Raw genomic sequence first — 144179 nt, forward strand, 5'->3', positions numbered from 1 at the left:
AGTACCCTCAAAGTCCAAGGGGGACCGTCGGATCATCCCTGGAACAGTAGTGACAAGAGGTTGTGAGCCACCCAGCATGGCGCTAGGACCCAAACTCCAGCCCTCTGTAAGATCCACGAGGGCTCCTAACTGCTGAGCCATCTCTCAAACCCCACGTGAGTTTCTTTTAAAAGTAAAAGACATACCCAACCTATGAGCAAGGGATCTCACTCATGGGTAAACTGCCGATGGAAAGTGAAAACATTTGGCCACCAAAATCTTATTCAGGAATGTTTATATCAGCTTTATTCACAATAGTTTAATTCTGGCAAGAACTCAAGGGTCAATCAACACAAGAATGGATGCTTTGTGGACTTGTCACACAACCAAATAATGTTTTTAAACAAGACTATAGACTATTAACACACTCCACATCAATACAAATCTCAGGTAAAATAAGAAAAAAATAAAAGTATTTTAACCAAAAGTTGCCACATATAAAAGGATTCATAAAATAGAATTTCATTTATGAAAATTTCAAGAGCAAGTTCAACTGCTCTATAGAAATAAAATTAAAAATCATGGTTGCCTAAAGTAGATGGGGGGGACAGTAGTCTTCAGAGATCATTAAACATAGTACATCTTTGTTGTATGGATTAATTGGTACAATATATACAGCCAATGGCAACTTCTAATCTGCACAGCTTGCTATGTGCATTTTTTTTTAACTGGGGGAAAAATGTAGGGACAGAGAAGGAGAATATCAGATGGTAGGAAAGGGAAAATGTTTAAATTATTCTTTATTTGCAAGCACACACACACACAGGCAATAAAAACAGGTTTGTGCGTTCATTGTGAAATGGGCCAGTGTGGCAGAGACTCATCCTGTTCTTCAGTTCCATGTCAATAGAGAACTTCAACTCTCATTATGAAAAGGTCTTTTCTCCGTCATTTGGTTCCCTTTTGGCCTTTTATTATCAAAATATCCACACATTCTTGAAAAGAGAGGGAACAGAGACACTAAATTCTGAACTTCACACGTAAAGAGTCCAGGACAAATAGTGCATTGTTGGTATTTTCATACTTTACTTCCTGCCACAGAAAGGGATGAAGAGAAAGGGATGAAGAGAAAGGGATGCTCTCAACTCTTTAGCCTTCCAAATCTGGCCATTTAATTTGTACCTAGGGTTTGACAGTAGAAAAAAAAAAGAAACACATGTTTTTTTAAAGACTTTAAAAAAATAATTCCTATTTTTATCATAAGCTATCCTTGTAGCCGAATTGATGTCCTCTTCTCCCCAAGATGATCAAGTGATGTTTTCAACAGTAGCACCTCATTCGTTACTAAAGGTACCAGTCACATTACAATGTAACCACATGGAAATGAATTTCCCTCTTTTCACATCTCTGTCCTTGGTTTCCATGGAAGAGGGCTAATTACCTTTTTAATAGCCCTAATTGATGGGCTTACAGATCATATCTTTCAGTCTCCACTTGTGTCGGGGAGGTGGGGGAGGGACACCCTCCTTTTCTCTTGACCCCTGGGCTCCAGCTCTTCCTCACTGGGAGGAGGGTGGTGGCCTGGTGAGAGGCCCCTGCCCTGGGCTCCTCTGTTCAGAGAACTACCTGCCGCCCATTGTGGGCTGGCCAGGAAGCCTGGCTTTGTCTTGGCCGATTGACACAGCTGCACACTGGGTAAATAGACTCAGAAGTTGAGCCTTTGTTTGAAGAATCCTTTCAGATTAATGCTGAGAGAATTAGTTTTAAAACTTAAGCCGGAGCCAGGATGAGTAGAATGGAGCCCGGGAGCCATTGAATTCACATCCACCAAATGAGACCGACTGTCTTACAAGGGTGCTTATCCCCTGTTCACTTTGGAGGGGACATGGAGGAGCGGGACTCTTGTGTGGGCCTCGGGATCTTTACCCAGCCATTGTGAGCCGACCTGACCTGAAACCATGCTGGCTCCAGCTCTAGACCCCAAAAGGAGAGTCCACCCCTTGGAGCCAGAGATATGGCGGTGGCAAAACACAGATCTGCCGTTATGAGTTCTCTTAGCTCCCTGTCACAGAAGGAGACAGGAAAATGATAGATAAGAATGGAGGGTCATGGACAGGGAGCAGGTGATTTCTGTGCATTCTAGACCAGTGAGGAAGACACTCATAGCCAACCTCTAACCTTCCCATACACACACACACACACACACACACAGAGAGAGAGAGAGAGAGAGAGAGAGAGAGAGAAAGCTCTCGTCCTATGATATGCCTTTACCTTCACAGTAACTGTTTTTAAGTCTTAAATTAGAAAAATGGCTCTTTATTATTACTTGTCTTAGTTCGCTTTCTATTGTCGTGATGAAACGCCATGATGCGAAGCAACTTGGAAAGGGTTTGTTTTTCTTTTTTTTTTTTTTTCACCTTACAGCTTATAGTCCATCACTGAGGAAAGCCAGGGTGTGAGCTCAAGAGGCAGGCAGGATCTGACACAGGGTGAATGGAGGAGTGTCGCTTATTGGTTGCTCCTCACGGCTTGCACATCCTGCTTTCTTATGCAGCCCAGGACCACCTGGCCAGGGGTGCCCCCTGCCCCACAGTAAGCGGGACCCTCCAACATCAGTCATCAATCAAGAAAACACATCACGGGCTGAATTGTCGAAGGCATTTTTCTCAGTTGAGGTTCCTCTTCACAGAGGGCCCTAGCTTGTGGCAAGCTGACAAAAACTCAGCAGGACACCGGGCCGAGTACTTACAGAAGAAAAGAAGAATGAAGTGGTGGAATTAGATTTTGACTTAAACAGAGTTCGTGTTTACACCTCTGCTTCTAACTCTGACAAACCGAGTCCCCAACAGGTCACCACTCCGAGCAGAGATGTCTTCCCATTTCAGCTATGATGTGTTGACACAGGGATGGAGTCTGGCTGTTGTTAGAGTGCCTGCTGAGCAAACCTGAGATCCCGTGTTCCATCCCCAGGAACCCATCCATTGAAACGCAATGACTTGTCTCAAGAGCTTGCCAGAGGATGGAAGAGTTTGTTGGGTCTCTGGTTTTCTGATTTTGTTTGCACTTAAAAACAAAACGGTCCAAAAATACACCAAGTGGAAAATGAACATGGTGAACTTGTTTGTCTGAGACAGGGTTTCTCTAGGTAGTCCAGGCTGGCCTTGAATTCACAGAGATCCTCCCACCTCAACCTTCAGAGTACCGGGATTAAAGCCACCATGCCCTGCAGCACACGGTGAATGTAAAGTGTGCATGCATGAAGCGAATCTCTTTCATGAAACCAGGTGATCAAATACAAAGGAATGGGTGCTGATGCGGCTCTCAGGTCTAACCTGTTAACCCTTTCTTTCTCCTCTCCATCTCCTGTAGCATGAAATTAATAAAGCAACAATTTTCTTTAACCCAGCGACTTCCCAAATAATTGAGACAGAGAGACTATGATTTATTTGATTTAAATGCATAATAACTATTCGAATACTCTAAAATACTATAGCTCCTTCCCACCCAAAATCCCCATAATACTTGCATTTATGGCCTTCTATGCTCCAGCTGCCCTTTCAAGGTGACCTTTTCTCTCTCCTCCTCCTGGCTAAATCTCCTCTCCTCCCCTCGCTGGAATCAGAAACCCCACCCTATTTTCTCTATTGCCCAGTTACTTGCTGGCCAGCTTTATTGACAAGACAGAGAATAAATGGTGTGCCGCTGTGCACAAACTTGAGACAGGAGATATCTTAGAATAAGCATTACAGTGTCGTGTCTGGATTGAAACCAGAGAGTGGGATAGAGAAATGAGCGTGTGAATAATACAAGGATGAATTTTATACAGCATGCAATAACGTTATGCCAACAATCTCCAGTGTTTAAGTGACTGTGACCCCATCCATGGAAGGTGGGGGATATCCACACAAACAAACAAATGAATAAACAAACAAAATCTCTCTTTTTTTAAAATCTCATAAGATAAAAACGAATTGCTGATAAAGGAGAAGAGATGGACTCAAAGGGTATAGAGAGCAGAGGGGAGCACACACACCTATATTCCAAGAGGGTAGGCATGTCATATACTTCTGTAGTGACTTTTCTCGTTGCTACGACAAATGTCTAACAAAGGCATCATAAGGAAGGGGAGGTGTGTTTTGGCTCACAGTTCCAGGGCACAGTCCGTGGCTGGGATGTCACAGCAGCAGGAGCATGAGGTGGCATTTTCCGTTGCCTCTGTAGTCTGGAAGCAGAGAGACACGAATCATCATCCTAGGTTCTCTTTTTCTTTTCACCCAATCTGACCCCTCCCCACCCCAGGGCATGGGACAGTGTTACTCACATTAGGATGGTTCTTCCTATCCTCATCCACTATGGTGGTCAGTGTTGTCAGTTTTATCACCTGGGAGACTGGCTCAGGTCAGACTTGGAAGGGATGGTCTCGATTGTATTAACGGAAGTGCAGCAACACACCCGCTGTGGCTCTGACCGGTCCCTGGTTGGGATCCTGGGCTGTCTAAATGGAGAGAGGGAATTAAACGGCAGCATGCATCCATTGCTTTCTGCTTTTGAGTGTGCTCCTGCTGCCTGGACGTCTCTACGACAATTCCTGAACTATGTGCCAAAACAAACCCTCTGTCCCTTAGGTTGCTCTCCCGGGGTTATTTTAAAACAGCAATAGGAAAAGCAACAAAGACATTAATGCGATCTAGAAATCACACAGTCATGCCTCAAGACCTCGCTCCTGCATTACCCCAGATCCTCTCAACTGACAGTCCATACTAAACATTGCCTTCCTAAAGGAGAACAGTAGAGGTGGGGTTTCCTTCTGCAGGGTTCCAGCTAAGGGATTTGAAGAAAATGCTTGCGCCTCTATTTCTTAGCGGAGACTGGCTAATCCGGTGCTGTCCTCCACGCTCTCTCACCCAGCACTTCTTCCTGACACTGGGCCCCTGCCACAGGCACGCTGAGTGCTCATGGGCCCTGGTAGTAAACTGAGGACTGCACACTCTGTCCAAGTTGCTGCCTATTGCTGTAACAAAACACCATGATAAAAAAGCAACCTGTGGAGGAAAAGGTTTATTTCTTCTTACAGTTTACATCATAAAGGGAAGTCAGGACAGACACTCAAGGCAGGAACCTGGAGGCAGGAGCAAAGCATTAGCCTTGGGGAGGAATGCTGCTTAATGGTTTGCTCCTCTTGGCTTGCTCAGCCTGCTTTCTTATACAACCCAGAACTACCTACCCAGCGGTTGCACTGCCCACAGTTGGTGGGGCTCTTTCTTGTGGACCATTCATTAATCAGAAAATGTCCCACAGACTTGCTTCCAAGCAATCTAATACGGCATTTTCTCAACTTGAAGTCCCCTCTTCCCAGATAATTCTAGCTTGTGGCAAATGGGGAAAGAGAGAGTGAGAGAGAGAGAGAGAAAAAAAAGAAAGAAAAGCACAGACTTTATGAGTTATTAGCCAAACATCCAGAATTCTGATTCTCCCGAAGTTCCCAGAGAGGAAGTGATAAGGGCAAAAAGCATGAGTTTCGAACCCACTGCAACAGTTAGTATCATTGGCACCGGGCAACGGTGACACACGCCTCTAATCCCAGCACTCAGGGAGGCAGAGGCAGGTGGATCTCCATGAGTCCAAGGTCAGCCTGGTCTACAGAGTGAGTTCCAGGAGAGCCAGGGCTATACAGAGGAACCCTGTCTCAAAAAAACAGAAGAAAAAAAAAAAAAAGAAAAAGAAAAAGAATGTCATTGGCCGTAGGAGGAATATGGAATATGTTTTTGGACAGTGTGCCTGTGAACTCTGGGAAACTGACGCTAGAAAATAAGCCTGGAGCTTGACAGACAGGAAGAGAGGATGTCGTTAGTTAGACGAGGACAGCTTGCCCCTCTGATCGGCACACTGAAGAGCTAAGGGCTGGGGGTCAGAGAGGCTGCACTCGCTGTTTTTTGTAGAGACCTGTGTGAACCACCAAACTTCTGCAAGTGTCTGTTGCCTCCTATGTAAAATGGGATGAATCCTGTCGACGGTGTCAGTCTGGCGCAGCCTAGGGCTGCCTCACTTCCTGCAGTAAGGAGTCCCTCCTCTGTGCCTTGAAGTCAGGCTTTTCCCAGCAGCCCCTGCCTCCGAGTAGACACGAAAAAAAACAACCACCTGAGAAAAGCTGAACTGCCCAATATGCTCATCTCTGACCTCACAGAAATCGCCGGGGGCTGTACTTGAAATGTGCCTAGAGGAGACAGCAGCGCTGTATAGCGTCAGTTGTGAATACGGAGACGTCACGATGAAATGCGTCTTGATGAATTACAGAGGATGAAAAATGTTAAGCAGGTACCAAGAGTTGCAAAGGGACAGTTGATGGCAGCACACGGCATCTGCCTTATTTCTGTCATCAGCCTCGGAGCACCAGGCTCAAGCCAAGAGGCTTCAGGCTGATTCTGACATTTCCTGGCTCTGGGCCTCCATCTGTCCGTCCGCAAAATGAAGGGGCAAGTGGACTGCTAAAGACTCCTCTTTTCCCCGTAGGCTGAGGTGTCCCAGAAATCAGTTTAGTCTTCTTTTGTCTGTTCCCTCAGGACCCAGGAACCTGACTTCAGAAACGTTGGTTATGAATTGAGTGCCAGGGGAGTGCCTCGTCAGATGCTTCAATCTGCCTAGAGGCCGGCAAAGGTGGCATTGGTAGGATGCCAGGGTAATGACTGAATCAGGTCAGCTTTGCGCTTCTTCTGCCCACGGAAAGGCTTTGCAAAGGGCCTGACCATGTGGAAAAGGTCTCGGGGTGTGTGTGTGTGTGCGTGTGTGTGTGTGTGTGTGAGAGAGAGAGAGAGAGACTCTCAAGCAACACGACCATTCACAGGCACAACGCAGGGCACCGTTCGTGTCAGGATGTAGAGTACGTTCCCAACTGCCACAGATAGTTTCCAGAGCATGCACTGGCTTAAATTCCACAGACATTTCTTTCATGTGTATGCACAGGATGGGTGGGACAGCTGTCCCCCAACCCTTATGTGACAATTTTCAGCTCCCTGGGCCTCTGCCACTTTTAACATCTGTCTTCAAACTATCTGAGGGTGGCAGCATCTCCTTCTCACCCACTTCTCTTTCCCCCTAACCTCCATCTGTCCCACAGTGACATCTAACTTGAAGAGGGCCTAGACAGTCTAGTTGTGTGTCCAGAAAGCCAAGGCCGCAGTGTAAGTTCTGGGGAACTGTTGGCTACTCCCCCCCCCCTACAGTGTAAGTCAAACACTGTTTCTGGATATGCCAGAAAAAGAAGCCACCAGTGGCCTATGGCGTGGCACACAGGGGAGGAAGAAAGCTGAACCTGTCCCTCTGTGGTTTGTAGGAAGCAGATATGAAGGTTAGAACTGACTGACTGGCCACAGACAAGCCTCGGGCCTCCCAGGCTGAAGTGTGGAAAGCCCCCGGCTTTCCCCTGGCATTGCCCACAAGTCTAGGTGCCTTCTGCAGCCCCGTTTTCAGCCCTTCTCTCTTGGCAGTGTGTCAGGTCAGTGCCCAGCCTGTAGGCCACTTTAGGCTGGCGCTGCTGGTTGGGAGTTTGAGCCTGGCCCAGCCCAACGGCTTTGAAGGGATTTCATCACCCTGCCTGTGACTTGGCCAAGCGCCTGGGAGAGTGCAGAGCATCGTGTCCCCAGGCTATCTGCTTTCACCCACAGAGGCCCTCCTCTCTCAATAGGAAAAAAAAAAAATCTGGATGAGGAGCAAGCTTGGGTTCCTGGAACCCTGCACCTAAGTTCTACCCCTGGACCTTCACACTACTTTCCCAAGAGACAGAAACAAGATAAAGGGCCAGAAAATTAACACGGGGACAACTTGTTAATGATTTTATTGCAGGTTAAATAAAAATCTCGAAATTAAAACTACAGGAGACCTTTTTTAACCTCACCGGCTGTAAATACGCATTAACTCAATTACTATCAGCAATTAAGGCCAGTTTGGGAACAGTGGGCTGAGACAAAAAAACAAAACAAAACAAAAAAAAAGACATTATCATCCTGGGAAATGAATCCAGAATAAAGGGAATTTATTCCACCTTGCCTAACGAGCAGCTGTATAGGGATGGAAATGAAGGCCTTTGCCTCGGAATTGCTTTTGACCGTTGGGGGGTGGGGGGTGGAAAAAAGGTTCGGCTCCACGTAAAGCTCTCGGAAGGACATTAGGGACATTGTTACAATGCAAATGAGGAAGGTCGTTGTGTTTGGGTGGTTTATGGGTTTAGTAAAAGGAGTAACATTTCAATTAGTGGGGAAGGAATGAGAACCTGCCTCAAAGAGGCTTAATTGGCAACTTGGCATTCCCAGGGGACTTTGAAGTAGCATCAGAAAGGGGCAGTTTTCAGAAATGGGTGAAGAATAGAATAGAGCAACTTAGGTCCCAGGCTGGGGATGTTGGAGGCAGACGGGGATGCTGTGAAGGTACCGTGCGCAGCGCCAAGCAGACGCCGGCCACATGCAAGTGCCCACCCTAGCTCTCCAGGCTCCTGGATGGCGTTCCCCATGCCACCTCCACCCAGTTACCCTGACGTCTCCAGGAAACCATCTGGCCTCAAGAACTGCAACCCTAACCTCATCAGTATGGAATTCCTTTTTTTTTTTTCTTCTTCTTCTTCTTCTTCTTCTTCTCAAGAATCCCTGTGAATTCAACTTCTGACTGCACAGGCTTATGGGGGAGGTTGCACTACAGCAAACGAAGTAGAGTGTGTGCCTGCATTTGCTCCTGCGCACGGGGGACACAAGGATTCACAAGCAGGTTCAAGGTCTGCAGGATCTGGAGACTGAAAATTTAGTATGACTTCCGCTCAGGGCTGAGCTTTAAAATAGACGATATTAAGGTGGCTTTTCAACTTGAGATGTTTCAAAAGTACCTGACCCATAAGATTCCTTGGTGTTTCTCTCTCTTGCTGTGGCATCCACCCCCATGAGCTTGTCAAGCATTTGCCTGTAAGATACTCAAATAGTCACCTATCTTGACTGCGGCTCTCCTTCTCTCTCTCTCTCTCTCTCTCTCTCTCTCTCTCTCTCTGTTTTTGGCTCTGTGGTTGTTTGTTTGTTGCTGCTGTTTATTTTTCAAACAGTTCTGGCCATCCTGGAACTCACTCTGTAGATAAGGTTGTCCTCAAACTCAAAAGATCTACCTGCCTCTACCTTCTGAGTGCTGGGACTAAAGGTGTGTAGCACCACTGCCTGGCTCAGTGCTATAAATCAGAGAGATAGTCCATATTCCTCCTGTGGGTGGGATTAATGTTAGGATTTTGGAACACAACCTGCTCCTGGGTTACCCAGCAACTTATGATGTCATCATGTGTCCCTGGCCAGGTGGCCACACCTGAAAGGTGTGGTTACCTTGCCCCTTAAAGGGCCAACCCCGACACATGGTCTCTCTCTTACTCTCTTACTCCTCTCTTACACTCTCTCTGTCTCTGTCTCTCTCTCTCTCTCGGGGCACCCCATCCCCCTTTCCCTTTCTCTCTCCCCACCATTTCCTGTTTCCCACTCCCTCCATACCCTCCTAATAAACTTCCTGCATAGAATATCGGTTGACCAGCCTCATGCTTTTTTAATAACATCGGCGCGTTGGCTAGGATAGGGTTCTCCTAGCAAAGCTAGGACCCCTTTCAGACTCTGGACAGGATGGTTACAAACGATTTTCTCTGCTTTATCCCCAAAAACCAAGCCCCAGCGTAAAGCATCAGCTTGCTCCGGTGTGTGGACCCTCTGGGGCCAAGGTCACACAGCTGCACCGCTCGCTCCTCCCTGGTTTCCCGGGCTGCTTCCGCTCTCCCCAGGCTTGGGTCCCTGTCCTGCCGCTGGTGCCCGCACTCCAATCCAGCAGGCGCCCTACCCGGGTTCCCTGTGTGGAGGCGAGCCAAAAGGGACTGTGTGTGTTTGCTATTCCTGCGCAGAGCCTGGGAGATTCACACCACGCTAAAAATCAACCTTAAAGCCTTGGCGCACTGTTTTGAGTAGGACAGTAACCAGCAGAGTGGGGGGAAACTTTTAAATCTCCCGCGGGATTTTAAAATCTCACGAGATCTCTGGCGCCATGTTGGTCCTGGGAGGAAGTGGGCATAACTATAGCTTAACCATAGACTTAACATGGCACAGCGCCATCTTTGGTTCCGGCAAAGAGGCCCCGCTCCAGCACTCCATGCCTAGCCACTGAGGCAGCCTTGTGCTTTGCCCCCATCAAGCTGCTTTTCTTTTCTCTGTGTGCTTTCTTCTAAGAGGCTTTTCCCAAGCTTTAAAAAAAAAAAAAAAGCAATCTTTTCTCCCTGATTTCTGTACTCTTTACTCTTATATTTTAAATCTCTTATCTAATTCTTTATATAATCTTCTCATTGGGTTTACATTTATAAGTCTTAATCATAATTCACTGTTTATCTTCTTTTAGACCAGGCCACAACAACGAGCCTCATTTCAAGTTGGGATGGATTTTTATAAAAATTCAAAGTTACATTTTACTGTCTTATGATTCAAACCTGCTTCAAATAAATTTTATGTAATAATAAAATTTCAAAGTTATAAATATCTATTCAAATTAAGTTGGTTTAAAAAATATAAGACTGTTACTGTTGCTCAAATATAATTTTAGAATTGCCTTATAATGTTCTGCTCAGGGGTTCATTATTACATACAAATTGTTAACCAATTTTCTAAATTAGGATCTATTAATTTTAGAGGTATTTATTTATATTAAAACTGGGTCAATTTGCTGCATCTCTACTATGAAAAGGTTAAAATATGCTTGGTTAATTTTAAATTTGGTTTATACTGTTCTGCTAAATTGTTGGTTTTGAACTTATAGCTCAAGGGTTCGTTATTATGTACAAGTTGTTTACCGATATTCTAAATTAAGATCTATTAATTTTAAAAATTATATTTATATTAAAACTGGGTCAATTTATTGTATCTCTGCTATCAAAAGGTTAAAATAAGCTTGGTCTTGTTCTCTTAAAATGATGTTATTAATCTGTAGTATAGCCTTAGACTATTATAAGCTATAAACTTTTATATACTAAATCATACAAAAACTCTTGTGCTCTTACTTAAATAAATTATATTCATGACTTTTAAGATTCTAACTTAGCAAGGACAAAACCTAAAGTCCTAATATTTAATGGTTAACAAATGCAAGTTAATAGTCATCTCATAGATACATCTTTATAGTTCTACAGATGCAAACATGGTCTCACTGCAATTTTAATAAACAGCTGAGGATGGTCCTTGAGTCCATATAGGAGTATAGGAGTTGGTAAAAATAGTGAGCCATCCTGACGGGCTCTAGACCTTAGCTGTGTTCTGCTGGCATTCCCGCAAAAAGGCAAGAGGTTTGCATAGCCAAAAGTTCATTCTGCCAGGTGACGTTTTCAAATGCAGCCAAGTGGATGCTGGTCCCACTGCTGACATGCCAAAGCTGCCTGCTGGCAAACTGGCCTCTGGAAGTCAAAATGCTCCCAAGCAGGCTTGTCCTCTGTGCCCAGCCATGGAGGTTCAACCATCACAGAGCCACAGACACTTCCCAGCCTTCTAGCTCATTGGCCTGGGGGAGGACGAATGTCTTCTTTACTCAGTAACCTCCACAGCTCTTGCCCAGCATTGAGCAGAATGAGGTCCCATGGACATATTGCCTACTTCTGTGTGGGGAGACTTTAGGTGCCTTTCTAGTCCTCTTCATATGCAGGAGACCAGGCCGTAAGCCTAAGTCCTAGAGCTGCTATTTTCAGGCCTAGACATATTCCAGACTCAAGAAACAGACCTAAATTAAACCTTTTACCATCCTTTTAGCTAAAGGACAATAAATATTCATAGCAGTTTCAACTATGTCTCATGGTAAATAACTAAATACAAAGGTCCCTCTCAAAAAAAAATATTTGAGAGATGTTTTAAGGTTAATAAATACAAGTTATACATATTTGAGAGTCTTAAAAAGTGTCTTAAGGTTGGTAATACAAGTTACACATGTTTAAGAGTCTAAAACTGTGTCTTAAGGTTGGTAATTGCAACTTATAAATGTTTGAGGGTCTAAAAAATGTTTTAAGGTTGGTAAATGCAAATTATAAAGGTTACAAGGTCTAAGGTGATTTAAGATACCTTAAATAGGTAAAAAGGCTTAATACTTCCTCCTGTTGTTATGCTACTGTTGTATTGACTGTCCAGAGTAGGTAAAAAGGCTTAATATTTCCTCCTGTTGCTATGCTACTGTTGTATTGACTGTCCAGAGTTTTGACCTTTATCAATAGGGCTCTAATTTATTAATCTAACTCTGATACAAAAACATTCCACTATACCATGTACTATTATGGTTCTAAGCTCAAGATTGTAAGCCTCCATAATATGTATGCTTATACTAAAAGTTAAGATCAAGTGAGTTTCCCTTTTACTTCATAAATGGCTTTGGCCTTTTCAGAGTTCACATTAAAAAATACTTATGCTATTAACACAAATATATATGTCTACTGCCTTTTTCTACAATGCAGAGTACAATTGTAATACTAACATGTCTAAAGTTTTATCTCCTTCCTAAAACTTAAAAGTAATTCTTATAAGCTGCAGAAAGTCCACCTAAATCCACCTCTCAGGTCAACTGGACTCCAGATAAGTACTGCACTTATTGCCTATCTCAAAAGGTGGGACTCCTCCCCTTTCCCTGGTTTGGGGACTTCCTTTCCTGGTACCAGACTGCTATTTACTGCATACAACACTGGCTGGATTGGTGAGTTCTCCTTATTGACCAGCCACTAGATTGGTGAGTTCACTCCGTTTTTCCAGCATAAAATGCCTCTCTTGGTAGGGGGAGCTTGACGCAGAGCTCCGGCAACTTCATACTATCTTTTGAGATGGAGGGACTCCTCCCAGCTGTAGCCTTAACTGTCTAGGGTTGACCCTCTATGCTGACCTCCATTTTAGGGCCCCACTCTCCCTTGGGTGGTATGTCCCCCTCGCTCACTTGCTTGCTCGCTCGCTTGCTCATTGGAAGGTCCACACTTGCACACGGTTCCTTCTCCCCCTTACTAGCTCACTCATGGGAAGGCCTAGCATTAGGCAAACCATCGTGCTCTGGCTGTGCCCTACTGGGCACCTGTGCCCCAGTCCCTGGCCAAAAGCTGATGAGCTATTGGACCAGGTAGCACCCCTCTGCTCGGAGTCACACCTTGCCATTGGGACGCCTCTGGAAGGTTGCTGACTTCCCTGCCCCCAATGGGAGATGCCCAGATGCCTGTCCCTCCAGATAGGATGTCCTCTGCAGAACTTTAAGTTTCTACACCTAGTGCCAGCTGGCACCAGGGCCTCTAAGTTTACACACTTCTGTAACCAAACCTCACCTCAGTGACAGATCCAAAACAAAGCCTTCTTTAAATATTGCCAGTGATTGGGTAAATAAAGGTCCCCCCAGGTAGACAGAGGTTCCCATGTTCAAGTCTCATTGATCCAAACCTTCTACTTCTGTTTGCTCTCCCAAAAGTTTCAATGTACACCTAAAGGATTTTCTCCATAACCTACTCAACTTTATCTTTTGCCTACATATGTGTTTCAGTGTCCTGCCAGACACAGATGTTTCCCATAGCCACAAGAGCCCCAAAGCAACTACAGGTGTTCAACTCTGTCCTCACGGACTTCCAACAAGCTGGACTTGCACCTTCCTTCTCAGACCCTGGAAAGCATCAGAACAGCCTATTCTTCCTGGACTTGGCCAACATTTCAGCCTTTTGACCTCCCTACAGCTCCCCCAGTGTCAGCAGGAAGTAGCCAGAAGAGAATCTACACCTGTTATTCACTTGTTGTTAACAAAAGGCTGAAATGGTGTGCTTCAGGACCGGGACAGGTAGCTCCAGGTTCTCCCAGCATTCCCCAGTCTCTACCTGCTGCCTTGCATAGCTGGCAACTCTTTCGATTGACAACCCTCTACCCTAAATTTTCCAGGGCAGAGGCTTCCCTTACTCTTGACCTTGCAATCTGACCATTTTGTTGCTATAATTCTTCTCTCTCTCAACCCCTTGCATGACAATCAAGAGCTGCTTCCAACGAGCCTAAATTTATATACTTTAACTTACCTTATAAAAAGCAGCCCAAGCTTCCCATTTTTAATTATAAAAAAAAAAAGAGGAATGTTAGTATTTTGGAACACAACCTGCTCCTGGGTTACCCAGCAATGTATGATGTCATCATGTGTCACCGGCCAGGTGGCCACACCTTGCCCCTTAAAGGGCCAACCATGACACATGGTCTCTCTCTCTCTCTTACTCTTTCTCATGCTCTTACTTTCTCTCTCTCTCCCTCTCTCTCAGGGTATCCCATCCACCTTTCCTTTTCTCTCTCCCCACCATGTCCTATTCTCCCACTCCCTCCATACCCTCCTAATAAACTTCCTGCATAGAATATTGGTTGACCAGCCTCATGCTTTTTTAATAACAATTAAAGGTGTGCACCACCACATCAAGTGAGGCTTTATTTCTTGCTTGAGCCCTTTCATAGAGGATTTTTTTTTGTTGTTATTGTTGTTTTGTTTTTTTGAGAGAGGGTTTCTCTGTGTAGCCTTGGCTGTCCTAGACTCTATTTGTAGACCAAGCTGGCCTCAAACTCACAGAGATCCCCCTGTCTCTGCCTCCATGAGTGCTGGGATTACAGGCATGCACCCCTACACCCAACTGTAGAACTACTTTTTAAAGGTAACAGAATTATTCAAAATGAAGTTTGAAGAACATCTAAGTGGAATAAAAGCAACCTGACCAAGTCTTAGAGAACTTCCCAGTCCCAGGCCCCTCAGCAGGGTACTGTCTCCCAGAGCCTGGGACACAGAAAATGGACCCATGACTCTTGGATTTTAACTTTAAGAAGGACCAGCTAATCCCCTGCCCAGGCCAGTAGCTATGAACATGGAATGGATTTTGCTTGGGAATTTACCACAAAACTGTAAAAGTTATTGACTCCAAACATGGAGGACACTGGGCCATGCTTCCTCTCTCTGCCTCTCCCCTCCCATGGGTGGATGGCTTCTTCTGGAATGCTGGCTCATATCTCTGGAGCCTGTGGTTTAGGGATTGTTGTTAGCCAACTACAATGGGGCTTGAAGAATTTGCTTTGGGTCTAAAATGGGTAGGGAGTTGCCCTCTGAGTAATGCTAATCCAATGTACAGCTCAGCTGGTGGCTTGCTAGCTTCCAAATGGCCCCTCTTCCCACCTCCTTCACCCTGGTTATGAAGAGCAATCACACACCTACCAAACCTCTTCCCCATCCTTGGAGTTATGACTGATATAGATAAATACATAGATAAATAAATAAATTTGAAAATGACAGCTGAATACATCCTTAAAGCAAGGTCTCCCAGCTACCTCAATGGCACCCACAATCCATCATGTCACTATGAGGAGCACAAAGGTAGAGAACAGCAAGAAAGGAGATACCAGTAGCTGGCATATTAGCCACAGAGGGCCCTTCTGCCCCTGGAAGATATTATTACCATAGGCTTTTGGCAGGACACAGAATCCATTTTCAGTTTACAGAGAGCCTTAAAATTATTCCCACTGAAATGTGAACTGGAAACTGAGACCCAAGAAGGTAAAGAGCTCTGTCCAGGTACTCTCAGAAAGAGCAAAGGATTGACCTAAGACCTGAATCCAGAGGTGGCACTAAGGCCAATGCCTACTTCCAACAGAGTCAAGCCTTAGCTTCCACTTCCCTGTGGGTTTTCCCTGCTCTTAGCATAGGAATTGACTTATAAACCCTACAAAGAGAGATGGAAAGAGGTAATCTGAAAGCCCAGAGGAAGCCTACTTCCTACTTCCCCGGGATGGATTACCTCAGATTATCACATACTCTTACCTGTTATTTTATTCATTTTTTAAATTAATTTAATTTTTATCTCAGTCATAGCCCCTCCTTCCTCTTCTCTTAGACCCACCCTCCCTTCCACATCCTGCCTCCCCTATTCCTCAGAATAAGGGAGCCTCCCTACCCAGACACCCGAGCTCATCAATTCACATGAGGACTGAGTTCATCTTCCTCCTCTGTGGCCTAGTAAGGAAGTCCCATCAGAAGGAAGTGATCAAAAAGCAGGCAACAAAGTCCATGTCAGAGATATCCCCCACTCCCCTAATTAGTGGGCCCACATGAAGCCTACAATGTCCATTGGCTACTTGTAAATAGAAGGCATTGTCCATGGTTGGTGCTTCAGACTCCACAGGCCCCTCTAGGTCCTGGTTTATTGGATCTGCTGGTCTTCATGTGGAGCTTTGGTCACCTCTAGTCCATTTATCCTCCCCCTCCCCCTCTTTTCCAGTAAATTCCCTATGCTCACCCAGTGTTTGGCTGTGAGTCTCAGCATCTGTTTCGAGCCATTGCTGGGCGGAGCCTCTAAGAGGACAACTATGTTAGGCTTCTGTCTGCAAGCATATCAGAGTATCATTAATACTCATTAATACTCTGATAGGGGCTGGCTTTCTTCCACGGGTTGGACCCAGCATTGGTTGGACATTCCCTCAATCTTTGCTCTACCTGTTCTACCTTTGTCTCTACAGGTATTGTAGGTAGGGTAAGTTTTGGATTGAGGTTTTTCTGGGTGGGTTAGTGATCTCCTCCATCCACTAGGAGTCTTGTCTAGATAAAGGGTGTCCTCTTCAGTCTCCATGGCTCCGGCTACTAGGAGTCTTAGCTAGAGTCCCCCTCATATCCTCTCAGAGGCCTAGTCTGATTTAGGTTTGCAGACTGAACACAAGTTTGAGGCCAGGCTGGTATACATGGTCGGTTCCAGGACAGCCATTTATTGAGTTCCTGTCTCAACAAACAAAAAGTACATACCAGACCACTTTGCCTCTCTGCCTGAAACTCTCCTGGACCTCCCACTGCCCACCAGAGGAAGCCCACCGGCATAGACAGACAACTCCTGCTGAAAGGATCAGAGACTGAGCTGCCTAAAAGAGGCTCAGACCAACTGAGCCAGCCTGGTGAGCTGCCCGAGGGCTGTGCAATGTGCTCCAGGTTCCCAGCTTTCTCTTATCTCTGTGCTCATTTCCTGCTTCAGGATTTACAAATCACCAGCAGAAGGCCCTTCATGGTTTCCTGCACACACCACATGACTTCTCTTTTCCCTTCTTCTGTTCACTGGGACCTTCTAGCAGGCACCCAAGCTGCGTCTCTAGAAAGCTTTCTCTAGAGTCAAGCACATCTCACCTACCTGACCATTCTCCAACAAGTCCTGTGTCTTTCTGTGCCTGCCACTCAGAGTTATCAGAGTAGATGTCCACATCGGCTGCTATGCTTTTAAGCAAAAACAAAGTTTCCCATACACAGAAATATGCTTTACTCTTACTATCACAATTTGCCAAATATTTTCAGGCTTTGACCAGCATCCAGAACACAAAGAAGCCACTGATATTGAGAAGAAAGATCAAGTTTAGTTCATCTTTGCAACATAAACACCAAGTTAGTAGATGGCACAAAGTTTATATAACAAGTGGCAGTCGAACAACTCAATAAATGGTGGTTTCTCTCACGGACCTACTGAGATTTTCTACCAATTCGTACTTTTCTTAAGTTGCCTAGCAAGGCAATTCGGGATAGCTTGTCTAGGATTTGAGAATCTGAATTCTGAATGATGGGGTTTGTGAGAAAAAGTTGGTGTCTGAGTGTGGTACCTTGGGTAGACACTGACTTCTTTTTTTTTTTTTTTGGTGGTTTTGGTTTTGCTTACTTGTTTTTTAACTTTTTATTGATTCCTTGTGAATTTCACATCATGCACCCCAATTCCACTCATCTCCCCATCCCCTCATATTCGCCCTTCACCCCTGCAGCCTCCTCCCCGCAAAAACAAATAAACAACAACAACAACAAAAGCTTATTGTGGAAGCCGTTGTGTGCCACAGCATGTCCCACAGTATACTCCTTGTTGACACCTCTCTGCTTGCAAATGTTCACGTCAATGAGTCTCTGGTCTGGTTCAAGGCCTCTTTCTTCTGCTACACTATCAATACTGGAATCTCACTGCGACTCCTCTCAGATATTCTGTTGTTGTCCTGTGTCATGGAGATCCTGTAGCTTTGAATCTGTAGGACCAGCCCCTGAATGAGCTCCAGCAGTTCATCTATGGGATAAAGGCTCTCTTCTAAAGATGGTGTATGACAGACTTTTCCTGGGGAGACCTCCCTCCCTCTCTCTCTCTCTCTCTCTCTCTCTCTCTCTCTCTCTCTTTGTCTCTCTCTCTCTCACACATATACCAGGTAGGAAGCCCATGACACACCACCAAAGTTCAGATACCACCAAAGTCTAACTTAGTGAACCAAGAGTTTTATTGGGGTTGCATATAAGAATATGGGTGAGGGGTTCTTACAGGAGCAGGAATGATTCAATGACAGCTGCTTCACCAAAGCCCACCACAGCCTGGGTGACAGCTCACAAAAGATAGAAATCTAGAGCACACAGCACAGCCTGAAGGCAGTTCAACAGATTGGAGAGTATCCTTTCCAGGTGATTTAGTGGGTCTAAACCTCTTCCAGAAGCTCAGCTGGTTTCTGCTTCTTTTTTTTTTTTTTTTTTACCACTTATCTGGTTTAAGATTCTTCTTTCTAATTTGGCTTGTCTGAAGGTGACTTTTGGTTGACTTGACTGTTTATGCATTTTTGGAGAGAAAGAGAGACCTAGTAAATTTAGTCAGTTTCAGGGACTTCCTTCGGCTATTTTGAGTTGTTTACTTCTGTCTTAATAAACTTTGCTGCAGGATGGAGTATTTCAGCCTTGAGGTATTCATACATGACCTGGGTGTACACATTGGTAAGATCCCAAGCCCAGAAGAAAATTAAAGTCATAGACTTCCTCATATGCTCAAAATTATCACTATGGCTGCCATTGCAAGTCATGGTATCGAAATTATTTTGGGACAAATAAGGAAGTCACTGGAGAGCAAGTGGTGTTTGTCTCTTCTGTGCTCAGCTCCTGTGGCCAGATACCAGCATGGCGTTAAGTGAACAGCGAGCACCACACTCAGGCACAGAGGGCCTGTTATTATAGTGTGTGTAGCATGGAAGAGGTGTTCCCTCAACCTTAGCGTCCCCATCTCTACACTTCTCTGAAAGACCACAGGAAATAAAGCTATCATTTAGTTGTTACCTACTGTGTGTTCTGTGATTTGTAAACATTTGACCACATTTCTTCTGCGGAGCTGCTCACCCAAGTGGATGATATCTCATTTCACAGAGAAAACTGAGTAACTGGCACTGGGGTTTGAAACCTTTGATGATGATGCCAGCCTTCGGAAAAGGCACTCTGGCCCTGTTCAGACCATCCCTCAAGTCAGGGGCCTGGTTAATGCTCACCAACATCTGGCCCATTTTCTGACATGAGGACAGACACAAAGTCATACTTCTCCAAAGCCCAGGCCCCCGTTGAGCCACTCAGGCTCCCTTATCTCTCAGATATCTCTGTTTCTATTCTATTCACCAGCCCACCTGATGTCCTGCTCCAAAGTATACCTCACCCTGGCATTACTCTCCAATTCAATAACCATTAAGAACCATTAATAACTATCACCGTGATGGAAAAAAACCAAGTGTGGAGAACTCTGAGCCCTTCAGGTTTGGTACCAACAGAAGAAAATATGAGGCAAGAAACCCAAATATTCTAGAATGTTTATTTAGTTCAAGCTACCCATAGAAGGGAGTGGATAAAAGTTGGCTTAAAAAAAAATGATCCAAATCACATCCCTGCTTCTCTTTTGCTTTTCAGAATCAGGAGACCCTTTGCACACCATTTCCTTCAACACTATTGTATTCCCTCTCAGCTTTGAAACTCAAGCCCTTCTTTGATGGGTATTAGTGGAACGTGCTTTCCTGTCTCCCTAATGAACTTTCACTTGGAAAACACCCCCAGAGACAGATGCAGGACTGTAGCTGCATCTTGTTCAAAGCACACGGAGACCCTCTCTGCGGTCCCTGGTCTCTGGTCCACACCAGAGGAGTGATCAGCCAAGAATCACAGATGGGATCATTTACAGTTGTGCTTTCAAGCTCCCTGGCCCTTTCAGATTGTGTTTACTTGGTCAAAGCCTTCAGCCCAGCCAGGGTGGGCTTCCTGACAGCTCCATCTTGCTGATTCTCAGATGTTCTGACTGGGACTAAACCTGGCTAATCTGTAGCAAGTGAGTGATGGGTGTGCTGGGGTGGGGGTTGCTCCTTTTTGAGGCTCCTGGTAAAGGAGAAGATGGGAGAGTCCCCACACAGAAGCACATTTTTTTTTTCAGTGTTCTTGAGGAGACTCCTCAGCTCTCATGCCTGGAAACCAGAACAGCAACCCTGAAATAATTACCAACTAAAAAAGAAAATACATCCCAAATGGAAAACAGCTTGGCAATAAGACAAAAAAAAAAAAAAAAAAAAAAACTTTAGTGGAACTGTTCTTAAAAAAAAAAAATCAAATCAAACGAACCTTCAACTGTCCTTTAGGGATGAACACTCTATATCAATTTTTAAATATTAAAAAAAAATACATGTTTTAAAAAACTATAAAGGAAATAAGTGAACGGTAATGTTCAAGACCATTATACATGCCTTTGTTGATTTGCGTGTTTTACTCCAGTGGCGTTTCCTTAAGGAGAGATTAGTTACAATAATTAGGTGTAAATAAAAGTATGTGAAGCAGGACAATTTATAGCCATCAGATGCAATTGTCCAAGCACAGAATGGGCAAGAAAAAGAGCAGACTGAGCCCCAGGAAACCTGTCTTTTTGCTTAACCAACTGCTGGTTGAGGCAAGACTTTGCTTTTGACTCTCCCCTTTCTCATCCATTAAGCAAAGCACACAAACAGACCCTGTTCTGTCATGGAGCTGTTCTAAGAATCAACCCAGGCCACAAAGTGCTACTAGGGCCCAGGCCCCTGTGGCTCCTGCACCTTAGAAGCAGAGGTCCTCCCTGGTCAAAGCACCTGCAGGTTGGCCCTGAGCACACTCTAGCCCAAGGGTTCAGAATTCTCCCCTCTGAGCTTCTGCTGGGTCATGTTGTGGGTTCGGTTTAGAATGCTCACAACCCCCTTCTCTCCTCTGTGTTTCCTAAAGGACTCCTCTCCCTCAGAAGTGGTAACTCTTTTCTAAGCCTTCTCTGGCTCTCTTCTCCCCAGAGAACAATGACAGCATCTCCTGTGAGTCAGCTCTTCATCCCTTGTAACTTCACTGGAGTGTTTGTGTTCATTCTATTTCCATGTGATCTGACCCTATCCACTTTCACACACACACACACACACCATCAATTGTTTCTCAGAATACAAACAGGCATGGCACCTTGCTTCCTGTTGAAGCTTGAGGTTTTGGTTTTTGTTTCTTGTTTGTTTGTTTTTAGAATAAAAAACTATTCACATTCTTCATCCACATTGAAATTTAAAAACAACTACATACAGGCTTTGCTTCACATAGTACCAGGCTCATCAAAATTTGGATGTATCACACTTGGGTTCTTATGTTGCAGTTCTATGGGACTTGCAAAAACGAGGGTTACCTGCAAGTATAAGCAAGGAACATATAGCATCAGTGGAAAAAAAAAAGGTGGCCAGCTATGTGTAAACTCAGAACTCACGAGGTGTTTCATAAATCACAATCCTGGCAGAGCACAGATGTACCAGTGTCAGGGTGGGAGGGTCTTCAGTGATTGGCAGCCACGTCGTTACCATGTCAGAATTCTTGCAGAGGCTTCCTGGAAGCCTGAGGAGGACAGCCAGGTCTGAAACAAGGGGCAACCTGACTAATGCAGCTTGGTTGCTGAAACAGGGTCGTTTCTGGAATGCTTTGGTATCTTCCGAAGAAAGGGAGACAGGATATTTACAGTGTACACACTCTTACAAATGCCTCAAAGCCCCTAGAATCAAATAAACCCCAGTGTCCCTGGAGTCCTGATGCTTTCCACAGCAAGCACAGAGAGACTCGGAAAAAACCGGCACATTTTAAGCACCGATGACCCACGAGACTGTGCAGCAAGCCACTGACCGAGCACCAGAAAGACTTCCAAAAATCCAGTGATTCTGCAACTGTGCTTACAGAGGCTTCAAAGAGATGGCTGTGTGAGGCCTTGGCTCCCAGCATCTACACCAAGGTTAAGGTGAGGTCACAGTCACATTGGGATAAAATGTAATGGAATGAGCGTAGGCTGTAGGATCAGCACTTCAGCTCACTTCACTGGAGTCCGAGGCAGGTTCATTGACTTCTCTGAGCCTCGTTCTTATTGATTCAGAGCGGGGGGGGGGGGGGGGGGGGGGGAGGGCGGGGGAATAAGCCACCCGTGGTGGGTGAGAATTGATACTTACTGCTCTAAAGCCACCCCCTGCAGGACCACCAGCCTTAGGCAAGGGACAGTATCTCTCACTTCCATTTCTTTACCAGCAAAAGGAGGATTCTAAACTTTGCCATTTTCAGGCTGTTATGCAGACTGAGGATGTGGGAGGAAGCACTTACTAAGCAGCACTGACCAAGTAGAAGAGCTTCTTGAACCCCTGTTATTGGCTGTTTGAGAGCCAGACCAACCCCCTTGCTTCTGAATAAGAACAAGCCATGGGGCAACCTTGAAAGAAATGTCATTCCTATCCTGGGTTCAGTTGTACCCTCTGAAAGAAGTCAAGGTCCTCACCCATCAACCCCAGTATCTATAAATGTGAATTTCCTGGAAATTGTGTAAATTAATGAGCGTAATGGTTACGCTCATTAAGGTATTCTTATATGGGCACTGATGGTTGGGTTACATCCTCATGACCATTGCCAACATCAGCAATCTAGTCTGATAGTCTGACTTCATTACCTCAGGGTGGGCCCTGATCCAACATGACTTCCCTGTAGGAAGAGGAAAAGGCCACAGAAAGATTACAGACACCTCGGGAGACGGTCAGGTGAGGACCCTGGCAAAGAGTGAGAGACGCAGCTGTAAACCATAGGAGGCCAAGGATTGACAGACACGACGGAAAGCTGGAGCAGGCAATTCTAATGGAGTCTCAGGGGACCCACAGCCTTGCTGGCTCTTTGATCTAGACTCCCAGTCCCCAGAACTGTCTCTCCTGTTTAAGACACACACTCTCTGCGTGACACTTTGACATGGCAGATGTGGTAGAGGAACAGACACCCTAACATCCCCCCCCCTTTTTGCCTGCATACTTCTAAAGCAGTGGTTCTCAAACTTCTAATGCTGTGACCCTTTTAATGCAGTTCCTCATGTGGTGACCCCCCCAACCACAAAATTATTTTCGTTGCTACTTTATAATTTTGCTACTGTTGTGAATCACAATGCATATCATAAATATCTGATATGCAGGCTATCTGATAAGTGGCCCTAATGAAAGAGTGGTTTGACCCCTCCCCAAGGAGTCACAGCCCAGAGGTTGAGAGCCACTATTCTGTAATAACTAGCATTTACCCCAAAGACTTGTTTTAACTCTACTACACAGGTTTATACCTCTGCATTGTTTCTAAAGCGCTTCGCCTCTGATCTAGCTACTTCACCTGAAATCTCTTAAGGGAGCTGCACAGAGCACCTCTCTGGGGTACTCTTGCCTTCTAACTGCTGTATGATGTCTGTCTGGCGCTCCAGGAAAGTGGGCTGAAGAGGAGGCAGCAGCCTGCAGGAGGGCGGAGGTCTGTGTGAACTTTGACCTCTTCACACACTTCGGCGTCAGCCTGACAGAAAAGTGGGCCCGTGGATCTTTCTTCCAGCCTGGGTCGCCAGCCAACGCTTAATCTACGTTTCCAGGAGCCTGCACCCAAGGTGTCACCCTAAGTGTGTGGCCGGAGGACTTTCCCAGGTGTCGGGGCTGCTGAATATGTCCCTGGTTCTGCCTCCACCGGCTCTGCCAGCCTTTATCTACATGGTGGGTGCCAGACCCCTACCTCCGAAGGTGACGTTGGGCTGCAAATCAGAAAAAAAAAACAACAACCCAGAAGCGTGTTGAAAATGGTACAGGGGCTGTGCAAATGGAAAGTAGCGAAGTCATTATCACCATCATCCTCCACTAGTCGTCAACGCCTCGGGGGTGAGGGGAAAGCCTCAGGAAGGCCAAGAAAGTGGAATCAAAGTGTCCAGCTGGTAAAAGAGGAGTCCACAGTGAGGCCAGATCCTCTGGTATTGGCGGCCTGGGGAGCGACCAGTCAAGATGCGCTCTCCTGGTGGGTCGTAAAATGAGTTTACGTAGGGAGGAAGCAGGATGTATAAAGCCCAGGAGCCCGATCTGTTTCTGAGATCAAACAGAGCAGCATTGTGCCGGGGTGTGGAGCTGATGTCAGCGTCTAGAATGCTGGTCGGAATCGCCCTGGTTACGCAGCTGGACCGGAATAAGGCAAGTCTGTATCTGAACTCATTAATTTTTACAACCAACTGAACTGTTCTGCCTTTCGAGGGGGAGTAAGGTTGGGGAGGTGGTGCAGGGGGAGAACAAGGGAAGGAAGGGAAAAGGGAGGGGCTCACATGTATGGAACAGGGGGCTTCCCACCAGCAGACACTATCTCATTATTCCCTGCAAACCCCAGCTTCCAACCTCCAAGTGCCCAAGACAGGCAGAGCCACTGCAGTGGTTTCTGTCAGCCAAGGGAGAGGAAACCGGGGCCAGTGAGCCCAAAGGATAATTAGAGTGCCACAAGCCACTCCTGGGAGCTCAGGTTATGTCAATGTTTCCATTCTCTGCCTCACTTTTCAGGGGTTTATAACGGAGCTATAAAAACTCCTGCCAGCTGAGAATTTGGCAGGCCAGGTCTCGGCAACGGAGGGGCTGTTTTTCTAATTCATTTCAGCTGCTTGTAACTCGAGGCGGGGGGGGGGGGGGGGGATACACGTTGTATGTTTGGGTAATGCAAAGGGGCTTAGGCTGAAGAACGGTTCACGGGTTCGGTTTCTGACGCCCCTCCTCTCACTGCGCCTTCATTTCTTTGTGCGTTGGGGAAAGAAACGGCATTATATAAGTGCACCCCCAAACACTTCCTATGCCAAGGGTCTATGGACGCTTTCCAAGTGCGGCTAATGCAGCCGTCCTCCATTTTTGAGGCGTGTAAGTCAACCTCCTCCCGGACAAGCCAACGTGTGAACCGGGTCACCTAAATCCCGCGAGTCCTGCAGATGAGCTGTAGGCGCGAAAGTTACAACAAACACACACCAGTGTGGGACAGTCCTTTTGAGCTGCCCCCAACTGGTGAGCTTGATCCTAGTTCTCAACGATTTCATTCTCCTGGGCCAAAATCTACGATGAAGTCAGAGGCCAGGCATGGTGCAATGCTGAGGACTTCCTCACTCTCTTCCCAGCAAGATGGTCTCTGTCTCTCTCTCTCCCTCTCTTTCTCTCTGCACTCTGATTTATTGTTCACATTATACTTATCACCGGTTTCTGTGTTTTAAGCCAGTTATTCGTGTATGTCTTTTACATACAATGAGTCCCTTATGTCCAAGGACCAAGTCCATCAGTCTCTAAATTTAGGTGGATTCTCTCCACTGCTCCCAGTCTCTGCTTTATATGTTTTCAATAACTATATGAACAGAAAGGTTGGCACTGCAACACTGCAGCACATAAAATATTCCATGGAAACATGTTGGATGAATAAACCAATGAGGGAGCTACTCGGGTACTTTAACTGAGATCAATAATATTTTTTTTCATACGCTGAGGAAAATGTTACCAGTGATGGTAGGTAATTTAACTTATCATAAATAACTACTCTGATTCAAGAGCTAATAAAAGAGGAGGACTTCAAATTTCTCTAGGTGTTCAGAGAAGAGACATTACCCACCAGGGATGGTCTCTGTGTCAGAATAAGGAAATTAGACAAGCAGATTTCCAGGTCTGGCCTAAGCTTTATAGACCACCTAAGAACAGCTTGAAAGGCTAAGGCATTGCTGGTGCCTTCACTCTTCTAACCCAATCTTCATGTTTTCACAGAAGACAAAACGGGTTATGTATCGGAGAGGTTAAGTCACTTGTCCAAAGCTACTGAAAAGTGATGACATCTTAGATTCTGAGTCTGGTCCCTTTCCAGTCGGTGTGCATCAGCCATTATGCCTACAAGGGAGCAATCCTGATATAGTCAGTTATACATAACACCATGTTTCAGGAGCAAAATAACTAATCCTTCATTGGGCTTTCAGAACACCCTGAGGCTTTGCTCAGATCGATCTTCTATCTCTCCCTTCACCCCATCCCTCAGGACCCCTCACCCTGCCATAGTCATATCCCAGTCATGTCCACACCCACCTCCCGCCCAGCCCACACACAGCATTGTACAACTCCAAGGTCTCAGCCCAATTCCTGTTCCCCGAGGGGCTCTGTGATTTTTCTGTCTGTTGAACTTTATTCTTCTGTAAATAATGACACAACTAAAACTGACATTCTCTGAGTGATCACAGTATGGTGCACGAACAGATCTGCTGCTCCGGAACTGCCTGGGTCGCACATACCTTCGAGATTTCCTAGTGTAAATTCTTCTGCTACCAAGAGGCAACTCTGAAGTTTAACTTTCTTACCTGACATGCATTTCTAAGCTGGCCTAAAGTGTTGTGATTCATAGGCCTCCGTCTCAAAAGACAAAACAAAGCTGAATAACAACAACAAGAAGCTTTTCAAAACCAAGTCTAGACGTTGCACTCTGTTTAACATCCACAGACCTCCTCATAGGGTCTTACACTTAGGACTGAAATAACACGCACACTTCAAAGAGCCAGGCTCTTTAATTTAGCTAATGGATCCACCATTTTTTACTAAGCAAAAGCCTGGTGAAGCAAACCTCTCATGGATTCTGCCTGCCTGGGGCCTTAGCTAACCTACTTCTGAGACTATAACACTAAAACGGAGCCATGTGGGGACACTTGGTAGAGAATGCCCAGTATGTGGTATTGATGCACCCACTGAATTGTCTATCATAAACAATCCAGGCTGACTCAGTGCAATCTCTCCAGATGCTCTAGGCTATCATCCCCCATGCCTTCCCGAATCCAAGAACACTTGGAAAGTAAATAGATTTCTGTAGCTTCCAGGAAGTAACGAGGAACAGTTTTAAAAGTGACATTGAGTCATGGGTAACTACATTTTCTAAAGGGCCTTTGGAGAAAATGTTTGTAATAACATTTGAGCATGAGAAGAATGGGCAGGAAGGATTTCAAGGACAGATTAAAGAGATAATATAAGAATCTAGAATCCAACACTGCATGCTCAAGGAAAGGCTATAAACATGACATCATGAAAGAAAACAATAGCACCTTCAGAAACTCCATCTCTCCCTTTTTATCCCAGTTATTCTTCAGAATTTTCTAGATGTTCATTTCAAATAAGAGCTAATAAGGAATTATGGAAGACCTTTCATACTATGGGCCCAGTTTACATGTGGAAAAAGAAAAACAAGTGGGAGATTGTCCATTCTTGTCTTTTGTTTTGTTTTAAAAGCTTTAAAAAAATTCCTTCCCATACTTTCCTTCAATGTGAGACATTGCTCTCATTTTGCAATCAAGTTGAAAATTATTGACCTAGACCACATGGTTTGTAAATAATGGCATTGGAGCACCAGCCTAGGTCTTTGGCTCCTAGTCAATGCTCTTACATCTATACTTTTTTTCACTACAAAGACTCAAATTGCATTTAATAAACTTATAGCATGGAAACCATGCTCTCAAAATCTGAAAGGCTTTAAAGGGAGCTTGTTCATACATCTGCAGGCAAGGGCCTAATTCCCTCCATGCTGCAATCCCCTATGATTATGACTCTGAGAAGAATATGAAGTCAAAGCTCCCCGGAGAGGGAAAATAAGTATGAAAAGCACATGCACCTTATGCATGCTAGGAAGGCGGTGCTATCCTGCCTGGATGGAGGAGAAGGGAACAGATGAGACAGACACTGGTGTTAGATCTTTCAGAGGAATAGCCATGACCCCTACAAACCACACCATTCCTATTGTATTCTCAAGTGTACAGGGCCGAGGGGAATGTGCTTCGTGGGTTATCTAAGAAGTCACCACATACCCTGGCAACAACTGCAAAAGCAGCCCCTGACTAAGTATGTGTGTTTATGTGTATATGTATATATACATATATACATACATACACATACATACATATATATACATACACATATATGTGTATATGTATACATACATATACACACACACACACACACACATCTCACAAGAAGTCAAGCTTCAAGAACACCAGGAGGGAGACAATGAAAGACAATTCCAACTGACATGGATGTCAGGCAGGGAAGAAGACAGCGCAGCAGGGTCATGGCTGATAGAGAAAAATGGCATCAAGAGAACCGGTCTCCTCCCAATCCAGGGAGCCCATTTCCTCTGTCGGCCTCCTTGCCACCCCCATCCCTGACTACACCCGATTTCAGTTTCTTCTCCTCTTGGCTCCATCAACAGGACCTTCAAAGTGCTCATACAAATTCATACCCATCAGGCAAGCCTATTCACATTATTTATGAACAAGCATGAGAGGCAGACATAGCTTTCATTATTTCTTACAAGTCAAAGAAAATCAGTATGGAGACTATAAAAGGTAGAAAAGCTAGAGCTCAAAAATACTCAAAAAAGACTTAAAAAAAAAGAAACAAAAACTAATTACAGCTTCTAGAAAACAATTTTAAAAGTCTGATATGTTGTCATAAAAACTCAAGAAAAAAAATCAAATGATGAAAGACAAGAGACACAGAATCATCAATGAGAAGCACTCTGGCTCTGAAAAGGTAAAAATACAAAACAGTTTAAAAATATAAAAATGAAAATGGCAAATTAAAGGTTTCATTTAAAGCTTTTCAGAATGTACCCCGCAAAAAGTTGGAATTGCTAATACAGAAGAGAACCATCAAAAGCTGCCATGAAATGAGAAGGGAAAGCAAAATGGTTAAAAATGATGAGAGAAAAATTGGGCTTGATGAACAGAAAATAGACACAAGAGGTGATCCCAGGGGAAAGGGGAGCAAGAAAAATAAAAACTGAAAATGGAAATAAATAAAAATTTTCTCAGCTGATATAGAGTTTTTATCCAAACCATTATATGTCCATCTAAATATCAAAAATGATGTTACTGAGGAAAAAAAAATATGAGGATTGGGGAAATGACTAAATAAAGTGACTCAGATCAAAATATTTTAGTCAGCATCTGGGTAGTCACTATCTGAGATAGTCACTATCTCAGGCACTGCAACTGCTACAGACACCCAAGGTCAAAAGCAAGAAAAGATTTTTACAATTATTTAGGCCAAAAAAAAAAAAAAAGCCAATATACTTATAGTTTGCAGATAGCCCTTTGCCAGTGAGCAGCAGAGGAGAATCCAGAAAGATCTTTGGCAATGTTGCAAATATTGCCTCCTTGTCAAGAATTTCAAAGTTCTCTGAGTTGTCACTCATATCTAAAAAACATATAAGAAACTGTCATTTCTCAGAGATTCCCAGGGCATATCACTCACTTTTCAGGGGAAAAAAATATGGATTTAAGTAATACTGTAGCCAACTGACAGACAGATCAGAATGTTATGAGTTTATGATGATTACTAAAATCAGTTTTTATAAAAATATGGTTGTAAAGGAGTCTTTGGCTGCTTTTATTTATTTATTTATTGTTTGTTCGTTCGTTTGTTTGTTTCTTGAGGCAGGGTCATACTTTGTAGCCCTGGCTGGCCTGAAACTCACAGAGATCTGCCTGCTTTTGCCTCCCAGGTAGTGCTTGGTTTAAATGTGTGAGCACCACATCAAGCTATAAAGAAGTACAGAATAGTAATTCTGGAAAGAAAAGACAATGCTAAAAATAGTTGATGGTATTTATGTGTGTTTCATTATTTTAAAATACTACTCCAAAGGAAAAGAATTGCAAGCAATTAGTAAAATTAAGTTAAGGATAATTGTTCTGAAGTACTTAGGAGAAAGAATAGTGCTGTCTTCAATTTCAATTGATTGAAGTGTGTGTGTGTGTTTGTGAGTGTGTAAATATGTGGGTACTTGCATATGCAGGCCAAAGGACAACACTGGGTATGATTCCTCAGGTATCAACCATCTTTTTAGACATCATTGCTCACTGACCTAGAAGTCCTCAAGTAGGTTAGGCTGGCTGGACAGTGAGCCTGAGAATCCACATGTCTTCTCCTCCCCAGCACAGGACTGTGTAGCTCTGGCTGTTCTGGATCTCACTCCGTAGACCAGGTTGGCCTCAAACTCACAGAGATCCACCTGCCTCTGCCTCCAGAGTGCTGGGATTAAAGGCGTGTGCCACCACTGCTTTTTAATACATAGGTTCTAGATAGAGATCTAACTCAAGACCAACTAAGCCATTTCCCTAGTCATGAAAGTGTGTGTATGTGTAGCAATAACAGTTAAAGAAAAGGAGACCATGTCCATGAACTTGAGAGAGAACCAGGCAGGAGAACACATATAAGGGGCTGGAGGGAAGAAAGGAATCGGGGAAATAATTTAATTATATTTTAATTGAAAATAATTCTAGAGTTATATAAGTTATCAGTCATGTCTGAAAGCAAGCAGGCAAAGAAGGAGCAATCTGGCTGATGCAAAACCAATATAGCAACAGCAATAATAAATATAAATGGTTTAAATCTCATGCTTACCAAGGAGCAGTTCCAATTATAGCCTGTAGCTAATAAACTTATTTGCTAACAATCTAATCTTCCCTGAACATCAGATTTAACCAGATTCAAAAACCATTAAGGCTAAAATGTTATTATTTATTTGGAGGAAGAAGAAATAATACAGGCTGTAAGAAATAGGATTTCTTAAGTCCACTAAACTCTGGGCTAGTTCAAAGCAACGGGTCCTAGTGAAAAATGAGGTAATAACGTGAGGAGGTCCTGGGTCTTGCCAGTTATTTTTCATTCCCTAGAGTATATGTCCACAGATTAAAATGAGATAGATGGGGAATGGGCTTCAACTAATGGACATACTTGAGGATATTTTAAGTTCGTGCCAATGACAAGCTCATTGGAGAAGTGTTGCAGGCTTCTTGGAAGTACTGAGCAGGGCTGGGTGGGAAAGTAGCCATCAAAAAAGTAAATTAGAGCCACACAACCCTAGTTACTTGGGGAGAGCACAGAGGGTTACCAAAGCCCATGAAAGCCAGAGGATGGAGAACTGGATGCCTCATGGAGAAGCAGTGTACAGCCAGCAAAGGTTTGGAACCAGGGCAGTCCCTCTAATCATTAAGAAACCCTCTACAGATTGGCCCAGCATTGCCTTTTCCCAGCCGAGGCTTCTTCTGTCCCGGGGGCAGCACAGTGCCATCTCCCTCTTTCACAGGGCGACATAAAGAAAAGCAGAGACTGCACAGCATTCATGAAATTCACCAAGCTGGCAGAGAAAGCAATGACCCTCTCTGAGAAAACCACATTAATCATCAACCCGGCAAACTGGAACGCTCTACAAAACCATTGCTATAAATCCAGTATTTGCACAAAATCTGGAGGTTGGAGCTCTTGTGACTGCAGGGAAGGAAAACATGAAAGGCTGCCAGAAAGAGAAACCCAGTCCCCACCTAGACTCACCGAGCTCACATGGGCATGTTGCATCCTCCTTTCACTGATGAGGAAAAGGTAACTCAGCAGACAAGCCTTCAAGGGAACAGTGAAGTCCAGCTTGACTCTTCTATTGAACCACTACAGGAGGGAAGGAGGAAAGGAGCTGTGGTATGTTCAGAGAAGCAAAGCAGGGAACCTCATTCGGTCCAGGCTTGGGCAAGATACAGACCCCTAGAGATGTAAGAAGCCAACACATGCTTCTGGGGTTTGGCTGGGGACATCAGGACTCCCTGTGAGTGATTGCCAATGGTAGCTTTGAGTCTCCTGCAGGGGAGCTACCCAAGGACTTTATCAGAACGGCAATGTGACTAGATCCCCAACGAGGCTTCCTAGGGCAGAATCATAGGGTGCAGCCCTAGAAGGCGGGCTTCGCTGAGGCCCTTGCATACAGTGCAGTGTCTTAGCCATGGGGTTAACATTCCCAACCGAACAGCATGCAGAGGTGCAGATCTGGTGCCCAAGAGGGCTCAGAACAGAAAGGTGTTACAGACTGTCTCAGTCCTCAGGCCTTTTCAGTCCATGCATGTTGCTGCACAGGCCCAGAGCCTAGAATCAATGCCCCTGAAAGATGTCTCTCTGCTGCTTTAATTTCCAAAACCTGTCATAAAAGCAGCTCTTGCCTCCTAATGAGGTAATTGGTGCCATAATGCCATTAAGAGAGTGCCCCTGGTGTGCAGGACAATTAAGGAAGGTATATTAAATGATGTGTAGTTCATTGCTTTGCTGAACTATCACTTCCGGTCTTGCTCAGTAACAGCGTTGTTAGGAGCCAAGTATGAGGCTCATTTAATCCTGTACTGTGGCTTTCTAACTGACCAAGGCATTGTCCTACCCCATGCTGTCACCCGATCCTCCTCCTCCTGGTTGCTGGGGAGGAAAGAAGCAGCATGAACCAGAAGAGGCTTTACGTCAGATGGCAGAAGGGACAGGACATCCTTCCAGGGGACAGAACTCCTGGTTTATTATGGCACTGATGAAAAGAGGCCCAGTTTGGAGAGCCTCGTGACAGTGTCCACAACCCAGGAGCTTTGCTCTCAGAGGGCCTTCGGGAAATATGAATGGGGTCCTCTATTGTTGTTAGTAAACAGTGTGGCTCAGAGGGCACAGCATCATCTCTGGGCTCACCAGAAATGCAGTCTTATACTCTTCAACAAACTTGCTGAATCAATCAGGATTTCTCAAGACACTCAAGGACCCTAACATGCTTTGGATTTTAATATTCATCCTAGATGTTTCCTAGGTCTCCCTTAAAGTGTTACTTCCTGGGAGGCAGCCTGTGTCCTACTGTCTATCACATGGCAGCTTATCCTTTTCTTAAATGTGTGGTTACTCTCATGGACAGAAATGTAAGTTTTTATAATAGAGAGAGGGAGAGAAGGAGAGAGGAAGGGGACAACAGGAGAAGGGAGAGGAGGAAGGATGGAGGGAGAGAGGAAGGGGAGAAAAGAGCCCAGACATGCAAAGTTCAAAAGCCCACATTTTGTTTTACTCACCAAGCCACAGACCTCCCTACATCACAGCCAAGGGCTGAGGCTCAGCCTCTGCCAAGCCACAGCTGAGCAAGAAGCCAGAAGGAAAGCACTCTTTCTGACAGGAGAGACAAGGAATACAATTCACCTTCTCCCCCAACCTTCCAACCTCAGAGAATCAGCATGTGAGAGCCCACAGGGGTTGGGCTCCTCCAGCCTGACCAACACATGGAAGCCCAGGAAGCTACTTGTTCCAACAGCCTGTGCTGGACTGTGGAGTGGCAGGACCGGGTGGGCTGGCCCAGGTCCCCTACCCCCTCAAACCAGGAGACCACATGGTTCTGTGGGTGTGTAAAAGCCTTCTCTCAGATTCGTACAGCCGTAGAACTGTGCTTTTCTAAAGGAGTAACAGTATACCTTTGTAATCCCTGATGAGGGGACACTCCGGGTGACAAAGTGACAGAAAATAACGTCTACCAAGTCTTTATAATGACTTGGTTTGACTGCACCACTGAAGTCAGACTGTGGCTTTCCTTCTTCTGTAAGAGGAGGCAGGACCAAGTATGGCAGCCGTGCCCACCGCTGGGTATACCTTCCAAACCACCAACCAGCGTGGCATGGTACTGAACCGTTCATCCTCCTGAGGTTGTTCCTGTTCGCCCTGCCACAGTGCCATCACATAGCACCAGAGTTAACCTGTCCTTTCACAGTTGATGCTCTGGTCCCTCCTGGACATCACCACATTTGTACATTAGGGACATCACTAACTCAAATAAGCACTAACTCACTGTTTCTCAACTTCTAACCCTGTGACCCTTTAATATGGTTCTTCATGTTGTGATGACCCCCAACCGTAAAATTACTCTTGTCGTCATTTCATAACTGCGATGTTGCTACTGTTGTGAGTTGTAATGTAAACACCTGATATGCAGGATATCTGATATTTGTAAGTCGAAAACACAGTGTGAGCGCTCTGGACAAAGAAAAGATTCAGGTCCTGGGAGGATCCTGTGGTATAGTCCCAGGCTTCATCACACTCCTGAGAGTGGTGTGCAACATAAAGCACTTTCCATCCAGCCTTTCTGAGCCGTGGTCGATCACTGGTAATTAAAACCACAGGAGGCAAAGCCGTGGATAAAGGGGAAGTACTGGTGGTTTAGTTGAAGGCCCGGGTTACCTTTTTCTCCCCTTTGAATTGATATGAGCCAACTTTGAAAACCAACTCAACAATGTAATGCTCCTCGAACCTCAGTTCCATGATGACTGAGTAGCCCCGGGAGGGAAAACCCATGGGCAGAAACCTGTCAAAACGGTGCTTTATCAAACCCTTCATTCTCAAAAGCCCTGCTCCCCAAGGAGCCGGCTCACTTTCCAGTCTCACCATCACTCTTAGAAACCCTCACCACGGCCTGTCCTGGGGAGTGTCAAACATAACCCAGCTGTGTTCTCACTCTGCCATGAAAGAGGTTTTCATGGCCGTGGCTCCTGGCATCCCTCACCCTGTGTTTCCACCGTCCTGCACACCCTACCAGTTTTCTAAACTGAAAAGGCAAAGGGCAGGGGAGGAAGAGAAGCCGAGATCCTGCCCTGCAGTGACTGCTGTTTCCATGGCTCAGTCTCCACCGTTGTCCGTGACCCCTGCAGATCCCCCTTATGAGTTAGTGTCCCGGAATGTCTCTTTATTAGGCGTCTGGAGAAGTGAAGTTGTCCTGATGCCAGCACCCCACACTGAGGACTTTATTAGTTTTTTAATTTTCTGTCTGGGTGCTCCCGCTGCATCAAACTTTCCACAGCTGTTAGGGGCTGTTGAGTATGTAGCCTCTCTAGGTCCTTTCTCAGTTCCCACCCCCTTCTTAACAACGTGGGAAACTTCTGGACCCACTTGCAACAGAGACGGTCTAAAACACAGATACATTGTCTCTCAGGAGCGAGTGTTGTGGGTCCAGATGCCAGGAGAAGGTCCACCTAAGAAAATCTCCTGGTTTGTGGGTTCCTCAGCTCTGAAAAAGACTGTCCATGAAGGCAGGACAGGAACCCTGAAGATCAGGCAGAGAAGGAGAGGGACATTGGTTTTTTTCTTTGTTTATTTGCTTGTTTAAGACTAACTTGGGGGCTGGAGAGATGGCTCAGTGGTTAAGAGCACTGTCTGCTCTTCCAAAGGACCCAGGTTCAATTCCCAGCACCCACATGCAGCTCACAACTGTCTGTACCTCGAATTCCAAGGGATCTGACACCTTTGCACTAATGCGCATAAAATAAAGTTAAATAAATTATATAAAAAAAAAAAGACTAACTTGGAAGCTGGCACAGATCTTGATGCCCCCTTCACAGTGCTCCCTTCTGAGGAGACATTACGAGAGCAGCAGGGAGTGAAACGGGAGGATTTGCAGACATTCTCCTCACAGGCCCTTAGCTGAGATTCCGCACAACAGGCCAGGATGATTGCTCCTGGCTCCCCCAGAGGCAAATAAATGCTAATCCATGCACCAGCACAACCCTTGCCAGCCAGCAGCCCCGGGATTACCCTGGGGAGCCCCCAAAGAGGAGCAACACTCCACAGGACTCAAGTGAGTTTATCCAAGGACAGACATGTAGAGAATGTGTTTCTAGACCATGTAACCCAGCCTCCCCTTCCGCCCCCGGAGCCAGGAAGGCTGAGTCAAAGGGCTTGAAGGCTCAGAGAACTCATAGCACCCTCCCAGCTCCAGCCTGCTGCCAATTTGCTCTCTGTCTGCCTTTAAGCTCCGCTTTGAGGAGGCCTTATTTGTGGGGTGAATGCCAAAGCCCAGAGAGGAGGAAACCCTTCCGTGATACCCTCTGGGGAACAATTTTACCTCTCAGAGCAAGTCGGTATTTGGGGTTAATCCCTCTGTGGATTGACTGGGTTGAAAGGCCCGAGCAGGTCAGGGGTCCATTACCGCTTGTGTTTACATATAAACTTCCTGATCCTGGGAGACAATCAGAGCAGAGGGGGAGGAGAAGGGAAGAAAGGAAAGGAGAATTTTTTTTTTAAATTAAGTGGCCTGACCTCTAAAAATAAATCAGCCAGATGAAGAGAAGCTTGCAGAACCAAGGTTTGATTTTAACATCGATGTGAAAAAAAAATTTTAAGGTTTCCCAATCCATTATCTATATACATATTATAGAAGAAACGCTTTTCCTTTCACTTGTTTAAAAGAAGGCTCCCACATCTTTTAAAGCTGAGTTTGAAAAAAAAATATTGATTCACACTTCTATGCTTAGATAAATTCTCTAAGCCAGAAACGGGAAGAAAGGGCCCCTAGTTACCTCACAAGAGTCAGAGCAGCACTGAAAGCTACCGCCGTGCTTTGGGCAGCTTTTGTTGGGATGGTTAGATGTTTATTGTAAGTTGGTTTGATGAGAAGAATCATAAAGATTCCGATGTGTGAACAAGCTAAAAAAAACTGTGGTATTTAGAGACCATTTGTCTGCCACAAACACACAAATAAGCAACCGAAGAAGCATGGTGTCAGAACCAGATCACTGAAATAACCAAGGAGCTAAGGGGGGAAAAAAGTATGTATTTCCTCAACATGCTCAGAAGATGATCAAGCAAGTTACACAGTGGGGTTGGGGACAGAAGAAGCTGGAAAAAAAAATACAAAATGGCTGTTCACCAGGAGTTACTTTATAAGATCTATAATCTGAGTCACTTGTCAAAGACAATTCTTAGAAGGCAAAAGCTTGCTTTTGTTGTTTTTGTTGTTTTTTAATTCCAAGAAACACAGCTTTAAGGGTCTATCCCAGATGTGTATGACCATTAAAATATCCACAAAAAACCATGGGAACCCTACTGTCTGAACCAGGTAAGTCGGGGCCTAGGATATACACCTGAAACTGTCCCTAACAAGACTGATGTCCAACCACTGCATCACCTTCCTCCTCTTGTTTCTAACTGATGAGGTGAGGTTTTGTTTGTTTAAGGGGGTGGCTTTGGTTTTTTTAGTTTTTTGTTTATTTGGTTTTTTAGTTTTTTTGCAAATATTAAAGATACTGTTCACTGTTTGCTTCTGACAAGTGAAAGGGAAAGCATTTCTCCTGTAAAGAGTCCTAAAATCTGCAAAGACAAGCATCTGCATTTTAGTTTTCAAACAGCTATGTTTGGTCTACAGAAGCATCAAAAGAAAAAAAAAAGAGAGAGAGATTCCAGGCAGTGGTGGCACATGCCTTTAATCCTAGGCGGGCCCATCTCTGAGTTTGAGGCCAGCCTGGTCTACGGGGTGAGTTTCAGGACAGCCAGGGCTACACCGAGAAACCCTGTCTCAGGAAGAAACAAAAAGAGTAAACAAGACTCATTTACCTTGAAAAAAAAATTTTTTTTTTTTTTGTCTACTCTCTTTTTCTCAATACAAACCCACAAGCCTCCAATCTGTCGCCAGCTCACACCATGCCATCCTCCACCCTTGGATTCTTCCTTCCCATTTTTCTCAGTCACCTGAGTAAGGACAGCTTCCTGACATGTTTTAACACAGATCCCCACAGAGCACCTGTCAGCAGGATCATGGCTGCTTCAGGAGCAGGATAAAAGCCGAGTGAGGATGACAGATAAGGTGCAACAGCCAACCAGTGAATGCAGAGCCCAAAGTTCTCAGGCCTAGGGGCTCAGGCCTGCTGGGACTCTGCAGGTCACAGGCATGGAATTTCCTGGGGAGAGGGGGCACTGGTGTTCTCTCCTCCCCTTTGCATAATGATGGTCATGAAGGTGAGGCAGTTACCAGACTGAGTGAGCACGGTGGCTGAATAAAGGAGAAGGAATTCAGGGCCCAGTGGCAAATATCAGACGCTGCCAGAGAGCAAGCATGTGGTGAGTCACCGGGTGACATCAGACTGGGTTGTGGGCAGCAGCAAATCTAACAATGTGCTGCTCTTTGGGTTTCAAAATGCCAAGTGGCTGGGCTCTGGACCCCTGAATCACTTTTCAGAGATAAGGGTGTGGGTGTTAGTTAAAATTATACTGGGGGAGCCCATATGAACAGACACTGCTCCAGATTAACCTGTTACTGCTGTCCCCTTCGTAGATGCCCCTACGTAACGTCCCCTCCAAAGCCAGGGAAGCCCATGCCAGCAGCCCTCAGAATCTCCTCCGCACAAAGCTCAGCTGCTGTCTTGCCTGTGGAGGAGCAGTCACGGTGATAAGGAGTGGGCCCTGTGGGAGTTTCTTAATAAAATAGGTACACTTCTACCTATCGTGTCTTGAAGACTCACATTATATATCATCAAATTGAAGATGGCAGGAAGCACGTGAAGAGTCCTCATCTAAATTTGAGAGTAGGAAAGATGAGAGGGAGGAGGGCTAAAAGGAAAGGGAGTGGAGAACAAGAGGAGGGAGGAGGAAATGCTGGGTACACCAAAGCAGGGAAGACTGGAATAAGGAAGGGGACCAGCAAGGGAAAGAGAAGAGGGAGAGGGGGAGTGCGGTGGAGTCAGAGCAAGGTAGAACGGCATGTGTGTGTGTGAGAACATGTCATGAAATTCATTATATTATATGCTAACTAAAAAAAAAAATTAAACAGATGATGAAAAGTCAATTAGACTGTTTTTTATCGGCGAGCTCAAGTTTTCCCAAAGGCATTTGACCTCACGAGATCTTTGTCAGGCAGACACGGCTAACCATTTTGGAGGCAGAGTCCAGAGTGGAGGGCTGGACTCAGGCCTTGGTGTCCCGCAGGTGGAAGCCTGTGAAACACGTATTGTTCAAGAGGAAGGAGCAGATGTTCATTTGGGTGAGGTCATGTAGGAAGCTGCCAAAGCACAGGCACAAGACCTGTAGAGGCAGGTCTGAAGCCTTTCCCACGCCAGGTGCAGGGAGCCTCTGAGCACGTGTTAACACGGGCTGGCTTCCCCAGCCCAACTGAGCCGTGACTCACGTGAGAAGAATGTGCACTGCATAGGAAGGAAATGGGAAGCCTGACCTCAACTCAACCAACAGGCACAGAGACCCTCCGCATCCCTCACCAGTGGCCTGAAGCATCCACACAGCCATTGCCTCTTCAGGACGGTGTCACCCAAGAGACTTTGGGTGACACAGTTGCAGAAGTCAGAGCGTCACCAAACAACTGGGGATTCGTTATGGTGAAGAAAGAGCTGTGGCAGGAGGGACATCTTTGTTAACTTTCCTGTTGCTATCATAAAGTACCTTGACGAAAGCAACTTAAAGGAGAAAGGGTTTCACCTGGCTCACGGTTCCAGGTCTCAGTCCATCGTAGTAGATAAGTCAGGGCTGCAGGAGTCGGAGGCAGCTGCTCACATCGAGTCCACGGTCAGGAAGCAGAGAGTGAACACCTGGGCTCAGCTCACTTCCTCCTCCTTTTTTTTTTTTTTTAAATGCAGTCAAACAACCCAGCCTAAGGAGTGGTACCACCCACAGTGGGCAAGCTTTAATTAGCCTGATCGGGATAATGCACCCCAGGCTGACCCAGAAGCCCGTCTCCCAGGTATTTCTAGATGTCTCCACGTAGGCAGTTGATCCTGTCCTCCTTTGAAAGTCTCAGACAGTTATGCCCATGTGAGGGGTCACCTGTTCAAGCTGAGAGGGCGTGACTATCCTATCTATCTAATGAAAGCCTCCGCTGGGTGGCCATGTGACCTTGTTTATTCCTGCTGGTGCCATGGAATGTCTTCACCCATAAGGAGATTCAAAAAGCCTGAAGGCAGAAAGTTGTCCAGCCGATCTGTTTGTCCTCAGTGTGTGTGCTAATGTCTGTCACAGAGGCACCATCTGGTTGCTGTGGAGTCATGGGTTAGCACAGAGTTCTGTGGGATCACATTCATGACTTGTTCTTCTGAGGCCTCAATATCTTAAGCTTGAAGAGAGTGGCGCAAAGAAGATGTCTTTATGCTAGAGTCTGAAAAACAATGATCAAAGCAGTCAAAATAGAGAAACAGACTTAGGACGTGACAAATCATAGAAGAATAAAAAGGTTGCTGGAATTGACTACCCTGCCATCTCCTCTCCCCAAAGAACTAGATATATATGACTACTAGTTTTGGGACTACATGTCACTTCAGGAAGCAAGTGATAGCCATTTCCATGAAGCTCAAGGAATGCAGATTTTTGTTTGTTTTGGTTTTGTTTTTTGAGACAGTGTTTCTCTATGTAGCCTTATCAGTCAGCCTGAGACCAGGCTGGCCTCAAACTAGCAGAGATCCTCCTGCCTCTGCCTCTGGAGTGCTGGGATTACAGGCCTGTGCCTGGCTAGGAATACAGATTTTTAAAAGGGAAAGAGATCGAAGAGGTGAGGGAAGATGTGGGAATGGGGGAACCAAGCGGAGGTCGCATTTGGGAGAGGAAGAGAGAAGCTCCATGATGAAAAACACAAAACTGCAAGAGACCCTGTGTGGAAGAAGGATAGAGTCCAAGAAAGCGCATATATGCCGGAGGGTTTGAGTGTAAAATCAGGAGGAGGTGGGGAGACAGAGCATCTTCCAGACTGAAGGCTGAGTAAGTGAGCCTGTGCTGTGGCAGTCCTCTGGTGCACTTCCATCACCTCCAAAAAAAAAAAAAAAAAGGCCCAAGACTTACAAAGAATAGACCCAGTGCATACACTTCTCAAGGCAGAAGTTAACTGTCACAAGCAAATCTACAGACTCTTGTGCCAAGAGCAACAAGTTAAAAAATAAAATGGAAATAAAAAAAACATTAAAAGGGGGAGGAGTAAAGAGCATCAAAAAACAGCGAGGTACTCACAAACCATCCTCCCCCTCAAAAAATCCGGAGGGGAAAGGAACTGACGTGCCCCGAAGGCATACTCCTGTGGAGCTGGAGCCAGCAGGGCTGTCCTGAGAATGCCGTCATCACTCATTGAGGAACTCCTGGAAACCTGTCAGGAGAATATTAGGTGGAAATAGAATGCTAAGTCTGTGAAATTAAGTCCTCTAGGGCCTGGAGATCTAGGCTCACTCCATGTATCTCAAGGTAGACGCCACACTGTTCCTGCCATACGATTAGTGAGCTCCTGACTCCATCACTTCAGAGATCTCGATACAGCTTTCCTTCACTCAGCCAAACGTTCCCCCAGGGAGTAGAAGTGAAAACAGGGAGGGCCTCGGAGGCCTCCCAGAATTAATGACTCCTCAGGCATATGAGGAGGAGTCTAATGTTCCAAACTAAACATCCCTGTTCACGTGACCTCCTGTGATCCGAGTTCCAGCCGGTTGCTCTCCCGGCTAATATGCAGGAGATGGCTATGGTCAGAATGGAGTTCAGCAGTTCTGGAGCCAGCGTCACTCATACTGCTGCTACCACATCATCACGATACAGCTGACGCTGGGTCTGCATGCGCACAGGTTGAAGGGTAGCGCCCTTGGACATGTGGAGAGGTACTCCTGCACCATCCCCGCCTCCTTGTCTGCAAAGCCAGCTGAAGTAATTGTGTTGTTCCTCTCTTTGTTCTCCCTCCCTCTGGATTCAGACTGTGGCTGAGCTGAGACATAACTTCCTCTGGGCCTTTCTCTGTCTTTGTTTCTTGGTATGTACAGCTCTTCATTCTCCAAGGGGAATCTGTATTCTGAGGGCAATCCTCATCCCCAGAGCAAGGAGGCTTCCTTCACAGGTCTCTGTGGAAGGCTGGCTAAGAGGCATCGAGGAGGAAACGTTACTTCCCAGATACCAACCACCTACATTGGAGGTAAAAGCATGTTCCACAACTGCAGTATGTTGGCCTAACCCCTTGGCCCATCCTTAAGTGTCCCCTAATTCTCAAGAATTCCACTGGCATCTCAAAATTCAGCCAAGGACCCGAATCCTCAAAAAGACACGCAGTCTGGAGAAATTAGAAAGATGTAGCTGCAAAAGAAATTGGCTCCTGAAACTGCCAGAAGGTGGAAGGTGGTGTTGCATGCCTTTAATCCCATCCCTCAAGAGGCAGAGGCAGAGGCAGAGGCAGAGGCAGAGGCAGAGGCAGAGGCAGAGGCAGAGGCAGAGGCAGAGGCAGAGGCAGAGGCAGAGGCAGAGGCAGAGGCAGAGGCAGGCAGATCTCCAAGTTTGAGGACAGCCTGGTGTACAGAGTGAGTTAAAAAAAAAGCTTCTCTGTCAGTGTAACCTCAAACATCGTATTGAAGAGCCTGCACTCAGCATCTCATTTAAATCGCAACATAATTTAGTGACATAAGCAGATCTGGCATTACTTAATTATCTAGATGAGGAAACGGAGGCTCAGAAAAGGGGAGGTAAATTATTCCCATTTATATAGCTAACCAGAGGAAGGGGTTGATACAGAACTAAGGCCTCCAGTTGCTGTCTGATGCTCTACATTAGCACACTTGAAGTTAGAAAAATCCCCCTTCCTCAAGTGGTTTAGAAGTAACTCAACAACCAAGTAACAGGGTTTTCCAAACAGCCCTTGTCCTGCAGCTCTAGCCCTGAACCCATGATGGCGCTGCGCCGTGACATGCCGCAAGATAAAGAGGCCCCAAAGAACAGAGAGCCACACCCTGGGACACTCCAGGCCCTGCTGACTCAGGAGGAGCATTCCCACGGGTGACCACAGCCTGCTCCAGGCTGTTGCCCAGGAGACAAAAGAATCAGCACAGAGCTGCCTGCCCTGCCCAGACTCTCAGGGCAATAGCTTAGCTCAGAAGCTGGCAAGCGTGCACCGTTTGGGTGTGACTCGGCGGGGTGCCTGGCCGGCAAGCCTGTCCAGGTCTCCATTCCTGGTAACACCCTCATGCTTCGCCCTCTTGCATATGGGAGAAGAGTCAACAGTCTGGCTGCAGCCCAATCTCAGCAGCTGATTGGAACAGTGAATAGCAGAAATCTTCACCAGACCAAGTCTTTCTCCGTGAGGTTATTTGAATGTGAGCTTTAATACCATTATTATTTCAAAGAGTTAAACGCCAGGTTCATAGAGGCATCCCTTTTCTAAACAAGCATTTTTGTTTTTCCTCATCCACTCTGGGAATATGTGCCGTGCTCCTCCAATATGAAGAGACAGTTCTGAATGTATGTTCACCAGGCAATACCTGGAGTTACGTAAATATCTAAAGAAGAGCTTGCTAGGGAAACACAGTGAGCAAAGTGAAGACTCCAGAGAGGACCAAGCTTCCTCAGTTCAGAAAGCTTGACCACCAATTAATTAATTAATTAATTAATTGTTTGTTTTTGAGGCAGGGTTTCTCTCTGTAGCCCTGGCTGCCATAGAACTCACTCTGTAAACCAGGTTGGTCTCAAACTCACAGAGATCTGCCTGCTTCTGCCTCCTGGGTGCTGGGATTAAAGGTAAGTATCTCTCTGTTCCCCTCACCCCCTGCCTGGCCTATCCTCTTATCTAATTGACCTTGGGTACATTACTCTGCATCATTGAGCTTGCCTGAGCTTGCCTGCTTCCTTCCTTCCTCTCTTCTCTCATTTTACTTTTTCTTTACTTGTTCCCACCTGCTACTGCAGTGGAAGCTTATGCACAGAGTAAGCGAATAGGAGGGTGAGGGACGGCACCAGGTGCAATCAGCCAGCAGCTCAGCAAGGGTCTGGTTTCCCCTGAACCCAGGTGCTGAGTACATTCCTGTGTGAAGCCTGGAGTCTGCGGATGGCTGCTGCAAGCAGAGCCCAAGCAGAGACCCAGCAAAAGGGGGACTGGCTTGGCTAGCCTGCCCCTTGTACCTCTCGGCTGCATTTGTGACATGAAGATGCCAGGCTAGTACCCAACTCACAGATTTGATAAATTCAATGAGGTGGTGCTGTCCAGGTTTTGATAGCATGATGGACCCTCGCTACCATCTTGATCAGATTAAGGGCATTAGGAAGGCACATCCTCAGGTGTGTCTCTGAGAGTATCCAGAGGAAAAAGGCCTATGTTTCATGTGGGTGGCACCATCCCATAGGTTTGGGCCTCAGACTAAATAAAAAGAGAAAAAGAAAGAAAGAAAGAAAGAGAGAGAGAGAGAGAGAGAGAGAGAGAGAGAGAGAGAGAGAGAGAAAGAAAGAAAGAAAGAAAGAAAGAAAGAGAGCCAGGCAAGTGCTGGCATTTCTACTTCACCGTCTCCGGGTCCACTGAGATAAGATCATGCAGCTTCTATGTTCCTATATATCCTTCCCATCAAAATGGTCTGTGCCCTCAAGCCATGAGACCAAAGAAACCTTTCCTTCTGTAACTCACCTCCTATTGGGTATTTGGTTACAGAAACAACAAAGTAACTAATACAGAACACTGGTGCCAGAGTGTGGGGTGCTTGTCATGATAGACCTGACCCTGTGGGTCTTAAGCAGTTAGAACTGGTTCATAGGAAGGATGTGAAAGAGTTTAGAGTTTGGGGCTAGCAAAGCCCTAGAATGCCACAAGCAGAGATTAATGGACCACTCTAGTGGAGTGTGGAACACCAGAATGCCGGGAGAAATGCAAGCAGTCGAGGCCTGGCTCATGAGGTTTCTCAGAAGAATAAGGGTTCTATAGGGAACTGGACTAGAGGTCATTCATTTCACATCTGGCAAATAATATGGATATGGCTGGTCTGTATCCTGGACAAGTAATGAACTAAGTTGTTTGACAGAGGAAATTTCAAGACAGTAGAACATTCAGCTAAGGCATTGTTACTACCCATTGCATTTAGTCAGGTTTACAGTGAGAATTCAAAGGAGGAAAATGAGCAGTGTGCAGTGTGGTGAGGTAAGGAGTGTGAATGTGTGTGTGTGTGTGTGTGTGTGTGTGTGTGTGTGTATTCTGGTGTGGAGTCAGAGGGCAACTTGTAGAAGTCAGTACTGTTCTTCTGAGTTCTCTGGGGATTGAACTCAGGTCCTCAGTGTTGGTAGCAGTAAGTACCTTTAACCACTGAGGCACCTTACCAAAGGGTGCAGGCAGGTAGGTTTGGAAAAGAACATCTATACTTAGTGCTACTAAAGAGAAACTGGAGAGTTTTCACTGAGAAAGCAGGAAAGGTTGGAAAGGCACCCTCAGAGAGAGACCCCATCCATGGACAGTGTACAACAATGCAAACTCTTTTGAAAAAGAGTCTCGTCTGAAAATGGAGACAGAACAGAGAACCCAAGCGTGTCATGCTGCGTGAGAGCCACATGGGAGAATGGTTTCCATGTTCAGCCAGGAAGACACAGGAACGCTGCTGCAGCTGTGATCCTAGGGGGCAAACAATTTCTTGAGCTGGCGGCAAGAACTTAGTATCACTCACATGATAACTGATTTTCATAAATGCAAAAACAAGGGGGTCAAAGAGGCTTACACCAAGGTTCCAGGAAGCTGCTGAAGCCAAGTAGCGTGCAGCAGGGCCAGATCTGCTATGGGTAATCTCCTGAGTTCATGAGGCCAAGTTGCAGTAGAGACATAGCACACCATGTTATGATTATGTTATATAGTGTGGTGTCTAGAAACATGGGACATTCACCAAGGAGAACTGTACACACTGAATGGACACACCTACCCACGGCCAAGGCCTGAGCTAGGCGTTTCCAGACTCTGGGTCACTTATCCAGGAAACTGACAAAAAAGGCTAATGGATTTGCAAAAGAGGCAAAACCAACACCACTAGATCAAAGGGGTTGTAGATTAAAGAAGGACACACTGACAAGATGGACAGTGGACCACATAAGTGGCAGAACTCAAGGGCCTCCATTATTGTTTGGGGTTTCCTTACATGGGGTTCAAGAGAAGAAGTTGGTTACTAAGTTGTCTGGTTTGGGTGGATTTTATATTTTGATTGATAAATCAGGTTATATAATACTTTCTTTGCTCTGAATGTTCTTCCCATAATGCCTCTGATTTAAAATATACACACTTGCAATTGTGTGTAAGCATGAAATGATACATAGGATGTTATCCCTAAAAGGTTACAGAAGGATATAAATTTGCCCTACTGTGCATGCAGCCAAAACCAGGTCAGTCCAGACCAATCCTTCTAGAACTAATATACGGTATGCTGGGAATACCTTGGCTTGGAAACTATACAAATTTGACTATATCCAGGGGAAGAGAGACTTACACTATGCTTAGGAATGAGAATACTTGTAGCCTGATGTGTGTGTGTGTGTGTGTAAGGGGGGAGGTGTGTTTCTAGAGGTTCTTAAGTTATTAGAGATGATGTTTGCAGGGGTGTGTGTATACATAGCATGTTCAGTTGAAGGAACCAGGCTTTGTGTGGGCATTATTATGAGGAGGTGGTGTGTGTAACTGAAAACCAAATGGGGTTCCAAGCTAAACTATCTCCTGTGCCTTCCTGCCTCAGAGCCAGTCCAAAAGAAATACCTTTGTGCTACAGGCAAAGAGCTGGAGAGACAGGACTGCCTAAGGTTGTTGGAGCCCAGATAATATCATCATAAACCCTGGGTTTGTGGTGATGTGGAGGTGCAGGGATAGTACCTTCCCAAATGGCCCTCAGACTTGCTTTACTGTTTTCCTAGTTCTCTCCCTTTTGGAATATTTACTACTCTGAGTGATTGTATATTATCCATACTTTTTTTTTTTAATTTTAAGAGGCACATAGCTAAGAGTTTGTCTTGAGTGTCAGAAGAGATTTTTTACTTTTAATGGTGTTGAAACTGCCAAAGACCATGGGGAATTTTGTGGTTGGACTGAATGTATTTTTGAATTATGGGATGGCCAGGAGCCTATGAGGACTAGGGATTGAATGCTGCCCTAATTTGCTTCCTTGTTGCTATGATAAACATGACCAAAATGTGGTTTAGGGAGGTAAGGGTTTATTTCATTTTATAGTTTACAGTCTTTCATCAAGGGAAACTATGGTAGAAACCCAGAACAGGAACCCAGAGCTCAAACCAACCAACCAGCGCAAACAGTATGACTTAAAAATGATGCCGGTGGTTGTGGTACACACCTTTAATCCAGCAACTGGGGAGGCAGAAGCAGACAGATCTCTCTGAGTTTGAGGCCAGCCTGATTGAACTCCAAGAGCCAGGACTACACAAAGAAACCTTGTCTCAGGGAAAAAAAAATATATATATATATATATGAGTCACCATGTTAAGGAATAGATTTGTGATGGTTACTCTTCATCATCAACCTTGTAGATTAAAAGAAATGCTAAGCTCATTAGTAAAGAATGCTTTGTGTGTATGTCTATATAAGGCTGTTTCCAGAGAGGATTAACTTCATTGAAGAAATCTGTAATATAGGTAGCACTGTGCCGTGGGACGAAATCCTACACTGCATTAAAAAAAAAAAAAAAAAAAAAAGAGTAAGGGAAAAGCCAGGCAAGTGCAGACATTCCCTTTCCTCTACTTCCTGATCCTCCAAGATGTGAGCATACACCAGCCTCACCTTCCCCACCAGAATGGGCTGTAGCCATAAGCCCTAAGCCCAGATAGATCCTTCCTTCCACTGTACCAGCAACAAGAGCAGTAACGAATGCAGGTGTACACACACACACACACACACACACACACACACACACACACAGAGTTACCACCACTTCCACCTTTCCCACTCTCCCCACACCCCCTGTCTTCACCCTGCCTCCCACTGCCAAAGCACAGGGACAAAGGTCTTGGTCCCTGTTAAAGCAGTTCTCAGAGATAGAGCTTCCAGGAGTTACTGGATCGTGACAGTTTTGCCTTTACCAATGGGCTAATCGGTTGATAGATTCAAAAATTGAACAGATGATAAGAAATAATAGAACGGTGGAGAATGGGGGTTATTTGGAGAAGAGGGCCACAGCAGGTGTGGCTTTGAAGGATGCATCTTGCCTCCCGATTCCTGACTACCGTGGTGCTTAGGTACTGGCCTCCATGGTATACTGCTTCACCTCAGGCTCAAAGCAGGTAGTCCGGCCAACCCTGGATGGAAACTGCTCTGCTCAGTGACAAGAAACTGACTAATACAGGTGGCCTCACCTAAAGCCCTGAAAGCGGTGCTCTGGACGAAGCAAGCCCTTGGTGGATGTAGCCATCATTAAGGGGAATACGTCTACCTAACTCTTTCCGTTTCTCTGTAAGATGGAAACAGTTATGATTCTATTTTACAAATGAGAAACTGGCTTCAGAGTTGTTAAGCAAGTTTGCTAAGGTCTGAATGCTAATTAGAAGCAAACTCAAGGCCCTGAACAGGAGTGCTTGGATACAGACCACCATGGTTTTATTTACTGTGCAGAATGATACAAATGCCTTTCTAGACAGTTACTCACCTAGGACTGGGGAAATCAGATGTTTCATGCTTATCAAGTGCCAGACGCTCTGTTGGGGTTTTACCCGTGTTAATGCAAGCAAACAAATTACTCTGGTTTAAATTTAAAAAACATGATTAGGTCTTTACCAAGTGTTGAAAGCCAGAGGAAGGCAAACACCATACCTCCTGAAGCTCTATTTGCTTTTCCTCTTGGGGTTCCTCTTCTCCCCTAATGACTCTAGGGATCCAAAGGCCTGGCAAGCTCCTAGCTCCTGCAGGCAGCCATAACACTCACTGTGTGCACTATTCTGTCTGATCACGTATCAGCTATAAGGATAAGCCACATACAGAGGAAGGGGGTTGTTTATTTGTCTTTGTGTTGTTTTGGTTTGGTCCACCTTCCTCAGCTAAATTTAGAACTATTGTCCTAGTTCCCTTTCTGAACAACAACAAAAAACAAAGAAAGAGACAACAACAATAAAAAACTAACGTATTACCTTTAAGAAACTGAAGATTTTTGTTTTGTTTGTGACACAACTCATTCAAGTCCAATACAGGTAACTATAGGCAATAACCTTGACTATATAACTCAGGCTACTAAACATGCAGAGAAAAGGGATCTCAGGAGAAAGATGTCCCCATCTTCACTAAAACATGCAATGTTGATTTAGACAAGATATACTTAATAGAAAAAGAAAAAAAAAGGATCAGTTTAAATGCTTTATCAGAGAAGTTGGGAAAGCATTAAAATTCTTTTAAGTTTGAATATTTTTACATAAAATGAATTTGTATATTAGTCTTATTCAAATGTATGTCATGTAGTTGTATCCATGTCAAGATAAAGGAGCTTATCAGGGGCTAGGGATACAGATCAGCAGCTAAGAAGACCCAAATTATGTCCCTAGCATCCACATGGGGCAGATCATAGATGCCTGTAACTCCAGTTCCTGGGGATCCTGTACTTCTAAACTCTCTAGGCTCCTACACATATGTGCACAGGAACTCAGAATTATGCATAATTTAATAATAAAAGGTATCTTTTTGAAAAGATCTTTAAAGAAATACATCAGAACATACAGTATATGAGGGGGAATGGATTTATGACCTCCACAAACAATAAAATAACCCATTAAGTTTGCATATAGCCTAGATATGTCTTCACTTATCACTTTTTTTTTTAAAGTTTATGTCTTAATGTGCACGTAACAGAAATGTCTATGGAGGCTAAAGGAGAACAATTGATCTTCTAGAGTTGGAGTTCCATTGCTGAGAATGGAACCTGGGTCTTCTCCATAAGAACAGCAATATTTTTTTAACCATGGAGCCATCTCTCCAGCCTCAACGCACATTATTTTAAAGTCTTTAAATGCCTGACACAATAAAAATGCTATATAAACATCTGCGCCGTTATTTAGAGATTCATGAAAAAAAAAGTCTGTAGACATGTTGAATGCAGGTAGGACTTTAAAACTCATTTTCCTCCACAGCCAACTGGCAACATGGAACCTCGAGGGACAGCTTAATTAACAGTGACTCCCTCTGGGAGTTAATGTTGGCTTAATGGGTCAATGGCGGCTTCCTTCCTCCTCATTCATTTTAGTTAAAGACTTATTAATTAATTAGATATTGTCATTATTAGAGTGTATGTGTATGCTGTGTGAGGTGTGCCCACAATGAAGAGGGAGTCCTTTAGAGCTGAGTTACAGGAGGTCGTGAGCTGTCTGAATTTGGTACATGGAATCTGTCTGAATCGGGTACAAGGAATGTAGCTGGTTTGGGTTCCTTCTTCTGCCTGAGTAGGAAGCACTCTTGTCACTGAGCCATCTCTCACACATTTTCGTATTTTAAAAACTGTATATGATGAGTCCATGTAATTTTATAATCTAGAAATAAATAAGAAATTATTATTTTAGTTTAAAAGTAATACCAGGGAGAGAAAATTTGTTAACATTAATACTCACTAATTTAATCCTATGTAAGAGTCTAAGAATTTTAATTGAACTAAAATAATAAAGGTACTAATTTTAAAAAATAAAAATAAATTGCTGGGCAGTGGGGGTACATAGCTTTTATCCCAGCAATCAGAGGCAGGTGTATCTCTGTAAGTTCAAAGTCAGCCTGGTCTACAGAATGAGTACCAGGATAGCCAGGGCTATATAGAGAAACCCTGTCTTGAAAAGAAGAGGAAGGAGGAGGAGGAGGAGAAAGAGAGTTAAGAAATTAATCAACAGAATAAGTTACACTTATAGTCCAAATTTTGTAACAAAGTATTTGTGATAGACACCTGCTTGTATACATTTATAAACAATGCAAAGCATAAAAAAATTCTCTCTCCTTTTGGGCACTGATGTTTAACCTTGAGGAAGGGAGCTAAGGAAAGTTACAAACAATAACCTTTCCTCCAAAGAAAAAAGAAAGAAAGAAATACACAAAAATTAAGAAATAAACTTCAGTGCTTCCTGGTCCCCAGAGCCCACCCATTCCCTCATGGGTCCCCAAGAAACATACTTAACTCAACTTCACGAATTTTTCTCCTTCACTCACTTTTCAAGTTTTACAATGAAGCATTTCAATCCCAGGGAAGCATAGAACAATGGATATTATTAGCAACATTTTATCAACTCTTACCTGACTTAGTAATTCCTTATTCCTTTCCCCTTTTTTCTTTATTTGTTGTTTATATAATTTGAGATAGGTACTTGCTATGCAGCCCAGGTTAACTTCATACTCAAAATGCTCCTCCTTTAATCTCCTGAGTACTAGTATTAAAAGTGTTACATACACACTATCTCTGCCCTACTTCAGTCCCCATATCAACTCCCAATACAAAGTCTTTGAAGATAATCTCAGGTATAGAATTCTATAGAATTCTTCTCATTTAAAATATGCAATTTTAAAATATTTATTTATTTTGTCTTATTAACTTTTCTATTGCTGTTATATGACAACCTTTAGAAGAAAGAATTTATTGTGGCTTACAACTTCAGAGGGTGAGAGTCTGTGACCATCATAGTGGGGAGCAGGGCAGCAAGTAGGCAAACATGGCCCTGGCACAGTAGCTGAGAGCTTACACCCTCATCCATAAACAGGAAGCAGAGAACATCCTCAGAATGACACTGAGTCTTTTGAAAGCGCAAGCCTGTCCCCAGTGACATACCTTCTCCAATAAGGCTATCTCTCCTAATCCTTCCCAAATAGTTCCAACCAACCAAGTATTCAAACGTAGGAGCCTATGAGGCCTTTCTCATTCAAACCAAAATAATCTTTAATATTTTAAATGATGTGTATGCATGGGAGGGTTGTATGTACATATAAGTGCAGATGTTTGTAGAAGCCAATTGTGAGATTCCAGACAATTGGAACCCAAACTCAGATCATCTGTAGTAAGTATTCTTAACCACTGAGACATCTCTTCAGCCCTGGGTGCTGTTTTGACATTGCTATTTAACTGTTTAACTCTCTCACTAGACAGAGTCACTTGAGAAGAAGAGCCTTCCTTTTTTGCTTTGCATCTCCCCTCTGGTTGGTTGAATGTTGGTCCCTGAAAATATCTGTGCAAGACTCAGCACATGCAAGGTAACCTTGATAGGGGTGGACATGGTCACCAGAGATGAAATTAAGTCTTTCCAGTCAAAATTGTCTTGGCTCGCCAGGTGGCATTGAATCCAGTGACGAGTATCTGTCATGACAAGAGATACACAGAGGAGATGTTCAAGGAGAAGAGACTGACAGAGGCTGGAGTAGCACAGATAGATAGATAGATAGATAGATAGATAGATAGATAGATAGACAGACGGATAGACAGATAGAGGACTCTGTAGCAACCACGGAAAGCTAGTATACTCGTTACACCGTTAAGCTAAAGTGTATTTGTCAAATTGAAGACCTGAAAGACCTGGGTACGTGACTTTGCACCTTCTCCGAACCCCACAGAAAGGGAGGCACCCCAAAGGCCGCTGGACTCTGGCTAACAAACATGTCATTCTGTACTCTGGTGTCAACTGAACAATTTGTTCCTTTTAACGAGGTGTTTTTACCTCCCTCTATATTCATTGTCCTTCCCTCCCTGGTTTTACTGTAAGCGAAAGAACTGACTTTTGATGTATTGCCAGAACACAATAAATTATGAGTCTCTTTCTTTAAGTTGGAAAGGGGAAGAATTCTACTTCCCTATTCAGTTATTTCAGGCAAGGGTGGGAGCAGGTTCTGTGCCAGCGGCATCCTGATTATGATTCAGGATGTGCAGCCAAAGGCAAACAGTTCCTCTGTAAATTCAATCACATAGGAAGGAGCAATGGCCTAAACAAGAAAGGCCGAGTTTTCTTTGTGTGCACAGCCAAGGGGTCCTGGGAAGCTGGCTAGCGACGATGCCCTATCTTAAGCAAAGGCAAGACTGAACTCAAAAGTGGTCATCTAGAAACTTCTGCACGTATTCCACACAGGAGCGGAGCATCTCGGGCCTTACAGACCACATTCTGGACAACTTCAAATGCACTTTCGTCCTTTTGTAGTCTAAAAGGATGGAGGCTAACCAGAATTAAAATGTCAATTATTGTACTATTTTAGTTTTAGTTTTAGTGACATATTTGTGTGTGAGTCTGTGTACAGGTCTGTACATGTGAGTGCAGTACCTACAAATGCCAGAAGAGGGCATTGACTCCGCTGGAGCTGGCGTTGCAGATGATTCTCAGCTACATGGTATGCAAGCTGGCAGTCAAACTTGGATCCTCCAGCTATGTGAGCTGCTACCTGCCAAACCATCTCTCCATTCCCAAGTCTTTGTTGTTGTTGGTTGGTGGGTGGGTGGGTGAGTTGGTTAGTTGCATAATTATATGCAAAACATCCACTTTTTAAAAAAAAAAAATCACTTCTCCTTGGAAAAATATCTATATATAACTTTCATGCTATTGTATCTACAAAGGGCATAGGTGATAACACCTGTGGGTGTGCTCTTTTATCAGCATATAACGCCACTCCAAATGGAGAGTTTCTACTCAGTAAGCCGTGACCCAGTAATGGATTGAGAAATCAACTTGGCGAGAGGAACCAGAATTTTTATTTATCTGAAAGAGAAGGGAGTATATCTGAGTGCACAGCACACCTTGTGTAGCAGACTTACATGCATGCCTCTGGATTATGATAGAAAAGGAACCCTCCACTACGCTATGAACCAAAACGTGCAGCAGTGCCTGCCTGAGAAAAGCCCGGTCCTTTAGTCCAGAAAGGACTCCATCTCATCACCACTATCCCAATCCTTACACGCGCTAGTTCTTATCACACAGTGAATTCACCAGGAACGATCTACCATGCACCTTGTGAGAGGGGCTGACATACAAATGCAAGGGTTCATATGTTCCTTCTGCTCCAACCTCATCATGCCTGAAGCTCAGCCCCTTCAGCCCTTGGTCCTCATGGCTGTGCCTCGGTGGAACCTCACGCAACTCCGCTGTCCTAGGTTTGTTGCCAGTTGCTGTGATAAGATACCCTGATTGGAGAAATGATTTCTTTTAGCTCGCAATTCCAGGTTCTAATCCACCATCAAGGGGAAGTCAAAGCATCTGAAACTTGAGAAGCAGCTTAGCCATGGCCACGGTCAAGAGCATAGAAAGAATGGCTTCATGCATGCTCCCTTTCTGAATTCTTTTACATCCCGGGGCCCAAACCTGGGGAATGGTGCCACCCACCTTGGGCAGGTCTCCCCATCTTAACTAACACAATCAAGATAATCCCCCACAGACGTGCCCACACGCCGACCTGATCTACATGACTCCTCACGAAGACTCTCTTCCCGTTTGTTGTGGTTTGACTAAGAATGCCCCCATAAGCACAGGTATAGGAACTCCTGGTCCCCAGCTGATGGTGCTGTTTAGGGAGACGGTACAGCATCCTTGCAGGAAGTTGGTCATTGGATTGAGCTCTGAAAGCACACATCCTCGCTCTTCTTCCAGTTTGCTCTCTCAGCTTCGTGTCCGCGGTTGAAGGTGTAATCTCCGTTGATTGCTCTAGCTGCAATGTCCCCATGTTTGCCCCTTCCTCTGCCACATTATGGATTCTCCCTCTGGAACTGTGAGCCCAAATAAACCCTTCTCTTCTATGAACTGTTTCTGTCTCAGTGCTTTGTCACAGCGACAGAGAAATTAAGCCCCAGACCCTCCCTCCCCATCCCACTCTTCTATAGCCTTTTTAAAGACAAGTCCTCACTATGTAGTTCTCAGTGGCCTGGAGCTCTCAATGTAGAACAGGCTGGCTTCAAACTCAGAGAGATCTACCTGCCTCTGCCCAAATGCCAAGATTAAAGGCGTGCATCACCATATCTAGACTAGCCTTCTGCGATTTCTGATGCGGACATGGCGTTCCTAAATTTAGTCTCTGAGGAAGGAAATGTACCATCCTAACTCCTATCACCATCAACCTTCTTTAGTTTTCCATGCCAATTCAATTCCCCCACCCCCACCCCCATTGTTGTTTCAACCAGAGGAGGGCTTCTCTGGCCTCCAGGAAAGTTCTTTCTCTCATTCCTCACCTTGCTGACTTCCACAGCTTCACAATGTTCTGACAAATGTCACACTTGCGCCCTTTCCCCTGAACACCTGCAATGGATTTTGGGGCAGGCTTTCTGGTCCTCTATGATTAATGGGTAGAACGGCACCTTTCTAATCACAGGGCTACAGCTAGGTTAGCCAAGTGGTACCAGCTGGAAGATGCACATGGGCTCCAGGGGAACTGGACCTGAGTTTTGGTGACGATGCCTTGCAAGCTTGTCTACTTGACAGACATACAACTCGGACTTTACAAAATCAGGGCAAGGCTGACACCCACCTGAGGTGAATTGTAGGGGTCCATTGTCTTAAAAGGCTGATCGGCATTGCTTGTGATGCTCTGTGGGCATCTCAGAAAGGAACTTCAAAGCCCGATTTTGTTCTTTGAGTGCCCTCGGAAATCTGCATCCCCCAAAGAAGATGCATAAAACAGAGGCTTCTGGGAAAATACAGCAAATCTAATGAGCCAAGTGATTCTTGACATCTTAGGATGGCACAAAGAATAAAGGGGGGGGGGCTAGGAAAGCAGGAGACACTTCTATCCCTGGGCTGGCAGTGGCTGAGCTGCACTGGGCTGCAGAGATTCCCTCACTGCTGCATGAGCACAGACCGTGACAAAATAAGTCTCATGCTTCTTCCTACAGTCCCGAGTCCACTTCAGGCCACAGGGCGTACTTGATGGGAAGCAAGTGTGCAAAAGAACACGGCACCCTTGTGTATTCCCCCTACCTGTTATGGTTTGGATCTGAAACATCCCCATAGGCTTATGATTTTTATGCTTGGCCCACAACCTGCGAACCTCTTTAAAAAATAATAATAATTATGATTTATTTATTTGTATTTTATGTACATTGCTGTTTTGCCTGCATGTATGCCTGTGTGAGGGTATCAGATCCTCACACAGGGAGTTACAGACAGGTTTGAGCTGGCATGTGAGTGCTGGGAATTGAACCCAGTCCTCTGGAAGAACAGCCAGTGTTCTTAACCATGAAGGCATCTCTCCAGCCCTGTAAACCTCTTTTTGTAAAGGGATGCGGGGCCATTAGGAGCTGGAGCCCAGCCAGTTGCAGTTAGCCTTTGAAAGTTATACCTAACTTTGGTTCTGGCCTGTGTTCTCTGTTTCATGGGCCACCGCTGTCTTAGTCACTCTTTTTCTTTTTTTTTTTTTTTTTTTTTTTGCAGCTGTGATAAAACACCATGACCAAAGGCAACTAAAGGAAGAGTTTATTTTGGTTTATGGTTCCAGAGGGATAAAAGCTCATGATGGCAGAATGGAGGCATGGCAACAAGTAGCCATCATGGCAGCAGGACCACGAAGCTGGGAGCAGATAGAAAGCAGAGAGAGCCATCTGGAAATGACCGGAGTCTTTAAACTCTCAAAGCCTGCCTCCTGTGACATACTTCTCCCAACAAGGCCACACCCCCTAGACCTCCTGAAACTGTGCCACCACCTACTGACTATGTGTTCAAATATGTGAGCCTATCGGGGACATCCTTCTTCAAACCACCGCAGCCGGCCCGTGAATAAGCCACACCTCACACTCCTACCTCTACGACCCCACCATACCCTCACCATGACAACAGACTGAAATCCCTTTGAAACCATGAGCCCAAACAAATCTTTTCTGCCTTCAGTTGTTTTCCTGTTAGGTATTCTGGTTACAGCAACACAAAACAACCAGGACCCAACATCTCTGTGTGTAAAGCCTCCATTTTATCCATGGGGCTGCTCTTCTGAGGGAGCATCAGAAAAGTGCCACCGACTGTGTGATGTCAAAAAAAAAAAAAAGAAAAAAAATCAAGTTTGTCTTTAAATGATTCTCAAGCCCTTTGATGGTTTATCTGTGGCATGTTAGTGAGAAAAATATTAGCACATTTCACTTTCTACATGGAAAAAAATGCAAAAATGTAATATAGATAAAATAAGTAAAAGTCACTTATACATATAAGATTATTTATTAATGAGTAAGAACATATATAAAAGCAAATTAGGTATTCTTCTCTGCTCTTGGGACTTGAAAGGATAAAGCTTTCTGAAGTCAATTTGGCAATACAAGCCAATAATTATAGCATCTCCACACCCTCTTGATACTAATTTCAATTCTGCAACTACATCAAAGGGAAATAACAGGCCTGTAGACACGTACGTAAAAGTCCTCATCACAGGAGTTTTTGTAACAGTCGTGAACAGCAACCTAATCCACTATTAGTAAACTGAGTGAGCCGTGATGATGTATGGATACACATGGGGAACACATCTAAATGATGTCGGGGGGACTGGTCATGGTCTGGGGAGATATAAAACTAGGTGTGCTGTTAGGATCTCAGTGTTGGCAGGAGGTAAGGAGATGGGAGGCTGCAGAGAGTAAGGTGACCACGTTACAAAGGAGATGGCCTCCTGTGACAGGAGAAAGCTGTGTGGAGTGACCTCAGTCAGGACAAGAGATGACTCCCACAGAACTAAGCACGCATACACAAGCACACACAGAGACACACATACTCACACAGACACACACACACAATTAAAAATTATAAAAAGAAATCTTTAAAAAAATGGTCATAAAATTGTGAATGAGAAAGATTGAGAGTGAAAGGTAATTGCTATGAAACCAGGGTGGGAAAATCTGGATACCGAATTCTCCTCTAACTTTTCTGGTCACTAAAAGGCAAGTCAATAAAGTGTTAAAGTAATAATAATAATAATAATAGTAAACACCACAAGAAGAACTGTGCTATTCAGTAATAATTAGTGCGTGGGGGAAGGAGAGAGGGGTCTTACACTCTGACTTTTTAAAAAGTAAGTTCCATTAAATTCAAAGAATCAAGAACTTTTTCTTGGGGTAGGGGGACACTCTCCCAACGCCAGCATCGATATAGAAACACACGGACAAGTACACAGCCACATAAGTTCATGATGCTGACCAAGGAATCTAATGCGCTTATTTTTAAAGGCATGAGACTTGAACAGGAGAAAAGAGACTTGACCCAAATGTATGGAAGCTATTGCTTCAGTGTCTACGCTAGCAAGCTGGGCGAGCATGTGGAGACTCCCAAGACAGGTTGCTATGTGCTCTGTGCTGGTGACTTGAGGAATCCTGGGTTTCATATCTGCATTCCAGGGCTAAGCTTGCTGGGAAGCCAAAGCACGGTGCATTTCTTAGCCAGGTCAAGGTTCTAACCTGCTGCACTCCTATACTCTACGTACTTAGAGACGGTATGAGGGAAGCTTGCCTCCTTCCTGGGTGTGTGCCTGCATGCTGATGGGTGTGAGTGAGGTGGGACCCTGATAAATAAAGGAGTTTGTTACTAGAATTGGGTTTGGGTTTTGCTTTTGGTTTTTGATCTATGTTTCTCCTTTCTTTGTTTCTTCTTCCTTTTCTTCTTCTTCTTCTTCTTCTTCTTCTTCTTCTTCTTCTTCTTCTTCTTCTTCTTCCTCCTCCTCCTCTTCTTCTTCTTTCTTAGAAAAACAAAACAAAGAAACAAACAAACAAAACCACCTTGCTTAAAAAGAAGAAAGTCTTGTAGAACAGGGTTTTCTTCCTAAGCACCCTCAGGCCTATTTCCCTCCTAGCCTGCTGGTTCAAAAGTCTGGAGCCCATCAATCTCTGCCCTTGGGGCCTTTGAAATGACTATAATTAACCTTATCTGGGCATCAGGATTCAACAGTATCAGACACAGAAGGAGTCAAAGAGCCATAACCTGGGGCAGAGGTCTGTCTTTGCACCAGAGATAACAGGTCCCTCAGGCGAGGAGTGTTTCCTGCTGGCCTCTTGCAGAAAGCTGACTATTCATTGGTCCTCACAGCTACCAACCATGAAACAGCTTCTGGTTCTGACAGACCAGCAGTGAACAGTGTCTGTGGTTCCTCCAGGAGTGCTACCTGAAGGAACTCCACTCCATGGGAAAGGGGAAAAGAACCTGAGGCTGGATGGAAGAAACTCAGTGTTCCTGCTGATGGAGATGTGCAAGTCCATCTGGTTCTCACAACTCTCCTAAGCCAACTCAGGCGTAGTGACACATTTAGCCTACTTGGAAGTTCACTGGAGATATACTGCTCTGGTGCCTGGATATCAGTCATGATGGGATTATTTATACCATGAAAAATCTGTAAAATCAACAAATCAGAGCTATCTCCTCTCCTGTACCTCCACCCAGAGCCCGCTGCTGGACATTTCCCAGACTATAGCAACATCTGCATCCTTCTTGCACATGACCATTGTCTGACACTGTAAAGGGTCCTGAGCATCACATTCCACCCCATGCAGCTGCTGCGTGTTGATTGCTGACAGCCCTTATAAATCTCTCCAGGAACTGCCATAAGTCGTAGCCCAGGCCTGCTTATCAACTGGTCAGTTCTGGGTGGGACAGCAAGACCACTTCTACATAAGACAACGTGAAGGAACACACACACACACACACACACACACACACACACACACACAGTAAAGGGAATTTTGGCCAACTCTAATATTTTACACACGGTATTCCCTTCTGGCTTCCACTCTTGAAAGGTTGAGAGGGGAGGCGCTGTGACCCAGGCTCTCTCCTTTCCCTTTGTGATTATCTTTCTGTGGTTCGTGGAAGGATGGATGAGCTTCATTTCAAACCTAATGTTCAATCATCTTCCGGGATCCTAGGAACCTTTCAAGTCTCAGGCCCAGCTGGCATGGTGATTCCAGTATCCAGGGTGCTGGGGCAGAAGGAGCAAGGTTGGAGGTCAGCCAGGGCTACATGGTGGGTTCAAGGTCAGCTCAGCTCAGACTATCGAATAAGGCTCTGTCTCAACAAGTATGTACTAAACACAGAAACAAACATCTGGCTTTAAGAGAGAGAGATTATCTTCCCTCCTCTGTTTAGTCATTCCCTCGTCACCTGTTCATTTTTCTCTTTCTTCTGAAACCCGTAATGCCATCTTGGGTTCCCTAGATCCAGTTTCCTGGGCTTTGATCTCTTGACCACTCTCTTTGCATTTGGTTCCTATGACTGGCAGACTTTTGCGTTTAGGTTTCTAAGCCACTTCTTTTAACTCATCCAACGCATTGTTTTAGTTTAGGATGCCTTTGAGTTCTAGGATGCCTTTTGATCTTGTTTTTGTTTGTTTTGGTTTTTGGAAAACAGGGTTTCTCTTTGGCTATCCTGGAGCCTGCTCTGTAGACCAGGCTGGCCTCAACTCACAGAGATCCACCTACCTCTGCCTCCCACACGTTGGGATTAAAAGGATGTGCCACCACTGGGCTCCTTTTAAAATTTTTGATAATGTTTTTTAATGTCCTGGTAGCATTGCTTTCTTGAGGTTTTTCTCTTCTCTCTTGCCCAGATGAGTCCCATATATGTATTACAGTGCTCTTCAGCTCAGGCCCTGGGGTTCCATAAGCAAAAAACAAAACAAAACAAAGACAAAAAAAACCAAAAACAACCCTACCAGTATAGGAAGGTATATTAGTCACTTTTCTACACCTGTGATAAAACACCATGACCAAAACAACTTTAAAATTTTTAGATTTATTTTTATTATTTAAGAATGTTTTGCCTGCATGTGTGTTTATACAACACATGAATATTTGGTGCCTGTGGAGGTCCAGAGCTTTCATGTGAGTGCTAGGAATCAAACCTGTGTCCTTTGCAGCAACACTTTGCCCTTAACCACTGAGAAAACTCTCTCAGCCCAAGAACCAGACAACTTGTAAAAGAAAACATTTGATTCAGAGTGTTAGAGTTCATGGAGGCAGGAACCACTGAAAGCTCACATCTTGAGCTACAAGTGGGAGACAGAGAGCACACTGAGGATGGTGAGAGTTTTTTAAAATATCAAAGATCATCTGTTATTGTCCATAATGATAATTCACTGAGGGGGTACCATGGCAGGCCCATGCCAAGGTATACCCCGTGAGGAATGACACCACTCAACAGATCTGGTATAAGGAAGTTTACTGGAGGAAGGGAGAGGAAGGCCTGGGGAAGATATAGAGGGCAGGGAAGAACTATAAGAGCAGAGACAGAGGGGGCAGGGAGGGAGAGGAAGGGGGGACCTAGAACAGAGAGAGGGAGCTGGAACAGGGAGAAACTAGATGAAGAGAGGGAGAGAGAGAGAGAAAGAGAGAGAGAATACTAGGGTGGTGGGAGGCCTTATATCCCCCCACACCTGGTGTACCTGGCGGTGGTGGCAGGTATGATGTCAGCATTGATAGAATCTGAAGGAGGTCCTGCTGAATTGCCTGCGTGCTAACATCATCTACCATGACACACCTCCTCCAACAAGGCCTTACCTTTATACTTCCCAGACAGTTCCACCAACTAGGAACCAAGTATTCAAACACGTGAGCCTACGGAGGCCATGCTCATTCAGACCACCACAGAAGGCATTGCTTCATGGGCCTTCAGTGCAGTAGCACAGAGGACCCCTCTAGTCCTAGTGGAGGCATCAGGCTGAGGAGCTCCACTGTCTCCTCAAGCGTCTTCGTCTCAGCTGAGTTGCTGAGGGTGGTCCAGCACAAGTCCTGACTGCCCTTTCCCCTGGGGGCATGAATGTGAAGGACCAAGCAGCAAAGGTCTCACCACAGCGAGCAACAGCCCTAAGCCTTCCAGGCACTGGTACCCAGGGAAAAAAGTCTTGCCCCAGCCACCTTTGTCCAGGCTCCATCAAAGCAGGGATTGCTTTATATAATTGTTGGGATAGCCTTCTGTAATATTGTGAATATAAAATGCTCCTCTTCCCTGGGCTCCTGTATTGAAAGCTTGTTCCCCAGCACTGTTTTGGGAGTTGGGACCTAGCTGGAGGAAGTGAATCTGCCTCCCACAGTTATACCTACTTCTTGATCCCATTCTTTCACTCTGCTTCCTGTCTACCACAGACTGTGCAAGTTCTGCCACACACTGCCATGATGCCCTGCCTCATCACAGGTTCAGAACCTACAGACCCAGGGCTATGGACCAAAACCTCTCTAGCTAAAATAAATCTCATCCACTTCAGTTTCTGTCAGGCATTTTGTCACACCAATAAAAGGTTTAACAAACCCTCACAGGATCTGCCTCTACCATTCCCATCAGGAGAACACTCAGGCTAGAGCTGAGCCTACAGTGTTAGAAAAACCTAGACAACCCCCAATTTGTCTTTAACAGAAAGGACACACTTGATCTGCTGAGCCTGGCTGATTCCTCATTTACTTCTGTTGTCCTCTGATATCTCTGGGGCTAGGGAGAGGAATCTTCAAAGTTGTAAGTGTTAAAGAAACATCCCGGGCTTGCTAGATTTACTTTAAAATCACGTTCATGGGCCATTAGGATGGCTCAGTGAGTAAAGGTTTATGCCTCCCAGCCTGGCAAGGTCAGTTCAAACCTTGGGGTCCACTTAGTAGAAGGAAAGGAACCAACTCCTACAACTTGTCCTCTGACTTCCACATACATGTTCTGGTGTAGTTATGCACACACACATGAATGCACACACATACACACACAAATTAATAAATCTCCTACATCTACAGGCATATTAAATAAAAAAAGTCTACCTGGATAAAATACCACACTGCTCTCATTTATAAATAACTTATCTTTCTTTTTTTCTACATCATCTAATATTTCTTATTGATGAAAGACAAAATAATTATTCTGTCCAGTTGCTCACTCAGCAAAACACCTTAGAAGTAGACACTGATTCTCATAGGCGTTTCAGAGGGAAGAATGGAGAAGAAAGTAAGCAAAGCTTGGCATTTCCATGCCAGAGGCTATAAAATGAGGCCCCATCTTCTCAGTGGACTCACCAGGCTGATAGTTAGCTGTGCAGGCAAAGGATGAGCAGGCTCTCTCCCAGAGTCCCCAGGATAGATGATGTTCAGAGGCAGTCCCTAGTCTCCTCCCACCATCCAGAACAGAATCACTTCCTGTCTGTACTGGCTCCAGTGCCAGGCCTGTTGCCTGGCCCTGAGCTGGTTGGATAAATCCATTCTCTGCTCACTTGATGACACAGTGTATGTTAATACATGGCTCTGCTGTGTCATGGCCACCCTCAGACTCAAAGTTCCATCTAGACTGGAGACTGAAGTTCAAGTTATGTGGGAAGATTTCTGCTCAACAGAAGGGCTCACGCTTCAAGGCTCTTTAGGAGCTCCTGGGTCCTGTTGGTTCACGAAGCAGATTTCTATTGAAGGAGCTGCGCCCCACAGTAAATGGGTGTGGCCTGGAAGTTTCCTGGGGCCATGACACTGAGAGGTCTGTGCTGGCTGTAAAGAAGGCTCAGGGTGTTGCAAGGATGCTTCTGGTTCCAACTGTATGGCAAGCTCAGTTGGGCAATATTAGATAAATCTGTCTGTTCCTTCCAAAGTGTTCCTCTGCTCTGAGGTCATCTCGGGGGCCTATTGAAACTCTCCTTCGTGGTTGCCAAGTATGATTCAAGGGAAAGACTGGGTGTGTCCTCGCAGCACGCCTCAGGAAAGCCTACAGGTGCTGTGAGATACAGAAGAGTCTTGTGGGTCCATGTCCCAGCTCTGTCCCACAGGCATCTGGAAGAGCTATCCCCAGAAAGAGATGCTGGCAGGATGGGTGATATTTAGAGGGCCGGCATAGTATAGGGCTGGGTCTGAAGTCTCTCTGCTTTCGCCGCTTGGTTCCAGAGCATGTCTGGGGTGAAGGCTGGACAACCCAAGGCTGCAGATCAGCTCTCGGGGGAGCTGGAAACAGTGGCTCCTTAACGATGGGTCCAGAAGAGTTGCAATAGTTTAAGCTCATGTCTGAGCTGCCAGATTGACCACAGGAGCACATACCAGCCAGAGAGCAGCTCTGGTCTGAAACCACTTCTGAGCTGAGCTGCCCCTCTGGCAGAAGCTATAACCCCATTGCTGCAAGCCACGTTTTATGGAGTTCTTTTATTAGTCTCCCATGGAACCCATAGCCACATCATAAAATTAAATACCCCATTCTGTACATCTAGTCCACCGACTTCTTGAGCCCTGATTAACACTGGGCTTTTCCTTCTGGGGTTGTATTACAGTAACATTATAACTGACAGCAAAGAACTCTTTGCTAGGAGCAGTGAAATCCTTCAGGCTCACAAGGCCTATTCTCAAATCACAGTGTGTCACGGGTGTGTCCCTCTTTCTCTGTAGCCTCCGTGGAAGCCTCCCATTAATATCTTTCTGACTCTTCCATCCTCCCCCTTCTTCTTCTATTCGAGCTCTCCTTGAGTTGCCTTATTGCCAAGTGGCCTAGTGCTTGCCTAGGGTCACAGGTCAGGGTAGCCCCAACTCACCCTGAGAATAAATTTAGCCTATGGGTTATATCCCAGATGGAGAGGTTATCTTTAGCCTGGCAGGGGTGGGATGTCAGTCCAGGCCATGGTGCAAACACCAGAGGGAGGAGGAGAGGGAGAGGACGCCAGCGCCCCACCCCCAGCCTACAATAGAGCTTTCCAGTGTGCTCCTGGGTGACAGAGAGCCAAAAGCCACCATGTGCTTTCTAAAACACGAGGAACAACCTGAGAATAGTGGCCCGTTTCTTTCCGTCCTGTAAACTAAGAAGAACTTTAACAGAAAATATGCCAGCATTGTGGGCCGGTCGCGTAAAGCCTCAAGAACCCATTCTTTAAAAAGAGCAACAAGCCAGCATGATTTCCAGCCCTTCTCATTCATATCTGTTTACTGCCTGTTCATTAGTTTTGTTGCCTGCAGGTATAAAGATTTAAGACTTAAGAAAAAAAGAACTGTGTGGAAAAAAACTGCATGGCTTGAATGAGGGAAAGGACCAGGAATATTCTATTTTAAAGCTGGAGTACGTCAGTTCGCTCCAGGAGTCCCAAGGGCTGAACTTGGCTCTGGTAGCAAGAAGATGCTAGATTTCACCCAGGGAGACACCAATAACTTGCCTTATTATCACACTGATGTAAGAAGAAATCCTCTGCTGTATCTGGTGGCTCAAATCTGTAATCCTAGCTACGTGGGAGGCTGATGTGGGGAAGAGAACAAGTTCATAGCTGTCTGGGCTACAGAGTAGGTTGAAAGCCAACCTGGACAACTCAGTGAGATCCAGGATCAAAAGCAAAGGAGAAAAGAAGACAGTGAGGCAGAAATATAGCTCAGTACCTAGCGGACATGAGACCTCAGATTCCTTCTCTAGAATTACTAAAAAGAAGAAACAAATAAGGGAAGAAACTAAAGAAGGAAGAAAAGGGAGCAGGGAGAAAGACTTTTTCATTTCATTCGCTAGAATCCTTCCCTGTTATAGTCTCTACCCAGAACCTGCCGTTTGGCCTTCATTGTAATTTTTTGTCAAAACATCTGAACACTTGCTGGTTATTATTAGGGCAAATCCAGAGCCTAGGCTGAACTTGAGCTGAGTTCTGACATGTCTGAGCATGTCTGGCAGCTGTGTGAGAGGCCCTTGTCTCCTGGGAGGTAGCCCATGCTGTAGGACAGGAGACACGGCCCTCGTTAATCCAGGAAGATGGTCTCATACTCTAGGGAAGAGCAACTGATTTGAATATCCTTTGATCACACAGGCTTTGGACTTCTATCCGAGTCCCATTGGGGAGCAACGAAACCATAAGAAAGAACTGCAAAGACTGCTTAGTAAAAGCTGTGTGAAGGGGAGCACAGAGGGATAGAGCTTGGAGCTCTGAAATTGGTTCATCACACAGTGGGGGAAATGAGTTCCAAGTAGTCTCTTGGAACATAGACGTCACAGGCCCATAGGAGCAGGCCCCAGGGATACTTGGGAAACTCCTGGGCCTAGCGATCCTTTGCTTTGGAAAGGCCATGGGGTATAGCACCCCCTGGAAGATCACTGGCCCTCGAGAACCTAATCGAAGTGAACTCACTGTGCTGTGGGCCTGAATCACTAAGCCTCTTTGTAGCCGTTCCTTCTCTGGACTGAGTAATGCCAGTCACACAGTGGCCCTACAGAGCACCCTCTACTTGGTCATTGCATGAGGATGCTTTGGCTATCCTGCCTTCTCCATGACTCCTCCTCCCCCAAAGGTGAGGTAGCAGAGTAACCACAGAATATTTATAAAGACTTCAGTGAGCATCTACCCACCAAATAATTGCCGTATCTCAATCAGTTACTGTCCCGTGAGCCAGCCTGACAGTTTATTGGAACTTACTGAAATAGCTTAACAGTATCTACCCAAGTTGTGGCTGTCTGTGACTCCCTGGATCTTTCTTCGACTGCCCTTGCTTCACAACTACTGCCTTGTCTATGTAGTATGGGAGAAGTTTAAGCCCTAGTACCCCACACTGTCTTAATACTTAACATCATTCAGAACACGCAAGATTAGTCAGTTCTCAAAAGCGATTCTCAAAACCAATGTAATCCTCGTCTCCAGATCACCAGTGATCATCATGTGATCATCGCCCACAAATGCACTAACTTCATAACAACCTTTGGATCATCACAACATATCAAACCTTTGAAAAACAAATTATTATTAGAGAGAGGGGAACATATCTCTCATAGCCTGAGCTTGCCTCAGTCTCATTATGTGGCTGAGGATGGCCACTATGCTTGGTTTTATGTGATGCTGGAAGTTGAACCCAGGGCTTCATTCCTGCTAGGAAAACACTACCAACTGAGCTACATTCCCAGCTCTGAAGAGGTTCTCAGGGGTGAGATCTTGTACCGTGGAGGGAGATAATGAATTAAACAGTGTACAATTTGGCTCATTCTTTATTTTGAGACAGGGTCTTACTCTGTAGTCCTGGCTGAACCAGAACCTGCTATATAGACTAACCTGCCTCTGCCGCCCAAGTGCCAGGGTTATTTTTATTTCATTTAGAATTTGACTCATATTAAATCAAAACTGACTCTTTTTTTGTTTGTTTGTTTTATGAACCTTTTTTCTGCATATATGTCTGTGCACCTTGTTCATGCCTGATATTCACAGACACCAAATGAAGGTATCAAGATGTGCCGGAACTGGAGTCACAGACAATTATGAGCAGCCGTGTAGGCACTGGAGATTAATCCCTAGGTCCTCTGGAAGAGCAGTTAAGTGCTCTTAACTGCTGAGCCATCTCTCTAGCCCCTCATTCTACTTTGAAAGTATATTTATATAGAGCTTTTCCAATCCATCCTCTACAAATCTAGTTCAAAATAAATAAAAACAAAGAACAATACACAGACCAGTGTGGTGGCACATGCCTTTGATCCCAACACTTAGGAGGCAGAGGCAGATGGACCTCTATGAGTTCGAGGCCAACCTCCAACCTCCAAAGCCAGTCCAGGACAGCCAAGGCTACACAGAGAAACACTGTCTCAAAAAATCAAAAAAGAAGAAGAGGAAAAGGAAGAAAAGGAAGAAGGAGGAGCAGAAGAATACACAACCCTAACTGTGTGCAATGGGCCTAGGAAGTGGCAGTCTCCAATGGCATCCGGGGTAGAGTCAGTCACCCAGCATGCCTTGGCTCCATGGAATGCCTCACTGTGTTCAAGACGGATTGTGCAATGGCTGTCCTGGCCCGCAGCCCTCACAACACTCTCCCCCATAACTAGGGCAACATGACTTCCGTTTGTTGACTCGTCGCTAGGTCCAGGCCCTGGGACTAATCCTGCTTCTTGTCTGGAGGGATTTTAAGGGCTAGCAGCTTGGGTTACTTAGCCTCAGCCAGCCTGGTTGCTAGGCCCTTTCTAATCTTTGTGTTCTCTTGGCAGAGTACTCCAGGCCTTCCCTGGTGGGGGACACAGATGACAGTTTGTTTGTTTGTTTGTTTAACCTGCCTGGTTTTCAAATCCATGAAGGGATAAATAAGATACCCGTGAGATGAGAGGTCCCCAGCATCACCACCATCAGCCTCCCCCCGCCCCCATATATTCACCAACCAGTTACCAAGCACCTCCTGTGTGTAGAATAACAAGCCGGGGCTGGGGCAAAAGCAAGTGTCAAGGGAAGGACTGTACCAGGGCAGTCTAATGATGCAGACAGGTGGAGCCCAGCCTCAGAGGGCTCTACGGCAGAGAGGCAGGTTTGGTAAGAGGGGGGCAAAAGGAAGGACTGATGTTAGTCTCAGACAGGGAGATACGAAGTACGTCTGGGAGGGATCTGAGGAGTTTGGGTGGCGGTTAGACACCTGCGGTGGTGGGATTTCATTCGCTGTACGCCGAACATTCCAGAGCAGGGAAATAGAAGGTGAAAGCATCTTTCCCCGAGGAGCTAGTTTTATACAGTCTAAAGCTCCTGCCTTCCGACCACTGTGTCTAAGGATCACTACTGGGTCAGTTGTGTTTCTCTTTGCTGTGATGACATACCCAACAAACGCAGCTTAAGGAAGCAAGGGTTTCCGTAGGCTCATGGTTTGAAGGAATAGCACCACAACGGGGAAAACAGGGCATTGGCAGCGGTCCTCTGGTCCCCTCACCACGACCCCTCACGCTCAGCTTCCCTCAGTCCAGGCCCCCAGCCCACAGGAAGGTGCTGCCCACACGCGGGTGGGTCTCCCCGTTTTAGTTAAGCCTCCCCGGAAACGTCCTCACCAGCCCCAGCTAGTGTTAACCAGCCAAGCCTCAGGGACCTTCCCAGGCAGAACGGTAGACCACTGGGGGATCAAACTCTGAGCCAGGACGGTACCGCGGAGCCACGCTTCCTGCCTCTAAGGTCCAACCGAAGTTCAGCCACTGCCTTTCTGAGTCATTTTATATCACTTAGTGAAATGTTCTGGCTAGGAATGTCACCTCCCTGAGGTCACCATACATTTACCAAGTAGAGACTGAGGCAAACGCCAGCCTCCGTGCTTGCTTTGGAGCCTCCTAACCCTAGGCTGCGGTTACTCTGTAATCCACCCTTGGTGACTGTGAGAGGCCCCAGACGGGAGCTAGTAATCCTGAATTTAATCTCTGCAAACGTTTAAAGGCGTCGTCACTGCGGAGCCTTCGCGAGGGGATGGGCCCACAAGCACCGGGAGGGTAAAAATGCACACGAAGAGAACCCCATGGGAAATGCCACATTCGGAAGAGAAATGGCCCCTCAGCCCCTTTCCACGCCTTCAGCTGGGGTCTGGCAGCCCAGCTAGATGATTTCCAGGCCGCCCTGCGCCGGCCCCGTGCCGGGTCACAGCGCGGACCTCCCACCCACGCGGGCCAGCAGCGGGCCAGGCTGGGCGCGGCAGGAAGGAGAGCCAGTTCCCCGGCACCCTGATCCTTAACTGCCGCTTCCAAAGCCCCGGCTGATCCTAATCAGTGTGGGAAAGGAGCGCCCGGGCCCAGCCCGCCGCCGGAGACGCCGCCTCTTTTCATAAACTTTATCGCCGCGCTGCACAGTCCCTGATAAAGCACCATAAATAAACGAGCAGGCCGGAGTGTGCGGCCGGCCGGAGGCTGCTGGAGCGCACGCCCTGCCTCGGCTCGCAGCTCCCTGGGGGAAATGAATCATGCGCTGAGCTCAAGCAGGATCCGAGCTCTCCACCCCCCCCCCCACCCCACTCCCTGCATCGCTATGCTATAAATAAGAATGCAAGCCTTCCCTCCTTGGCAGCATTCAGAAGGACTAGGAGTTTCCTTGTGGCTGCTGGCCACCCTTTTGGCCTGGGAGCTAGGAGTGTTCTTGCTTACCCTCCTGGTTCAGGTCAAGTTCCTTGGGCCTGGGTTGGGCCTGGGCTTGTGGCTCCATTATCATGAATTCCTCTGGCTCTTGCTCAACACCCGGGCCGGAGCTGGGAAGGGAGGGGCGAAGAAAGGCTTGAAAGTCTCTAATGGCAGGTGATCAAGAGGAGTTGGTTCCATAAGAGCAGCTGTGGACCCTCCTGCGTGGGATAGCCTGTTGCAGCCAAGTTGTAGGAGAAGTCCGGGGGCCCAGGCCGGCCTGTGTCCCAGTTGACTAAGGCGGAGGGAGAGTGAAGACTCTGACAGAAAGGAGATGGAGGGGGTCTTCCCACCCCTCCACCGGACCCAGGGTCGGGGCGCAGGGGTTGTTCAAAGGCCCCTGAGAAACTGTTCAACATCTTTCATCCTTCAGCCCTTAAAAGTTTTTAAAATTATTTTTAATTATTACGTGCATGTGTGTCTGTGTGTATATGTCTTCATGTGACTACAGGTGGCCCAGGCCTAGGCCCAGGCATCAGCTCCCCCGGAGCTGGAGTTACAGATGGTTGTGAGCTGACCCATGGGCGCTGGGAACTGAACTCCGGTCCTCTGTAAGAGGACTATGAGCTCTTATTCACTGAGACAACTTCCTAGCTAGCTCCCAGGCTTTGATATATTTTTTCCCTTGGGGATCTCTACATTAACCAATAGTAATATCTGGAGACAAGCTTGTGGTCGCATCAGGAGTATAAAGACATCTAGAAAGACAAGCAGTCCAGTCAGCGTGTGCCAGCACATCACGAAGGCCCAGTTCCCAGTCTTTCTAGTTCGGCTGCAGCTACCTGGCTCTGTAGCCTTCATTCTCCCTGGGCCACAGTTTCCCCATGGGCCTAGCGCTCTCTAAAAGACACCCCTCTCCTTTCACACACACACACACACACACACACACACACACACTTGCCTGGTTTCTGGAAAGCACTATCCTTCTTATAAACTAACTCCTCCTGGCGGTCTCACCTCAGGTCCCTCTGATAAAGCTCTGCTCTACCTAACGAAAAGATGCCAGAACTGGGAGAGTTTCCATAACTGGTTCTTGCTTGGTGGGGCTAGCACAAGACTGTCCCTCACTTGAGATTTGGTTAGGTCGGGCTTGAGGGCACTCTAGCCGGAATGAAGTCATCCTATGAAGGGGGAGGGGGGAAGGAGCTAAAAAAGAAAACCCAATAAACTCAAACAGCAGGGACTCAAAACTTCTCTGACCGAAACTATGAGCTCCATTGTGGCAAATGGCTCTGCTTCCTATGTGAGGGAGGTACCAACTGGCTCAGGGCATCTACTGCAGAGTGCTAATGCTGCCTTCAGTGGGGAGCAAAGCAGAGTGGGAAGGAGCCTCTGCTGGCAGTTCTGCAGAGAGCATGACCTTGTAAGAGTCTCTGGTTGATGCTGGGAGCGTGGGTTGGGTGCCAATCCTGCCAGCCATGGCTGAGGAGAGGAGCTCAGGGAAGACGGGATTGAACAAAGGCCTGGTTCTTCCAGACCCCACTTGTGACACTGTCTGTCCCTGGGAACATGCGGCCTGAGACAGCCTTCATTTCCTGCTCTCTGGACAGAAGGGCACTCATTCTTGTTTCCTTCGTTTGCATAATGTCAAAAAAATGAGTCACATTGTGCTGTCATTTGTTGAGAAATATCAGCAAGAGGTTAGTTCCCGTTGTGGCTGGAGTCGAGTCCTTAAAAAAGGAGCAAGCACTGTGTCGGACTTTTCATTGACTTAGCATCTGGAGACTCTTCCAGCCTCAGTTTCTCTGTCTGTGAAACTGGAAGATTTTAGAGGTTTCTTCCCACTCTGTGTTACGGTGGCTGTATTTTACATGAGTGGTGTTCAAGATGAAGCAAGAGTTTCAGCTTTCCAGAACAGAGACACCTGAGGAAACCCGTAGATTTTGCCCACTGTTGCCTGGTCAGCAACCGGAGAAAACACTGTATCAAAATGTATCAAAATGTAGGCTTGAGCCTCAGTGGGAGTCCAGTTGCTGTGTAGCCTTTTCAACACTATGACAGAAACAATTTCAAAGGAGGAAACTTTTTTTTTTTTTGGTTAGGTTGTTTTGTTTTGGCTCACCGTTTCAGAGATTTCCAACCCTGGTTAGCTGACTGCATTGCTTTAATCTTATGACAAGACAGAGGCATCATGGCTGAAGGGCACAGAGAAGGAAAGGCTGCTCACGTGCTGGTCATGAGGGAGGAAAGAGATGCAAGAAGGATTAGGATGACAGTATATCTATCCAGGGCATGTGTTTCCTCCAGTGATTCTGCTCCCCCCCCCATTCTGTTATAGCATGAATCCATCAAGGGATTAATCCACCAGTGAAGCCAGAGCTCTCGGGATCCAATAAATTCTCAAATGACAAAGCCCACCAACTTGAATACCATGGTTTCCACACATAAGCCATGGAGGCAGGGAGGAGAAGGAGCACTACCATTGTGGTTCCGAATTCTTGGCACCCACCCTGCACAAAGCAATGACCTACCTACCTTTACAGTCAGCAGTCCCCAGTCACCTAAAGCCTCACTCAGGGATCTTATTAAGAATTCCTGCTCTGGGGGGCTGGAGAGGTGGCTCAGTGGTTAAGAGCCCTGGCTGTTCTTCCAGAGGACTCAGGTTCAATTCCCAGCACCCACATGGCAGCTCACATCTGTCTGCAACTCACACCCTCACACAGCCATACGTGCAGGCAGAACACCAATGCACATGAAATAATAATAGTTATAATAATAAGAATAAAGAAGTCCTGGTCTGGAGGACAATAAAATGCTGAGCCTGTGTTGTCCTGATCTGTAAAGAGAAATTACCACTGCCCCCAAACCGGACTTCATGAAGCGGGATAGGGTGGCAATGAATAGATCTGTGCCATTAGTTCTCGGCCTAGCAGGCATGTAATATTAATGTGATTCCTATTCCCATCATCTGCCACAACCATTCCCTGTTCTGCTACATGGGATGTAAATTCCTTGAAGAAAGAAGCAGTACAGTCTGCGAAATTCCCGTAGCGAACCCTTCTGGTAAGCCAGCACTGTACGATTTCATACTTGCCTGCTGGAAACATAATGAGTCCCCACGGAGACCAAAGGGAAGGCAGGAGGCAGCCCCGCAGGCTCTCAGAAGGTAATAATTGCTGGGGCAGGAATGTGCCGAACGATACCCCTGTGGCTTTAAAAGGCAATGTAACTTGCCCAAGCATCTTCCCCTCTCCCAGAGTAGATTGTAACAGCAGAGAAAATTAGCCTGCTGAAAGAAAGCAAGATTTGGGGTGGGGGGGAAGCTTTGGATGGCCTTGTATTAAATAAGGTCAGTCCATTTGGCACAAGGAACTGTACCTCGGTTTCGGTATCAATAGTTAAATAAAGAGATGAGATTAGACATCCTGGTCCTTACTTAATCTTCCTGGGTTCATAAGCTTTTGAGACTTCAACATCCGCTGTGGTTCCTGGATCCAGAGGGTACACATAAGCCGGACACAAAACGGATGTCATTTTCTTTACAATTTAGAGACTTCATGGGGGGGGAGGGGCTGCTGAACTTGTCTCTCTCCAGGGCCCCCTCTGCTTAATTGGCTTCAAGCAATTGAGGAACGGCCTTGAGTACTACACAAAGCCTCTATAAGTCGATGAAGAGGATGTGCTCTTCCTATGGAAGAAAGACTGACTCTGGGAATGCCTGACTGAGACACCCAACTGAAGCTCTGTTTGGAAAGCAGCACCCCCAAAAAGTGGTTCTGCATATCAGCAGCATGAAGCTATCGTTCTGGTGTTTTCCTTCCTAGGAGAGAGAGAATCATGGGAGGCCCAGCGAGGGCAAGGAAAAAGCCAGGGCAGGTATGCTCAAAACATGCAGACAGCATAGGGTTTGAAACTTGCCTAAGACCCCTGGGAGAGCAAGCAGCTGGGAGAGCCAGACAGCACCTCAGCAGGTAGGCACGCTCTTACCACTCACCTGTGCAGGCCTTGTTGACAGTATGTGCTGGTTTTCTAGTATGTTTTGCCCACTTGACCCAAGCTACAGTCATCTGAGAAGAGGAAGCCTCAGCTGAGAAAATGCCCCCATCAGCCTGGCCTATGGGACAGCTTCTTGACTGGTGACTGGTCTGGAAGAACTCAGCCCACTGTGGGTGGTGCCACCCCTGGGAAGTGGTTCTGAGGTATGTAAAAAACCAAACTGAGCAATCCATAAGGAGCAAGCGAGCGAGCAGCACCCCTCCATGGCCTCTGCATCAGCTCCTGCCTCGAGGTTCCCACCATGACTAATTTTAGTGATAGATTATAAGCTGTAAAGTGAAATAAACCCTTTCCACCCCAAGTCGATTTTGGTCATGGTGTTTCCACAGCAATAGAAACCCAAGACAAGCCATAGTGGTGCACGCCTTTAATCCCAGCGCTCAGAGAGGCAGAGGCACTGTGAGCTTGAGGCCAGCCTGGAAGTCCAGGACAGCCAAATCCACACAGAGAAAATCCGTCTTGAAAAACAAAACAACAACAACAACAAAAAGAACAAAAAGAAAAAAGAAAGAAGGAAGGAAGGAAAGAGAGAAAGAGAGAGAGAGAGAGAGAAAGGAAGAAAGAAAGAAAGAAAGAAAGAAAGAAAGAAAGAAAGAAAGGAAGGAAGGAAGGAAGAAAGAAAGAAAGAAAGAAAGAAAGAAAGAAAGAAAGAAAGAAAGAAACCTAAGACAGACTCCTTCTTCCTGCCTCACAGTTGGCCCTTTCCCGGATCAGTTTCTCAATCAGCCAGGCCATACATACAGTGAAGGTGACCCAGCTGGAGTCAGACAAGAAAGCCTTCTCCGTGTTATAAACCTTGGGATTTGGAGACTTACTGCAGCAGAGGCAAACCTAACCTACCAATCCATCTTCATCTCTGGGAAGAAAAGGGATGTGGACGTCCAGACTGACCCTCAGAGACTTGCAGAGTCACAGATTCTAGGATGAGGGAAAGCCAGCAGGGTCGTGTGGACTCTTCCTACATCTGTTTGATGTACATCTTCTTGCTGACACTGTCATTGGGATCCCCCTCTAACCTCTCTCACCCTGGTCCCCTAGAATTCAGGAGAAGGACATGGGGCCCGTCAGCCATGCCACCTGTAGTGGATTAAATGGTGGCCTCTCAGGAGATACGTCCAAGTATGCATAGGTAGACTTTTATTTGGAAAAGAGTACTTGCATATACAATTCAATTAAGGTGGTCTTAAAGAGATTATCGTGGATCGCCAGGTGCGGCCTAGAGAAGTAAAGACATTGGTGAGACTGGAACAATTTCCTCATGAAAGCAAGAGACCCTCTGGCGAGCAGAACATGAAGACTCAAACAAAGGTTCTCTGTGACAGCCTTTGGAGAGAACCGTGAGCCTACTGACAACCGACTTCAGACTTCCGGATTGTGGAACCATTTCAGAATAGAGTTCTGTTGGGCTGGGCTGCCTTCGCTGGAGTGATTTGTTATAGTAACCATGGAAATTTAACACCCTGTTTTAGCAAAATAACTTTTCCTCCTGTTCTCCTCTCTTGGATAGAATTCTTAAAGTTAGAGGCTACTGACCGGCAAACACTAATGGACTGGAAAGGAAGCCTGCCTCTCTCTCTCTCTTTCTCTCTCTCTTTCTCTCTCTCTCTCTCTCTCTCTCTCTCTCTCGTCCCAAGGGTAGAGCCTCAATTATGTTTCAAGTGGGGAGAATGCCAGCTCACTGAACCTGACTGCCCTGCTTCCTCTCAGAGGAGACATCAGCCACAAGAGAGGCTGAGTCCTTGATTATGGACTACGTGGAATTCAATGTTCTAAATAAATGACACCTGGAGAATACAAGCTCAGGGAGGTACACAGCCTCAGACCCCATCCTCAGGAAGGGTTTCTCCAGGCGTATGAGAGCCAGGGGGAGTTTGTTTTGGGTTGGTTTGTTTGGTAATTGTTTTTTTGTTTTTTTGTTTTGCTTTGTTGGTTTTTTGGGGGGGGGGGTTGTTTTTTTTTTGTTTTTGTTTTTGTTTTTACAAAAAGCTGATTCCACATCTCCAGTGCAGTACATACAGAACTTTATTTCACTTCTCTGCAGAACTGTGATATTCGGCCTCTTTGGTTTGTCCAGTGGAATGTGATCTTGCGGTACAAGTGTAGCTAGGTTCATGGTAAGCCCTTGAAAGACTGAGTAAAGGAACCCATACTTCACACTCTTTTGTTTTTATGTATTTCATCTTTTGAAGAAGGGTTTTAATCCATAGCCCAGCCTGACTTTGAAGTTACTGTGTAGTCCAGGTTGCCCTCAAACTTGACATCTCCCTGCTTCAACCCCTCACTAATAGAACTGTAAACATGCACCACCAAGCCTGATTCCATGTCACTTTTTTTTTAAATGTGTATGGGTATTTTGCCTGCATGTATGTCTTTGCATCATGTACATGCCTAGTGCCCAAGGAGACCAGAAGAGGACATAGGACCCTCTGGAACTGGAGTTACATATGGTAGTCAGCTGCCATGTGGGTGCTGGGAATTGAACCTTGATCTTCTGGAAGAACAGCAAGTGCTCTTAATTGCTGAATCACCTCTCCAGGTCCAACCACTCCCCAAAACCTTTAAAAAATCTTCTAAAAATGATTTTATCCTTTATTTTAAAAGATTGATTTCTTTTTATATGCATCGGTGTTTTTTCTGCGTGTACGTCTGTGAGAGTCCCAGATTCCCTGGAACTGGAGTTACAGACAATTGAGAGCCGCCATGTGGGTGCTGGGAATTGAACCCCTGTCCTCTGGAAGATCAGCCAGTGCTCTTCACCACAGAGACAACTCTCCAGCCCTCCATGTCATTTTAATAATTTTAAAATATGTACATTAATTTAGTGTATTATGAAGAGGTGAGAGTACAACTTTTGTGAGTCAGTTCTCTATCAACCATGTGGGTTCTGGGGATTGAACTCATATGTCATCAGGCTTGGCGGCAGGTGCTTCCAGCTACTGAGCCAACTTGCCAGCTGTTGCCCTTCTACGTCATTTTAAACACCTCACAATATATGATTAACAAATACTTTTTTGGGGGGTGGGCGTGAGTTCATGACAGGCTTTCTGAATATCCCTGGCTGTCCTGGAACTCACTCCTCACTCAGTAGACCAGGCTAGCATTAAAATCTGCCTCTGCTTCCTGAGTGCTGGGATTAAAGCATATGCCATCACTGCCCCGCTTTTTATTTTTAACATTTTCATGGTTCTTTTAAAAATATTGTTCCTGAATGTAGTTGCATGTGAATAAATTGTTTGATTTTAATTTTTTTCTACAGTGCTTTCAATAATCATCATAGAACTCTAGAAACAATTAATGATAGGCTATTTTCTAAGGAAATTGTCTTCTTTCCTCATCAGTAAGATTTACATCATGCTTTCTTTTGATGGATTCAATTCACATTTTCTTAGTTTCAAACTTACCTTCTAATTCTTGGGTTGGGGAGGACTTGGGAAGCTTGCACATTAAGGATAGTCAGGAGGCCGTAGGAGAGTGAAGATGAGGGTGGTCACAGGAGATACGAGGCCTTAAAGACACTGTGGCCATAAACTCCTTTAAAGCTTGAAACCAAGCTGGAGGGAGCCAGATTGCAAAAGAATTTGACTTTAAGTGTCTTTCCTACCTCTACTCGCCACCTGCACCTGAGAAGCCACAGGAACATTCCTGACTGAATTCTTGCCTCTGCATAACTCCCTTGACATGGCTAGAAGTCCTGTGCCTACCCACAACTCCCTCCATCTGTTGGTAAGGCTCCCAGCCAGCTGCGGATAAGGCTTTGCAAGGGAGGAAAGAAAAATCAGACATCATTCCAGAGGCAGGGGGACTTGGGATTCACCCTCCCAGGAAATGACTTTGCTCTGCTGATCGCTGCACACACACACACACACACACACACACACCTATAGGCCAGAACACCCCTTCAGAAAGCATTCCAGCATTAGCTTCACCAGACCCCAGGACATGAAGGAGCCATTCAAGAACACACTCCTTGGATGGAAATAAACTCAGACTATCAACAAGGTAAGTAGGCTGATGATCCAGATGGTACCTTCTCAATTGCCTAGGCCATCCTGAAACATCAGTGTATGCAATGATTCTAGAAGTTTCTAGGAATGAGAATTAGGTATATTATAATCTCCCCTTTAGGCTGAATTCCACAACAACCACTCCAGATGGTTGCAGGCGATAATTACCTCTATTTTAAGCCATAGAGCAGAAGGACTACTCCTTCAAGGAGATGCTACTAAGAACGAAGAAAGCCAAGGAGCCTGTAGCATAGGTCCTCAGACTCTGGGAAGAACCGCTAGTCTACCAGGCTCAGCAAAGCATCACTCCAAAGACACAGAGCTTTTAAAGAGTGAGGCTGAGTCAAAATAAAACAAAAAAGAAAAACAAACAAACCCACAACAACAAAAACCCAACCCAAAACAAACAAACAAAAACAAAAAACCCAATCAGCTCAAATCATAGACACCCATCTGTCATATCATAGATAATCTATCAAAATAAACAGTGACATTAACAGATTTAGATAACAGTAGATTATAACTATGATAATAATACATTGTAGTCATTGAGTAAAATAGGAATACAAGCCCGTGCTAGTGTGAATGAGGACAGTAAAATGGAAAAGAAAGCTTTTCCTCACAGTAAAATTCCAACCCACAAATGAAGAACGGGTGAAAATTTAAAAACAACCATTCAGTTACCACCAGTATAGAAATGTTTCTTTCAATCCAGAGCATCTGCAAGCGGTGAAGCTAGTGGGTGACGCCTTAACTAGAAATGTGAGATGCGCATAGTTTCAGACACCTCCACCCCAAATTCCTACAAACTTCAAAGGGAAAAGCAGTGACTTTACAATGAAATATCTCTACAAAGGTCATCTTAATTGCATGGGTCACACTAAAACCACTCACCACGTTCTCAGACACAAAGATACTGTAGCACCTCTGCTGTACTCCTGCCCTTGACCTACAACTAGGGCAGGAGGGAGCATCAGGCATAAAATCCATATGTGGTAGTCAAAGTGTCAAGGGTACAGGAGCCAGGAAAAATCCAAACAACTATTCTGAGTGAAGGAGACTAAAGAGACAGGAGAAGAGCATGCACCTGATGACTGGGGACCCACCCTTCATAGAAAACTCCACCTGAGGAATGGACAACATAGGAGTAGCTACTGAAGATTATTGGTAATGATACTGTATCGTCAACTATCTTACTTTGGTGGTTACATTGTAGACATAAGGAGCACATTCTCGAAGGTAGAAACTATGTAGCAGGGTATTCAGGCTTGGGTGGAAGGGAGCTATATTACTTTTGCAAGTCTTCAAAGTAGCAGCTTTCAAACATACTTTTGTCACTTCCTCCAGGAAAAGGCTGCCTCAGCCTTCCCTGGGCAGTGGCTTTTTCATTTTACCTTCCGAAAATGGAGGTAGAATGAGGAGCAGAAAGCCAACACTACTTCCCTGTATCCCATTGCACTCTCCACTCTCTTGCTCTGTGATGCAGTGTCAGGCCCACCCTTACCCCTTCTCTACTTCTCTCCCTCCCTTCCTCCCTTCCTCCCTTCCTCCCTTCCTCCCTTCCTCCCTTCCTCCCTTCCTCCCTTCCTCCCTTCCTCCCTTCCTCCTTTCCTCCTTGTCTTGATGTACGTAGCATTGTCTGGAGTGGTTCAAAAAGCTCATTTTTTTCTCAACGCCTGGAGAAATTCTACAACACCTACAGAACCTGTTATTGAACCTGACACAGCCTGATGAAGGCAGAAAAGAACACTGAATGCTGTGTGTCAGGATGCACGCTCCTACCACGTGCTCCTTTCCTCTTGTGAAAGGCAAGAAGTGCTTGGAAATGTTCCAAGTCCTCTATATAGCTGGCCCTAATATGGATTGTGGCAACTTCAGCCCTTCTTTCTCAACGAAATGCCACAATGGAGATGTTTGGAGTACTTTTATAGTGTTCCACAAGGGCCACAGGGACCTTCCATTCTGTCTAAGTGAAACAGACTGTGTCCCCAGTTCAAAAGTCTCCTGTGCTCTGGAGGGTCTTGTTAAACTTATTAGTTAGAGAGATGGCTCAGAGGTTAAGAGCACTGGCTGCTCTTCCAAAGGGCCGGGTTCGAGTCCCACCACCACACGGCTGCTCAAACTGTCTGTAACTCCAGAATCAGGGGATCTCTTTTCCGTTCTGGACCTTCTGGGCACTGCAGGAACACGGCTAAACAGACATACATGCAGGAAAAACACCCAAGTAAATAAAATAAAATAAAAGCAATAACGTATAATTAGTTAGATCCTGGAAAGAAATTACAGCTTGATTTCCTAATCAGGCACAAATTCTCCATAATTAGTGTTAACCAATACATAGCATACATATACAAACAATGGGGAGGTATAGAGAACATTTCCTATATTAATGCATGAACAACCTTTCTCAAAATGTTTTTAACTATATCTGCCTATGTATGCCTGTATGTGTATGTCCCTGTGATATAGATGCCAACAGAGGCCAGAGGCATTGGTCCTCCTGAATTTGAGTTACAGGTGATTCTGAGCTCTTTGACATGGCTGCTGGGAACTGAATGTAGGTCCTTTGATGAGTAGCATACTGCTCTTAGCTGCTGAGCCATCTTTCTAGCTCCAATCCACAGACTTTTATGGAGCTGGCCTTTTAATTCTTGCATTGTTTAAGCAAGAAAAGAGAGAACGAAAGAAAGAAAGAAAGAAAGAGAGAGAGAACGAAAGAAAGAAAGAAGGAAGGAAGGAAGGAAGGAAGGAAGGAAGGAAAGAAAGAAAGAAAGAAAGAAAGAAAGAAAGAAAGAAAGAAAGAAAGAAAGGCTAGTGGAGCTCAGGCCTCTGGTCACATCCCTGACCACGTGAGCTCCCTCCCCTGGCAAATCCACTCTGCCTCCCCCTGCAAAGCCTCACAACAGGCATGACATACTCTCCTCATCTTTCCAGGCCAGGGCACCTACCGAGGAGAAACTCTCATCTCACAGAGGCTCTCCCTGTGTCAGCTGCACTAGTGCTTGGATATGAGGTAGTCACATGTCACATGAGGCAAGCACTCTGAGTCCTTGGAGCTTGCTGTTAAGTGCTACATGATGGTATGTGTCTTCCCTCCCCTGGAATTCTGGTTCAAAAAAGAACATGGTGAGGAGACTTTGCTAGGCCAAGCTAGCTTGCTCTTTACCACAGCTTTCAACCCTAGGCCTGTACCCAGTTACTGTATTTTGATCACTGTTTTACTGTAATTTAATATCCTGTCTCCTGACACACACACACACACACACACACACATAATCTGTGCCACTACATGTAGGAAAGAAGTCCTTGTGTGAAGCCTGAAAGGAAAATTAGTGACACAAATATCAATTTACCACAGATACATACTCACAATTTTGTATGTGTTCTCATTCAGACTCTCAATGACACAAGGAGGAATTCTTTTATTTGAAACATCTTTGGAAGCCATGCATGATGGTGTAAGACTGTAATCCCAGCACTAGCAGGGCTGAAGCAGGGAGACCATGAGTTCAAAGTCAGCTTGGCCTATATAATGAGTTCCGGGTCAGCCTATGTGACATAGAGAGTCCTTTTCTTGATAGTGAGGGAAAAAAGAGAGACATCAGTAGCTGTAGGCACCAACCCATGGCCGTGATGGAAACTGGTAAGGCCATCTCCAGGACAACCTCAGTGAAAGTAAAATCGTCCTTTAAATTCTTATTCTGTATCCAAAAACAGTGAGGGAAGAACTGTCTGGTATTTCGCCTACTTGTTCTTCAAAACAAAGTTTCTCAAATAGTCAGGACTTGATGTAACATCTGCCAGACAGCTGTTGTAAAGAAGATAATCTCTGAGTCTATCATAATCTTTGCATTTCTTTTCTCTCCTCATCGAATTCTGGATCCAAGCCAATAGATAGACATGTGTTCTGAAATTCAGAAAGTCACCCTTTGTTGTCGTGGTATGGCCTGAGGCCATCTAACATCTCCTTTGCTAAGCTAGATAAGAAGATGGGCTCTTGACTTCTTGGCAAAGGTGTTGACTTTAACCCTCTTCTAGAGAGAAACTGTAGAGATGAAACCCCAGAATGCACCTTGCCTGACTCCCCAGTCCATTGCTGAGACAGCTCCCCTAAAGAGCAAATAAAACCTAGAACAGAGAATTGTAGACTTGTGGATCTTAAATCCAGCAGGAAACACTAGAGGTCATGTGACTTGCTCTTCTCCCTGCTGACCCACTCACTGTTAAGCAGAATGGAGCTCGCAGGAAAACTAATACGTTCTGCCAACGAACATTCACAAACTCTTGTAGGCATTTAATACTTGTGACCCTGTCATTCACACATGCTTAATGAAAGACTTCAAGACAGTAAAAAGGAGGATTTTCTCTATATAGGTATAAAATCTTCAGGATGCCTGTTTCCTCACACTACTCTCTCTCTCTCTCTTTTTTTTTTTGAAGGGGGGAGGTTGAGACAGGGATTCTCTGTGTAGCCTCGGCTGTGCTGGACTTGCTCTGTAGACCAAGCTGGCCTCGAGCTCACAAAGATCTGCCTGCCTCTGCCTCCCGAGTGCTGGGATCACAGGCGTGTGCCACCATTCCTGGCTCACCCTACTGCGTTCTTAAATCATCGTCTATCAGAGAACAGACATCACAACAGAACTGGAGATAGAGGAATATCCAAGATGGACAGAGGAGCAGGGAAAAACCCCGACCCATGGCAGAGGTAGAATACGAAATAGCCCAAGTTATCTTTGAGTTCCCAAAGAGGAAGGCAGGAAGCCAGCTTTCTGGCCATAGAAAATTGATTTCTTCTGTCACTGGCCTTCCTCCAACTCCGCATTAGCCTACTCCACAGCGTCCCACAGCCTGAGTGGGTTAAACAGTAAGAATGCATTGTCTTCCAGCTGTGGAGGCTACAAAGGCTACCGGGGGTGGCATCAGGCTTGGCCCCTCTCAGGCCGGCCTCTCTGCTTTGCAGGTGACAGACTCCTCCTTTCCTGTGACCTCATATGATCTTTGATTTTATAAGGACTGGGTCAAACTGGCTTATGGTCCACCTAACTGACCTTGTTTAACTCAGTCATCCAAATACAATAATATTCTGCAATATCAGGGCTTCAATATACGAGCTTTTTTTGTATGTGTATATGAATACAATCCAGCCCGTAACAGTTCTTTTCAAAGAAACATGGTGCTGATAACCAAAACATTTGTAGGGTTCCAAAGTTGGGGTTTTTTTGCTTGTTTATTTGTTTGTTTTGTTTTGTTTTGTTTTTGACAAAACAATTAGAAGTATGATTGAGTTTACACATTGTCTTAGGCCTTGAGCTAATAGGGAGTGGCAGATGGCTCTGTTCAACTAAGTCGCTTCTCAAGATCTAGATTCTGACAGTCTCCAGACAGCAGTCTAGGAATGAGGGCCCAGGAAAGACCAAAAGGAACAAAATGTGAGCCTCTAAGGCCACTTAAATTTTCCTGGAAACCATATTAAAGAAAAAAATTAGTGGCTAAAAAGATAACTCAGTGGTTAAGAATGCTTTCTGCTCTTGCAGAGGACCCCAAATCAGTTCTCAGCGTTCATGCTGGGTGGCTCACAACAACCTGTGACTCCTGCTCCAGGGGATCCGAACCCCACTTAGCACCTCTGTGGGCATCCATGCACACATCACACACACACACAAAACAAACTAAATTTTTTTAAAAATAGGTGCAATAAATATTTAAATATATTTACTATAACTCAATATACCCAGTCTCTTTCTTTCTTTCTTTCTTTCTTTCTTTCTTTCTTTCTTTCTTTCTTTCTTTCTTTCTTTCCTTCTTTCCTTCCTTCCTTCCTTCCTTCCTTCCTTCCTTCCTTCTTTCTTTCTTTTTTTTTTCTTTAAGACAGAGATTCCCTGGCTATCCTGGAACTCACTCTGTAGACCAGGCTGGCCTCAAACTCAAAGATTTACCTACCTCTGCATCCCGAGTGCTGACACTAAAGGCACATGCCACCTCTGCTTGGCTCGCTGTTATGAATTATCAGTGAGAGAGTCCATATTCCTCCTGTGGTGTGCCTCCGGGCTATGGCAACTATTCTGACTTCAAGCATATCTCAGTACAGACTGTCCAGTGCTCACAGTTTTGGGGCCAGAGGCTGCCACATTCTACAGTGCAAATCTGAGGACTCATGGGATCCATAGTGGCCCAGGTAACTGACCTATAAAATGCCTCAAACTGAAGCAGATGTGTTGTTCAACAAATGAGCAAAGGTTGAACAAATCTTCATGGGGTCTCAAGAGCAGCCAATGACTTCTGAGATGTCCACAGAACTCTTTAAACTGCCTAGTGCATGGGGCCTTGGTTTCAAGGGAGTGTTTTCAAGCCTTAGGAACTCACCAAGATGCTGAGTAGCCCAGGAGGAATATTTCCTCCCATATTCCACTTACTCAAGACCAAGAAAGAAGTCTTCCCTTCACCCTCAATGCTGCAAACCACTGGTCAAACTGTTTGCCCACCAGGAATCAAATAAGCTTATTAAGAAATGTCCCACATGTCACCTTCCTGTCTCTCTTTCCTTTCAGCACAGACTTTTCAAGACTTCAATCCGAACAGAATAGAAAGATGGGTTTTTTAGTCTGAAGGCCAGACTGTGTGTTATGATGGTGTGAGACAAGGAAATAGTCACCGGAACAGAGAATAAGGGAGCAATCGCAACTGGCGAAAAAATTTGGAAGCCAGTAGCTTTAGAGGATGAATACTGGGGAAAGTGTGAGAAGAGAGATGCTCCCAGACCCCCCCCCCATAGGTTTTAATCCAGATAAGAAAATATACCAAGCTGCTTAACAGGCAGAACCTGCTCTTCACCACAGCAGAACAGGCTTTCTCCTATTGCCTGCCCCAATTCAAGTCGCCTGAATGTGTTTTCAATCAGAAAGAACCCTTAGGCTATCTGTACCTAAGGCTTTCTTTGGAAGAATATTTCTGCAGAGATCCCCCGTATACGTATGTACTATCTATAATGCATATTAAGTCAATGACTTCTAGAAGCTCCCTGTGAGGTTGAAGAGAAAGCTGAGGCACCCGGAGTTGGAAAACAGAGGATACGGAAGACTTTAAATTGATCCCATAACCTCCAGTCTACATAAATAATACAGGGATACTGGTATGTTAATGTATGTCAGTGAGTAGTAAATGTAGTAAATCCAGCCTTAATGTAATTGGTTGAATGGATAAATGAATGAATGAAAAGAAGACAATGAACTTCCTTGAAATTTCTCAAAGGACACTGTTTTTAAACTTAAGTATGAGATCACAAATCCTCAGGAAATGGACCAAAATATCTTTCCCTGATTAATATTACTTAGGGACTTCAGAAAGCCTTTCTTTCTACTACAGCCCAGTGGGACAGCATTTGCCAAGTGTGGCATTTCCCAAATCATTATGCAGAGGACGTTTGACAGCATCCATCTCTTGTTTTTTTCTGCAACCATATTTAGACAGCCCAGTAGCAGGAGTTTATCATTAGGCAAAGCAGCCTCCATGGGGAAACCATGATCTCGGTCACACGCAGACAGACAGACACTTACAGAGGGACTGGCCTACTCACCCTGCGAGAATTCCCACAGCAGGTACCAGAGAGAGGGACAAAGGAATTCGCTGGTGAGAAGTGGTCTTCTGAGGGAGAAATGTATCTGCCTGCAGACCATGTTTGTCTCCCAAGTTCTAAGCACTCTCCTCTTTGGACTGACGAATCATTCAAAGGATCTAAGGCACCATGCTCAAATTTAAAGACATCTAGAGGTAACAATGACCAGTACTTGCTTGTTGGCATGACCTAAGTGTCAGCCCCTTATGTTCTCTGCCACTCCCTCACTAGATACCCCTATCTTTCACTCTGCCTTCAGTACCTTCCATGTGCCAGGCCCAGGCACCATTTTCACAGTCTTTAAGAGAGCCGCTAAGCAACATAAGGTACTCTATGATCTTGTAGATCTACAGCGAAAGAAACATCACCTGGTCGATACTTTCTTTTTGTTAATGGAGAAACTGATGTTTGCTTTCTTCGGCTATGGCCGAAGATGATTCTATGAACTGGCCTCCCTAGTTCTGGGTCTGATGCATTTGTGGAGTGTGGTAGTTTCTTTTTTTTTTATGATTTTATTTATTCTTATTTTATGTACATGGGTGTCCTTCCTGTTTGTATGTGTGTGGGGGGGGGGGGCCTGAAACTGGAGTTATAGACAGTTGTAAGCTGCCATGTGGGGGCTAAGAATTGAACCCAGGTCCTTTGGAAGAGCAGCTAGCGTTCTTAATCACTGAACCATCTCTCCAGCCCTGAGTATTATGGTTTGAGTGATAATGGCCCTCCTAGGCTCAGATATTTAAAGTCCCCAGTCAGTTGAACTGTTCAGGAAGGATTAGGAGGTGTGGATTTGGAGGAGGCGTGCTGCTGGAGATGGGTTTTGCGTGAGGTTTCAAAAGCTCATGCCATTCCCAGTTAAGTGTCTCTGCCTTGCCTTTGTGTCTCAAGACGTGCACTCTCAGCTACTACTCAGCCATGCCTGCCTGCGTATCGTCACACTCCTCATCATGATGGTCACGGACTTGGACTTACTCTCTGAAATTGCGATTCCCCCAAAAAACTGTTTTGTTTTCTATAAATTGCCTTGGTCGTGGTGTCTCTTCACAGTAGCAGAAAAGCAACTAAAGTGCGGAGCTATGAGGGATTTCAACATCCCTTCCTAAATATCGCCAGCCACAATGAGAAGTGACAACAGTAGAGGTAAACGGGGCTGTGGGGGTGGGGCTGTTTCCACCTCCACATTCTGTGACGGGATTACCATTGGTGTCCTTTTGCTCACATGCCCCTTTCCTCACCGCACCTTTCCTCTTGGCAAGTTTCTCTCCCTCAGCTGCAGAGCAGAGATACTAAGAGGGCTAGTTCCTGGAACGTTAGCAGGAACTAAGTCAGTTAATGCTTCTGAAGCAACGAAAATAATGGATAATCCTGGAAGCCCACCTGGAGCAGGATAGCCCAGTATTTCTCAGAGTGCTGGGTTATTACCAGATGTGGTGGTGCACACCTTCAACCCCAGCCCTCCGGAGGCAGCGGCAGGTGGATCTTTGTGAGTCTGAAGCCAGCCTGCTCTGAAGTGCAAGTTCCAGGCTATACAGGGATACATGACGTGACTCTGTCTCAAACCAGTAACAACAAGAGAAAGTCAAATCATCAAACAGCCTCATCATTTTGTTCTCCTTCAATATCAAAATACTCTTGCTAAAACTCCAGTCTTTAAACAGAACAAAAGAAAATTCCCTGGAGTGTTTCTTGGGACAGCAGGGTGGGGCACGGGAGGAAGGGGGAAAAAATCTGCATTTTTAACATCTAAGTGTTATGATGCTACCGCCTGAGACAGAGAGGCTTCTTGGAAAATCTGTTTTAACACAGCATTCAGCTATCCTGGTCATCTGGTGCTTGTCTGCCATTCCCAAACTCACAGCTCAAAACTCTTTGGCCTAATCCTCCTGCAGGACCCAGACCATCTTCAAGAAAAGTTAAAAAGCCACATCAAGTCAATCCCACTCACTTCTCCTTATGACTTGTGCTGTTGGGGGCCGGGGTGGGAGCTGAGCTCATATTCAGCAGAGTAAGGCCATGCTGGAAGGTCTCCATGGGAACTCATCTCTGTGACTTTGCCTAGAGAGAGCTTAAACGCTGAGAGAGACAAAACGTCTAGAGTTCCTGTTCTGTTTCTGAATCTCCCTTAGAGACCAGACTCCTTGCTGGCCTCTCTAAGTAACTCAAGGGATGTCAGGTCTGTGTTTGAGAAAAGGAAGTTGAGAAGGGAAGGCACAGGGACAAAAATGAGCCCGCAACCAGTGGAGCAGCTAGCTGAAATCAACCAGGACTTTGAAATTCTGCACACACCCATGCCTTCCAAACCCATTAACTCATCAAATGAAAAGAGAGTTTTGTTTTTCTTTCCTCATGACAGAGCAAACTTAAACTGACTCCTTTAGAAACCAAAGCCTGACATATCCATGGTCTCGTCTGAGAGCTGCATAGCTTCCTTGCGAAGCTGTGAAATCCAAGCACCTCTGAAAGGTGTTTAGAGTCAGAGGAAGAAGAAGAAGAAGAAGAAGAAGAAGAAGAAGAAGAAGAAGAAGAAGAAGAAGAAGAAGAAGAAGAAGAAGAAAGTCCCTGTAAATTTCACTGGGGGAGGCTTCCCTTGATCAAAAAACATGATCAAAACCATTGGTATCAGCCGGGAGTGGTGGTAGACACAGGAATCCCAGCATGCAGAGAGGCAGAGCAGCAAGCAGACCTCTGTGAGTTTGAGCCCAGCTGTGTCTGCAAAGCAAGTCCAGGACAGCCAAGAGTACACAGAAAAACCTTGTCTTGAAAAAAAAAAAAGACTCTCTAGCATCAGGGAAGAAAACTCCATTCTCTTTCATTATTGGGTCTACTATTTTCCCCTAAGGAGCATGCCTATCTAAAAATAGGGTATTTGACACTTGTTAAGTCATCCATAGAATGTTACAGTGGGCCCTAAATCTGGTTGCTGGTATCCTTTAAAAAGAGAAAAAGGCCTTGTGACGTCACAGATACTCCAGGCAGTATCCACACTGATAAAGGAGGCAGAATCTGGAATAACCCAGCAGAAGCCAAGATTTGCAGACTACCACCAAAACCTAGGACAAGGGAAATACAGATTCTCTCCAGGGTCTTTGGAAAGAACATGACCCTGCTGATAACCATTTTCCAGCTGCTGCTCCCATACTGTGAAGTACAAACATTTCAGCTATCTGAAGTCACCTTTTGTGATCATTTGTCACAGCAGCTCTGGGAAACTAAGATACTGCTTCCTGGGCTCCTTTCTTGATAACAGACTACTGAGCGATCCTCATGTCAGTCTTGAAACACCCCCAAGACAATCCAGCTAATAAAAATCTGAGGAAAACAGGATCTGGTGTTGAATCCAGGGGTTTCCTTAAGCTAAAGCAACCTGCCTGGCACTGAGTTCCTGGCTGGAACTAAAGTTTTCAAAAAGGGCATTCCAACTTCATTATAGGGCCCCCTCTCTCCCGGGGGAGTAAAGTTAGGGGCCGAAGTTATCAAATTTCTTAAAACAGCAGATCTCAAACTGTGGGGTATGACCCCTTTGGGGGTCGAATAACAGATATTTACATTCAGATTCATAACAGTAGCAAAATTATAGTTGTGAAGTAGCAATGAAAATAATTTTATGGTTGGGGGTCACCACAACATAAGGAACTGTATTAAAGGGCTGCAGCACTAAGAAGGTTGAGGACCATGGCTCTAAGCAAAGACACTGCCATGGGATGTGGGCTTTGCCATGTGGGGCTGTCCTGAGCACAGGGATGCCAGAAGGAAGCGCTCTATGTCACTGGCCGCCGAGCTCAGAAAGAACCGTCCACCAGAGCTCAACGCTATGAAGCTCTGCTGAGTGCTGGCCGTTAACCAGGAACGGTTCCGCTACTCCACTCTCCGAAAAGTTTAGCTTTCTGCTCGAGATGGCTAGAAGCAGTTTTCACCATCAACAAGCCAAACAAGGCAGAAATACCTGCTTGTACCCAGTGCCTCCTCTCCTCAAGCCCCAACTGCTCTCAAACACGGATGGAAGGTAAAGAAATTCCTAGGGGTATCGAATACTATGGCTGACCCTACACACACACACACACACACACACACACACACACACACACACACACATACAGTGGCAGCCAAGGATAGTCCTCTGTCTTCTAGTGTGCTTTATATACAGATCTTTAACTTTTTTATTTTTTTTTAAGAAATCAAAACAGTGTTGGATAAAAGTTCTCTCCTCTAACTGGCATGAGTGCTTCTTCCTACCCAGACAAACCCCATGCTTTGACCCGCCGCCTCTCTCTGGCTTTATTTGGTCCGGAGGAACCACTCTAGCCTAGGCCTGGAGCGAGTTTATCCCTCAAGTGTCCCTCCTTCCTCTGCTCCGCTGTGATCTTTCCATCTCACACAGAGGAGACCCCTAAAACATCCTGTGGAAACCAAAGAGGTGCACATCGCAGGTAAGGAGACACGCAGGCATCTCACGCAAGATCATAAGGCAGCTCAACTCAGGTTCCAGGAGCATTTGATGCGTTTCAGAGTTTCCTTAAGACCAGGAAGAGCATGGACCGACAAACTGCCCTTCCACGTCCACTTCATGCTGCTGTTGACGTTGTCAAATCGTTCCTCAAGTCTGCTTGAAGATCTGCTTGGACCCTGGCGTATGTCCCCTGCACACATTCAGCTGGATTCGAAAAATAAGCCTGAAGAATTCCTAAACCAGGGGCAAAAGCTCTCAGGGGCAAAACCAGGCTTCACCCTCAGAAACCTGGGAATGGTACATGTCTCAGAGAGTTACTAGGTCTTTCTTCTTTCTTTCTTTCTTTCTTTCTTTCTTTCTTTCTTTCTTTCTTTCTTTCTTTCTTTCATTTTTAACTAAATCAGTGTGCTCACCTGAAAAAGCCAGCCTATGGGGAAGGTGTTTCGCTGGGTGACCATTTGGCTAGAGAAAAGTGAGCTTTGTTTTCCAAACCCTTGTCCTGTCCCCAGGGCTGCAAACACCACCAGTGCCAACTCCTCTCAAATCTGAGGCACCATTGTACCAAACTGAACAAGTCAGTTACTCTTCCTGTGCCTTGGGGAATAGAAACACACACACACACCAAAACACCAAAACACAGACAGGACTGTAGCATAAGCCAGACCATGGGACTGAAAAGATTAATATTTTCCATGGTCACATGAAAGACAGTGTGGAATGGGAAGGGCTCAGTGTACAGTATTGCATTTCTATTAGTTATGGGGTGACATTTTGACTGCTTCCTCTGTAATTCTCATAACTCCACCTGTCTGACATTTCCTTCCTCCCTGGGGCACATGGAGAACAGGTCTCACTTTGTGGAGAGAGGCCACCCTGCAGGGTCTCAGGAGCACGCGGCCGAGCACTCGCAGGAGGAAGTCTCTAAGGCCCTCGGATAGCAAGAGGTTAACCGCCCCAGGACCTGTTTAGGAAGAACAGAGACAGCTCCTCATAAAAGAGAAAAAGAAGCTGAAATCCTTTCGCTGCCTTGTAGCCCTCGGGGACAACACTTACTGAATCACCAACCCGACTCCTCCTTCCGGATCTGAGTGGCCATTCAGAGAGAAATCACAATGGCCAGAGGCTTAGCACACATTGTCCAGAAGAAAGGCAGACGGAGCTAAGTGGAACGCGAGGAGGAATGAGAATGCCAGGAATGGAGGCGGGAGATGAACCTAAAACACCGTCCCTGCACGGCCGCCAGCTGCAGGCAGAATGTCTGCAGGTCGACGGCCCCATCCTCACTTTCCTTGGGCGGTAGCCAGAGCTTCAGCTGGTGTTGCTCTTGAGAGCAGACAGATGCTGGGAGCTGCCCCACTGCGCGATCACTAGCTCAAGCACACGTGCCGCGCAGAGGCAGAGTCTTCCGTGTTAGGTAAATGTTAGGGAGATCACCTTCGCAAAGCTCCTGAGGACCTTGCCATAATGTGACGAGGAGGGGAGTTGGTCCCCAGAAAAACAAGGCTAGGGGGTGATGGGAACTCTAGGAGGTGTTTGAGTCACTTGAAACTTGCCGTTGTGAAGGAACTGCTCTTGGAGACTGGATTAGGCGCCCTGGGTGCTGGCTGCCCCCGTATCTTGTCTCTCACACGCCCCACATTCCTGTTTTCCGCCCGTGCACTGACTGTCTCGGCGCAAGGCCTTCAGCTGATGTGGCCGTCTGATCTGAGGCTTCTAGCCCCTCCCCCCAGAATCATGAGTCAGAATAACTCTCTTTCCTTCATAAATCACTCAGCCTCAAGCATTTTGAAAATGTTTCAAGATGGACACCACATGCAAACTGGCACTGTAGACCTGGAGGAATCGATGGGTGGGTGCACATAGCAGTGATGAGGGAAAGAAGAGGGAGGATATGAGGGGCTGGGGAGATGGCTCAGTAGATAAAGTACTTGCTGCTGTGCAAGTGTGAAGCGAGCACACACACAAACACTCATAAATGCAGGCACACACAAGCACACACACATACATGTGTGAAATAACAATAATAATTAAAAGAGGAAGGAAGATATTAATTTCCTCACAAGAGAATATGTGCAAAGGCTTGACGTGAAAGCAACTGAGACTGTTCCCGTGATGTGCGGCGTCTAAAAAGCACTACTAAAAGCTTGGATATGCTGCATCCTGCAGAGAGATGTGACAATGGTGAAACCCCTTGGAGTGCGGTGTAAACAGGAGCGCCAGGAACCGAGGCACTAGGACCAGTGCGGCCTCCACGCTGGCTTCCCACTGAAGCTCCTTAGATGATCTGCTTCTGAGGCTCCTATAAAGCAGCGGCTTACACGTGAAGGCATGGACACAGAGGCCTCCGGCGTGAGCCAGGGAAACCTAGCCTCGTAACTAATGGGCTCCAGACTTGTGGATTCACACCTTTGTACTTCAGAGCCAATAGGCACAGATTCTAAACCCACGTAGAACGAGGGGCCGAGGGACTCTCTGTAGCTTACTTCTCTATGACTTATGGTAAGTACGCTGCTCTAGAAAATGGACCTGAAATTCCCAAGAACTTAAATACAGCAGTTATTTCTGGTTGATGTATCACTTTGGAGCAGGTCAGTGAGTCAACCGGGTGACCCTTGACTTCAGCAGGGACGCAGCCTGGATGGCTGCTGTCATTCACCACGTGGTTCTGAATGATGGCTTGGCTATTATTTTTCTTTGGCTAAAAGGCCAAAGAAGCGTATGGAAACATACTTAAGATACTGGGGGAAGGGGCATGTCTGCCCTCCTATTTACCTGCCATTGGCTGTAACTCAATAACGTGGCTGTGCCCAGCTGCAAGGGCTTATGAGGACTGTAGGGAAGCAGATCTGCCTTGGCTGCTCATAGTCTCCACCATCGTCTGATGGTTTTATGGAGCAGGGTTCAGAGCACGACCACTGCCTACTCCATGAAGACTAAAATCATCTACTTTCCCTTCAGTTCTTTAACTGTTTGTGTTAAGTTGATTCTGAGGTTCAGCACTCAGGTCTTTGGGGGATATACCACAGCCTGTGGCAATCCTGCTCTGGTTCCTGAGCCACACCCAGATCCAACGGGGATTGGAAGCCCTTTCTTGGGGTGCCTCAAAGCACACCACTTTCCTCATCCTGCTGTGAGTCACAGAGTATGGATACAATGTAGCCCAAAGGCCGAGGAAGGGTCCCCAGGCTCCAAGGAGGAACTCATGGGATCAAGAATCCTGCCCAGAGTAACCAGACTGGCCTAGCAAGCTTGAGCCCTCAGACAGAGGTCACCTGGCTCTAGGCAGAGAGTACAGAGAGACATTAGTGCCTACCAGAGGCGTGGGTAAGGTCGCATCGGGCAGACAAGGCTTTAAGCCAGACCTGACATCAGCTGTCTAACCCTTTTGCCATGCCACAAAGAATATGAAGAATTTGGGGGCAAGAGTGACCTGAACAAGGGCGGGTAATGAGGGACCTGATTTCCTAAGAAAGAAGAGGACTCTGTAGTTTGGAAACACATGGAAGTATTCATGTAACCACAGGCCACCTCCGACGTCTTACTGTCTCCATCCACTCTAGCTCAAATCAAGAGACACAGGCAGGTGATGTCTCACAGAAAGGAGCTATGGACTCTTCTTCATGCTCTTGCATCTCTCCTGGGTACCAGAAAAAAAAAAAAGTCTTACTTCTATAAAGCAGCAGCTTCACTCATCTAGAAATAGTCTCCAAAAGAAAAAGGCAGCAGTGATAATTTTATAGAGTACCCGGCACCCGGCACCCTTGGCAAACATTTGAAGCACTGTTGTGTAAAGTCCCATGATGATCTATGAGTTGGTATTCTAACTTCCAACAAGGAAACTAAAGCTCACGTAGTTTAGTAACTTGCCTGTGCTCACACAGGTGGAAAGAGGTTGAGTCAGTCTTCTGGCTGACTGCAGAGCCTAGGAGCCCAGCGCTAAGCTCTGGGGCCTTGACATAACACGTCACCCCTAGGAGGGCCACAGGACTTCCTACCTGCCTGCCTTCCCGCACCTGCAAGCCTCCACCTCCACAGCTGGGACCTGTCTCCTCTGTGCTAGCCGTGACCTCTCTGTCACCTCCTTCTGCCCCCACGGTTGCTGCGCCTTCCCCTGACAAATGCCCCGTCGGGCTTCAGCTGTTCTTCCCAGTGCTGGCTGGGCAGCTGCCCGACCTCCCACACTGAAAAAAAAAAAAGAGTCTCCAAGATGTAAGTGCCTCCCATGCCTGAGTTAACATATACACGCGCTTCCGCCATCCCCACCTCTCAGTCCCTTCACTTCAGGAAGCTCTTGAGGAGACTTGGAATTGTGCCCATGTCTATGCTGTGGCTTCCTGTCACCTCTCTCCCGGAGCCCAAAAGGTGGGGAAGCAAGTTCATTCTTAGCCTGCTATCGGGCCGAGGTCTGCTCTGTGCTGCGACCTGGCAGACTGCCATTGTACCTGCTTGAGCAACACAGAGGTGCAGCCTTGATCTTCACCCAGGCAAACAGCCACACGGTGAGGCTAAGCCCTACACAGGCAGGAAAGACCAGGGGTTACTCTTGACCCTGCCACCACCTCCGGCCTTGATCTCAGACATTAGCCGCCTTTACTCCATGCCCACATCTTCCCTTTAGATGGTAGGGGAGCAACAGGCCTTGTGGGAGGAGCTGTTACTTCCGGAACTCTCTGGGAAAAGGTAACATTTTTTAAAAAACAAGTCTTTTCAGCGATATTTTTGTGGGAATCCTCGCTTGACACAACTAGTAATGGTCTCTTGGCCTACCTCTTCAGAGGTAGTCAACAGGTTCTGGCTCTATCTGAATCCGTCCTATTTTGTTTTTTCTAAAGGTTAATTCTGCGGACGAGTGCGAGAAGGAGGCAGTGAGGGTCTTCCTTGTGAGGACATGTCATTTAGTACATTTCTCCTTGACCTTCTTTCTTTCGGACAGTTTGTGCCCAGGCCAAACCTTTGTGATGGTGACAATAAACGCCCTCAAACCCTCCGCAACCAGCTCTTCCTAAGCTATGGAAGACTCGGCAGAACAGGGCCACTGGGCACCACAGCCCAGTGTCTCAAGGAGCTGGCTTTTTAAAAAGCTGATGTGAGTGACAGCACATTCAAGAGATTTGCCAAAAAATCACCAAGCTGGGTGGCCTTCCCAGAGGACAGGGGCAGACAAAGTAGGCCAAAGGGTACGGGATCAAATCCAGAGGCCAAAGCATCTAGGGAGCCAGGGAACACACAGTTTAGATCCTGCTGACTGGCTCTCAGGAAGATCTTGAATGCATTCCCACACCTACCAGGGCCTCTCCCCAACCCCCCAACCCGCCCCGCTTCTGTAACTAAATCTAGCATGTTGGGTTCTCTCAGGTTGAGCATATGTTAACCTGACCAAAGATTGATTCCAGCTTTAGGATTCTACAACTACTTTGCAATTCACACTCTTAACAAACAAACAAACAAAAGGAAAAACAAACCATGCCTCTCTATCTTCCCATTGCACAGACTGCTGAGGGCATATGAAACCCAACCTCTAACACAGCACCAGGTTCTGCCTCCCCTCTCCCCAGCTCCTCCTCCACTCCCTTTCGTTCCCAGCCCAACCTATGCCAAGAGAAATGGAATTCAACCTTGAATTCCATTCAAGGGAGACCACAAAATAAATGGCCTTGTGTAAGGGTTTGGGGGAAGGAAGGGGTTGTCAATGTCATCAAAGCCACAAGGGGAGCCTTCAGATTTTCAAGACTTTTCTCTCTTTAGGGAAAGCTTTGTTCCCCCAACATTCAAATCAGTAAGTTTAAGTGTACTTGGAAAAAGCCCAGGAACCTGGATCTTAAAGATGCCTCCCCTGTCAGCCTTGACGACACACCTCCCAGGGAAAGGGTGTAGGGAACACGGGTCACACCCACTGCCCTGTGACACTCTTATTCTCCCAGAGGGGAGAGCCAACCAACCGGTCCTACGGGTGTCAAAAAGTCAGAAGAGATGGCTCAGAGCTGGAAAGCACGTACTGCTTTCCCAGAGGACCAGAGTTCAGTCCCCAGGTCCCATGTCCAATGGCTCGAGGTAATCCAAAGCCTTTGACCGCCACAGGCACCTGCACTCACGTGCACGCATGTGCTCTTGAGCACACACACACAGAGAGAAAGAGAAGTAAATAAGTAAATAAACCTTTTGAGGTTTGTTTGTTTTTTTTTTTTTTTAGTCTGAGCAGAGATCATTTTTTTTACATACTTATCCTCCCTCTGGCTCAGGCTGTAGAAGTTACCAGGAAACACCCACTGTCTAGTGCTACATACTCCAAACAAACAGCCTGACCTCTGTCCTGGCGCCCCAGTCAGCTGTGGAGGCAGGGAGGCAGGCAGTGAAGGGGTGTGGGGTGTCTTCCACTCTACTCAAGGCAGACGGCTCCTATGCTTTGCAAGGGAAAGACTGTTGGGCAGGTAACTGGGCTGCAACGGTGGGAGTCTCAGAGCTCAGGAACACCTTCATTGGAAGGGCTTCAAGAAACAATCTCTTCTCTTCCTGCCCCACCCTGCAGGGAAGCTGTTTCCTTGGACCCAGCAGCTCCTGGAGGCCAAGGACTGGGGTGACATACCTCAGGCTACAGGCCTTGGCCAGTTTGAGATGAGAACTCAATTCACTCATCTGTCTGCTGCGGCCATGCCAGCCCGTTACATAAGATACTGACCACACCACAGTGGCAAAGCCTAGCCACAACCTCATCCCCACCCCGTGTTGCTAAAACAAGGGCTTTGGGAGCTCAGAAGTGAGGCCTGGAGGTCTGAGGGGAGAATGGACCCCTCTGTGGATAAGTTTCAACTGATCCTCCATCCACCTCCTCTCAGCCTGGCCAAGCCAACCGGAGAGGTAGCCTGTGTTAGGTCCCCGGTGTCAGAGGGAGAGAAGGAGACTTTGCTCACCCATTTGACTGGTTGTAGCAGTGAGGTTTCGTTCTTAGGGGCATGGGGAGGAGACAATAAGGTCGCACAGAGCAGAGAAGCCCACCTGTTTGGAGACAGACCTCCTGACTCTATCAGACGCTTTGGATAGGATGAACCACGCTCCTCCTCACAGCCTAGGAAGCTGGCAGCTGACCAAGAGGAGGGGGCTCCTCAGCATCTCTGGGTCTCCTACCTTTACATTCTTACATTGTGCTTTTGTACTGACATACTTAGATACATTGTACTTTTAACTTACATGCTTACATTGTACTTTTCCTTCTGGTGGCTCCAGGACAGTGACTCTTAATCTCTGTGCACCTGAGTGTAATCTGGGGAACTTTGAAAATGTAATGTTGCTGGGTGGTGGTGGCACTCACCTTTAATTCCAGCACTCCAGGAGGCAGAGGCAGGTAGATCTCTGTGAGTTCAAGGACAGCCTGGTCTACAGAGTGAGTCCAGGACAGCCAAAGCTACACAGAGAAACCCTGTCTCAAAAGCAAACAAACAAAAAACAAAAGAAAGGAAGAAAATGCCTTGTGTCAGTCTTTACTCCGAAACTCTAAAATGCTTGAGTAATTACCGCTGTTTCTTTTTGTTCCATACTTTTCATGACGATGTGTATGATGTGTGTGTATGTATGTGTGTATGATCTGTGTGTGTGTTTATTGTGTGTGTATGTTTGGTATGTGTGTATGTGTGTATATGTATGGTGTGTATAAGTGAGTGTGTATGCATGGTGTGTGAGTGTGTTATATGGTATGTGCATATATGTATGATGTATGTGTGAGTGTATATGGTACGTGTGGAGTGCGTATATATGTGTGTATATATGATGTTTGTGTGTTTGAGTGTGTGTGTATGTATGATGTGTGTATATGTGGCGTGCATGTATGATATGTGTGAACAGAGTGTGTGTATGTTATGTGTGAGCGTGTTTATGTGTGTTTCTGTATGTCTGCTTGCACATTTTATATGTATGTGAGTGCGTGTGCGGGCACACGTGTGAGGGAGTATCCATGTATGTGGGTATGACTGCATGTGAGGGCTGATGCCCAGAATCACTTTCCACAGCTCTTCCACCTTATTCAGCATGGCATGGTTTCTAAATCAAACCCAGAGCTCGCCCTTATGGCTGGTTCTGTCCTGTTTCCGCCTTCTGAGTCTGGAGTTACTGCCGTCCACCATGCTGGCACTTAGCTAGGTTCTTAGGACCCTAACTCCAGTCTCCACTCGCGAGCTGTGAGAACTTCAACCACGGAGCACCTCCCCATCCCCACAAGTGTCATCCTTTGTGCTTCCCGAGTAAGAAAAGCCAGGCAAACAGAAAGAGCTGGAGGGAGGGTGGGAGAGGGGTCTGGAGAAGGGGAACAGGAGGAGGAGGAGCTGAGGAGAGGAAGGTCAGCGGGTGAGCACACAGAATGTGGTGCCCACTGGATCTGAAAGAAAGTGGAGGCAAAGTTCCAGGAGGAAGGGGGATGACTTTGAGAACTAATGGTGAGAGGGGCAGTTCCCTGACTCCAGAGGCAGTAGGAGAGGCTTCTGCACCCGAAGCCGGGACAGGAACAGCGGCCTGGTCTCAGTTTCCTGGAAAGGCAAACCTGACTCAGGCCAAGCATGTCCCAAAGAGGACTTAGCCCCAACAGTTAGTGTGTCTGTACCCAGACTCCTACTCTCCTTGGGGTAGAGACAGTAGTGGGGGAGGGGCAGTGTGACCCTTACTCACTAAGCAGTGTCTCAGGCTGTGCCCCACCCAGGCCACAGGAACACAGGTCAGGCAGGGAGCTGAGTTGTCAGGTTCAAGTCTGCCCCAGGCCTTGGCCCTTCCCTGCTTTTGGGATAACAGAATGTGACTCCTGAGGAGTGGGTCTCCTCTCTGGCTGCAGGCCCGAGCCATCTGGGAAGCTTTCACAGAATCTCTTCCAGGTGTACACTCATGCCAATTACAATCACCTCTGGGTGGGACTCAGGGCCTGAGCTCCCCAAGGAGCTCCAAAGCTTAGAGCAGCTGAGAATTCAGTCCTGTAGGGTGTGTAAAGAGGACCTCAAATAGCACGTTATGAAAATGGCATTTCCTCTCCCAGAATAAGGTTTGGACTGTATCTCACTCTGACTGCCCCACCCCACCTCGCCCTATCCCCCAGCATACCCTTCCTCCTTCCCACACCAGTGGTAGGGTCAAGGACAGGCCTGACCTCTGTGACCCACGGGCCTGTTGTGCAGCTGGGGCAGGGCCTGTTTCCCACAGCTGTGGTTTGTGAGACTGCAGGCCATGTCTTGGGAGGGAGAGACTCAGAGGCCCCGATTTCAGGCAGAACTTCATTCCAGGAGGCCGGACAGGAAAGAAGAGACGTGGTAGATGATGTGTGAGGAGGGATGGGGTGCGGCTCAAAGCCAAAACCAAGAGGGTGATTTTCAGCACTCAAGAAACCCCGTGGGAGGGACAAAGGGTGTGGGCACTGGGAGAGGTTCTTTGTGCCTTTTGGCCAAGGCAGCCTTCACCTCACAACAGGCAATTTCTCAAGCATTTGTGAACGAGAAGCCAGGAGAGGATAGACTATGACAGGTCTCATCTCTGAGTCCCAGAGGGGACACTTAAAAGATAAGGAGGTTCCCCTGAGGGAGAAGTGGCAAAGAGATATAAAGGGACTGGGAGAGCCAAAGCTCTGTGATTTGAAGGGCTGTTTGTTGGGTTTTCTTTTAGGGGAGTGGGGCTGGGCGTTGCAGAATACAAGGTGAGATAGAGGCCCTGGAAGGAGCCTGGGTAAATGACATGGCCCCAAGGTGAACCTGATCTGGCCAATAAGCTTGAGGTTTGTGATGAGGCATTTTCTTGGTGTTTCATTTCTAAGTCTTGACACACCATACGCCATTTTGTCCATAAGGGACTGTGATCCTTGAGACACCCTGTCACATCCGGGAGACCAAGCTTCCAGTTTATTTCTGGGGACACAAATGAGTAGAAGACTGTGTGGCCAATGGTCAGTCACCCAATGTGTGAGTGCTATGCCTCAGTCGATGCCTCCAGGGTTTGCTGTGAGTACTGCTCCTGTCTACACCTTGTAGTAACCCTACTGTGTGTATTGGGTAGGGCCAGGCTTGGCATGGACATCCTGTCCTTTCATTTGTTTGTTTTTTTGCTTGTTTGTTTAGGCAGGTAATCCCAGAGTGAGGAGTTGAGGTAGGAAAAGTGCTTGTTGCCTGTGAAGGTGTGAAAAAAGAGGGAGGTGCTTACCTGGGTAGTTAAAGTCAGGAACCCCATGAGCAACAGTGGGGGAAAGGTGATCCATGTTGATGTTCCTTCCAGACAAGAAAAGTCCATCCGGGAGAGGAAACAGCCATATTTTCTAAGTGCCTGCTCTGTGCCAGGCCTTGGGCTAAGCTGTGCCTACAGGACACCAGTGAGCCTGCACAAGAAGAGCACACTGTAGGTCCTGTCTGCAGCCCTGCTATACAGATAAGAAAACAGAGTCACTGGAAGACAGGGTAAGGGGCTCACCTTTCACCTCAAGCCATATAAGGGTCTGAGTGTCTGGCCCAGACGGCCGTCCCAGGTCTACCAGGGCACAGAGCACACTGGGAGCTGCAAGGAATTCAGGTTCTTACCCACAAGAAGCACAAACAAAGCCAGCAAAGAAGCCTACTGGGAGGTGACATCCAAGATGGAGTCTAAAGGCTGAGAAGAAAGGTCAAGGACCCACCCTTAAGAGGCAGGGCAGCCGCTGAAGGCGGTCGAGCAGATGAAGGCTTGAGAATGCGGACGGACGTGTGTAGCTGTGACTACAGAACAAGATTTTGTAGAACTTTCCCACGTGAACCACTTTTCAACGGGGAAAATTGTACTTGATCCCCAGAATATAGGTATGTAAAATACATACGCAAAACAAGTGCTTGTGGATAATAAATCACAGAAAAAATTATTTTAAAACAATTCTTTGATATACATAAACGTTTACCACTCATTAACGCAAACACAAATTTGCTGACTGATGAGATAAATGAGTTGATTTATTTTTACACAAAGAATTAAATCTTGCCCAAATATTTAATATTGTAGGTTTTTGACAATTTTTAGAATTAATCAATGTTTTGATTCTATAATAACTAATACTGAGAATACAACTTCACATAAACACATAGCACAATTTATGAAATTGTTGGAAAATTTTTTCCAATTTCAAGCCAAAATTCACTGAATGAAATTTTATTGAATTCAAGTCTACAACTCAAATTGCAAATTAAAAAAACAAACAAACAAACAAACAAACAAAACCCACAACATTTTCAATACAAAGTATATTATAAAAGTCTTTGTTCTCTGTATATAACTCATTGTTTCTATACTAACGTATACAATTATATAGAATTATATACAATATAGAAACATTGTATATAATTGTATATAAATTGTTTCCATACAGTAATGTCTATACAATGAAAACTGAAACTCATACATACAACCATCCTCAATCTGAGTCAAGATGTTTTTCATTGGTTTTGTGTGGAGTATAGCATGTATAAAGTGTGTGAGTTTATGTTCAAGACCAAGGCTACAGCGAAGCCAAACAATTCAACACTGGTAGGTGCCGCCAAGATCACCTCAGATCCACTCTGCATTGGATTAAAATTAATTCTTCCTCATTATGCATTCAGAAACCATTTACTGCTGCTAGTTGTTTTTGGTTTTTCAATTATCACATTCAGTTACACAACCCCATATAGGATCACAACCCACAGTTTAAGAAGCTGAGGTATGGAATTGTGGTTAGGGGTCATAAGAAAAAAGGAAGAATATTGAATCCTGCAAAGACTCATGGGATACGCACCAATGTTAAAGAAACTGCCCAGGTCTCTTAAAATTCCAAGCCAAGCTTTTACTAGCATGGACATCCTGGGAAGGAGAGGAGTTTTCCGCATCCTGCCCCAGAAAACCAGACTTGGAGTCAGGACACTTGAGTTCAGTGGCCACAGTCGCACACCCCACCTTTGTGATTTCTGTGTCATGATTTCCTCCTCTGGAAAATGAGCAAAATGTCTGACTCCTTTCACTTTGATGAAATTCAATCGATAGGAACGATATGTAAAAATGGCCCACAAATATTACCAACAAGACAACAGGAGCTTCCAAATATCTGCACAGTTGACTAGCAAGATAGTCCAGAGACCAAGAGCTTCATGCTTCATGCTCTTGGGCTCTAGATTCTCACAGCTTGCCACATCTTTTCTTCCTACCTCCACAGGATCCACCCAAGCTTTCCTTCATCCTCAAAGCACAATCCAAGAGCACATACCCACCCTCTTCTGCAGCTGTAAAGAAGCCCTCCCTTCCCCACAGGCATACCCTCCCCCCCCCTTTACTGCGGCTCTGCTTTCTATATTCAGTTTAACTCTGGTTGCTTATTAGTTGCTTATGCTTCCCTCCCTGTGAGCTGACAGAAGTCTGGAAACTTCCTTGTTCCTCTTCGCGTCTTCCTTATGCATGAGCACTTGGTATAGTTTTATGGACAGTTTAGAAGACAGTTCCTTACTGAATGGACTGTGGTTCCTTCGATGTGCACAGGCAGCCAGCAGCCAGGGAAAGAGGACAGAAGAGCATTTGTGACAACAAGGGGTCTAAAGCTGTGAGAGGTCTCTAACAGCCTATTCTTCTCCAGGGACCAACACTGGAGAAGCAATGACGAGAACAGAGTGTTCTTCGAGTTATCAAGTCCTTATTCCATCTGCTGAGTGTTTTAATGAACTACCTCGTTGAAACTCCAAAGCTAGTCCATAAAGATTTACCCAGCGCCTAGCACTGTACACAGGGCACAGGTGGTCCTCAGCAAACTTCTCAAAAGAAAGCAGAGGTAGTAAGGTGGCTTGCCCAACGAGGGTGCATTTCTATTTCCACATAGAAAGGAGATTTCTTCCTTCTGCCTCAACGGGGGCTGGAGACAAATCCTGGTGCTCAGGGAGTAATGAATCTACATTTTTCTGAGGGTCTTCCAGACATTTTCTTACCTGCATTTCTTCTAGAAGGATCCAGGCAATCAGCTCTATCACTGTGCCCAGCTGCTCATTTAAAAAGGATGTGGTTTGGGGGTGTTTTGGAATATCACCTCCTCTCTCCTGGCTGGATCTGCTGAGAGAAGGCCTTGACGTGGGGGACAAGGGAGACATAGATCCTCCCTCGGCCCCCTCCCCCATTGCCTTTGCTGACATTTGAAAAATGCTTCCAGTGGAAACGGTTATCTAGGATGGGACTTATCACCATGGCGCTCCAACCACATGGGACTGTGTTGGTCCCACCAATGCCTGCATTAGTCCTGCCACCGCCTCCCCTGGCTGGCAGCTTGAGAAGGTATGAAACAGGTCAGATGAAGGATAGGCTGTGAGCAGACAAAGGGCCTGTAGCTAGGAGACCCTGTCTGTAGAGCACAGCCATGCTGGCTGGTTACCTTCAGATCCGTTCCCCTGTCCCCTGATTTCTTTTAAATCAAGTTAACGCCTGCCCTTATGTCATCCAGGAAGTTCAGAAGGAGTCCCTGGGAACTGATCTCTTTGCATTTTTCCCTCCTTTTCAGGTCATTGTTACAGTGGGACTGAAATCTGGGTAAAGAGGTGATTCCTACCTGGAAAAGCCATTTGCCTTCCCCAACAGTCAGGGTCTGCTGATTCCAGCCTTCATCGTGCCTTTTCTAGACAGGCCATCAGGTATAGCGAAGCATTTCCTGTAGTTCTCCACAATGCACAACTCAGCTGAGTACAGACCTGTACTCATACAGAGCCTGGGATCAGGTCTAGGACCTTGTCTGAGCCCAGACTTCCTCACAGGAGCGGTTAGGGGTACTCTGTGTGTGTGTGTGTGTGTGTGTGTGTGTGTGTGTTTGGCAATCATATTACCCCAAGCACAGGTGCCCGTGGGAGCCAAAAAAGGGACACATGTACCAATGCTTGTACATTGATTTAGGAATCGACACCCGCTTGCTAGTTTTCCTTAAGCCAAGGAGCTTGGCTGGGTTCCCTGTCCATAAAATGCACGTTAACAACTGGTGTCCCACTTTCCTGAGTGTCAGAAGAGACACTGCGAGACAATATTCACAGCCCTGTAGCAGGGTCAGCTCTCCATTTCACCAACACCCAAACACCCCTAAACTTCCAAGCCACGCGTGCCTCTGCCAACAGCTGTGCCCTGAGGCAAAGCACCAAAAGTTCAGTCAAAGCGTCACTGTCTGCAAGTTCTTAACGCTTACCTCAAGCTTAGCACCTGGGTTCCCAGCAGCGGTTCTAAACGCTCCAGAGTTCTGCAATGTTTTGAATCAGAAACTGGGGTGTGGGACGCAGGAAATTGCATGGTGGCACTGAATACTAAGGCTGGAAGGCCCACGCGTGCTCTGCCGGGCAGTCACAAATATCCCTTTCAGCCACTCTCTGGACCCTGGGAAGAGTAGACTCATGCTCAGAGAAAACTCCCCTGGTTCAAGCCATGTGGCCCCAGCCTTTCTGCCCACACGGTCATGCCACTGGTGGTGGAGGGCGGGTGCAGCCCTCCAGGGGCCCCTTCAGCCCCATGTATAGACCGCAGGAGAATCTCAGAGGGTAGCACAGCTAGGGCACAAGAGAGAGGAGGGTAACCAACAGGGGACATCAGAGTCCAGGGTTCCAGGGACGGTGCTGGGGGGACAGAAGTTGCCCATTAGCAAATCACATCTTCAGACAGTTTCTGGGTTCCATCTTAGCCGACGCTAGTGGCCTCTGAGTTTCTGAGCATAGCTCTGAGATCTTGGAGCCCTGGGAAAGGAGGCAGAGATGTGTTCGTAGGTGAGGCCAGCCCATCATTTGACAGGGTCGATGACTCTTTCTACGTGGTATTGGTGTGTCTCCTGAAGCCGGCCTCCCACTTGCTCACCAGGTGACCTGGACTTTGCCATCTTTCATGACAACTGTTCAGATCACCTCTCATCATCCTCCAGGAATGCAGTGAACGCCTGCCAAGGAACACGATCTCCGATTCCATTCTGAAGCTTGACAGGAGCCACTGCTCCTTCCCTTTGCTTCTCGGGTGGGATAAATAAGGCCCAGAGAGGCCTTCATAACTGCCAAAATAACACACACATAAAGAGCTCACAGAGGACTCCAGGCCCTGTGGTTCTTTCCACGACAACTTTCCATTCAGCCTCAACAAAGCGGCCTTGGAAATAGGTATGGAAGTTGTTGTGGGGGTTTTGTTCTTCCGCACCTTGAAAACCAGTTCTTCTTGATTTCTATTTAAAAACAGCACCGTTATCTTGAGATAAGACGCAGGGTGGCCAACTCTCACTCTTTCCCCCAGGACTGTTCTGAGAAGTCTTGCCTCCTACAAAAGCAAGCTGACATTTACACTGCGGTCATTTACACGGTGAGCTTCGAATCCTAAGCAGCTCAGCAGCCCCTTCCCCCAGAGGACTAAACAAAAGCCCGATGTGGCAGTGCATGCCTATACCCTCAGCATTGAAGAGGCAGGAGGATTGTGAGTTTTAGGTAAGCAGGACTACAAAGCAGGGACCCTGTTTTAAAAACCACATATACCAAGACCAGGGTGTGTGTGGTGTAGTGTGGGGGTTGATTAGAAATTGAAGCTGAATTTGGAAGCACCAAACTGTAAAAGCTGGAAATGATTTCTTGGTCCCTCTAGTTTAATAGCCGCATAGTTAATATTCCCACGAGGCTGCCACTTAGTCATCAGTGTGACCTAGACTTCACATCTTCTATGACAATTATTGAGTGCAGCTTTTAGTCATCTTACAGGAACTTATTTTAATAATGTCCAAGAACTGGGTGTGGTGGTGAACACCTGTAATCCCAACAATGGAAAGGTGGAGGCAGAAAGTTCAGGAGTTCAAGGCCAGCCTCAGCATAGTGAGTTTGAGGATAGTTGGGGCTAGGCAAGACCTTGTGTTGATACAATAAAATGATAAAATAATGTCCTAGGCTGGGCTGTGGTGGTGATCACCTTTAATGCCAGGGCTCAGAAGGCAGAGGCAGGCAGATCTGTGAGTTCGAGGCCGGCCTGGTCTACAGAGCTAGTTCCAGGATAGCCAGGGCTACACAGCAAAAACCTGTCTTGAAAAACAAAACAAAGAAACAAAAATAATGTCCCAGGCTGATGATTTATTTCACCTGATGCTAATATAGTTAAGTAACAAGAAGTTCCTTTCTTTTCCAAATGACTTATAACTTATGTTACATATCTCAACCCATTGTTCTAAATTTGGGCTTCACAGCAGTGGGCTGGTTATTTCTGCTTGGTTGGCCTTCCGATAGTTGAGCTAGTCATTGGGTCACGTGATCTCTTATGACTCCCTCCTTCCAATAGTCACAAGCCACTTATGTCTCCCTACTGAGCGTTTGTTCTTTAAACAACACGCTTTTCTTTCAGCTGTTCATGAATTGCTTTGTTGCTGGGAAACACTCCTCTTTGACAACATTGCTCCTATATTGCAAGCAGGCCTTGCTCTGGTTGGGATGGTGAATTTCCTCCAAAGGTGGAACAGGCTTGGTCCCCAGGGTGGTGGTACTAAGAGATGGGTCCTAGTGAGAGGACTCCAGACCATTGCATGTGTGCCATCAGAGAGAATCACGGAACCCCTCCCCTTCTTCCTCCCCTCCTTGGCTTCCTAGCATGAGGTATGTGTTTTGGCGATGCCACATCTCCCCACCACAGTATGCTGTCTTACCACAGGCTCAGCGGTGCTAGGGCCAAGTCACCATGGGCTCCGGAACTGTCAGCCAAAGCAAACCTTTTCTAAGTATCGGTTGGTTATCTCAGATTTGTTTGCAGCAGCAGGAAGCTGACTAACTCAGGCACCTGCAATGGATACTGAGGTTTGGGACTATTCATTTGCTTTGTTGGTTTCCATATATATGTGACTGAATTCAGAAAGAAGCTGAGCTCGGTGACTGACCAGTGTAACCCTGGCATTTAGGAGGGCTAAGGCAGAAGGATTGGGAAGATTTGAAGGCCAGTATGGGCTACATAGTCAGTTTCAGACCAGACTGGTCTACAAAGTCAGTTCCAGGCCAGCCTGAGCCTGGGCTACACAGTTCCAGGCCAGCCTGGGGTGTGTAGTCAGTTTCTGGCCAGCTGGGGCTGCAGAATGAAACCTTGTTCCAAAGAGCAAATAAAACAACAACAATCATAATGAGTCATTTAGGAAATGCCTATAAATAATTTAATGCTTCTATTTATCTTTTATTTTAAAAAAGCATAAAACTCATCCATTTCAAGTACGTAATTCAGTGGGTTTTAGCATATTCCCAGCCATGTAACCATTACCACTGTCTTTTAGAATAGTTTTCTCACCACAAAATAAAACCCTGCTCATTACCAGTAAGGCCCTTCCCCACTCCTTAGCAGTGGAAGCCCATACCCACAAGCACTCACTCACTCACTCACTCACCCACTCATTCTATAACTCTATCGACCTATCTATCTATCATCTATCTATCTCAGTTTTGCACATGCTTTCTATCTGTTCCAGAGCCGGACATCGCCTTTAAATGGAGTGTGTAACTAGGCATATATAAATGCTTTCTTTGCTGAGTACTGGTGCTGAAAGGGAAAAAACTAATTTTTGGCACAGACACTGCACCCTACATTACTTTTTAAAAAAAATGGAAATAATATATGCAGTCACTGTCATGGCCACTAGAGCAGACTCTGGGTGAAATCCTGCTCCTGCCATTTAACTGTTTAGTGAGTGCTCTCTGCCTTTTGTCACCATCGGTAAAATGGGAATGCTAAAAGAATCTTCCTCCCCGGAGTTCTTCCCTCAGAATAAAGTTACAGCTTCCTCAATGGTTCCTGAGAGGAAAACATCCTCTTCCTTGCCTTTATCTCTGTCCATTCCATCATTTGGGCCTCTCCTCCCTTCCCAATGAGTTCCTTGCACCCACATCTTTTCCCTGGGGCCATAGCTAAGACACCCTCAGTTGCCTGTTAAACTGACTAAGATTGCACCCAATTGACTGATGGGAAAACTAAGACTCTTTATGCATACTGAGAGGATTATACTCATATGCATAGCAGTCGACTGTGAAGATCCTGCCCAGTCCTATGCTCACCCTAACCTACTCGAAATCAATGCTAAAAAATTAGGGTAAGGTATGGTCTCAACTCTGATGAACTTCCTATTGCTTTTAGACAGCTACATCCTATGTATCTCTTCAAAATAAGGAGAGAGATGAAGTTACTAAGGAGGGGGTGGGGTTAGGGCGGGGCGGTGGACCCAGACACTGAAGCACAGGCCTGTAATTCCAGCACTTGAGACAGAAGAAGGAAGGATACAAGTTCAAGGCCAGCCTGGGCTACAAAGTCAACTCTTATCTCAAAGCAACAGTAACAATCAGGCAGCCCACGTGGCCCCCAGGGAAGGCAAAAAAGAGACGGGAAGACGCCATTCTAGTACGTGGAGTTGCTGGGGGAAACGCCCAGGGTGGCGTGTTCACTCATGTCTATGGGAAAGATGTCGGACTGGAGGCTCCATTCCTAACTTCCTGCTGTTCTCAGGAAGCACTGGGCGGAGGCAGCTTGCAGCTGTTGTGCTGGGTGAGTCGGAGTGGGGGCTGGGCGTGCCCCTCTGCTGACATGCCATAGGTGAGATTTCTGATAGCTTCTCCAAGGCTCCAGGAACTGTCACTAAACTCAGGTGAGGATTTGGCCCAGCGAAGAGGTTAACCTGATCCAAGTTTTGAGCAAAATGGAATTATCACGGCTAGAGCAGATGGTTGGGGTAAATCATATGAAATCAGCCTAAATTTGTCTAAAGCAGACGGCCAACATTCTTCTATTTATGTCGAGCGTTCTAGTTATCTCCTGCTGCATAATCAACTCCCCTCCACCCCTCCAGACTTAGTGCATGAAAACCAACACCATCTTCTCACGTTTCGTGATTTTGTGGGTCAGGAATCCAGCCGGACTTGGCTGGGAGATTTTGTTCCATGTGGCATTAACTAAGGACACGTGGAAAGGTTTGGGCATGCGGGTCTGAGGTAGGTCAGTTGCTTGGCTGCGAGGCTGGGCTCATTGGGCACTATTGATCAGAGAACTGTGCTTGCCCTGGTGTCCTTAGGGTCGCTGAACTTCTCACCCAGTGACGTGTACTCCAAAAGTAAGTGTCCAGCGAGAAAGGTGAACCTTGCTTTGAGGTCATACAAGATCACTTCTGCCACCATACTTACCAAAACAGTCACAGGTCCACTTGGGGTTCAAGGGGAAAGAACTTAGAAGCAAGGGATCAAAGAGAAAACCAGATTAAAAGCAACATTCACTTTGGCTCAGAAGCAAAAGAAGGAAGCCAGAGCTGCAGCTTCCTCAGAATCTCAGACTATAACTAACTACAGGATCTGTGACCCACCGGGCAGGAAGAGAGCTGGAACAAGAGGTACACAGTGATGTTGAGGTCCCTGGAAACCAAACCAGGCTCACAGCAACCACCCCCACGTCCTGCCATAGTGCCTTCCCATTGAAGTGGGACACAGTGCCACATGGTGTCACAATGTTGCCCTGGGAACTGGCTATGAGTGGGGTAAAGCTATTGCACATGCATGGGAACAGTGGTCCCTTGGAAGAGAGTGAGGAGGAGAGGACACCGGCACGGCAGGGGCCATTTAACCTGGCTCTCTCAACCAAGAGAACTCTGTGGACCTCAGTGCTGATGGCCCATCGCAGTCACAGTCACTCAACCGTGCTTCGGTGTCCAGCACAGGTACGTCCTTGAAACAGCGAACTCAGTAAATATGGACATTAATTCAGTTGAGGATAGCTTTTACATCATGTGTGGAGGGTTTGTTTTTTGTTTTTGTTTTTGTTTTTGTTTTGAGGGGGTGGCTTTTTTTGGGGGGTGGTGGTAAAACTTTTCCTAGGGGGACATAGCACACACATATCCTCACCCCAGATTGGGAGCCCACAACAAGCCAAAGTCCAAGTTGGTGAACCACTTTTACTGGGGTTACTTACAGGTGCAGAAATGACTCGAAGACAGCTACATCACTAAAGCCTTCTCCAGCATGAATGGCAGCTCATTCAAAGCTGGGAGTCGGGAACACACTGCACAGCCCGCAGGCAGCTCAACAGGTTGGAGAGTGTCTTTTCTAGGTGCCGCAGTTGGTCTAAACCTCCTCCTGGCAGCTCTGCTAGTTTCTGCTTCTTCCAGGCAGCTGGCCTGGTCTACTTTGCAGCTTGGCTTGTCTGAGAGTGACTCAAGTTTTATTGCTAACTCTAGCAGGGAGGGACCTAATGAATCTAGTCAGTTTCAGGGACTTCCTCAAGCTATTTGAGTTGGGTTGTTGTTGTTTTGTTTGCAATACATGAGGAAACTGTTATGGGAGGAGGGCATTGTCATTTATACATTAGAGCTCTAGACATGAACTACAGGAGAGAGGGAAAAGAAGGGAGAGAAAACAACCTTGATGCTTCAGGAACTTTCAAACCCTGAAGAAAATGGAAATGATCTGACCCCATAGAGGGTATCTCTGTCAACTGAGATCTCTTTACTGAGGTATTGCCCACCTGCTCATTTATTTACTAGACTACTTATAGCCCTCTAGACTTGCATAAAATTAGCAATAGAAGGATAAATGAAATGATAAGAAAATAAGAATAAAGAAATAAATAATAAATGAAGGACAAATGAAATGAACCAGGATCTGACCTTGTAGTTGACATGTCCTTTAACTGTTTCACAGATACAAATTCCATCAGTCCTTATGAAACTTGAGGCGCAGATTCATTCATTCCTTATCTTCACTTCTTTTGTTCCCATGGAAAGGCCAGATTTCCTCCCCAGGCTCCTTCATGTGTCTGCTCAGTATCTGAGGGAATTCTTCAGTGGCCAGAACAACAAGAAACCTCAAACCTTTGTGGCTGGAACCTGGATTTCACCATGTAGACCAGGATGGCCTTGAACTCACAGAGATCTACACCTCTCTTCCTCCAAAGTTCTGGAATTAAAGGCACATGATCTTTTTGCCCCATGGTCCAGCCTCACACTGTAACAGAGAAGTCAAGGGTGCTTACGCACAGTCAAAAGGCTGTGTCACAATCTTCCTGTTGTGATCTCCCAATCAAATTTCCCATTTTATCTTCCACTATGCCCTTTGACCATTGTTTCACAAACCAGAGTCTGCAGAGCTCTGAGTTCTGGGAGAGGAGAGAAGTTTCTATTGATAATTTTGGAATTATCTGTCTTTGGTTCAGTAGTAATTAGGGGGAAATATATATACATATATGCCATCCACCTTCTGCTCAATCCTGCCTCTCTATTTTCATCTCTGTCATTTATACTTGCATTTGCAATCTCTAATGTTAATTTTTAACTTCCAGTGCAGTCTCTCAAACTTCAGGGATTATAGTGCTATGGGTCCGATCATGTTCTTCGTCACAAAAGATGCTCTGGGGGATCTAGGGAGATGGCTATACTAGATGTGGTGTACACGGGTCAGGTCACATATTCCATTTTGGCCATGCCCCTGCTTCATCACCTGCACTGTGCAGTCCCCTTGGCTTAGAATACCTTTCCACATTCTGCACACTCAGCTCCCAAATGGCACCATTTCCAAGCTTGCCCGTGTAGGTCCCTAGGACAGCTCTGCTGTGGCTCTCAGATGTCAAGCTCTTTCCAGCTGCCCTCAGCTTGAAGACACCGAACAGTTTTCTAAGCTTTAATGTGGACTTTGCAGTGGGTCCCTGAAATGGCTGCATACAGGCAGAGAACATCCTATGACCATAATATCCGACAGCACCGTAAAGCCACAGTAATTACGGGACAAGTTCTTATGTCTGTCTGAAGCACTATAATGAAGAATCCCAGGAGGCCTATTTCACATCCCTGCACTGAGCAAGGGAGGTAGCTCCAATTAATGCTAATCAGACTCCTCTACTTGAAGGAAATTAAAAATTAAATACTGATTTATTGTACTTATTCTAATGTTCCAAAATAATTTTTTTTTTAGCGTTTCCAAAAACCAAGGTAATATGGCAATTAGTTCAGTGCTACAAACCTGATGGATGTGCAGTAAATGTAGTCTGAACGCATGGATGTCTCAGAGTCTGGGAATCGAGATATATGAATCTCAGTTTCATTCTCCCACAAGTGCGTTTTGAGGCATTGGTAAAAATCACATCTATTCACTAAGTAAGCTTCAGTCTGCTCACCTGTGAAATGAAGGATTCGGAGCAACCCAAGTTTTCGTTTGTTTGTTTGTTCTTGAGACAGAGTGCGTTTCTCTGTGTAGCCCTGGCCATCCTGGAACTCACTCTGTAGACCAGCCTGGCCTCTCCTACTGAGTTCTGGGATTAAAGGTGTGAGCCACCATTGCCCAGCTTTGTAGCAACCCAAGTTTCTCTTTCTGGGATAAATCCCCTGTGGCCCTAAAATTCAGCAATTACTTGAAAATGCTTAAATGCATCTACAGCACCGGTGTCAAATCAAGGAAAAGAAAAGGAGCAAAAGTGGAACTAGTTTTTCATTAGCTTTTCTTTCTGAACCGGGATTGTCTCACTCACTGTGTAAGCGACTGCACACCTATACAGTTCTCCGGTCAGCAGAGCTGATTTTTTTCAGGAATGTAATTTTATGCTGTTTCTATACACGAGGCAACTGGCATTTCGTTAACTTTGAAAGAGCTTGGCTTCCTGTCTTGATAGCGTGACTGCTCTTTTTGGACATTTGGGAAGAGGCACTGCCAGACTGAGGTTAGTAGATGAAAGAATCAACTAAATGAACCACAAAATGACCCTGGCTTTACGCTCAGAGGCAATTCCCAGGTCGTATCCCAGTTGGATAGCTTCATTTCACTTAGCTAAAAAGACAGAGACTGGAGACTGGGAAAGCTGAAATAACTAGGAATTGAGGATCGTAATTCCAGAAAGCATGGAGATACTCAGGGAATGAACCCTGCTAAAATATTCTATCAAATCTTTGATTAATGTGAAACCAAGCGTAAGACTAGACAGAAGAAATGAGAAGGAAAAGTGTATGTGTGACCGGGGGGTGGGGGGAGGAGGGGAGAGCTGAACAACCCAGAGCTCTCACAAGGTGGGGGAAGGACTACCTGAGGCCTTGGTAGTCCTTTGAGGTACCCAGTGAAGAGACCAGAGTAGTCAAAGGGAATAAGATGTGAAACATCCCTGCAGTGATAAGCTACTCCAGACCCTTTAGAGCAAAAACTAAAGGCAGGACTCAAAGAGAGCAATGGATTCCTATGTGAATTAGCTCCGAACGAAAATGAAGCTTAACACTCTTTAAACGAAGACATCCAAGTTCAAATTCTTCTCCACATTATAAAATCATGGTGTTGACTATCTAACCAGGAGATTAGTAGACATATGAAGGGGCAGGAAAATGCGGACCTATAATCAAGGGAAAAATCAGCCAGTAAAAACAGACCCACAAATGACAGAGGCAAGATATAAACATTTAAATCAGAGGGGCAAGACCTGTCAGCAGAGAGGCCCAGATTCAAACCCAGGTCTCCTGAGGCTTCATATAGTCCTCCTTTCTTGATAGTATTCATCTGTCCTATATACGTGTGAAAAGGTCTCCATGACTTTCCTGTGCTGCTGGTCTACACAGGCACAGCATCTGAGAAGCCTGCAGAAGCAGTTCAGACCTGAACCCCTTGCCAGCCATCCTCAAGCATAAAATTGCAACAATGTTGCAACTGAACTCCCTTGTACTTTGCCTTCTTCATTACTGAACTTGGCTGGGGAATGACTCAGGGCCAAGCCCTCGTGGTATCTTCCGCCAGAGGCCTCTACTGGCTTCTGGGAGCACAGTCATTCGTGTGCAGTCTGTGAGAATGTGTGCTAGGAAACCAAGCCTCCTGCTTCAGGCCCACACTGGGAAAAGTTAAGGAAAGATTGACCTAGAAAGCAACAAGGCACAAGCCCCACTTCTTTGTGGGGATGGAGGGGCGTGGTCCCATATGCGTGCTGCCTACAAGAGTGTGAGTGAGAATGGCGCAAGGAGTCTAGACCTAAGGTCACTTCCCAGGCTGGGGGCACAGTTTTCCTCCCTGCAATTCACTACACACGTTGTTACCAAAGCAAATATCAAAGCACTGCAATTTGCTAATTATAGGCGGGATCCTGGGCTTGTGGGCCCAATTAACCACTTGTTCCTCATTTTCTCTGTGTGACCCGTCGTCTGCACCCACAATTAGCCACTTGTCTTTTAACTGCCCCATGAGCTGGCTGACTCACCTCTAATCCACTCCAACTATACCTCCAGATGGCCTTTGGTGTCTCGCTGCCTTCCAGGTTGCCCCCACTCATCTGCACAGACCAGCTCTTGAGGAGGTGGGGGTGAGCACAGGACACTATGAGATTTCCTGGATTTACCCCTTGTCTCTGAACAGTGTCTGTGAAGCCGGAAGCAGCTCCTTTTGGTCTGGGCATCTTGCCTGGCTCCACAAGGATGCACAGTGGCCACATCGGCCTCAGCTCCCAGACTGTCTTCACAGAAGAAAAGGGGAAATTATGGCTTCTCTGGAGCCAGCCGGCTGCCGGAGCGACTGCCTACATCCTGGTCAGTGTCTTCTCGGTTCCCCCTGCTCAGAGCAGCCAGCTAGGGCTAAGCCCAGCGACACTTGCCGCCTGCCTGAGAAAGGAAGACCAGAAGTTGCATGGGTAGGTCTCCAAAGAGTCACAAATTGGGAAAGGAAGAAAACCCTTCATGACCTTGCAGACTATTCAGCAAGCTGACGGTTCCCACCCAACTTCTGAAGGGTAATTGTGTCAATGGTTCCTACTCTCTTTTGCATCACAGACACCCTGGAAAATCCAGTGAAAGCTCCAGAAGTTCCCTGACAAGAAATGCTTAGGTTCAGCCAGGCCTGAGGGTGTACCTCTGTAATCCATCTGCAATCCTAGTTACTCAGGAGGCTGAGGCGGGAAGATCACAAAGGCTTGCATGGGCTACAGAGACAATTCAAGGTCAGCAAGACCCTGACTCAAAATAAACGTTGTAAAAGGACTGAAGACTTATTTTAGTAGTACAGCACTTGCTAGCATGTGTGAGACCCTATATTCATTCAATCCCAAACACAGCAAAAATGAAGGCAGGAAGGAAAGGAGGGAGAGAGGGAAAAAAGAGAGGCTTAAATTCATAAGCCATTTTCTTATTTGCTTAATCATTCACTAAGTAATTTAGCAGCCTAGGTGCTAGGTAGATATTGTTGAGGAAACTAGGAAAACTTAAGCGTACAAATTTGACCAAAAAACGGCTACTCTTGGAGAGCTTCTGTTATAACCAGAAGGAACAGGTGATCAACAGTAAATGGAATAAATAAGTAAAACACAAGGCTCAGTAGAGAATAAGTACTACGGAAAAAGAAAAAAATAAGACCTAGGCAGCAGAGCAAGGGATGGGGGTGTGGGTCATATTTTTAAATTGCGTGTACCAGGCAGGCCTTAGGGAGATGTGAAATATGGGCAAAGGACTGAAGAAGAGACAAGGCCATGTGGCATCTGGAGAAAGGATATGGCTGTCCAGGAACAGCCTGAGGCCTTGTGCTCAGGAAAAGTGAGAAAGTAGGAGAAATGGAACAGTGTCTTGAGAGATAAGGACAGAAAGCAAAGAGGGCTAAACCGCTTAGAGCCCAGTAGGTCCCAAGGCCTTGAATTTTACTCTGAGTTAAATCAGAAGTCATGAGTGGGATTTGAACAACAGTCCACAGAGCCTGACTGATTCAAGACCCCTGGTGACTGCTGAAAGGGAGCGAATGACGGCAGTGTAAGGCCATGGTGGCACAGAGGAGAGTGGCCACCACAGAAAGGCAGGGTCTAGAGCTCTGGGAGGATGCTGTGTGACAGAGCAGTGCGTGCACACAGAGTCCTGCAGTTTGCCAGTCCCCAGAATCTCGCCTGCACGTGCACGTAAAGGGTCTTCGTCAAGACAACAAAGAGGCAATTCCAAGGGGAAAAAGGGAAGAGACCAGAGTGGGTAAAAAAGGGGTCTCAGCTATCAAAATTTTTTTTCATTGATTTTAAAAGATGGGCGTGTGATGAGATGTCCAGATGTCGATTTGTTTAGTGGGTATCTGTTGTAATATTTAAAATAAGTCGTACTTGGAGAAAAAGAACTGCCCTCCTCCACTTGCTTGCCAGCACAGTAGCTTCTGACAGTTTTGCCAGGCTTCTCCAGGGCAGCCAGGGCTGTGAAGAGGAACCTTGTCTTGAAAAACCAAACCAAACCAAAACAAAAAGCATGTAGTTATCCTGGGTGCTGGGATGGGGAAAAGCCTCTCTCTCTCTCTCTCTCTCTCTCTCTCTCTCTCTCTCTCTTCCTTTCCTTCTTCCCTTCCAGAAGCTCAAGCATTGGTAAGGAGATTAGGGAAAGAGCCAAAGGGAAATAAATCCACTCTGTTATAACAAACCCAGAGCTGAAAGGGGAAGCTAGTGCCAGAGCTGGGAGGCCTGGGGAGACTCCTGGCAGAGGCACTTGGAGGTCTCCTGAAGAGGCTGGTCTGGCGCAGGAGGGCGGGCAAGCTGAGGCCCCAGCACCTACTCCCTGATGACCATCTGAAGGAGATCGCCTTGTCATAGGAACTAGGTCTCTGAAGTACTTCTCACAGCCCAGCTGTTGCCCAGAGGGCCGGGAACCTTGTGAAGAAGTTTGTTTCTGGGTCTTTGACCAGCCACAACCTGCAGATTGTAGTGACTGTGAGGGCCAGGTGCAAAGGCTAATGAGGCCTGCAGATTCTGCTGCCCTGAGGAACAGATCAAGGAGGCTTCCACATCAGCCACCTCCAGACCTCTGTCCCAGATGTCCCAAACTCCTCTTCACCTCCAGATCTGTCTCTGAGCCTAGGGCGAGATCCCCTGCTGCCACATTTGGCAAAAACTTGTGCCATATCACAGCTATGATTAGGTGCCAAGAGAACTATTTCCCAGGCCACAGCTTTAACAATGCCATGCTTCCTAATTACTAGTTTTCTCCTAATTAAATAAGGGAGGGGGAGGCACTCACCAACATCTGCTCTGCCTTGTAGTACCACCTTCCATTTATAGGCGTCTCTCTTCAGAGGGGCCCGAAGCACATTGTGTATTATTGTTATGCCTTCCCCTCGTAACCATCCTCGGGATCCCTAGGGATGGTTATTATCATACGAGTTTACAGGTGGGAAAAGGGACACTGGCTGGGGTTAAGCAGTGTCCATCAGCAGAGTTGGTGGGGCCCAGGATTTGGAAGCTCTTCCATTTGGAAGCAAAGTCATCCCCCGGGAGCAAAACTAGGCTAAGGCAACACAGAGAGAATGGTCGTTTATTGCATGCTTTACGAAGGTAATTAACACAGTTTAGTTCTCACAACAATCCCATAAAGCAGCTAGGATTGCCAACCTTCCCTGTGAGGACAATGAGCTTCAGAGCGTTAGGGTTCCTTGCCTGGAGGGACAGCACCCTTCGCTGTAATAGTAGGTAGCAGGGCTGGGAGACACTGGGGCATTTAGCCCCGCACCAGCCGTCTTACATTTATTAACTTGTTTTAATGCTTAAAGCCATCTTGAAGGTGATTATTAGAATGATTGCCGTTTTTCCTATGATTTCACAGAAAAGTAAACACGATCCAGGTCACGAGGGAGTAATAATAGAGCCAGCAAGAGCCCAGAGGGTCCTATCACAACTGCCAGGGACAGTCCAGGTACAGTCCCAGGACAGTGCTGGCCTCTCTTTCCTGTCTAAGAAGATAGGATTCCTTACTGCACTTCGAGGACTTCTGTACAATCTGGGTGCACAGAGGCGAACCACATCACAGAAGCTGGCAGGACAGGCAGTAGAATCCAAGAGTAGTGATCTTCCAAGAGAGACATCCAAGCCAGCTGTATGGGGAAGGGCTGCCTGTGTGGTAGCCGCATCTTGCGCTCTTCGTTTTGGTGAAATGAGCTCCAGCGGTCCCTGAACTCCATGTTAGGGTTTAGCAGAGGAAGGAAGAGTGAGTACCAGGGTGGGTAGGAGGCCAAGGAATGCCGCAGAAATCACACAGCAGGGCAGATATCACGAAAGAGATTTATTGATGGGGGCTGGGGGTGGCAAAAGGGACGTGAGAGGGAGGGGCGGGAGGAAAAGAGAGATGGCCATGATGGCAGGGACCTTTTAAAGGGGTGGTCTTGTAGCTTTTGGCTGCTGGTGATGACGGTGGCTGCTGATGCAGTCGCTGGGGGGGAGGGGAAGGGGAGAGCGCACCTGTTTCCTAACACTCTTGATCTCCACGACCCTCTTCCAGAAGCTCCTCCAGAGAATTAGAGCATGTTTGCCACCTCCCACCAGGAGGGGATGTCCTACATAGGGACACAACTTCTGGTTCCTTGGAAGTCCAGTTTACCAGTGAGAGTGTCCTGCCAGCCTCAGGCCTCAGAGCAGCAGACGGAAGGCCCTCCAAGGGCCTAGCAAGGATGAATCCCAGCTCCTGCATCCGATCTCAGGTCACGATTTCACTGGATGGCCAGGTAGCTTCTCCCCTCTCTCCTCAGACCACCCCAGTGGCTGGCTGACTGCAGCCCTCATCTGTAACGGCGGAGCCTGCACCTTCCTCAGTCGCTAGGGAGCCCTTTCTGAAGACAGCAAGAAATTAAACAGCTACCGGCCTGTCCCTAATGGACAGCTAGCTCCAGCTCTTTTCAACCAAATTCAGGTTTTAAGACAGTCCTGGCTTACCAGCTCTGACCTCCAGCTTTCCCCGCGCTCTTTCTCTGTACCTGCTCGAGGTGTGTGCACTGGGAAAGAAATGTCTTCATTGCAGCTTCTATCTGGTGTCACAAGGTCAGAGCACAGGTGCTGGCTCAGCTTAACACCCCAGCCTTCCCTACCATTTACTGTGTTGCCCAGAGGACTAGGAATCCTACTCCCTAGGGTTGCTGTGAGATGGATAAGTGAGTGGCTGTATTCACATTGCTCAGTACTGTGCTTAGCATGGAGTCGGCACAGATAAATATCTACTCGTGTGTGAGCTACCCCCACCCATCTCAAGATCCAGTTTTGACCCTGGTTTTGGCTTTGCATGCCACTTCCCCGCTGGTATATTGAGGCAACTGGGTCCTGGGAGAAGTCAGTTTGGGGGAAGAAGTATGAAATATGTAAAGCGTTTGCCTTGTCATGCCCTGAAAAATGTAGTCTTCGACCTTATTAATCACAAAGCATCAACAGGAAAGGGAACGAGGGGATGGGGGCAGGGAATGTCTCCAGCACAGCCCAGGAGGAGGCAATCCATTCCCCTGGCCTCCCTGGTAATGGAGGTGTTAAGTTCCGGCCCAGGGACTAGATTGCCTCCAGCACAGCCTTCCAGCAGCTAAGCGCAAGGCCTGGCTCCCCACCCGCCCTGAGCTTTAAATACCACAGCCCTTTGGGGGTGACGGAGCTGTTTTGTTGAGAGCTCAAGTTTCTCCCACCACCAAGGTGGTGATGCAGCTGCACAGAGGTCAGGAGGAAACAGGTCTGCACGGCTTCCCCACCCTGCACCCCACCAGCGTCCCCTTCCTGTCTTCCCGTCACAAACAGCCAGCCCCCTGGGAGGTGGATGTGCCCTGCCAAAGAACAGAGATCATCCGGCAGGCTGCAGCACAAAGGAAGAGAGACCCTAAATTCCAAGAACTGCTTCTTTGCAAACACTGTTCACGTACTGTGGCTTCAACCGAACAATCAACCAACACCTGAAACCCAGAGCCATTTAACCTGGAGGGCCGGTCTTCATTTTCTGGTAAGTAATATATTTAGGCTTAAACTGGAGCCCTCTGCACATGACAAAAATAGAGACAAGTGAACAACACTTTCAGCACCTGTGTTTTCCTTGGATTGCATATTTTCCATGGTAAACAAGAAAGCACAGATTGGAAATCCATTCATTCCTTCATGAAAAGCGCTCCAGTTGGGGGCTGTGTGTGTTTTCAATCAGGGGGAAACTGAAAACAGCCTCGTGAGATCACCATATCCCATGTCTCAAAGCACCAGGACTCCAAACATCCTTTCATCTTCTCCGCAGATGATTTTGCGTAAGACCCAAGATTTTTTTTTTTAATGCAGATGCTAATTAAAATCGCCAGTTAATTTTTCCTATATTTCCCTATTGTCTCATTTGTAATCTTAACAAGACTTTGGTTTCTAGAGATAGTCTCACTGGGTAGGCCAGGCTCGCCATCCTTCTGCCTCAGTCTCCCCAGCACTAGGACTAAGCCATCCATGGTGACTTACGTATTTACTGTTGCATTTTTATTTATCTTTTGGAAACTGAGTCTCACTATGGAGCCCTGGCTGGCCTTGAACTCATAAAGAACAGTCTACCTAAGCCTCCCAAGTGCCGGGATTAAAGTCACAAGCCACCAATACCTGACAGGGATAGGTTTGTTTTTAATTCCTGGTTTGCTGAGGAGAAAGGCTCAAAGAGAAAGATGGGTAGTTAATAAATTGCACAGCTTTTCTGTCTGTGCTGAGAGCTGCAAAAATTTGCCCTGTTCACCCCTGCAATCCTCAGTGTTCTGAACCCCAGCTGCTTCTTTCTGTCTGTTCATTTTTTTTTTTTTTTTTTTTTTTTTGACACAGAGGTTTTTCTGTGTAGCCCTGGCTATCCTGGGATTTACCCTGTGACCAGGCTGGCCTCGAACTCACAGAGCTCTGCCTGCCTCCTGAGTGCTGGGATTAAAGGTATGCACCACCACCGGCTGAACCCCAGCTTCTTAAACTGTGACAGGTCATGCACATGAATATGGGGGTTGCAAAAAACTTGGCAACGGTGAAAGCTTCCGAATTCACTATTGTCAAAAATCAATTCAACATCTGTCAACTCTGCCTGAAATACCTTGGCTCAGATTTGAGACTATCTGAGGTCATGTTTGCTTGGGTTTTCTTCTATTTCATTCTAAAACTTTTATTTATTTATGTACTTATTTATTTATCTTTTAAAACTTTGTGTGGGGTGTGCTATATGTGTGTACATGTATGTTTATGTGTGTATATGTATGTGGTTTTGTGTATGTATGTGTGTGATGTGTGGGGGTGAGTATGTGTGCATCTGTAGGTATGTGTGTATATGTATGTATGTGTGCATGTGCCTATGTATGTATATATGTAGATGTGTTTGTGTATGTGTGTCGGGTGTGCGCGTGCATGGGTGTGTGCTCTCGCAGGTGTCCACGGGGGCCAGAGTCATCAGATCACCCTGGAAGTGGAGCTACCCAGCATGGGTGCTGGAAATGGAGTGTGGTTCTCTTCAAGAGCAGTAAGAACTAACTCTTACCTCAGCGGCCTTCCTGACACTGTAACCTTTAATACAATGTCTCCTGTTGTGGTGACCACCCCCAACCATAAAATCATTTCCTTGCTACTTCATAACTGTGATGTTGCTACCGCTGTGAATCATAATGTAAATATCTGGTTTTTTCCGGTAGTCTTAGGTGACCCCTGTGAAAGGGTTATTTGTTTCCTCGACTCACTTCTGTCTTAACTGCTCCCTACATTTAAAAAAAAAATTGTTTGTGTGGGGAGCGTGTGCTTGCCACAGCATAGGTGAAGGTCAGAGGACAACTTGAGAGTCAGCTCTCTCCTGCCCTCATGTAGGGTGGGTCACAGGGATTGAAATCAGGTCATCAGACTTGGTGGCAAGTGTCTCTCTACCTGCTGAGCTCTCTCACTAACTTTTTTTCCTGACTTAAGGTCTCACTGCGTAGCCTAGGATGGCTTGGAACTCACTATGTAGAGCAGGCTGGCCACTATGTAGATAACTGCCTGCCTCTGTCCCTCTTTAATACGGTGCTGGATGGAGTTCCAGATGTGCCCTACCACACCTGGTTTGGGTAGTGATGACAGTGCTGTGGGCTGCTGTGAACTGCTGTGTTTTTACTGGACACAGTAAATAGTTTTCTATTCCTATGGCAACTTATGTTTTAGTTAGAATAAAGACTTTTTTTGTTTGTTCGTTTTGTTTTGTTTTAGGACAGGGTTGCTCTGTGTAACCCCTGCTGCCCTGCAACTCACTGTCTAGACCAGGCTGGCCTCAAACTCAGAGATTAGCCTGCCTCTCTGCTTCCGCTGGGATCCAAGGACTGTGCTACCACCATGCCCTGCCTCAGCACAAAGACTTTTAACATTTGTCTGTCATCATTCCTTAGTATTGACGTGATTAGGATTTATTTAATTATCAGTATGTAAGTAGCAAAGGCTTTGTCTGATGGTATTGTTAGAATGTTTGATTTTTAAAACTGCTTCTCAAATTGTAGACTTGAGTTTCAAAACCAAACATTCAGTGGATACTGGCTTGGACTTAGGACAGACTTTTTAGCAATCTCTGAAATCAACTGTGCATGCTTCTGCCATTTTGTACTGTGTATTTTTGTGAGGCAGCATTCTCATCACCGACGGTTATAAAACCAAAATATTAGCCAACTCTGAAAACCATTAAAAACTGAGTCATGCAGTATCAAGACCCAACTCTTTATGTAAAAGTAAATTTCATCATCTTTAGTCAGGAAAAAAAACCACATTTCTGTTTTGCCTCTAAACAACGGTAAAATTTTATACGTATATCAAAGAATTGTGTTTTTTAAATAAATTCCTTATGGTTTATTATCAGTAAATGGTGTAAATATCTGTATACCCAGAGGTGTATACACATTTCTTGGGAAGAGAAGGATAGTGAGTGAGAAAAGTTGAAATCCTATTCTAAATGACAGGAAGGCAGGTGCATTCTATCTGCTCTGATCTCTTCACAGTGGTTTGGGGAAGATGTGGATAGTGAAAGGTATGGGTTTCTAGAGCAGTTTCTGCCTTCTCCTTTCTATGTGGCCTTTGTAGGCCTCAGGGCCTCAGTTTTCCCAAAGAGACAACACCTAGGGTCCTTTCCAGCTTTGCCATCTAGGTATTTCTTTAATAAGAAGCTCGAAGTCACTGACCTGTCGTTGAATGGCACAGTAGCCATCACCCCTGACCCCCGGGTCCATCTGTCTGACTCTGCAGTTCTTATCAATGCCTGCATAGCAGACTCTCCCAAAGGGCCTTTAAAAAATACTGCTGCTCAGCCCACCGCTACACACACACACACACACACACACACACACACACACACACACTCGTGTGCACACACACATACCACTCACATGTTTCACCCTAATTAGCCTGCAGTGTGGTCCAGGCATCAGTATTTTTCTAGAGCTCTCAGGTGAACGTAAGGCCGGGGTTAAACATTGATCTAACCCAGCAAACTACTCCAGTTTCATCCACGTCAGTCAAGCTTTTGTAAATGTAGTCACTATGCCTGAAGTGTCTCGTTATAAAATCCACTACTATTAATTCCCCCAGAGTCAACCTCAAAACAGATGAGAGTTTTTCCTTAATCTCTTTGGGTACCTTGCCTAACTAAATTATAGCATTAAGTTTTCAGGTTACAGTTAGTGTACTTGTATATGCTTGTGTGTCCTGTCACTGCTGTCACTGATGATGATGGACATTGATTTGCTCCTCGGGAACAGAGATGAATGAATTTTATAAACACCAAGGGATTCGATGGGTGGTGAGAGTGCATGCCTTTAACAACCTAGGTGCAATGCCAGGCATAGAGCAAACCTGGGCCTATGCTAATAAATAAATAAACAAATAACGAAAGCGAGCAAAAAAGAGGTCAGTCCAGATGAGAGAGAGAGTCATTGAAGTAAAAAGAATTTATCAGTCGTGTGAAAATGAATCAGAAATGTTGGCCTTGGGGTGGGGTAGGGTGGTTAATAGTACAGAGAAGGCTGTCGAGGAAGATATGGGAATGAATGAACTGGAGTCCCCGGTCCTCCAGAGACTTCCAGCCAGGTTTCCAGATAAAATGGAACTAGATGAGTTCACTGGGGAGAGGGGGGAACCACTTGCATATGGCAAGAAAAAATCACCATTCCTGGTTGGTTCTCTTCGAGGGAAACTGCTGGGAGCGTTTCTGAGCCACTCTTGAAGAATGACACGTTCAGCACGGCACAGTGGGCTCAACACCAGCAGGACAAGTCACCAGTCAGGACCACCTTCCTACACGCCCAGTGCTGCCTGCTGAAGCAGATTTTGAAGCAGCCATGGTTTCTGACTGTACCCTTACATGTCAACCCTTGGAGAGCTACGGGTTTAGAATGCAGTCACCTCAAAATTGAGGTGAAGCGTGGTGAGCAGAGGCCCACGCCGTATCCACAGCTGCTCAGCAAGCTTACATGGGATTATCTATCAGCTGATCAAGTCCAGCCTGGGCAACAAAGTAAGATCCCTCTCAAAAAGAAAAAAAAAAAAGGAAAGAAAGGAAGGAAGGAAGGAAGGAAGGAAGGAAGGAAGGAAGGAAGGAAGGAAGGGAAGAAAGGGGAGAATGGGAGGAGAGAGAGAGCAATCAAGAAAAAGAATGGTTGAAAGAAAGAGAGAATGAGCCTTTAATAGCCAGTAGGCAAAAGTGAGGCTAGTTCAAGATATCACTGAAAGAGACAACTAGTTTCCATTGCTATGTGCTTGTCCATGTGAAGCCTTCAGCTACCCAGCCTGGGCTGTGTTCCTGTGTCTAATTCTCACGGGACCTGGGCCAGTCCCCTAGACCTCACATCCAGCCAGGTTGGACAGGTCATGGTTGTATATATGACCTTCCTCAGGAGTCTGGAGATCTTATGCCTGAATGGCACCCCCACCCCCACCCCATCCTCTCTCTTCCTCCTCTCTCCGAGTCCTCTGGGGTTCTTCATCTAGGGTGCTTGTATGGGGGCTGAGCCCTGCCTTAACAGTGAGCGTCTTAGACTCTGACCGAAAGATTTGAAGCCTAGGTCTGGTGCAGCCACTTATCAACCACTGAAACTTCAGGCTGGGCTTTAGCGCTTCCATGCACAGGAAGAGGAGGTTGAGTTACATGTTCCGTGAGGCTCAGCCCTAATTCTGTATGATCCTATGGCTTCCGGCACAGGCTGGAATCACACACACATACACACCTTCCCTCCCACCATCTACACACGTATCCTTTTTCTTTAATCTCTCCATATTTCAACTAGCAGGATAGTAGCACTATTTTAAATAAGCCAAACACGTAGCTTCAAACATACAAATTCCAAAGTTACACCTCTCTGGATGCTAAGCTGGGCATTTTATTCCAACAGTTTCAACATGAAAACTGACCCTAATTCTAACACAATCTCTCGGACACTTTTACATCTGACCCCCTATACTTTTATCATAACCCATTATCTGGGGGGGGGTCCCATTTTACAGAAGTTGGTTCAGTACAACCACCCAGCTACTCAACACCTTGTTCCCTTGCAACAAAGACCAGCAGTTCACTCAGAGGAGGGAGGAGAGGGAAGGGGGAAGAAGAGGGAGAAGAGGCAGAAGAGGCAGAGGAAAAAAATGAGGAGGAGAGAAGCAGGAGGAGAAGGGAAGTGTTCAATAGACAAGAGCCAGAGGAAGCTGTGGAAAGAGGCAGGGGGAGTGGAAAGGCCCACTCCTGGGAACTTGCACCTGGTACTCAGGGCTTCGGGTTTTTTACCTCTGAGCTGCTCTTGTTTCCCGGCCCTCTCCTGCCCTTTCCCCTACTAAGGCTTTCCTAAAAAAGAACATCCTGTCCCGTCCTCCAGCTGTTTGATCTTTTTAAATGCCTCTCACTTGTCTGTGGCATTTGCTCCAACCAGAAAATAGATCTTGGGCTTTCGAGATGGAAAGAAGTATTAAATGGCAAAAAGCTGCCTCAGGCCAGGGCGTGGGCAGTCTCCCAAGATAGTGGTGATGGCTGGAGGGCCTGGGGTTGCTGGGATGGTCTCCGCCTAAAACAGTTTCCTCTCTTGTCCCCACCAGTGCCCTCACATATGTGAGACCATGTGTCCCTATTTGGAGCTTGGAAAATATAGCTTCCACTTTGGCTATTTGACCCAGTGTCCACATCATGGGGTGGACAGAACACAGATAGTGAAGCCAGATGGGTCTTGGATCAGCAGGCTCAGCCACTTACTGTGCGAACCTGTTCTGGTCCGTGGCTCCTTCAACTAGAAACTTATTTCCCTGTAAGTCGATTTCAACTTATCGGAAGAACCACTGCTCCCAGCCATACACTTGATTCCAGTCCATAGCGTCACATTGCTTCCTGGTGGAGCCAAATCTGACTCATTATTATTGAGAATGCTCTCCTGTGTGTGTAGTCAGAGTACCTTCTTCAACAGTCCTTGAAACAGCAACCAGGACACCTAGATAGATACAAAATATCCTGCCTTCCCGTTCAGCATCTTCTCCAACTTTTCAGAATTCAGCCTGGGTCCACTGGCCAGTGTCACATGGGCTGACCCTGCCCCAGCCATGCCAGCGTATATGGGGGGATGGGAGGGGTCTTGCCAGGGTCACTGTTAGATGCTCCGGGTGACATGTGCCTCTGCTTTCACTGTCTGCCACTCACTGGTCACACATTCTAGCACATAGACTTAAGGTTGTTCCTACCTGGTACTTAGATTCCAGAAGCATCGCCAGCCATGGAGTCAGAGAAGAGCCACGTCTGACTCCGTCTCTCTGTGCAAACGGCTAGGTAACCCTTAGCTGGTCACCTGACTTACCCTAGCCACAGTTTTCCCATCTGTGAATTAGAATTCGGTTTCCTGTGCCCTGTGCCATGGAAGCATTTTCACAGCTTTACCGTGGCCACGCCATTAAAAACATCTGTTTTTAATGCTTTGACCTTCTCCAGCTGTTTTCAGGCATGTCACAATGTCACACCTATAAACCCAGCATCCAAAGTTCTCCAGAATCTGCTGCACCCCATTTTTTGAATTGTCTTCCCACACAAAGGTCTTCTGAAACAAACCACGTGTACCCCTCGATGCTTACTAGCTCTGGCCTCTGTTTATGCCCATAGTTCTGTCACCAGACAGGCCAGCCACACATCTATTTCAGCATTCACTCCTTCACTTCCACCTAAGTCTACTATTGCGGACTGAATTCTGTCACCTCAAACACAGGCCAAAATTTAACCCTAAACGTAATGGTATTTGGAAATGGGCTTTTGTAGAAATCACTTGAGGTCACAAGGACAGCATCCCAATCTGACCAGACGGCTGTCCTTATAAAAAGGCATGAAAGAGCGCTCTGCCATAGGAGGGCAGAGAGAAAGTAGCTGCCTACAAGCCAAGAAGAGAACAAGTCACTTGTCTTCTTTGACTTCAGCATCCAGAACTATGCGTCAGCCGTGTCTGCCGCCAGCCTATAGTATTTTAGCAATGACAGGGATATCTCACTGATGTTATCATTCTGGGAACTTCATAGAGTATACTTACACAAAGCAAGCCGGCTACAGTGTCACTAGATGATATACTTTTGGGGGACCACTGCCCTGTATGCATCCCATTGTTAACTGGAGTTTCATTACTCAGAGCTTGTGGCACACACAAGGACAAATACAGCATCCAAATACCAACTGAATTCCTTCCCTCTCTCTTTCCCTTTTTCTTTTCTTCCTCCCTCCCCCATTCTTTCTTATCAGAGGCTGGCCTCAAACTTGTGATCCTCTTGCCTTGGCTTCCTAAGTGCCAGGATCGTGGGTAATATGCCACCACACTGTGCCAAAATTTATGTTTTACAGGTTAGAGGTTTGAGACTGCAAGCTTAGCCTGCCCCAAGGTCACATGCCTGGGCAATGAAGTTCTGAACCTGTGATAAATGGTATTGACAAGCATTTGTGTGCGGGTGCACTCAGCCGGCGGAGTGGCTGCCACAGGCAGGATCTCGTGTTGTGGATGGGGGATGCACAGAAGGATAGCACGTCCTGAGAAGTTGCAGGAGAAAGAAAGGAGAGCTAGACAGGCCCTGAGTGACGCCATAAGCAGGGACAGGAATCAAGTGCTGGGGACTTCCGGGAGAGGCAGCTGTTGAACTGATTTAGGCCAACCTGGGAAGACCCACAGAGGTGAGACCTCAGGACCCACAGTGAAGGACAAGCTGGGGGAAGAAACAGAAACTGACAGTACTGGAAGAGAGCTGGGTGCAACAGAGACCCCACTCACCAGGCCCCAGGCCCCACGCAGCCCTCAGAAAACCTGCAGGAGGCTGATACTAGAAGAAGTACTAGAATCTGGAATCCAAGACCCGAGGTTTGGCCCCTGTCCCCATCTACTGGGGTCCCAACATGCCCTGGAAGGCAGCGACAGCACTACGGAGCCTTGGCTGCCTAGAAGAGGCACTTGGCCCAGGAGAGAAGAACCGGACTTGGCACAAGGTGCACTAAGCTGCCTCCAGTCTTGGATGGCTGCCACCCAGAGCGTGACTTTACCTCCATCTCCCTGCATGGCTAGGCCTAGAGGACCTTGGCCTGGGTGACTTCTGGATACATGTGACTCTCACTGGAGCCCTGGAGGGGAGGCTAAGCCTACAAGGCTCTTGCCCAGCTCCCAGGGGAAGAGTCAGGCAGAGTGGAATCTCCTGCTCAGAGCTGGCGGGGGTGGGGGGAGAGGTTTGGGGGGAGGACCAGACCCCGAGTTGTTACACAAACCCCCAGTGAGGCCAGTCCCTTGCCTAGCCCTCGGTTCTCTGGCCCTTCCCGGAAAGAGGTCACCGCCAAGGAGCGCTCAGAACAGGCCCTCTCTGTGTCCAAGCCCTGCCTGGTTGGAGCAGTAGGACGCAGAGGGCCAGCGGGGGCAGGAGAAGGGCGTGCTGGGCCGCTCGCTGCGGGTGGCGCCGCGGCCCCGGGTCGCGGGCAGGGCCGGCGTGTGGGCGGAGAGGCGGCGCGCGCTCGGAAGTGGCCCCGGGCGGCCTCCCGGGCGGGCGGCTCCTGTTTCCCGGCTCCCGGGCGGGCGGGCGCGGGCCAGCTGCTGGGAGGTGAGCGGAGCAGCGTTTTCCCACAGTCTGGGGCGGTGACACATGGCGCTCACACATTCCACAGCCGGCGGCCGCGCCAGGCCTGGCGGTGAGTCAAGGCAACGCGGGGAGCTGCCGAGAGCAGGTTCCGACTTTGGCACCCGGCGCGCCGCCTTCCCGCCTTGCCCAGCGGGGCGGGGGCGGAGGGGGACGCCGTTTAACCCTTGGCTGCCTGGGCGTGCCGCAGCTGAGGCTCTGATGCATGCCCAGTGAGCGGGTGAAGGAATGCGCCGCCACCGGGGAAACCAACTCACGCCTGCTACACACCTATCCGCCACCGTGTTCCCTGTTTTTGTTTGTTTGTTTGGACAGGGCATGTCACTCTGTAATCCTAACTACGCTGGCCCCACTGTAGCCTCGAACTCGTGCCGAGGCTCCTTGGTTACAAAGCAGAAAACTCGACTCCAGAGAAGTTGTTTCGTTAGGGAAAGTGCCAATCCTGGCTTCTAGATTCAGACTGCAACTGCCAGAGAGGCTGGAGAGGAGGGAAGGCTACCAGGCCCCTCCACCAAGACTCTCACTTCTGAATCTGACCGCTGTGACCGGGACGCGCTCTCACAAGCGTTCGTTGACTGGCTCCAAAGTCTAGATCGCAGCTCGTCCTGGCAACAGTTGTACAGACAGAAGAAAAAACAGCTGGAAGCCTGCGCCAGCAAACGCACGCCCACATGCCCGCACACAAAAGCGGGGGGGGGGGGGGATGGGGAGGGGAGAGGCCACTGGGACTGTGGTGGGCGTTGTCCCCATGGGATGTCTGAGTACCCCGAATGTGGCTTCCGTGTGTGTGTGTGTGTGTGTGTGTGCGCGCGCGCGCGTGTGTGTGTGTGTGCGCGCGCGTGTGTGTGTGTGTGTGTGTGTGTGTGTGAACTCTACGTGACTCCTGCAGCTGTTGCTGCAAGCATCCACACCCCGAGCTGCACCTACCCATCCCGAGACCACACAGGCCCGCAGCTTTCCCTGAAACTTTAAGGTCCCACAGACCAAGGTTCAAACTTTTTCTTTTGAGACAGAGCCCCAGCTCAGGCCCGCCCTGGGACTTACAGGGGTGTGTCTCCTCACCCCGCACCTGGTTCGTCATCACGGAGACTTCGGTGAAGGCATCTGCCAGACGTTTGTGACCCGTCTACTTCACCTCCGATTATTCCCCATGGTCAGCCTTTCCTCCCTGTACCATGCACTTGTAAGGCCGCCCTTCCTCCCCCAAGACCCGCCCAATCACCATTCTCCAAACAAACGGTGAAGCCCGTAGGACCTTTTGAACTCTCTTATAGTTGGGGAAACCACCCCTAGCCTGTGCCTGCAGCTGCTGAGTTCTCGGTTATGCTAATGTGATCAAAGGACCCAGATGTCCCCTCTGGAGCTCCACCATCAACTGGGTCCATGCCAGTCAGTTCACTCTGTCAACTGCAGGGTGGACACAGCAGGCTGCTGCTGGCTGGGCCCTGGGAGCCCAAGGAAGCAGAAGGTTCTTCCGAAGTCCCACCATCTCCAATTGAGGCTCTCAGTCAAGGCACTGAAGAATCTCCTACAGAAATAATCCTATCCTCGTGGGATTGGAGATGCATGGAGCATGTAGGGATCCTGCCCCAGCAGTCACGGGTCTCATTGGCACCGTGGTCGGCTAGTTTGCACCCATCCGCAATGGCGTATAAATGCGACCACACAGGGTACCCTGCTCCACTTTGCCTTACTCCACACAGCCTGAGGCTTTCAAGGTGTGGCCGTCCCTTTCCGCCTCTGAGTACTGGTCCACCCTCCCATTGTGCAACTGGGGCAGCTTACTTCTCGTGCATTTAAGTCTGTCCGCGAGGAAGGAACAGAGCTGCTCATTCACACAGGGAGCTTTTCATGGACGTGTATTTACATTTCTCTTAAAAAAAAAAATACCAGGAGTAGGGTTCTACGGTAGTGTAGTAGGTGCATGGTGGGCTGAGGTGGACAGAGACCAGCTGGCAAATGCCATTCGCGCCGATCTCATGATGTCCCTGCTTTCAGTGATGCTGTGCTGACATCTTCAAACTGGTCATGGTAGGAGAATGTATATCAGGAAGCAGTCAGTTCTACTACTCTGGCTTGCTTTCATTCTGAACCAACCAGTGTTAAACAGGCACCATGTACCAACTAGAAGCTGCGTTCAGCTTTTTTTGTTTTGTTTTGTTTTGTTTTGTTTTGTTTGAGACAGGGTCTCTCTACGTAACCCTGGCTGTCTTAGAGCTCACTCTGCAGACCAGCCCGGCCTTGAACTCACAGAAATCTGCCAGCCTCTGCCTCCCGATTGCTGGGATTAAAAGCGTGTACCACCACAACTAGCCTTTGTTCAACTTCTAAAGAAAACGCAGATGTTCAAAGGGTCTGTTCCACTTCAGATCCATCACCCCGTGTCTTCTCCAGCATCTGGCATTGTGAATGTTTTATTTTAGCCACTGTGTTTTGATCTGCATTCTCTTGTGGCTGACAGCAGTGGGGGCCTGCTCATGTGCTGGCCATGGCCATTTGTACATCTTCTTTTGTAAGGGCCATTTAAAATCTTGGCCTTTTCCTCCGTGCATTCTTCAGTGGCAAGAGCCATAGTGTGTTTTTGTGTAAGTCCTCTGACTGCTATATATGTGTGAATATTTTTTCCAGGTCTGTGTTTGCCTGTGTGCATTCTTGACGGCATTCTGTGTGCATGAATAGACGTGTTTACCTTTTGTGACATTATTATTTGTTAATGTGTGGCTCCTGTTTTCTGGGTCACATCTACGGCACCAGGTTGTACTTTCTCAGCCTGGAGGAATGGCCTTTACGGTTTCTGTCTGGAGAACCGCTCAGGGCAGCTATGCTTTCAGTGAGTCTCCAAAAAGCACATCTGGAAACTTTATGCCCAAGAAAGCAATGTTGGGAGGTGGAGCGTTATGAGGCGTCAGGCCACGAGGGAAGCGTGGACGGGTTGCTGCTACCAGCGGAGGTTGGTTATAAGCACAGTAATCCACTCTTCTTATAATGTGTGTTTGTGTGCGCACACACACACATGTCCATCTCTCCCTCTTTTCCTCTGTCCACTGCAAGAGAACATAGTAAGGCATTCTCCAGGCAGCCGGTCCCTTCATCTTGGCCTTTCCAGACTACAGAACCATGAGCCAATAAATTTATGTTCGTTATAAACTTCCCAGTCCGTGGTCTTTTGTTACAGAGCATAAATTAGACCAAGACAAAGACACAACATAAAAGTCACTTGAGGAACCCTCCCTGGACTATATTGGCTGCGTTCTCCAAAAGCAGAGAAGGGACAGGCTCAGCACAGCCAGCATTTGCCAACTGGTTCCTGTCTACCTCAGCCCACCATACATCCGAGACACAACCTCACACCCCTACTCCTGGCATTTAAAAAAATTAATTTATTTATTTTTATTTTATGGGCATTGGTGTTTTTGCCTGCATGTATCTGTGTGAAGATGTCAGACCTTGGAGTTACAGACAACTGTGAACTGCCATGCGGGTGCTGGGATTTGAACACAGGTCCTCTGGAAGAGCAGCTGGTGCTCTCAACCACTGAGCCATCTCTCCAGCCCCCTACTCTTAGTATTAAAAAAAAAAGAAAGAAAGAAATGTAAATATACATTCATGAAAAGCCCCCAATGTGAATGAGCAGCTCTGTTCCTCACGGACAGACTTAAACGCACGAGAAGTAAGCTCCACCAGTTGCACGATGGGAGGGTGGAATAGTACCCTTTCCTACTGAGTCACGCACCAATGCGGCCACACCTTGAAAGCCTCAGGCTGTGTGGGGTAAGGCAAAGTGGAGCAGGGTACCCTGTGTGGTTGCATTTATACGCCATTGCGGATTGGTGCAAACTAATGAGACCATGACTGCTGGGGGGGAGGGGAGGGGAGATAGGATTGACTGAAAAGGACATGCTAGAATAACAGAACTGTGTGGACCTACTATGTTTTGTTCAGGCTGTAACTCAGCGGCAGAGCACTGGCCTGGCTTGTAAAGAGCCCTGGGTCCAGTTCCTGACACTGGAGGGGAAAAGACAAAAAAACTGTTGGTCAGAGTGAAACCCCTGGGATCAGTGCCTTTTGATTAGATTTTTAAAATTAGATTTAAAAGAATCATCATAACTAATAAGCTTGGGTTTGCCTCCTCTTGAGTGCTCTGGAATCCTTAGAGGTAGAGGATCACAGACCAACATGGGAACTACAAGCAGCTGCCTCACAACAGGGCAGGGGAGTAAACAGGATTTCTCTTATTTTCTTTTAGAAAAATCAACAAAGCATTATTTGCTCTGCTGCCTTCTGTGGTTGGTAGTTCCGCTGGCCACGGCCGCAGAGCGGATCCCTTCCAGGCTCAGTAGCCGGAAGGTCGTGGGACGGGCTGGCTTGCATTTTCCACAGCCTAGTTCATCCTTCCTCCAGTTCCACTCCTCCCGCCCCCATTTTTGAGGAATCCATTTTTGAAAGTTGCAAAATGACTGTTAGGTAGTTCTCTCACTCCCTCATAGTTCCCTCCAACTCTCTTTTCCTCCCATTTACAATCTTCTAGCCCTCTCCTAGGCAAATGCACTTAAAAACATAACCCAGAGATATGCTCTCTCCTTAACAGCCCAGGTCAACAAGAAATCCCTGTCTCCCAGAATTTCTACTAGTCGCTCAAGCACAAAGAGTGGGTCAGTGTTCTGTCAGAGTCAGCCAATGGGCTGAGTTTGAGGAAATGGAGTTCAATCATTTATAAAGTAGGGGTGATGGTAATTTCTGGGGCGGGGTCTGCTTTCAGGGTGAGGTGAGAGGCTGTGAAAGCATATGCCAGGTGAGGACCTCAGTGTTTGGATGTTTTCTTTTTCATACTCCACTGTAATGAGTCCTTACCGTAGCACTTCAGTGACATTATCTTAACAGTGCTGATGGAGTCTCCCAGGTCACACGCCCCACGAGGCGCTAGGCCCAGTCCCCGGATCAGGCCTCCGAAGTCATCCAGTGTGTCCTCTATACACCACAGCCCAAGAAGGAAGACCATGAGGCCTGGGACACTGCAAAGGCCTCCACCGGCCATCACTGCAATCCCAGAAAAGTGGCCAAGGAAAGGAGGAAGGCAGGGCTCAGGAAGGTATGCAGGCTTCTTGTCTCTTTTCTCACTCTTCCCCTTACTTAGACTCTGAGGGACATTGTGTCTCCTTGACTTTTCATGGTTATAAAACTTCTTACAGAACCCTGGGGAGCAACTGGAAACACACTGCTAGAACTTCATGGGACACACGGGGCTTCCTTTGGCTTTTCCGTGTTTTCTATATACGTGCAACAAAATGTGGTACCCATTGTCTTGCCGCTCCAGCCCTTCCAACTCTCACCTTCACTCTCTTTCAAGCTCTCTGTAGTAAAGATGGCTGTTTCCCTGCCCTCCAACCTTCCAAAACAGCACTGGCCACTCAGCATAATCTCTCTCTCTCTCACTTCTCTTCTCTCTTTCTTCCTTAAGACTCATTTCTTTATGTGTATGAGTGTTTTGCATCTTTGAATGTCTGCATCACATGCAGCCTGATGCCTTCAGAGGTCAGAAGGTGTTAACTCTCCTGTACTGGAGGTATGGGTGGCTGTAAACTTCTATGCTTGTGAGTGCTGGGAACCGAACCCTGTCCCTCTGGAAGAGTGGCCAGTGCTCTGAACCCACCACTGAGCCATCTCCCCAGCCTTGAGTCTTCAGTCTTCTTTTCATGAAACTTTTGCACTGCTCGAGGTCTCATATGGAAAAGGAAGGAAAACAAATATGGTGCTCCAGATTCTTTCCCAGGGGCATTAAACACATCTGGAGACTGAAGAGCTGGAGGCCTTTCTTCACACTGTTGGCTCTGACTTCCCTTCTCAGCGGGACTTACTAACGTTTGCTGGGATTTGGCAATGTCGTGAAAAGCTCCCCTACAACCAGACAGAGAATTAGCCATGTCTGCACTCTGGGCCCATAAGCAGTAGTTCTTACTGAAGAACACTCTGGGTCCTACTGAGTTTTAGATGCACTGGTCCCAGTTCCTTTAAGTCAAAATACAATTTAACAATGCTGGTCCCGGGAGTTTCTCAAACTTGGATCCACACTTTCCAAGAACCCTTTTAGTTCTGTTTTATTTGTTTGGTTGTTTGGTTGGTTGGTTGGTTGGTTTTATTATAACTGATGACCGTGGTTACAAACCAGCTCTCTCCAATACCCTAAGGCTGCCATCTGTCTCAGTGTGACTAAGAAAGGGTACAACTTAACTGTGCACCATAAGGACAACCAGCGACTCTTTGTGGACATTCATTTTTTTTTAATTGTCATTTTTTTCTTTGGAAGAACCTAACATAATAGGAAGGAAGTAAAGAGAGGCACAGGAAAGGTGGTGGTGGGGACCAGAGAGGGCGTCTCCTCCAGGCTGTGGCCTCCTCCTCTGTGCCCAAGTGGTAATTATGGCAGGTCAGTCAACCTCAAAGATCTCCTGCCTTTATGAATTTACAGTCTACACTCAATGTGCCAGAAGTTTCTTTTCAAATTCAAAAGCAAAATGAGGGAGGGAGGGAAGGAAGAATGGGAGAAATTTAAACAGTGGACAAAACCCCACGCGGCTGTGGCTCTGCACTCCAGCAGCGACAATGTCGAGAAATCAATGCCCAGAACCACAAGGCAGCTTGCAGACACCTCTTGACCCTGTCACTTCCTGGGTAATTAAGAGGCACTGCAATTCCTTGCCACTGTTGGGGGCTGAATGTGTATCGATAGGTAGATATATATGTCTCTGAAAGATTCGTTTTCTGTAGCTGTGGTCAGTATCCTACCAAAGAAAAGGGGGGGGGGAGAAGAAAGGCATTTGGTCCACAGTGCTGTGAAAGGAAACATGAAAGGAAAATCTGAATTTTTCATTGCAGCATCACAGTCTGGCCCTGACGTGGGAAAATGGTGCAGACAAGAATGGATGGCTTGTTCGCTGGTGGGGTTCTTTTTTTTTTTTCTTCCCTCCCTTGACAGATCATCTCAGAGAATGTGTGGCAGACAGCAGGGCTCCCTCCCTTTCTGTTCTTCAGATGCCAGAAGTACAAGAATGCAGACCCCACGGGTTTGCAGGACAGGCCAAGCCCCTGCTTTGCTTCATGGGGCCTCAAAGGGGTTTGTTTCCCTTCTTTGGTCCTCAGTTTCCCCAAATGAGAGAAGCTATACCAACCTCATCAGGGGCCTTTTCAATGGTTGGCATTCACTGAGGCCAGGAGAAATCGTTTCCCTTTCCTGACCCCACCAAGGAAACAGAGACACATGAGCCTAGGGGGGGCAGAAGTAGGCATCCCCACTTGCCTGTGAAATGACCGTTGCCAAGGCCTCAAGACCACGGGGAGCCTGAGGGAGGAAATCCTGCAACCCTGCTACAGAGAGGGGCATTCTGAAGGGTCTTGGCAAGGTGTCCGGTGCGGCTACCCCTTTTCCCACTGACACTTGTTCATGGGGTCCCACTTACAGGGCTGACCACACTCTATACAGCAAAACAATTCAAGCTACCTCTCCACCGTGGACTTAGAGAGCACTTCATCCGTGTTCTTTAAGAAGAGGAAGCAGATGCTCAGATTATCTCTCTGTCCCTTCTCAGCTCTAAGCCCACCTTCTACAGGAGGCACTCCAAGGGTTATGAAGCCAACATCCAAATGTAAGAGAGAACCAGAGAGAAAAGCATGTCAACTGACTCTGTTAACCACTGCTGCATTAAAATATTTTGTTTCGTTTTGTTGTTTGATCTTCAAGACAGGGTTTCTCTGTGCACCCCTGGCTGTCCTGGAACTCAGTCTATGAATCAGGCTGGCCTTGAACTCATAGAGATCTGCCTGCCTCTGCCTCCCGAGTGCTGCAATTAAAGGTGTGAGCCACCACACCCAGTACCATAAAAAGGTTTTTACTGACGTGAACCGAGTCTATTACATTTAAGTTCTGGGCAGATTTTACACAGGAGACTGGATCTCTCATCTCTCTTAGCCCACTACCATGTGCACAGGACAGTGAAGTCTGAGAGAAGAAAGGAGAAATGATGTCCATGAGGGCTTCCTCTTCAGTCTGCCAACTCTGGCTCTTGGCAGGGGAGCCTGTGTGTACAGTGACTGTTTCTGGGATGCCCTGAAATTCCCTGGACAGCTGCTTCGTATGACCCAAAGAGGCCTTAGACACAGACTTTTTCACAGACCAGCATGGCTATGCTAGGGAATGGAAGGGCGGGCCTCCCAGGAACAGTAGAGACTAGCATTTGAGCGGTGTGGCTGCTTCTTCTGTTCTCAGGCTCATCTTTTCTCAAGGCAGTTTGAAAGATGAAAGGGATGAGTCTCCGCACCCTGAGGATGGCCCAGCAGCTACTGAGCTTCTGGGCCTATCAGATGAGGCCTATCAGAACCCGGGTTTATTAATTTTATTACATTCTAATGAATTTAAGCAAACCTAAGTGGCTGTGTGTTGTGTGTGTACAGGAGCTGCTGTGTTGGTCATCACAAGTTCTGTTGTATACCCACCACCATCCAATAGATGCTTAGGCCCTATGACCTGGGGGGTGGGGGGAGGTTGGAAGTTCTGAAAAAGACAGGCTGGTTGCAGTCTAGCATGCACAGCTGAAGCCCTGGGTTTGATGGGAGATTGAACTGTATGCACAGCACACATCCATAATCCTAGCACCAGGGAAGTAGGACAGAAAGATTGGAAGTTGAAGGCCATCCTTAGCTCTGTGGTGAGTTAGAGGCCAGAGTTTTTCTCCAACAACTATAATGCAATGAAATACAATATAATACAATAATCGTACTGTATAAGGGCTGGGTGTGGTGGTGCACACCAGTGATCCCAGCACTCAGGGAGGCAGAGGCAGGTGGATCTCTGTGAGTTTGAGGACAGCCTGGTCTACAAAGCCAGGACAGCCAAGGCTACACAGAGAAACCCTATCTCAGGGAAAAAAAAAATTTTTTTTTATAAGACTATATTGTGTAAGAACTAAATAAGACTATAAACGAACCAGCTGGAAGCTGAAGTGGCTGCTCAACTCTCATCTGATGACCATGAAAGACTGTATTTCACGATTGCCTAGAGTGGGTGATAGAGGACCGCCCCCCCCAGGAGGGGGGATCAGCCGTCATTAGCATGTCCCCCTTCTGAACAAATCCTCTCCTGGCACTGCTGACACATGGCAGCAGCAACAGCCAGCAGTAACTGGGTTACTCATCCCTGACCTCGCCCCAGCCTCCAGCCAATGCCTGTCGCACACAAGGAAGCACAGAGGTGTAGCAACTGAATTTGGGGGTTGCTGCAATTATAAACTAGGTTTGTTTTGGGTTTTGATCCAGGTGGGTGTTTCTGTTCCCCCTCAGATACTGAAGCCTGATCCTAGTGTCCTGGCATCTACAGAGGCTGAATTGGTTGCCTGTGAGGGGGGGGGGGGCGCAGCTGTGATAGGATCACTGCCTGCTCAGAAGAGGAAGCAGCTGGAGTCTTCTTCTCCGCCAGGACAGGACACAGTGAGACAGTAGCTTTCTACAACCCTGGAAGGACCCTTACCAGTTGCTACATGGGTTCACACCTTGACTGTGGGCTCCCCAGACTCCAGAACCATGAGTGACAAATGTGACGTGAGCGGCTGGCAATTGACTATTTTGTTACAGTTGATCTGAGTTCATCCAGTCTTCAGGAAGAACATTTGATACTGGCTTTTGGACGTACGTTGAAGGAACAAAACAGAACCATATATGTCCTTAGGAACTAGGGAGCCAAGACAATGTCACCCCTGCTCGAAGAAGGACCTGCATGGTGAAAATACATGGCCAAGTACAGAAGAAGCTGTCCCAGACATAACGTGACCAGTTCCATTTAAGCAACACAGACAAGGGACCTCAGAGTAAGGAGATACAGACACCAAGCTGGGCGCTGACTGTTTCTGAGAGACCTGGGGTATCTGGGCTTCCAGGGAGCAGAGTGGAGGTGTGAGTGAGAGAAAACAGCAGAGGCTAGTGCACAGCAAAAGGGGGCTGGAGAAGGAACATCCGTGGCTGGGGAGGAGTCCAGCCTTGTACACAGCGCGCTGAACGGTAAGGCTGGAACTAAGTGCTGCTCTGGCCGAAGCACTAAGGCTAGCTCCCTGCTCCCCACAACCCGCTTGGCTCTTTGGAACTCAGGCTTCAATGTGCAATGCCCTGGAGCAGCGTGTGTTTCTAGCTTCTTCATTCCCTGTCCCCACCCATACACCACCGGACCCCAAAGTCTCAAGTCCTACCCCTTTCACATGAGTGAGAGTGGACAGCTGGACAGTGTGGTCTCCCAAGTGGCCGTGGGAAGGGGCTATGCTGCCTGCCCCCCCCCCCTCACTCTTCTGCCTGCTGTGAAATCCACATCAGCTGAAGATGCCCACGAGGTCTGTTTCCATCTGTTCTGGTCCTGGCTGGTGAGAAAGACTTAGAATTGGAGAGGCCGGTGTGGGGGGTGGGGACAGGAAGGACCCACTGCAAAGGCATGCTCAGCCCGCCCTGGGAACAGCTGCCCTGGAGGCTCCCTGCTTCCCAGCAGCTCTCAAATCACCCGGTTTTTGTAGCCAGGCCGCTAATGATGCAATTAAGTTCATCAGGAGAACATCTGTTCTGAATGATCGGGCCACTGGCTACTCTCTGAGGGAGGCTGGACTCAAGCAACTGAACATCCAGGAGCTGAGGGCCTCAGAAGCTCCCCTGTGGACCTTATCTACCATCTCCAAACTCAACCACAAGCATCCTCCAATCCTCTGCCAGCAACTGGGGACAGGGGTGTGTTCATGCCACCCTCCGTGAGTCTCAGGGCACGGACACCACGGACCCTTGGGAGCTCCTTTTGGCTCAGGACATGGAGCAGAAGCACCTTCCTGGGCAAGTAATACCTGGGCTGCTGTTATGTTGAGACATGTTGATTTCCTCTGCATCTGGCCTGTAGACAAAGGCTCACATACAGGTGTCTGTCCCGGGGCAACTGCATGGATCAGGAGTGACTAGTGCGAGAGTGCAACGGGAGAGACGTACAAGAAGCAGTTCCTGAGCAACTACCCCAGGAGAAAGCAGGGCCTGGTGCCTCGGGAAATCCTGAAGAAGTCTGAGAAATGTAGCCCCAGAGCTGTCCACCCATAAGTGAGAGGAAAGCGTTAACCTCCAGGCTTCTGTCCTCCGATGGTCAAGGTTGAAGATGTGTGTGAGGGAGGGTCAGTTTCACAGGGGAAGGAGTGATAGGCCTGCACTGTCAAGCCCAGGCAAGGCGCTGGTGTGAGTCTGCAAGCCGCTGAGCTGCCTCCTGGCCGCAGAGGCCGCAGAGGGGGGTAAAAGAGGAGAGCTTCAGCATGGGACCTGCTACTCTGTCTCAGTCTCTGGGATCCAGGGCACAGGCTATGCATTCTGGGATCCTGCTGCTGCTGACCTTGTGTTCATTTCCTATCTCTTCCATGGCAAATTACTACAAGTCAGCAACTTAAAACAAAACAGCACACACATATGTGTACACACATACATACAGACTATCACACACTCACACACACAAACACACAGAGTATATATATATATGAGTCAGCAGTCCAGCACGGTCTCCCTGGGCTAAGTCAAGGTGTTGGCCAGGATGTGTTTTCATTCCAGAGGTTCTAGAAGAGACTTCCACCTTCTCCATCCCTCCCTGCAGTTCTTCCCTAGCTGCCCCCCGCCTCTATCTTCCAAACCAGCCATGGTTGTTCAAGCCTTTCTCACACAGTGTGGCTCTGATCCTAACGCTACCACTGGATTTTGTTATAAGGACTCTTGTGATGGCCCTGGGCCATCTAGGAAGTCCAGGCTCATTCCTTGGCACACCTTAGGCCGGCTCACCAGCACACTTAGCTGCAGGTCCAGTCTTTGTTTCCCTTTGCCCACGGTATCATAGTCAGAGGTTTCAGGACTAAGATGCGAGCATGTGTCAGGCATGGTGGTGAAGGCTTTTAATCCTAGCATTCAGGAGGCAGAGGCACGAAGATCTCTGCTGGTTTGAGGCCAGCCTGGTCTACAGAACGAGTTCCAGGTCAGCCGAAGACTACATAGAAATACTGTCTCAAAATTCAAAAACAAAAACAAAAAACCAAAAGCCGGTCCTAGTGGTGCACGCTTTAATCCCAGCACTCAGAGAAGCAGAGGCAGGCTGATCGCTATGACTTCGAGGCTAGCCTGGTCTACAAATTGAGTCCAGGAGAACCAAGGCTACACAGAGAAATCCTGTCTTAAAAAAAAAAAAAAAAAGTGTGTTCAGTGCCATTGCTCTGTTTAGACATGTTGCACCTTCTGTGACAAAGAGAGGGCTCAGCACTCACACAGCAAAGTGAGGGAGACAGCTTATACTGTCTTTGGAGATAGCAAGGGTGAAGAATCTGTCTCTCCCTGAGCCCTGGAATCCTTCCCCTCCTGGCATGGCGCCACACCTTGTTGAGGCTAATAGAGACACAGGTTATCCTGGAACCTGTGGAAAGAGCCTCAACTTTACAGGTTGTTAACTGCTCTCCAGGAACGAGAGTGGGAGCAGGCCAATTCAGCTTTCTGAGCCTCCATCAGCCCCCTCTGTATGGTGAGGCCCTGGGGTCACTGATGTCGAGAAAGAAACAGCTGTGTTTCAATTAAACTTTAAAATGTATGTGCTAAAAGACCGACTGTGTGACTTGCACTCTCTCCAGGCAAGAATGCATCCTAGAACAAGATCAGTTAAGAGGGCGTTAAGCAGGACAGGAGCCTACCACAGACGTTCTCTGAAAGACTCTACTAATCCAGGTATCAAAGCAGAGGCTGAGACTCATAGCCAAACTTTGGGCAGAGTGCAGGGAATTTTAGGAAAGAAGGGGGACATAGAACTGGAGGGGACAGGAGCTCCACAGGGAGACCAACAGTGCCATAAAAATTGGGCCCTGGTGGCCCTGCAGAGATTGATACCCCAACCAAGGACAGTGCATGAATAGGACCTAAAACCCCTGGCTCAGATGTAGCCTATAGATTCAGTCTCCAAGTGGAGTCCCTAGTAAGGGGAGCAGGGACTTTCTCTGGCATGAACTCAGTGGCAGGCTCTCTGATCACCTCCCCCTGAGGGGGTAGCAGCCTTGTCAGTCCATAGAGGAAGACAATGCAACCAGTCCTGATGAGACCTGATAGGCTAGGGTCAGATAGAAGGGGAGGAGAACCTCTTCTATCAGTGAATTAGAGGAGGGGCATAAGAGGAGGAGGGTGGGATTGGGAGGAGACAAGGGAGGGGCCACAGCCAGGATACAAATTGAATAAATTGTAGTAAATAATAATAATTTAAAAATGGGTGGGAAAAGGGATTTAGGAGACTTCCCTTGGAAAGTCAGACACAATGAACATCTTCGGTCATGTTCTCACGTGGTGTGAATGTTTGAAGTACGTTCTAGAAAGACAGTTATTCACATTTCTTTCAGTTTGGATCTCCCCCAGGCTGCCTTTCATGAGCGTGTCTGCCTTGCTGTGTGTGTCTCCACCAGCCAAAAAGATGACCGTCCACCTGGGGATGAGCTAGCAGATCTGACTCCGCCCCCACCCTCGCTTACCCCTTAAGAGGCAGCGGTTCACTCCACAGTTCTCTGGTGGTTTTCCAGGACTACTTGCTACAGCCCCATGCTGCACCTCCCAGTGGAAAGGAATTAGGCTCAGCTGAGCAGCCGGAACAAGGCAATTTCTCTGCAAGTCGCTGCTGTTGTAGGCTGTGGGCAGGGATGAATTTCAGCAGCTGGTTTATGTGCCAATGCTGACAGTGCCTGCTCTCCTGCTGAGAGGGCCCAAGGGCATCCTTGGGTTGGCGTCTGGCTTTGCCTGTATCGAGTTCGGGTCTAAGGAGCCTCTTCTAGGAGAGAGCATACCCAGTGATCCCGGATAGCACTCCTTGTTGTCCCATTATGTGACACATGGCTCTCCTGCCCTTCCCACACCCCATTTGCCCAGCCATTGGGTCACACACACTCACACACACACACGCTCACACACACACCAGCTTGTCGGGTCTTCAGGCTCAGCAGGCAGGGTGCCATGTTCCCTCAACTAAGCCTGACAAGCCGAGCATTCATATGGCTGTTTTCAGAGAAATACTCAACTTGGGAACTAAGCCTTTTTTATCCCTCTCCTCCCATTCAGCCCAAAGTATGAAAACATCTTTTACACAGTTGCCTGGAAGAGGATTTCTAAAGAAAAAAAAATACCACCCATGCCCTGTGATTGCAATAATTTGGTGTTAAAAAAGCACAGCAAAGGGGAAAGAGAGGGGGGATAGAAAACAGAACAGAAGCGATTAAGGTGGGGGGGGGGTTTGGGGCGAAGCCCTTTCTTAGTCAGCCATATTAGTGACCGTGATGTGTGATGTTGTAGCTTTCCCTCTCACCTCAGAAAATGCATGTGTTGGTTCGATTACTTAGGACAGCATTATTATCTCTGTGTGGAGAGCTGGGCTTCTGCCACCTCAGCCAAAAGGTGGCTGACAGGAAGCAGAAGAGGCAGGTGCCCAGGCCCAAAGCTCAGATGGGGGTCATTCTTCAGGACATCTTAACCTGAGCCCTAGGCTTCTCAAGAAATTACAAACCTTTCACTTCCTGTTTAGCAGAGGCCTGCCTCCTTCCTGGGGAGAGTCTCTGTAGTCTACTCTGAATGTGTAAAGTGAGTCTGTGGGGAGTCCCCTAGAGAAAGCCCAAGCAGGGGTCCTTGTCCTGAATCACTAAAGACTTTTCTCTTAAGATGATTTCATAGATACCAATGCAGTCTCCATGCTTGGGGAAGGAAGCTGACGGGCCACCCCACAGGTTTTCTCAGACCTGATGAGACTTGGCTATCATTGTTCCGAGAAAGGTGAGGCTCTGTCCAGGGAGTGATGACAGACGGAGCAAGAGAAATTTCAGTTTTTAAGGTAAGATGGGCTTGCCTGGGATAGCTACCATCCAACCATCTATCTGTTTAGCAATCAAGCTCCCATGTGACATGGTGTCCTCTTCCATTCTTCACTGACTGTGGAACGACACAGGCCCCAGCAAGGAGCTAGTAGGAAAGGAATCATTTTCTCAGAGAGTCTAGGAGTGCAGGGAGGACTCCACGTGAGCCCAGGAGAAGAGGACGCAGGGGAACCAACTCCTAGACTAAATGAACACATTTTGGGACTTCTGGGAAAAAGGCAAGGGAGGCCTACATGCAACCTGTAGGAATGTGACAATATGAACATGGCCTCAGGGCATAGCAAATAGCTGTCTAACACCCACGGAAAAGCAGGGGGCAGGGCCAGAGACAGGCCCGGAAGACCTCAAAAAGCAACTTCAAAAAAGAGCAACAGAAGGAGGCCACACACTCTGCCTTAAAGAAGATATATTCAGTCCTAGTCTCCATTGGCGCTGGAATCTACAATAAGCTGAGCTAAAAGGGGGTGAAGAAACCAGCTAGGTATTACAGACATCCCTTGAAGAAGTCCTTCATCTGTAGTTCTTATTCCAATTGCCACCTTGATGCCTTCTCTGCGTGAAGGGTTAATATGTAAGAGTCCTCATCGGTACACAGCAGAGTCCACTGACAATATGGGCTCAGCCCTCTCACCATGAGGCTCTTCCCTAAGCATTTAGCTTTCTCCTTCATGACTGAAGCTAAGATGAGAGGGGATGTTTGTGACTCCTGAGCAGACAGTGGACAGAGGTATCTGGATAGGACATCTGGCCTCTGTTCTGATGCCTTTACAGGCCATTAAGACCCAAAGACATCCAAAGGGGGATGGGGACATACATCCCACCTCTGGCACCATCCACCTTCCTGACACTCCAGCCCCAACTCAACCACCCAGTTCTCCTGGGCATAGAACTGATGAGTCATTCACGAGGCTGAAGTCATTAATTCAGGAAGGAAGCCACGCTGGCTGCCTCCTTCTCTCTGAGCGCTCACCACCCTTGCAAAACAGATGAATAACCAGACATTCCCAGAGCCCTCGTTAAGACCATTGCCAAGAAAGGTGTCTGCAGCCCATCGGCTAGTGTTGAAGCCACGCTATAGGCCCTGAATCACGCTGGATCCAGGGGAAAGCAAGGCCAAACTTGTCTGAGTTCAATGTTGCATCACAGAGCTGAGCAAGGAGGGAGGCTTACTCCATCACCCAGCTTGGCTGCCCCACCCACAGCCACAGCTGGGGCTGGCTCTTCCTATGGTTCCCCACTGTATGTGGGGTTTGGGGAGCCTTATGGGGTAAGAAACAGGCATTTACAAGGGGCACTAAATAC

The 144179-nt window shown here is 46.7% G+C and overlaps 1 long non-coding RNA gene across 1 annotated transcript; it reads right to left on the bottom strand.

The window, feature by feature from the left end:
- Nucleotides 1-308: 308 nt before the first annotated feature.
- LOC132648528 (uncharacterized) lies at nucleotides 309-69150 on the bottom strand. Its single transcript, XR_009586940.1, has 6 exons — nucleotides 69111-69150; nucleotides 40668-40800; nucleotides 38936-39825; nucleotides 31458-31568; nucleotides 4301-4474; nucleotides 309-4201 (listed from the first exon to the last, which is right to left on the bottom strand). It is a non-coding gene; the product is annotated as an uncharacterized LOC132648528 (long non-coding RNA).
- Nucleotides 69151-144179: the final 75029 nt, after the last annotated feature.

This window comes from Meriones unguiculatus, chromosome 17, assembly GCF_030254825.1.
Source record: "Meriones unguiculatus strain TT.TT164.6M chromosome 17, Bangor_MerUng_6.1, whole genome shotgun sequence".
In the NCBI taxonomy this organism is placed as follows: Eukaryota; Metazoa; Chordata; class Mammalia; order Rodentia; family Muridae; genus Meriones; species Meriones unguiculatus.